Source organism: Pleurodeles waltl, chromosome 9 (genome assembly GCF_031143425.1).
Source record: "Pleurodeles waltl isolate 20211129_DDA chromosome 9, aPleWal1.hap1.20221129, whole genome shotgun sequence".
Lineage (NCBI taxonomy): Eukaryota > Metazoa > Chordata > Amphibia > Caudata > Salamandridae > Pleurodeles > Pleurodeles waltl.
Genome location: NC_090448.1, coordinates 391,578,645 through 391,722,823, shown reverse-complemented (window position 1 = coordinate 391,722,823; position 144,179 = coordinate 391,578,645). Strand labels below are relative to the sequence as shown.

The following is a 144,179-nucleotide window of genomic DNA, read 5'->3' as shown; positions in this document are numbered from 1 at the left end:
TTGACTATTGGAGGGCACTACCAATTCACAGTAATGCCCTTTGGTTTGAAAAATGCACCTGCCACTTTTCAGAGGTTTGTGAATACAGTCCTGCAAGGGTTGGAGGCTTTTAGTGCAGCATATCTAGATGATATAGCTGTCTTTAGCTCGACCTGGGATGATCACCTGGTCCACCTGTGGAAGGTTTTGGAGGCCCTGCAAAAGGCAGGCCTCACTATCAAGACTTCAAAGTGACAGATAGGGCAGGGGAAAGTGGTTTATCTGGGACACCTGGTAGGTGGAGAACAGATTGCACCACTTCAGGGGAAAATCCAAACTATTATAGATTGGGTTCCCCCTACAACTCAGACCCAGGTGAGAGCCTTCTTAGGCCTCACTGGGTATTACAGGAGGTTCATAAAGAACTATGGCTCCATTGTAGCCCCTCTTAATGACCTCACTTCTAAGAAAATGCCTAAAAAGTATTGTGGACAGCTAGCTGTCAGAAAGCTTTTGAGGAGCTGAAACAGGCCATGTGCTCTGCACCTGTCCTAAAAAGCCTATGTTACTCCAAAAAATTCATTGTCCAAACTGATGCATCTGAATTAGGGGTATGGGCAGTCTTATCACAACTCAATTCTGAGGGCCAGGATCAACCTGTTGCTTTTATCAGCAGGAGGTTGACCCCTAGAGAAAAGCGTTGGTCTGCCATAGAGAGGGAGGCCTTTGCTTACTTAAGAAGTTGGGGCCATATCTGTTTGCCACTCACTTCATTGTTCAGACAGACCACAAACCTCTACTTTGGCTAAAACAAATGAAAGGTGAAAACCCTAAATTACTGAGGTGGTCCATATCTCTACAGGGAATGGACTATACAGTGGAACATAGACCTGGGAGTACCCACTCCAATACAGATGGACTCTCCAGATATTTCCACTTAGACAATGAAGACTCATGAGGTCATGGCTAGTCTTATTGCCCTTCGTTTGGGGGGGGGGGGGGGTTGTGTAGGAAAGTACCATCTTGCCTGGCATGTTACCCCCATATTTCACTGTATATATGTTGTTTCAGTGTATGTGTCACTGGGACCCTGCCAGCCAGGGCCCCAGTGCTCATAAGTGTGTCCTGTATGTGTTCCCCGTGTGATGACTGTCTCACTGAGGCTCTGCTAACCAGAACCTCAGTGGTTATGCTCTCTCTGCTTTCCAAATTGTCACTAACAGGCTAGTGACCAATTTCACCAATTCACATTGGCATACTGGAACACCCTTATAATTCCCTAATATATGGTACAGAGGTACCCAGGGTATTGGCCCTATGGGCTGCAGCATTTCTTTTGCTACCCATAGGGAGCTCTGACAATTCTTACACAGGTCTGCCACTGCAGCCTGAGTGAAATAACGTCCACGTTATTTCACAGCCTGTTACCACTGCACTTAAGTAACTTATAAGTCACCTATATGTCTAACCTTTACCTGGTAAAGGTTGGGTGCTAAGTTACTTAGTGTGTGGGCACTCTGGCACTAGCCAAGGTGCCCCCACATCGTTCAGGGCAAATTCCCTGGACTTTGTGAGTGCGGGGACACCATTACACGTGTGCACTGTACATAGGTCACTACCTATGTACAGCGTCACAATGGTAACTCCGAACATGGCCATGTAACATGTCTAAGATCATGGAATTGTCACCCCAATGCCATTCTGGCATTGGGGAGACAATTCCATGATCGCCCGAGTCTCTAGCACAGACCCGGGTACTGCCAAACTACGTTTCCCGGGGTTTCACTGCAGCTGCTGCTGCTGCTAACCCCTCAGACAGGTTTCTGCCCTCCTGGGGTCCAACCAGGCCTGGCCCAGGAAGGCAGAACAAAGGACATCCTCAGAGAGAGGGTGTTACACCCTCTCCCTTTGGAAAAAGGTGTCAGGGCTGGGGAGGAGTAGCCTCCCCCAGCCTCTGGAAATGCTTTGATGGACACAGATGGTGCCCATCTCTGCGTAAGCCAGTCTACACCGGTTCAGGGATCCCCCAGCCCTGCTCTGGCGTGAAACTGGACAAAGGAAAGGGGAGTGACCACTCCCCTGACCTGCACCTCCCAGGGGAGGTGCCCAGAGCTCCTCCAGTGTGCTCCAGACCTCTGCCATCTTGGAAACAGAGGTGCTGCTGGCACACTGGACAGCTCTGAGTGGCCAGTGCCAGCAGGTGACGTCAGAGACTCCTCCTGATAGGCTCTTACATGTGTTGCTAGCCTATCCTCCTTCCTAAGTAGCCAAACCTCCTTTTTTTGGCTATTTAGGGTCTCTGCTTTGGGGATTTCTTCAGGTAATGAATGCAAGAGCTCATCAGAGTTCCTCTGCATCTCTCTCTTCACCTTCTGCCAAGGAATCGACCGCTGACTGCTCAGGACGCCTGCAAAACCGCAACAAAGTAGCAAAGACGACTACTGCAACCTTGTATCGCTGATTCTGCCGCCTTCTCGACTGTTTTCCTGGTGGTGCATGCTGTGGGGGTCGTCTGCCTCTTCTCTGCACTAGAAGCTCCCTAGAAATCTCCCGTGGGACGACGGAATCCTCCCCCTGCAACCGCAGGCACCAAAAGAACTGCATCACTGGTCCTCTGGTTCCCCTCTCAGCACGACGAGCGTGGTCCCTGGAACTCAGCAACTCTGTCCAAGTGACTCCCACAGTCCAGTGACTCTTCAGTCCAAGTTTGGTGGAGGTAAGTCCTTGCCTCCCCACGCTAGACTGCATTGCTGGGTACCGCATGATTTGCAGCTGCTCCGGCTCCTGTGCACTCTTCCAGGATTTCCTTTGTGCACAGCCAAGCCTGGGTCCCCGACACTCTAACCTGCAGTGCACAACCTCCTGAGTTGTCCTCCGGCGTCGTGGGATCTCCTTTTGTGACTTCGGGTGAGCTCCGGTTCACTCTTCTTCGTAGTGCCTGTTCCGGCACTTCTGCGGGTGCTGCCTGCTTCTGTGAGGGCTGTAGGAGGCTGGACTGGCTTGTAGTGGGTACCAAGGGGTACTTACACTTTGCACCAGGCCCAGGTATCCCTTATTAGTGTAGAGGGGTGTCTAGCGGCTTAGGCTGATAGAAAAGGTAGCTTAGCAGAGGAGTTTAGGCTGAACTAGGAGACGAGTGAAGCTCCTACAGTACCACTAGTGTCATATGCACAATATCATAAGAAAACACAATACACAGATATACTAAAAATAAAGGTACTTTATTTTTATGACAATATGCCAAAGTATCTCAGTGAGTACCCTCAGTATGAGGATAGCAAATATACACAAGATTATGGGGGTCATTCTGACCCCGGCGGGCGGCGGTTGCAGCCCGCCTGGCGGGAACCGCCATTTGGCCGCACCGCGGTCAAAAGACCGCTGGTGCCATTAAAACTTTCCCGCTGGGCCGGCGGGCGCTACCCAAGGTAGCGCCCGCCGGCCCAGCGGGAAAGAGGCCTGCAACACTAAAGCCGGCTCCGAATGGAGCCGGCGGTGTTGCAGGCGTGCGACGGGTGCAGTTGCACCCGTCGCGCTTTTCACTGTCTGCTAGGCAGACAGTGAAAAGCATGCTGGGGCCCTGTTAGGGGGGCCCTGCACTGCCCATGCCAGTGGCATGGGCAGTGCAGGGGCCCCCAGGGGCCCCTAGACACCCGTTACCGCCAGCCTCTTCCTGGCGGTGACAACCTCCAGAAACAGGCTGGCGGTAAGCGCCATGGCGGATTCGCCCAGCCGGGGTAAATCCGGCGGGAAACCGCCGGACCTGGTTTTCTGACCGCGGCTTTACTGCCGCGGTCAGAATGGGCAGGGAAGCACCGCCAGCCTGTTGGCGGTGCTTCCGTCATTCGCGGCCCTGGCGGTCTTTGACCGCCAGGGTCGGAATGACCCCCTATATGTATACAATACCAAAATATGCAGTAATAGCAGTAGAAAACAGTGCAAACAATGTATAGTCACAATAGAATGCAATGGGGGCACATAGGGATAGGGGCAACACAAACCATATACTCTAGAAGTGGAATGCGAACCACGAATGGACCCCAAACCTATGTGACCTTGTAGAGGGTCGCTGGGACTGTAAGAAAACAGTGAGGGTTAGAAAAATGGCCCACCCCAAGACCCCGAAAAGTGGGTGCAAAGTGCACCTAAGTTCCCCAAAGAGCACAGAAGTCGTGATAGGGGAGTTCTGCAAGGAAGACCAACACCAGCAATGCAACAACGATGGATTTCCTGACGAGAGTACCTGTGGAACAAGGGGACCAAGTCCAAGAGTCACGATCAAGTCGGGAGTGGGCAGATGCCCAGGAAATGCCAGCTGTGGGTGCAAAGAAGCTGCCACCGGATGGTAGAAGCTGTGGATTCTGCAAGAACGACAAGGGCTAGAAACTTCCCCTTTGGAGGAGGGATGTCCCACATCGTGAAGAGACTTGCAGAGGTGTTTCCATGCAGAAAGACCGCAAACAAGCCTTGCTAGCTGCAAGGCTCGCGGTTAGGGTTTTTGGATGCTGCTGTGGCCCAGGAGGGACCAGGATGTCGCCAATTGCGTGAGGAGACAGAGGGGGCGTCCAGCAAGACAAAGAGCCCACTCAGAAGCAAGCAGCACCCGCAGAAGTGCCGGAACAGACACTACGAAGTGGAGTGAACCGGAGCTCACCCGAAGTCACAAAGGAAGGTCCCACGATGCCGGAGGACAACTCAGGAGGTCGTGCACTGCAGGTTAGAGTGTCGGGGACCCAGGCTTGGCTGTGCACAAAGGAAATCCTGGAAGAGTGCACAGGAGCCGGAGCAGCTGCAAATCATGCGGTTCCCAGCAATGCAGTCTAGCGTGGGGAGGCAAGGACTTACCTCCACCAAACTTGGACTGAAGAGTCACTGGACTGTGGGAGTCACTTGGACAGAGTTGCTGAGTTCAAGGGACCTCGCTCGTCGTGCTGAGAGGAGACCCAGAGGACCGGTGATGCAGTTCTTTGGTGCCTGCGGTTGCAGGGGGAAGATTCCGTTGACCCACGGGAGATTTCGTCGGAGCTTCTAGTGCAGAGAGGAGGCAGACTACCCCCACAGCATGCACCACCAGGAAAACAGTTGAGAAGGCGGCCGGATCAGCGTTACAAGGTCGCAGTAGTCGTCTTTGCTACTTTGTTGCAGTTTTGCAGGCTTCCAGAGCAGTCAGCGGTCGATTCCTTGGCAGAAGGTGAAGAGAGAGATGCAGAGGAACTCTGATGAGCTCTTGCATTCGTTATCTAAAGAATTCCCCAAAGCAGAGACCCTAAATAGCCAGAAAAGGAGGTTTGGCTACTTAGGAGAGAGGATAGGCTAGCAACACCTGGAGGAGCCTATCAGAAGGAGTCTCTGAAGTCACCTGCTGGCACTGGCCACTCAGAGCAGTCCAGTGTGCCAGCAGCACCTCTGTTTCCAAGATGGCAGAGGTCTGGAGCACACTGGAGGAGCTCTGGGCACCTCCCAGGGGAGGTGCAGTTCAGGGGAGTGGTCACTCCCCTTTCCTTTCTCCAGTTTCACGCCAGAGCAGGGCTGGGGGATCCCTGAACCGGTGTAGACTGGCTTATGCAGAAATGGGCACCATCTGTGCCCATGAAAGCATTTCCAGAGCCTGGGGGAGGCTACTCCTCCCCAGCCCTAACACCTTTTTTCCAAAGGGAGAGGGTGTAACACCCTCTCTCTGAGGAAGTCCTTTGTTCTGCCTTCCTGGGCCAAGCCTGGCTGGACCCCAGGAGGGCAGAAACCTGTCTGAGGGCTTGGCAGCAGCTGCAGTGAAACCCCGGGAAAGGTAGTTTGGCAGTACCCGGGTCTGAGCTAGAGACTCGGGGGATCATGGAATTGTCTCCCCAATGCCAGAATGGCATTGGGGTGACAATTCCATGATCTTAGACATGTTACATGGTCATGTTCGGAGTTACCATTGTGACACTATACATATGTCATGACATATGTATAGTGCACGTGTGTAATGGTGTCCCCGCACTCACAAAGTCCGGGGAATTTGCCCTGAACAATGTGGGGGCACCTTGGCTAGTGCCAGGGTGCCCACACACTAAGTAACTTAGCACCCAACCTTTACCAGGTAAAGGTTAGACATATAGGTGACTTATAAGTTACTTAAGCGCAGTGGTAAATGGCTGTGAAATAACGTGGACGTTATTTCACTCAGGCTGCAGTGGCAGGCCTGTGTAAGAATTGTCAGAGCTCCCTATGGGTTGCAAAAGAAATTCTGTAGCCCATAGGGATCTCCTGGAACCCCAATACCCTGGGTACCTCAGTACCATATACTAGGGAATTATAAGGGTGTTCCAGTATGCCAATGTAAATTGGTGAAATTGGTCACTAGCCTGTTAGTGACAATTTGGAAAGAAATGAGAGAGCATAACCACTGAGGTTCTGGATAGCAGAGCCTCAGTGAGACAGTTAGTCATAACACAGGTAACACATACAGGGCACACTTATGAGCACTGGGGCCCTGGCTGGCAGAGTCCCAGTGACACATACAACGAAAACAACATATATACAGTGAAATATGGGGGTAACATGCCAGGCAAGATGGTACTTTCCTACACAACCCCCCCTCAAACGAAGGACAATAAGACTAGCCATGACCTGATGAGTCTTCATTGTCTAAGTGGAAATATCTGGAGAGTCCATCTGCATTGGAGTGGGTACTCCCAGGTCTATGTTCCACTGTATAGTCCATTCCCTGTAGGGATATGGACCACCTCAACAATTTAGGGGTTTCACCTTTCATTTGTTTTAGCCAAAGTAGAGGTTTGTGGTCTGTCTGAACAATGAAGTGAGTGCCAAACAGGTATGGCCTCAACTTCTTCAGTGCCCAGACCACAGCAAAGGTCTCCCTCTCTATGGCAGACCAACGCTTTTCTCTAGGGGTCAACCTCCTGCTGATAAAAGCAACAGGTTGATCCTGGCCCTCAGAATTAAGTTGTGATAAGACTGCCCCTACCCCTAATCCAGATGCATCAGTTTGGACAATGAAGTTTTTGGAGTAACAGGGGCTTTTCAGAATAGGTGCAGAGCACATGGCCTGCTTCAGCTCCTCAAAAGCTTTCTGACAGTTTGCTGTCCATAATACCTTTTTAGGCATTTTCTTTGAAGTGAGGTCATTAAGAGGGGTTGCTATGGAGCCATAGTTCTTTATGAACCTCCTGTAATACCCAGTGAGGCCTAAAAAGGCTCTCGTCTGAGTTGTAGGGGGAACCCAATCTATGATAGTTTGGATTTTCCCCTGAAGTGGTGCAATCTGTTGTCCGCCTACCAGATGTCCCAGAAAAACCACTTTCCCCTGCCCTATCTGGCACTTTGAAGCCTTGATAGTGAGGCCTGCCTTTTGCAGGGCCTCCAAAACCTTCCACAGGTGGACCAGGTGATCATCCCAGGTCGAGCTAAAGACAGCTATATCATCTAGATATGCTGCACTAAAAGCCTCCAACCCTTGCAGGACTGTATTCACCAACCTCTGAAAAGTGGCAGGTGCATTTTTCAATCCAAAAGGCATTACTGTGAATTGGTAGTGCCCTCCAATGGTTGAAAATGCAGTTTTTGCTTTAGCATCCTCTGATAACTTGATCTGCCAATACCCTGCAGTCAAATCAAAGGTGTTTAGATACTTGGCAGATGCCAGTGTATCTATTAGCTCATCTGCCCTGGGTATAGGGTGAGCATCAGTTTTAGTTACCTGGTTGAGACCTCTGTAGTCAACACAAAATCTCATTCCCCTTTTTCCGTCTTTGGAATGAGGTTTTGGTACAAGTACCACAGGAGAGGCCCATGGACTTTCAGAGTGCTCAACCACTCCCTTTTCAAGCATTTTCTGAACCTCTTGTTTTATGCAGTCTCTGACATGGTCAAGCTGCCTATAGATCTTACTTTTGACAGGCAAGCTGTCTCTAGTATCCATAGTGTGCTCACACCAAGAAGTGGTGCCTGGCACAGTAGAAAGGAGTTCAGAAAACTGACCCAGGAGATTTATGCAGTGGTCTTTCTGCTCAGAAGTAAGACAATCTGCCAAAACTACACCTTCCACTACAGCATCTTGTTCTGTGGAAGAGAAGAGAAGAGATCAGGGAGAGGGTCACTCTCTTCTTCCTGTCCTTCATCTGTTGCCATGAGCAGGGTGAGATCAGCCCTGTCATAGTAGGGTTTTAGGCGATTGACATGGAGCACCCTAAGGGGACTCCTGGCAGTGCCTAAGTCAAGTAAGTAGGTGACTTCACCCTTTTTCTCAACAATAATGTGGGGACCACTCCATTTGTCTTGGAGTGCTCTTGGGGCCACAGGCTCCAAGACCCACACTTTCTGCCCTGGTTGGTATTGAATCAGAACAGCCTTCTGGTCATGCCATTGCTTTTGGAGCTCTTGGCTGGCCTGAAGGTTTTTACTGGCCTTTTTCATGTACTCAGCCATCCTAGATCTTAGGCCAAGTACATAGTCCACTATGTCTTGCTTAGGAGCTTTTAAAGGTTGTTCCCAACCCTCCTTCACAAGTGTTAGAGGACCTCTTACAGGTTGTCCAAATAGGAGTTCAAAGGGGCTGAAGCCCACTCCTTTCTGGGGTACCTCCCTGTAAGCAAAAAGGAGGCAAGGTAACAGGACATCCCATCTCCTCCGGAGTTTTTCAGGGAGTCCCATTATCATTCCTTTGAGAGGTTTATTAAACCTCTCAACCAGTCCATTTGTTTGTGGATGATAGGGTGTGGTGAACTTGTGTGTCACACCACATTCCTTCCACATGGCCTTTAAGTAAGCAGACATGAAATTGCTTCCCCTGTCTGATACCACCTCTTTTGGGAAGCCCACCCTGGAAAAGATTCCCAGGAGGGCCTTTGCCACTGCAGGAGCTTCAGTGGTCCTTAAAGGAATTGCTTCAGGATATCTGGTGGCATGGTCCACTACCACCAAGATAAACCTATTGCCTGAAGCAGTAGGAGGGTCAAGGAGGCCAACTATGTCAACCCCTACCCTTTCAAAGGGAACCCCAACCACAGGGGTGCCTTTGGAGTGCCACCTGTCTTGCCACTGGCTTGACAGGTTTTCACAGGACTTACAAAATTCCTTTGTGTCCTCTGACATTCTAGGCCAATGAAACAAGGGGACAAGCCTGTCCCAAGTTTTCATTTTCCCTAAATGTCCAGCTAAGGGAATGTCGTGGGCTAGAGTTAGGAGGAACTCTCTGTATTGCTGAGGAATCACCAATCTTCTGGCAGCTCCAGGTTTTGGATCCCTTGCTTCAGTATACAAGAGGTTGTCCTCCCAGTAAACTCTGTGAGAGTCACTGACATCCCCATTTGCTTGTTTGACAGCTTGCTGTCTTAGACCCTCTAGTGTGGGACAGGTCTGCTGTGCCACAATCAGCTCCTCCCTGGCAGGCCCCCCTCCACCCAAAAGCTCAGCAGTGTCTGCTTCCAGCTCTTGTGGTGTAGGTTCTGCACAGGGTGGAAATTCTTCTTCCTCAGAAGTTGAATCTACTGTAGAGGGAGGGATAGTAGGTAGTGTTTTACCTTTACTAACTCTAGCTTTAGGGAGCACTTGGTCCATTCTTCCAGGATTCAAGTCACCCTGTCCTTTTTGCTTTTTGGCCTGAGCCCTTGTCAAAGCAAAAGTATGCCCTGGAATGCCCAGCACTGCTGCATGAGCCTCCAACTCCACTTCTGCCCAAGCTGAGGTCTCTAAATCGTTCCCTAGTAGACAGTCTACAGGTAAATCTGAGGCAACCACAACTTTCTTTGGACCAGTAACCCCCCCCCCAGTTGAGATTCACAATAGCCATGGGGTGGCTAAGAGTGTTGTTATGAGCATCAGTCACTTGGTACTGGTGACCAAGTAGGTGTTGTTCAGGGTGGACTCGTTTCTCTATTACCATGGTAACATTGGCACCTGTGTCCCTGTAGGCCTGGACCTCAACACCATTTATTAGGGGAAGTTGCTTGTACTTATCCATATTAAGGGGACAAGCAACCAAGGTGGCCAAATCAATGCCCCCCTCAGAGACTAACACAGCCTCTGTGGTCTCCCTAACAAAACCAACCCCAACTAAATTACCAAAAGTGAGCCCAGCTACTCCCTTGGATTGGCTATTAGTAGGTTTGCTCCCACCACCACTGCTATTACTAAGGGCACTAGGTGTAGCAGAGCAGCAAGGGTTGTAGTGGTAGGAGGCTTGGTGCTTTTCTTTGGGCAACTGGGATCAGTTGTCCAATGGCCTTTTATTTTACATAAATAGCACCATGGTTTCTTTTCTTTGTTTTGATTTGAAGAGGATTTGGGCCCACCACCCCCACCAGAGTGTTTTTGTGGGCCTGATGAAGACTCATTTTTAGATTTGTCCCCACCCTTGTCAGAAGACTTACCATCCTTCTTCTTGCCATCCTTGTCACCCCCTGTATGAACTTTTCTGTTCACCCTTGTTCTGACCCATTTGTCGGCCTTCTTTCCCACTTCTTGGGGAGAGGTCAGATCAGAGTCTACCAGGTACTGGTGTAACAAATCAGACACACAATTATTAAGAATATGCTCTCTCAGGATTAAGTTATACAGGCTTTCATAGTCCGAAACTTTACTGCCATGTAACCACCCCTCCAAGGCCTTCACTGAATGGTCAACAAAGTCTACCCAGTCTTGTGAAGACTCCTTTTTGGTTTCTCTGAACTTGATCCTGTACTGTTCAGTGGTTAAGCCATAACCATCAAGGAGTGCATTCTTAAGAACTTTAAAATCATTGGCATCACTTTCCTTAACAGTAAGGAGCCTATCCCTACCCATTCCACTGAAAGATAGCCATAGGATAGCAGCCCACTGCCTTTGAGGGACCCACTGTACATTACAGGCCCTCTCAAGTGCAGCAAACCACTTGTTAATGTCATCCCCCTCCTTGTAAGGAGGAACTAACTTGTGCAGATTCCTAGAATCATGCTCTTTTACAGGATTACTATCTGTAATACTGCTGCTGCCACCATGGGGTCCAAACCCCAACCTCTGTCTTTCTTTTTCCAAGTCAAATGCTTGTCTATCTAAATCCAGCTGTTGCTTCTTGAGCTTCAGTCTGGATTCTTCCACTCTCAATCTATTGAGTTCCCTTTCTAACACTCTGTCATCAGGGTGGGTGGGTTGGGCATGCCTTGACACAGAAGAATGGTGAGAATGAACAGAGGGAGACCTGTCCCTAACAGATAGCACTCTAACAACCTGGCCTAAAGGAGCTATCTCTATACTATGATGAGAACTCACCTCAGTACCAGCCCTGCTAGGTGGTCTGCTAATGGGCAGGTTGGGAAGGTTCCCTTCTAACTCTTTTACTATGGGTGCCCCAGAATCAGAGTGGGAGCCATCAGCTAATCTCTCACCAGAAGTGCCAACTAAGGTCTTATCTTGTTCAATGAGCATGTTAACTAATAGTTCCCTGGAGGGATTCTGCCCTACCCCTAAACCTCTTTCAACGCAGAGACTCCTTGCTCCTTTCCAGCTAAGGTGGTCATAAGCAAGTCTAGTCAGATCAACAGTTTGACCTGTACCAGACATTATTGAAAAGGTTTAAGGGACAGAAAAAGAAAGAAAAAGTTTCAGAACTTTTTAAAGAACAGAAAAAACTTTTTACTTTTTAAGAACTTTTTGAAAGTTTTAGAGGTACTTTTCAGCACTTAGCAAAAGAGTAAGAGAAGAAAAGCAAAACTTTTTGGTTAGGTGTACATACACTGAACTTGTTTTGTATATTTTTCTCTTATGAAAAGTACAAAATGACAAAGTGGTAAGTAGTTACAAGTACTTATCCCACCGCTGCACAACCAATGTAGGAGGCTGGACTGGCTTGTAGTGGGTACCAAGGGGTACTTACACTTTGCACCAGGCCCAGGTATCCCTTATTAGTGTAGAGGGGTGTCTAGCAGCTTAGGCTGATAGAAAAGGTAGCTTAGCAGAGCAGCTTAGGCTGAACTAGGAGACGAGTGAAGCTCCTACAGTACCACTAGTGTCATATGCACAATATCATAAGAAAACACAATACACAGATATACTAAAAATAAAGGTAGTTTATTTTTATGACAATATGCCAAAGTATCTCAGTGAGTACCCTCAGTATGAGGATAGCAAATATACACAAGATATATGTACACAATACCAAAATATGCAGTAATAGCAATAGAAAACAGTGCAAACAATGTATAGTCACAATAGAATGCAATGGGGGCACATAGGGATAGGGGCAACACAAACCATATAATCTAGAAGTGGAATGCAAACCACGAATGGACCCCAAACCTATGTGTCCTTGTAGAGGGTCGCTTGGACTGTAAGAAAACAGTGAGGGCTAGAAAAATAGCCCACCCCAAGACCCTGAAAAGTGGGTGCAAAGTGCACCTAAGTTCCCCAAAGAGCACAGAAGTCGTGATAGGGGAGTTCTGCAAGGAAGACCAACACCAGCAATGCAACAACAATGGATTTCCTGACGAGAGTACCTGTGGAACAAGGGGACCAAGTCCAAGAGTCACGATCAAGTCGGGAGTGGGCAGATGCCCAGGAAATGCCAGCTGTGGGTGCAAAGAAGCTGCCACCGGATGGTAGAAGCTGTGGATTCTGCAAGAACGACAAGGGCTAGAAACTTCCCCTTTGGAGGAGGGATGTCCCACGTCGTGAAGAGACTTGCAGAGGTGTTTCCGTGCAGAAAGACCGCAAACAAGCCTTGCTAGCTGCAAGGGTCGCGGTTAGGGTTTTTGGATGCTGCTGTGGCCCAGGAGGGACCAGGATGTCACCAATTGCGTGAGGAGACAGAGGAGGCATCCAGCAAGACAAAGAGCCCACTCAGAAGCAAGCAGCACCCGCAGAAGTGCCGGAACAGGCACTACGAAGTGGAGTGAACCGGAGCTCACCCGAAGTCACAAAGGAAGGTCCCACGACGCCGGAGGACAACTCAGGAGGTCGTGCACTGCAGGTTAGAGTGTCGGGGACCCAGGCTTGGCTGTGCACAAAGGAAATCCTGGAAGAGTGCACAGGAGCCGGAGCAGCTGCAAATCACGCGGTTCCCAGCAATGCAGTCTAGCGTGGGGAGGCAAGGACTTACCTCCACCAAACTTGGACTGAAGAGTCACTGGACTGTGGGAGTCACTTGGACAGAATTGCTGAGTTCAAGGGACCTCGCTCGTCGTGCTGAGAGGAGACCCAGAGGACCGGTGATGCAGTTCTTTGGTGCCTGCGGTTGCAGGGGGAAGATTCCGTCGACCCACAGGAGATTTCTTCAGAGCTTCTGGTGCAGAGAGGAGGCATACTACCCCGACAGCATGCACCACCAGGAAAACAGTCGAGAAGGCGGCCGGATCAGTGTTACAAAGTCGCAGTAGTCGTCTTTGCTACTTTGTTGCAGTTTTGCAGGCTTCCAGAGCAGTCAGCGGTTGATTCCTTGGCAGAAGGTGAAGAGAGAGATGCAGAGGAACTCTGATGAGCTCTTGCATTCGTTATCTAAAGAATTCCCCAAAGCAGAGACCCTAAATAGCCAGACAAGGAGGTTTGGCTACTTAGGAGAGAGGATAGGCTAGCAACACCTGGAGGAGCCTATCAGAAGGAGTCTCTGACGTCACCTGCTGGCACTGGCCACTCAGAGCAGTCCAGTGTGCCAGCAGCACCCTGTTTCCAAGATGGCAGAGGTCTGGAGCACACTGGAGGAGCTCTGGGCACCTCCCAGGGGAGGTGCAGGTCAGGGGGGTGGTCACTCCCCTTTCCTTTCTCCAGTTTCACGCCAGAGCAGGGCTGGGGGATCCCTGAACCGGTGTAGACTGGCTTATGCAGAAATGGGCACCATCTGTGCCCATGAAAGCATTTCCAGGGGCTGGGGGTGGCTACTCCTCCCCAGCCCTAACACCTTTTTCCAAAGGGAGAGGGTGTAACACCCTCTCTGTGAGGAAGTCCTTTATTCTGCCTTCCTGGGCCAAGCCTGGCTGGACCCCAGGAGGGCAGAAACCTGTCTGAGGGGTTGGCAGCAGCTGCAGTGAAACCCCGGGAAAGGTAGTTTGGCAGTACCCGGGTCTGAGCTAGAGACTCTGGGGATCATGGCATTGTCTCCCCAATGCCAGAATGGCATTGGGGTGACAATTCCATGATCTTAGACATGTTACATGGCCATGTTCGGAGTTACCATTGTGACGCTATACATATGTCGTGACATATGTATAGTGCACGCGTGTAATGGTGTGCCCGCACTCACAAAGTCCGGGCAATTTGCCCTGAACAATGTGGGGGCACCTTGGCTAGTGCCAGGGTGCCCACACACTAAGTAACTTAGCACCCAACCTTTACCAGGTAAAGGCTAGACAGATAGGTGACTTATAAGTTACTTAAGTGCAGTGGTAAATGGCTGTGAAATAACATGGACGTTATTTCACTCAGGCTGCAGTGGCAGGCCTGTGTAAGAATTGTCAGAGCTCCCTATGGGTGGCAAAAGAAATGCTGCAGCCCATAGGGATCTCCTGGAACCCCAATACCCTGGGTACCTCAGTACCATATACTAGGGAATTATAAGGGTGTTCCAGTATGCCAATGTAAATTGGTGAAATTGGTCACTAGCCTGTTAGTGACAATTTGGAAAGAAATGAGAGAGCATAACCACTGAGGTTCTGGATAGCAGAGCCTCAGTGAGACAGTTAGTCATAACACAGGTAACACATACAGGGCACACTTATGAGCACTGGGGCCCTGGCTGGCAGGGTCCCAGTGACACATACAACTAAAACAACATATATACGGTAAAATATGGGGGTAACATGCCAGGCAAGATGGTACTTTCCTACAAGGGCTCCCTGTCTTGCTGGGCGCCCCCTCTGTCTCCTCACGCAATTGGAGACATCCTGGTCCCTCCTGGGCCACAGCAGCATTCAAAAACCCTAACCGCGACCCTTGCAGCTAGCAAGGCTTGTTTGCGGTCTTTCTGTGTGGGAACACCTCTGCAAGCTTCTTCACGACGTGGGACATCCATCCTCCAAAGGGGAAGTTCCTAGTCCTCTTCGTTCTTGCAGAATCCACAGCTTCTACCATCCGGTGGCAGCTTCTTTGCACCCTCAGCTGGCATTTCCTGGGCATCTGCCCAATCTTGACTTTGTCGCGACTCTTGGACTTGGTCCCCTTGTTCCACAGGTACTCTCGTCCGGAAATCCACTTTGGTTGCATTGCTGGTGTTGGTCTTCCTTGCAGAATTCCCCTATCACGACTTCTGTGCTCTCTGGGGAATATAGGTGTACTTTACACCTACTTTTCAGGGTCTTGGGGTGGGCTATTTTTCTAACCCTTACTGTTTTCTTACAGTCCCAGCGACCCTCTACAAGCTCACATAGGTTTGGGGTCCATACGTTATTCGCATTCCACTTTTGGAGTATATGGGTTGTGTTGCCCCATACCTATGTGCTGCTATTGCAATCTATTGTAACTATACACTGCTTGCATTACTTCCTTTTGCTATTACTGCATATTTTTGGTATTGTGTACATACATCTTGTGTATATTTGCTATCCTCATACTGAGGGTACTCACTGAGATACTTTTGGCATATTGTCATAAAAATAAAGTACCTTTATTTTTAGTATATCTGTGTATTATGTTTTCTTATGATATTGTGCATATGACACCAGTGGTATAGTAGGAGCTTTGCATGTCTCCTAGTTCAGCCTAAGCTGCTCTGCTATAGCTACCTTCTACCAGCCTAAGCTGCTAGAAACACCTCTTCTACACTGATAAGGGATAACTGGACCTGGTACAGAGTGTAAGTACCCCTTGGTACCCACTACAAGCCAGGCCAGCCTCCTACACACCACCAAAACGTTCACCACAATGTGGTCTTTCTGTCTAGATTATCTCTAGGCCCCCACATCAGGTTAATGAGGACCCCAAAATAATAATCCCTTCCACCATTCAATGTCTGTTTAAGCTCTCTCCTAGCTAGAACTTTTGTTTTGCAGCTGGGAGTACTTTGTGTTTTGAAGGCCACGTTTGTGATATCATTGCAGTAGGCCTGCTAGCCCTATAAAAGTGTAATGCACTATGTCCTCCAGGGGCTAAATATATGTTTGTATTGCATTACTTTCTGCCATTTTGTTTTCATGTGGTCATGCCCTCTGGGGGTTAACTATATGGTTACATAACCATGTTTCTTGGAAATGCTATTTTTATTGTGGTGTTCTCTATGGGCTGTTCTGAGCATTACAGTCAACATACTACAAAATTCATGCCACTTGAAAATTCACGCCACAATGCTTTGCAGGGAAGTCTTTTTACAAAACATTTTTACTCATAATACAGCCTGTGGTGGTCCTAGGACAATGGGACCACCTTCAAAACATTCACCGCAATGTGCTCTTTCTGTCTATATCATGTTTGGGTCATCACACTGGGTTAGAAGGGACCCCAAAATAATAACTCATCCCACCATTCAGTGTATTTTTAAAATCTCTTATGGCTGGAACTTTTGTTTTGCACCTGGGAGTAGTTTGTATTTTAAGGGACTTCTTTAAAACAATATTCCAGTAGGCCTAGTAGCCCTTTAGTTATATGCAGGACCACTGGAATTGTGTGGCAGATAGGACCAAAATATGTGGCAGGGTTGATCAATGTATGTGGCAAAAAAGCCCAGTTATGCATTTACAACACCAACAGCTCCACCTCAAATAAATGCAAGACCCACTGCATTACAAATGTTGTTTGTTTATCTCTCACGCTGGAGGCCCCTCTTTTAGCTTCATAAGTGACAGGGTCATATTCGTTACCCAGTCTGAGGCGAGGAAATATGAGGACACATATAATATTAAGGGAAGCTTGCTCGGCTGCTGCAACAACGGAGTGTGCAGATGATGGTTGCACTGTTGATGTAGCTATTCAGAATGTGAAGCTCGCACAGTCACTGCTTCTGTGCTGTGTGTGAACTGAATGCTCTTAAATTGCTGCTGTCCACATTATGCAAGTGTTAAGATCACACAGACCAGAAGGAATTAAAACGTTTATACTGCAGCACGTGTCATGACTCATTCTTGCTCTATTCAATCCTGCCAGCCACCCACAATAACCATCACTCTTGAATCCTGCACAAAAAAATAATGCAAGTGCCCACACAGATGTGAGCGCATGCCTTGTGTGCCATCCTCTGCTCACACATTGTTCACTCACCTACATATAAATTGTTCATGCGCATGAGTGCAACATGCTAAGTAAGATTTTGTGATTGACTCCTTATAAACAAGGCAAAGGAAACAATGCGGAGATACTAAGTGCCCGATTATTAAAATACTTTGCTTTTGCTGAGTCAGCGGACCTCGCTTTGCCAATGTAAAGTCAGAAATCGCAATGCACAAAGCAGCCCCTTGTGAATCGCAAACGTTCTGGGAAGACAAAATTATGTCCCCTTCTTGTGATTCGCAAGTGGATGAACTAATGCTTTGAGATCAGAGCTCATGGAATGGGTAGTTCCTGGCAAGGGCAGAAGCAAACATTTGCAAAGGGCATGCTGTCCAAATTTAACAGCATAAGCTGTGCTTGCACATGCAGGGGACTCCTCCTCAGTGCAAGTCAGTTAGAAAATTAATGTCCCCCAATTGTTTTTAAGCTTTGACTTTTGTATTCCTGCATGTTGGCATGTGTGCAGAAAACTAAAATCCTGAGAATTCTTGTGAAAACGAATTAGCATACCTGAGGACATCACAGGAAGCTACTTCATGTAACCTTTGATATCAAAAGCACCTCAGTATCTTATCTCAGCGTTATCATAAAGTTACAGCTTACAGTTTTACATCTTCAGATTGCATGCTATCTCAAAAAGCCTACTCCTGTTATATTTCTAAAACCCTGAACGACGAATTGACCTTGACTTAAAACTTTGTTTCCTTTTTTTTCTTTCAAGTGAGCCTCTCCTTACCATACATTCTATGCATGCCTCTTCTTTCTGAGAACAGCCTACTCTAAGTTGCATGCCTGTCTACCTAAATCTTTATTATTATACTCTTGCATATTGCCTGCACCTCATTTCATAGAGCACAATCTCTTCCTTGAAAGCATATTCCAACAATATAATAATACCTAAACTCCTCTAGCCTATCTATTCATCCCACCAAACCCTGCATGAACTCACAAAGCCCCACAAATAATCAACAATTTAAGCTACCACTAAAAAAACAGTGAATGCATTAAATTGTTTCCTTGACAGCACAAGACTAATTACAATAACCAACAATAACCACTGTATTAACCACTAACCTTGGGGGATTAATGCTACATAAATGGTATAGCAACACTATAAATGTAAAATAAAAAATATTACTCGTGAATTACAAAAGTAATCAAGCAGTACTCTGAGGTGTCTAAAACAGCTGCATCTATCCACTGGAAAGGTCTATATAAGGGCTCTCCCTCTGCTCGGTGGATTCCCAAAGCTTCAGTGGCTCACAAGTACTCCTCCACACTGTAGAGCTCTAAATACAGCCATTTTATGGTTCAGGTCATACTTCTTCTCAGCAGGTGAAACATTAAGCCACTGTGACAAAACATGACCCCCAAATAAATAAGGAAACTACCAATTAGTGAGACTTGAATATTCAATCCCTAATCTCACTCCATTACGAGGGCAGAACTCCCAAGTTAGCCAGGTCCATGTTCAGTAAATCATCCAGTTCAGACTGTTACACTGCATGCTAGAATTTGTAATACTGGTTAATACAGTCTAAAAAACAGGACAACAAATCTCACAATTCAAGGATAATTCCTGGATGGGACTAGCTCTGCATACAGGTAACTGGAAATCCTGGGTTTTCTGCTATTTAGATTAACACATTTGGAGGTCAGGGTGAGCTTTCACTCACTGCAAGCAAAACATCACACCTGGTATGAAGTGGTAGACTTTTAAGTCATGATGTTGCTGTAATCAGAGCTCTGCAGTGGGCAGAGCAGCTCCTGAGAGGTGTAGAGGCTTCTGGAAGCGACCCCACCCCATAGGGAGCCCTGGTACAGTATCATTCATTTTATAGAGTGAGCTGCTCTAATTTCATAGAAAAAACGATTTAATAGAATGTGATTACTGAGAAACTGTTTCATATAAACGGTTTAATGAACATTTCTGGAATGAATGGAATTTACCTTTTTGTAGAAACCAATTCATTGAATGTCTTTTTGGTTGAAATTAGCTTTTGAATGATATTTTGTAAATGTGCATGCAATGGTTGCAGGTTTTACGTTTTGAAACTGTTTTCTCTGAGATATTTATTTCAGTGCATTACATAAGGAGTAAACATTTCCCATTTATATATTTTACACTGTCAAACAATTATTTTGGTTGTTTTTTTGCTGCCCCATCACTACCCATAAGCAAGATCCATCGCTGCCCACCCCCTTCAAACTCCAAACACCACGTATCCCCACCCCTTAAAATCCCTCACCACATGTAAGCTGCACGCATCCCTGAAGCCTAAAAGCCCTTTCTACTCCACAATTCCACCATCCCTGAAACATAAAATTATAATTGTAATTATAAAGCGCTTACTACTCCTGACGAGGCGTTCAAGAGCTTTTCTGCGAGTAGCACGCTAATCCGGAACCCAAAAGAATTAGTATGAGTTAATTTGAGTGGAGGATATGTGAGTTTGTTAGTAGGTGTAAATAGAATAATGGAGGGATAGAGGAGGAAAGAATCTAGACGTGTTAATTGGTGATTTATAGTAACAGAATGAGGCTTTGGATGAACAAAGGAGGGATAGAGGAGGGAAGAGTCTGTAGAAAGGGATTAGGGAGATCGTTGTAGTAGAAGGGATTTTGGATGGGTTGAAGGTGAGATAAGTGAGGAAGACTTTAGTAGCGTTGTTTGGGAAATCATAGTAGTAAACTGAGGTTTGGGGTGAGCCAGAATCAATAGAGGAGGAAAGAACCTAGGAAGGGCTACTCTAGAGATCACAGTAGTAGAATGGGCTTGGGATGAATGAGAGAGAAATAGGGTGATGGGGAGACAGAGCAAAGTTTACGAGACAGTCTTTTTTTCAGCTCTTTTACGAAAGGACTAAAGTAATAAATAAATAGATATGTAAATATATTGCAAGGGAATATGTGTGTAAAGAATATAATAATAGATAAAATCTTCAAAAACTCTCACTACCCCTAACCCCACCCCCATTGCTGAACCCTAAAAACCCCTTTCTACACTTAAACCCGACCCACCCCAGTCCCTTAAAACACCTCATCACACCCAAACACTACCCTATCCCTGAACCCTAAAAAACCCTCACTGCCCTTAAACACAAGTCATCCATGACCTATCATGATTCCTCATCGCTCTAGAATACTCAAGCCTGAAACCTAAACATCCCTTTCTACAGCTAAACTCTGCCCAGCCCTGAATCCTTAAAATTCCTTCCACCCCACCCTGAACCCTTAAAACTCTTCAACACCCCAGGCAATACTCATACTTGAACCTTAAAAGCCCCCACAAGCCCAGAAACCCCTCAACACCTTTGCACTCCACGCATCCCTGAAACCTAAAAAAAACTCACATACATAAACACCACTTCTCTCTGAACCATAAAAAACCCTCACCGTCCCTACACTCCATCCATATCTGAACCCTAAAAACACCTTTCTATGTCTGAACCCCAATTATTCCTGAACTCTAAAAAACCCTCATCACCCTAAACATTTCCCATCCCTGAACCCAAAAACCTCACAGTAGTCATAAACTTCACCAAGGTTGTTGGACGTGGCCCTATTTGCAGGGTCATCCTCAAACTTTTTGCCTCCTTCCTCCTATTTTTGCTGACCTGTTTTTGTTGGCTTTAGGACGCTGGGCACTTTACCACTGCTAACCAGTGCTAAAGTGCATATGCTCATGTAGGAAGCTGGCTTTGTATATACTATCTCAAAGTAAGAGATAGTGTGCACAGAGTCCAAGGGTCCCCCTTAGAGGTAAGATAGTGGCAAAATTAGATAATTCTAATGCTCTATTTTGTGGTAGTGTGGTCGAGCAGTAGGCTTATCAGAGGGTAGTGTTAAGCATTTGTTGTACACACACAGGCAATAAATGAGGAACACACACTCAAAGACTAAACTCCAGGCCAATAGTTTTTATATAGAAAAATATATTTTCTTAATTTATTTTAGAACCACAAGATTCAAGATTTGAAGTAAATTCATAAAATGCAAGTTACTCCACATAGGTAAGTAAGGAACTTTGAATTACAGCAGTAACATACACAGTTGTAGTTAAAATGGCAATAAGCCACCTTAAAAGTGGACAAAAATCAACAGTTCCTGGGAGAGGTAAGTATTGGTTAGTTTTTCAGGTAAGTAAGGCACTTACAAGTTCACGTTCCTGGGCATAGGCAGCCCACCGTTGGGGGTTCAAGGCAACCCCAAAGCACCAGCAACACAGGGCCGGTCAGGTGCAGAGGTCAAAGGAGGACCCAAAACACATAGGCGCCTATGGAGAACAGGGGTGCTCCGGTTGCAGTCTGCCAACAGGTAAGTACCTGCGTCTTCGGATGGCAGACCAGGGGGGTTTTGTAGAGCACTGGGGGGTGGGGGGGACACAAGTAGGCACACAAAACACACCCTCAGCGGCACAGGGGCGGCCGGGTGCAGTGTGCAAAGCAGACGTCTGGTTTTGATTACGAATTAATGGAGGGACCCGGGGGTAGCTCTAGTGGGGCAGGCAGGGCACAGGGGTGCTGCTCAGGCCAGCCACCGACTGGGCTAGGCAGAGGGTTGCCTGAGGGTAACTCCTGCACTGGAGTTTGGTTCCTTCTGGTCCTGGGGGCTGCGGGTACAGTGCTTGGTTCAGGCGTTGGGCTCCTTGTTACAGGCAGTTGCGGTCAGGGGGAGCGTCTGGATTCTCTCTGCCTGCGTCACTGTAGGGGTCCAGTGGGGTCGTCTCGGGCTACTCACGAGGTCGCAGTCGCCTGGGAGTCCTCCCTGTAATGTTCGTTCTCTGGAGCTCGAGCTGGGGGTGTCGGGTGCAGAGAGTGAAGTCTCACGCTTCCGGCGGGAAGAGTGAAGTCTTTAAAAGTTGAAAGAAAGGTGCAAAGTTGTTGCTGTTTGTGAACAGTGCCGCTGTTCTCAGGAGTTTCTCGGTCCTTCGGGTTTCAGGGCAGTCCTCCCAGGCTTCAGAGGTCGCTGGTCCCTGACGGATGCATCGCTGTGCAGGTTCTTTGAGTCTGAAGACAGGCCGGTAGGACTGGGGCCAAAGCAGTTGTCGTCTCTGCAGGGCTTTCAGGTCAGCAGTCCTTCTTGTTGTAGGTTGCAGGAATCTGATTTCCTGGGTTCTGGGGTGCCCCTAAATTCTACATTTAGGGGTGTCTTTAGGTCAAGAGGGGAGTAGCCAATGGCTACTGTCCTGGAGGGTGGCTACACCCTCTTTGTGCCTCCTCCCTGAGGGGAGGGGGGCACATCCCTAATCCTATTGGGGGAATCCTCCAATCTCAAGATGGAGGATTTCTAAAGGCAGGGGTCACCTCAGCTCAGGACACCTTAGAGGCTGTCCTGACTGGTGGGTGACTCCTTGTTTTTCTCATTATTTCCTCTAGCCTTGCCGCCAAAAGTGGCGGCACTGGGCAGAGAGGCGGGCATCTCCACTAGCTGGGATACCCTGGGGTGCTGTAACAAAAGGCAAGAGCCTTTGAGGCTCAGTTACAGTTCCTGCAGGGGGAGGTGAGAAGCACCTCCACTCAGTACAGGCTTTGTTCCTGGCCACAGAGTGACAAAGGCACTCTCCCCATGTGGCCAGCAACTCGCCTGGTTGTGGCAGGCTGGCAGAAACTTTTCAGCCTAGCACTAGGAGTCGGACTGGTATTCAAGGGACATCTTAGGGTGCATTTTACAATAAATTCCACACTGGCATCAGTGTGCAGTTATTGTGCTGAGAGGTTTGATACCAAACTTCCCAGATTTCAGTGTGGCCATTATGAAATTGTGGAGTTCGTATTTGACAAACTCCCAGATCATATACTCTTTATGGCTACCCTGCACTTACACTGTCTAAGGTTTTGCTTAGACACTGTAGGGGCATAGTGCTCATGCACATATGCCCTCACCTGTGATATAGTGCACCCTGACTTAGAGCTGGAAGGCCTGCTAGAGGGGTGACTTATCTATGCCACAGGCAGTGTGAGGTGGGCATGGCACTGTGAGGGGAGTGCCATGTTGACTTAGTCATTTTCTCCCCACCAGCACACACAAGCTGTGAGGCAGTGTGCATGTGCTGAGTGAGGGGTCCCCAGGGTGGTATAATACATGCTGCAGCCCCTAGAGACCTTCCCTGGCATCAGGGCCCCTGGTACCAGGGGTACCATTTACAACGGACTTATCTGGGTGCCAGGGCTGTGCCAATTGTGGGAACAAAGGTACAGTTTAGGGAAAGAACACTGGTGCTGGGGCCTGGTTAGCAGGGTCCCAGCACACTTTCAATCATAACTGGATCAGCAAAAGCCAAACGTTAGGGGGTAACCATGCCAATGAGGCATTTCCTTACACAACCCCCTCCCCCCAAATGAAAGAGGATGAGACTAACCTTTCCCAAGAGAGTCTTCATTTTCTAAGTGGAAGAACCTGGAAAGGCCATCAGCATTGGCATGGGCAGTCCCAGGTCTGTGTTCCACTACAAAGTCCATTCCCTGTAGGGATATGGACCACCTCAACAGTTTAGGCTTTTATCCTTTCATTTGCATTACCCATCTGAGATGTCTGTGGTCAGTTTCAACTATGAAGTGAGTACCAAAAAGGTATGGTCTCAACTTCTTCAGGGACCAAACCACAGCAAAGGCCTCCCTCTCAATGGCACTCCAACGCTGCTCCCTGGGGAGTAACCTCCTGATAATAAAAGCAACGGGCTGATCCCTGTTTGGGACAGGACTGCTCCTATCCCATGCTCAGAGGCATCTGTCTGCACAATTAACTGCTTAGAGTAATCGGGAGCTTTCGAAACTGGTGCTGTACACATAGCTTGCTTCAGGGTGTCAAAGGCCTTCAGTCCACGGTCCAGTTCACTTTCTTGGGCATTTTCTTGGAGGTCAGTTCTGTGAGGGGTGTCACTATTGATCCATATCCCTTCACAAACCTCCTTTAGTACCCAGTCAAGCCAAGGAATGCCCTGACTTGAGTCTGGGTTTTTGGAGCTACCCAGTCCAGAATAGTCTGGATCTTGGGTTGGAGTGGCTGAACTTGGCCTCCACCAATAAGGTGACCCACGTAAACCACAGTACCCTGCCCTAGCTGACAATTAGATGCCTTGGTAGAGAGGCCTGCTGCTTGCAGGGCCTGCAAAACCTTCTTCGGGTGGACCAGGTGATCCTGCCAGTTGGAGCTAAAGACAGCAATATCATCAAGATAAGCTGCACTCAAGTACTCTAAGCGAGCAAGGACTTGATTCACCAACCTTTGGAAGGTGGCAGGGGCATTTTGTAAGCCAAAGGGCATCACAGTAAACTGGTAGTGCCCATAAGGTGTACTGTAGAGAATGCTGTTTTCTCTTTTGCTCCATGTGCCATTTTTATTTGCCAGTACCCTGCTGACAAGTCAAAGGTACTTAAGTATTTGGCAGCACCTAATTAGTCTATAACCTCATCTGCCCTTGGAATGGGGTGAGCATCTGTCTTGGTGACTGAGTTGAGCCCCCTGTAGTCCACACAAAACCTAATCTCTATCTTGCCATCTTTTGTGTAAGGTTTGGGGACCAAGACCACTGGGCTAGCCAGGGACTGCCAGAGTGCTCAATCTCTGCCAACTCCAGCATCTTGTGGACGTCCACTTTGATGCTTTCTTTAACTTGGTCAGACTGTCTGAATATTTTGTTCTTGACAGGCACACTGTCTCCTGTGTCCACATCATGGGTAGATAGGTGTGTCTGACCAGGGGTTAAAGAAAAGAGCTCAGCAAACTGCTGGAGGACTTGCCTGCAGTCGGCCTGAGAGGGTATCTGAATAGATTTCTCCATCTACTGAGCCATCTTTAGGGTCAGTGGAGAGGAGATCAGGGAGAGGTTCACTCTCAGCTTCCTGGTCTTCATCTGTAACCATTAACATGTTTACATCTGCCCTATCATGAAAGAGTTTAAGGCGGTTCACATGGATCACCCTCTTGGGGGTCCTGCTAGTGCCTAGGTCTACCAGGTAGGTGGCCTCACTCTTTTTCTCAAGAACTGGGTAAGGGCCACTCCATCAGTCCTGAAGTGCCCTGGGAGCCATAGGCTCCAGAACCCAGACTTTCTGCCCTGGCTGAAACTCTACCATAGCAGCCTTTTGACCATACCACATCTTCTGGAGTTGTTGGCTGGTCTCAAGGTTTTGCTTGCCTTTTCCATGTACACTGTCATCCTTGAACATAGGCCTAGTACATAGACCACCACATCTTGTTTAGGCTCATGGGCAGGTCCCTCCCAGCCTTCTTTTACAAGTGCTAGTGGTCCCTTAACAGGATGGCCAAACAAAAGCTCAAAGGGGAAAACCCGTACTCCCTTCTGTGGCACCTCTCTGTAGGCGAAAAGCAGGCATAGCAAGAGGACATCCCATCTCTTTTTGAGTTTTTCAGGGAGCCCCATGACCATGCCCTTCAATGTCTTGTTAAATCTCTCAACAAGACCATTGGTTTGTGGATGGTATGGTGTGGTGAATTTGTAAGTCACCCCACACTCATTCCACATGTGTTTTAGGTAAGCTGACATGAAGTGGGTAACTCTGTCAGAAACCACCTCCTTAGGATATCCCACTCTGGTAAAAATACCAATGAGTGCTTTGGCTACTGCAGGAGCAGTAGTGGACCTAAGGGGGGGATTGTTTCAGGGTACCTAGTAGCATGATCCACTACTACCAGGTTATACTGATTCCCTGATGCTGTGGGAGGTTAAGTGGACCCACTATGTCCACTCCCACTCTCTCAAAGGGGACCCCACCACTGGAAGTGGAATGGGTGGGGGCTTTGGATGGCCACCTGTCTTACCACTGACTTGACAGGTGGCACAGGAGGTACAAAACTCCTTTACCTTCTGGGACATACTGGGCAAGTAGAAATGGTTGACTAATCTCTCACATGTCTTGGTTTGTCCCAAATGCCCAGCAAGGGGCTAAGGTCAGAATGAACTCCCTAAACTTGTGAGGCACTACCACTCTCCTAGTGGCACCAGGTTTGGGATCTCTTGCCTCAGTGTAAAAGAGTCCATCTTCCCAATAGACCCTGTGAGTTCCACTGACATTCCCTTTTTCTTGCTCAGCTGCTTGCTGTCTCAGGCCTTCAAGAGAGGGATAAGTTTTGTGCCCCTTACACAGCTGTTCCCTTGAGGGTCCCCCTGGGCCCAAAAGCTCAACCTGGTAAGGTCCCAGCTCCATGGACTCAGTTCCCTCAGGGGATAGAACTTCTTCCTGGGAAGAGAGGTTCTGTTTCTTTTGCTGTGTTGAAGCTGGTTCCCCATTCTCCTTTCCTTTTCTCTTGGAAGGTTGGGCTATTATTCCAGACTCCAACACTTCTTTTTCACCCTGAGCCTTGCACTGTGCCCTTGTCTTGACACACACACCAGTTCAGGGATACCTAGCATGGCTGCATGGGTCTTGAGCTCTACCTCAGCCCATGCCGAGGATTCCAGATCATTTCCTAGCAGACATTCTACTGGGATTGCAGAAGAGACTACCACCTGTTTCAGGCCAGTGACCCCTCCCCATTCTAAAGTTACCATTGCCATGGGATGGACTTTAGTTTGATTGTCAGCATTTGTGACTGGATATGTCGGTCCAGCCAGGTACTGTCCTGGGGAAACCAGTTTGTCTTTCACCATAGTGACACTGGCACCTGTACCCCTCAGGGCTTCTACTCTAGTCCCATTGATTAGGAGCTGCTGCCTGTATTTTTGCATGTTAGGTGGCCAGGCAGCAAGTGTGGCTAAATCCACCCTACCCTCAGGACTAATGTAGCTTCGGTGTGAACCCTGATTTGTTCACTGTTGATCCCACCTGGAGACTGGCTTTTCCAGTGCTGACTGGAGTAGTATTTGTTGTGGGATTTTTCTTGGGACAAGCCTTGTCTCCAGTTTGGTGTCCATGCTGAGTACAGATGCGACACCAGTCCTTCTTGGGATCACAGTTTTTACCCATATACCCATTTGAGGACTGTGAAGAGGTTCTGGGCCCACCCTACTGAGCAGGTTTTTTGGGCCCTGTAGAAAACTCTTTACTTTTTCCCTTGGATGTCTCAACACTCTTCCCCTGGGGAGGCTTTGTGACCCCTTTATTTTGGTCACCCCCTGTGGAAGTCTTGGTCACACGAGTCTTGACCCAATGGTCTGCCTTTTTTCCCAATTCTTGGGGAGAAATTGGACCTAGGTCTACCAGATGCTGATGCAGTTTGTTATTGAAACAATTACTTAACAGATATTCTTTCATAAACAAATTATGCAGCCCATCATAATCATTTACACCACTGCCAGTTATCCAACCATCTAGTGTTTTGACTGAGAAGTCAACAAAATCAACCCAGGTCAGGCTCGAGGATTTTTGAGCCCCCCTGAACCTAATCCTTTACTCCTCAGTTGAGAATCGAAAGCCCTCAATCAGGGTAGCCTTCATGAGATCATAGGATTCTGCATCTTTACCAGAGAGGGTGAGGAGTCTACCCTACACTTTCCAGTGAATATTTCCAAAAGGAGAGCACCCTAGTGAGATATGTTTACTTTTCTGGTTGCACGAGCCCTCTCAAAAGCTGTGAACATTTTGGTGATATCATCACCATCTTCATATTTTGTTACAATCCCTTTGGGGATTTTTAGGATGTCAGTATTCTTTCTGACCCTATTTGTATTGCTGCCACCATAGATAGGAGCTAAAACCATCTCTTGTCTTTCCCTCTCTATGGCTAGGAGCTGTCTCTCCAAAGCCAATCTTTTGGCCATCCTGACTAACAGGAGGTCATCTTCATTGAGGCTGCCCTCAATGATTCCAGAGTTACTGGTCTCCCATGTGGGAGAACCAGTCTCTCTATCACTTGTGGAGTCAGGGTTTGAGAGACCCTGTTCTCCCTAGTTAGGACGGGAGGGAGGGAATCATCCTCCTGGTCACTAGCTTCCCCATCTGCAGGATTATACTCAGAAGGGTGGTCCTTTGCAAACTCTACCAAAAGCTCCTGGAGCTTTACTTTGGTAGGGTTGGACCCAGTCTTTATATTTTTTAGCTTACAGAGAGTCCTTAACTCTGACACCCCTAGATGCAGGTAAGGGGTGAGGTTGAGTTCCACCACCATCTCATCTATGCTAGACATTATTTCTCTAAAAGTTGGGATTACTTTTTAAGAATCTAAAAACTACATCTAGAACTTAAATCCAAACTTTTACAAACTTTTAAACTCTAAAAGAAAATAAATGCTAACAGGGACTTACACAAGGCCCTAGCAGGACTTAAAAATTTAGAAAAATAGCTCAAATTTCAAAAATCCGTTTCTAATGACAATTTTGGGAATTTAGTTGTGTGATCAGGTATTGTCTGAGTAGTCCTGCAAATGCAAAGTCTCAAACCCCACCGCTGATCCACCAATGTAGGAAGTCGGCTCTGTCTATACTATCTCAAAGTAAGAGATAGTGTGCACAGAGACCAAGGGTTCCCTTTGGAGGTAAGATAGTGGCAACACTAGATAATTCTAATGCTCTATTTTGTGGTAGTGTGGTTGAACAGTAGGCTTATCAGAGGGTAGTGTTAAACATTTGTTGTACACACACAGGCAATAAGTGAGGAACACACACTCAAAGACTTTACTCCAGGCCAATAGTTTTTATATAGAAAAATATATTTTCTTAATTTATTTTAGAACCACAAGATTCAAGATTTGAAGTAAATTCATAAAATGCAAAGTACTCCACATAGGTAAGTAAGGAACTTTGAATTAGAGCAGTAACATACACAGTTTTAGTTAAAATGGCAATATGCTATTTTAAAAGTGTACACACTGCAAAAATCAACAGTTCCTGGGGGAGTTAAGTATTGGTTAGTTTTCCAGGTAAGTAAGGTACTTACAAGTTCAAGTTCCTGGGCATAGGTAGCCCACCATTGGGGGTTCAAGGCAACCCCAAAGTCACTGCACCAGCAACCTCAGGTGCAGAGGTCAAAGGAGGGCCCAAAACACATAGGCGCCTATGGAGAACAGGGGTGCTCCGGTTCCAGTCTGCCAACAGGTAAGTACCTGCGTCTTCAGAGGGCAGACCAGGGGGTTTTTGTAGAGCACTGGGGGGGACACAAGTAGGCACACAAAACACACCCCCAGAGGCACAAGGGCGGCCGGGTGCAGTGTGCAAAGCAGGCATCGGGTTTTGAATAGGAATCAATGGAGGGGCCCGGGGGTCACTCTAGCGGGGCAGGCAGAGCACAGAGGGGCTGCTTGGGCCAGCCACCGACTGGTCTATGCAGAGGGTCGCCTGAGGGTCACTCCTGCACTGGAGTTCGGTTCCTTCTGGTTCTGGGGGCTGCGGGTGGAGTGCTTGGTCCAGGTGCCGGGTTCCTTGTTTCAGGCAGTTGTGGTCAGTGGGAGCCTCTGGATTCTCTCTGCATGCGTCGCTGTGGGGGTCCAGGGTGTTGTCTTGGTTTATCCATGATTGGCATATCTGATTTACAAGTAAGTCCCTAGTAAAGTGCACCAGAGGTGCCCAGGGCCTGTAAATCAAGGCTAGTGGGCCTGCAGCACTGACTGTGTCACCTGTATGAGTGGCCCTGTAAACATGCCTCAAACCTGCCACTGCAGTGTGTGTGTGTGCAGGTTTAAAAGGCCATGTCGACTTGGCAAGTGTACCCACTTGCCAGGCCCAAACCTTCCCTTTTACTACATGTTAGTCACCTTTAAGGTAAGCCCAAGGCAGCCCCATGGGTAGGGTGCAGTATATGTGAAAGGTAGGACATGTTCTGGTGTGTTTTACGTGCTCTGATAGTGAAATACTGCTAAATTGGTTTTTCACTATTGCAAGGCCTATCTCTCCCATAGGGTAACATTGGTATTGCCTTGAAATATCTTTTAAGTGCAGTTTCCCATTGGGAGCAGATGGAGATATGGAGCTGTGGAGTTTGGGGTCTCTGAACTCACAATTTAAAAATACATTTTTTGGTAAAGTTGTTTTTTAGATTGTAAGTTTGAAAATGCCATGTTTAGAAAGTAGGCCCTTTCTTGCTTAACCATTCTGTGCCGCGGCCTGGCTGCTGAATACATGTCTGGGTCAGACTGACACTTCAGCTGTTTGTCGATTCGCCCTAGACAGCCACACAAAGGGAGCGGAGGTGTGTTCTGCATATCCTGATGGGTCTTCCTGGGCTAGAGTGGTGGGAGGAGCTGACACCAGCACCTGAATAGGGCTGCCCCTGTCCTTATACAATACAGTCTCCAACCCCCTAGAGTGTGTCTGGGGCCAGAACATGGAGAGGTAGGGTCTTGTGCACTACAAAGACTTTCCTTTAAGTTTGCCTGCTTCAAAGGCAGAAATGAGTATAATTATTGGACTGCTGACACCACACCTTTACAACACTTCTGGACTTAGGACATTCTGCCAAGGAGAAGAGCTGTATGCTTGAGGAGGACCGGCCACTCTGCCTGTTGCTTTGCTGTGCTGACCTGCTGCTGCTACTTCTGCCATGGGAGTGAAAGGACTGGATTTTGCTTTGTACATCCTACTTTCCAAGGTTCTCCACAGGCTTGAACTGAGCTTGCCTCCTGTTGAGAAGTCTCAGGGACATCAAATATTTCATCTGCCAGTGCCTGGGCTCTTCTGCTGAGAGTTCTGACTTGCCAAGTGGTACCAAATCCAGACCCTGAGCCCTTGGAAGTGTAAGCTGGTGACCTAGAGAAAATTCCACGCACAGCGGCCGTCCTAGCAGAAAAACTGAGGCAGCGCCTGCACTGCATCTGAAAAACCGATGCAGCGCCGAGGGAAATCGACTTAACACCTGCTTCAGCGCAGATTGTTGCAGTGCGTCAGGATTTTCCACACATCATCTCTGGGCGTCAAATCTTCAACTTCAGCCAAAGAAACCGAGGTTGCATAGCAAGGAATCAAAACACTGATGTCCTGGGGAGAAAGAATCAATGCATTGCCTACCAAGCGGGGAAAGAATCGACGCACGACCTCACTTGTGAGTAAGGAATCGACACATCACTTGGTTTTCTGACGCATCACCTCTCCTGCTGCTTTAATTTTTGACGCATACCAGATACTTTGTGCTAAAACAACACATCCATTGATTCCGATGGATTAGGACTCAACTTAAAAAATTGGTATCTTTTATTGTGTATGCTGGATTTCTGTCATTTTGGACTGGTTTTATTCCAATAAATATTGGCTATTTTTTCTAAACTAGTGTGGAGTCCATTTGCAGTCTTTTCACTGTGTTACAGTGTGTGTGTGTACAAATACTTTGCACATTGCCTCTGAGATAGGCCAGCTGCTAGTACCAAGCTACCCAGGGGGTGAGCCGGGGTTATCTTAGGTGTGTGACTCCCTTACCCTGACTATTGTGAGGTTCCCTACCTGGACAGGGTGTAAACGGACTGCCAACTAGAGACCCCATTACTAACACAAGTTTAATGTAATTTTGGATTTTTCCTTAAAATCATATCTTCTTAAAAATGTTTCCTTTCATTTTCTATTTTATTGTAGTTCCTTAAAATTGGTTTTCCATGATTTGGTTTCCTTCAAAGTGGTTTCTCAGTTTTCGTTTTCCATTGATTCACAAACATCCATTGACACATCAGGGCACTGTTGTACTATATTTGTAAAGTAGTAGTCTACTTTTTTCTGCACATGGGTATAGCACAAAATTGGCCCAGGGGCATTAAAACTATTTAGATGAGCATCAGACTACATCATACAAGGTCAGATTAATTCATACTTTTTTGAGGTCATGGTGTTCTTCTATTCATTTTATGTGAGGACTGGGGGCGAGCATTATGCATGTCTTTCGTCATGTAATTAAACAGCAGTGATTTCCATGTTCCTTTTATAATACCAACACAACTACGTTTTCCAAGAACACAGGGAAATCAAATTAAACAAAATAGCCATATAGTCCACCAATCCTGATCCATTATAAGTACCTTTGTATTGTCTGCCTCTTCGGCCACAGTTCAGAATGCAGTTAAGTTGATTCCCGCTTTATTTCTGTACTATTTAAAGTGATCAGTTTATTCTCTGTTGCAATTAGGTGCTTAGTGCACCACCTGTGCAGCCCACTGCAGTGGAATAGGACCCTGATTGTGAAAATTAGATGCCCAGCGAGACTCACCCAACTGGTGGGTCAGACACTAATTGGACCTGTGCAGTACAGTCTGCGGCCTCCCAAAAGCCGTCTAACCTGTGCCCAAACTGAGTGGGAAGAGAGAAGCCTCTCCTGCTAAGCCCAAAGTGTGCAGAGATATTTCCTTCTCTCCGGAGTACCCGGCAGAAGCAGCCAGAGGTGATCCCCCACGAGGTAGTCTATAATTAATTAACACCAGTGAGCGGGGCTGTCCTGCAAAGTAAGGGTAAGATTAATTGGCGTTACTGCCCGCTCAAAATGGAGTATTCCCAGTACTGTGAGGGAGAGAAGGAAGAATGGCCCTCATTGGGTCAAGATCTCAGAAGTTGTGGAAAGGACACTCGCTCAGGGGATTTCAGAGGCCTACAGGCCTAGTAAAGACCATTTAAGACTTACTGAACTTCTAGAATAAGGACGTGGCCCACAGGGGGGAGCCCAAGATAACCTTGGGAGATTTGATGGTAACCAAGACAGTCAAAAGCATAACAAGCCATCCAGAAAATGTGATGCTATGCATCTAGAGAGATTTGACAAATCACAGGAATTCTTCCCTATGACTGCATGCCCATTAAGGTAGGTACTGTTCTCTCAGAAGGCTTTAGTAACTGGGACAACTGGCACCTCTGTAGTTCCAGTCAGTGACAAGGTCTTCCGTAGCAGGAGAGGGTGGCACAGAAGATGATGACACATCAGACGAAGAGTTGGGTGGTAGCAGACCTTAGTGGCCATGACTTCTTCCTATAGCAGGGACAGATGGTAAAACGGTCAAATAAGACATGTTTGAATTGAAGCAGCTATATTATGTACAATCTTCTGAATGAATACCTGAACAGAAGGGGGCAAACTACGTAGTGAAGAAAACAATGCAACCTTTGGATAAGGGGATTGAGGGAAAGATTGCCTTAGACCCTGTATGAGGGTTAAGTGACCTTGAAGCCTGACATAGATACCAAAATGTGTACATTCTTCTCAAAGTACATGAAAGAACTAAAAAAAGGGATGGATCATTTATTGTGGGCCTATCAGGATATGCTCCTGGACACAGGGGGTCCTTTCACAAAGATCACTGAGCTGACAAATGAGGCAAAAGTATCAAGCAGAGCTATGTCCCTTTATATAATGTACAGATAGGCCCAAAGTGTGCTGTGTATATTAAGGAATGCCAACTTTGCCCACTTGGCAGAGAGGCATAGATTCTTCCTAATAAAAACAGACCCAAAGATAAGCAATCTCGCCATGTTGGCAGAGAGAGCAATCGCCCAAGGTAATTTATTAGGGTCCTTTTTGTTAAATAACTGGTGAAGTCTGTGACAACCTTCTCAGCTCTAAACAAGGCTCAAAATGTCATAAATAAACTTTTTGCTAGGAAGGAATTCCCAAGGGCCAGAAGAGGGAGGATCTGCACAGCTCCTCTGGCTGTCCATATCAGCAAGGTCCATTCTGACGACAGGGCAGAGGAACAACGGCTAGCCCCGTTGGCAACACTTAGGAGTCTTCTTTCTTTCAAGCGCATAAGACAGAGGCTGGCTTGGCAGAAGAAATTTCAGAGAAGGCACAAGTGCCCCAGAAGGGTAATATGATAAAAAACATCCTTTTTTTAATCTAAAATTAGAGGGAAGTTTGAGGTAGTTCAAGGACAAATGGAGGAAAGTCACGATGAACCTGTGGGTATTGAAAACAGTTTAAGATTTCCACAGAGTTTTATGGGTCCGCTGTGCAGATTTCACAGCCCATGCCACAGAGTTTTTCAAACTAAGAGATTGACCTTATATACAAGTTGGTGGTGGTACTGGAAAGCAAAGGAGCTATCTGACGATCGTACTACATCCCAGGTGATTCCTAAGTAGTATCCTCCTGGTGGAGAAAAAAATACAAGGGGTTCTGAATTATGATAAATCTAAAGTACTTCAATGAATGCCTGATTTATTTCTGTTTCAAGATGGAAGCTATCCATCTTTATGAGATGTGCTCCTCCCAGGAAACTGGGTGGTCAGACTGGACCTGAAAGATACCCAACAAACAGCACCCAATTTCGGTCCACAAGGGAGGCTTATACAGTTCATGTGGAGGGATCAGATATGAGAGTTTCTAGTTCGACTGTGTGAATTATAAACAGCCCACTGGTCCTTTACCAAGTTACCACGTGGGTGGTGGAATATCTGAGAACAAGGGGTGTCTAACTGATAATATACTTGGATGACATCCAGCTGATGAACCAATGCAATCAGCAGCAGTTTCAACTTGAATGTGACTATTGCATTACTACAAAACGTGGGCTTTGTGGTCAACCTGGTAAAGTTGAAGTTGTTTTTTCTGAGTCAGTCAATGTCTTTTTTGGGGTTTGTCATAGATTCAGTGGGGTCAACTTGAGTCCTCTGGAGACGAAACAGACCAGGATAAGAAAAGAAGAGTAGCATAATTCAGTGGGATAGGGTGACCCTCAGAGAACTACCCTACATAGTAGGCCTGCTGTCATCATCAATGCAGACCATTTGTCCAGGTCTTCTCCAGTACAAGGCTCGTCAGAGATAGAAAGCATCTCATCTTAGAAAGGGGGAGAGACACTTAGAGCTGGTGAAGCTATCTCTGAACGCAGATCCAGTGGAGGTTGCATCAAATTAGAGGCATGGAATGGGAGCGCAATATTTGGATCCTCCCTGGATATGAAATAGAACTGAATGCTAGCCTTATGACTGGGCAGCCAGATGTGGAGTTGTTTCAATGTAGGGAAGATGGAAGGAATTAGAACTTAAATTCCACATACAGCTGTTTTGAACTTATAGCAGGATTATTCACCATCAGATTCCTGATGAAGGACAAAACGTTAAGCTGTGTGCTTCTGAAGATGGATAATGTCTCGGCAGTGAGATACATCAACTAACTGGGAAGCATGAGATCCAAAAATCTGACAGAACTTGCAAAGGGCTTCTAGCACTTTTGCCTGAAGAAGCAGATCTTGGTGAGAGTAAAGTATCTTCAGTGATGTCAGAACAAAGTTGCGGACTGCAATTCCAGATGCAGCAAGGTCTTGAGGGAGTGGAAGGTGAATCATGAAGATGTCATAGCACTGATCCTCAGATTAAGGCCATGCGAAATGGACTCATTTGGATCCAGGTTGAAAAATCTACTTCCAGAATATTTCAGCTCTAGACCAGACCACGGAGCGAGTGCAGGGACGCTTTCATGCAGGACTGGTTAGGAATACAGAAATATGCATTTCCTTTGTTCACCATGATTGCTAGGGTTTTTAGCACAAGAGAAAGGACAGAGAAAATGATTCTCTCCACTGGAGGTTACAGGCTTAGTTCCCAATGCTGATGGAACTATCAGGTGATTTTCTGATAGCCTTAACTGTTGTACTGAACATTTGGAGGACTGCAACGGTCAGTCTCATCCTCTGGCTTTGCAGGGCCATCTCCGACTGATGGTGTGGAGGATTAACAGAGAGACTGGATGAATCAAGGGCTGAGAGGTCACTGCAGAGTTCATTTGGCAAGCCGTTGCAAAGGGCACCATCAAGAGATAATATTCAGCCTGGAGGAGTTGGTCATGCTGGAGTGTGGAGAGACAACTGGGTCGTGGATGGTGGAGGTGGGGTGGGGAGACATTACAGGAAATGTCAGTGTTCTGAAATTCCTATCTGAAAGGGCTGAGGGAGGTTTAGTATACAGGACAGTGAATAGATTCTGGTTCGCAATATCAGCAAGCCACAGTGGGAGAAAGAGACCTTGTGCATGAACACCATTGGGTCTGTATGTTGATTAGTGGAAGTAGGCTATCTAAGCCTCCAGAACCTGGATATTCCAGTCTTTGGGACATGAACATAGTATTGCACTTTGTGCTGTCTTGGCATGATGTGTTTTTTATCCCTGGAAGAGATGCCTACAAAACTGGCAATGTTGCTACATTTGTTTTTGTGTAAAAAGGTGTTCGATGGAAGGCCACTGGATATTTCAGGGCATACGTTTGCGCAGGATGGACTCAAATTTACTATTGCCAGAAGAACAGGAATGAAAGCCTGGTCTGTTTTGTACCCAGTGTTCAAAGACAAACCAAAATTGTGTGTGGTTGGTTGTTTTAAGACCTATGAGAACAAGACACTGGAACTCAAGCAGGCTAGAGAAAGACAGTTGCTAATAACCCTGTAGAAACCTTTTAAAGCAATTTCATCTCCCTCCATTGCCAGTTGGGTAAAACGGATCAAGCAGGAGGCAGGAATAGGCGTGTCACGATTTGGGGACATTTGGCTAGATGTGCAATGGCTTCTAGATCAACTGCAGTTGGAGGGCAGCTAGTGGACATCATTAATGCAGCAGACTGGTCACCAGACTCAAGCTTCAACAACTTCTATTTAAATCCATCTCTGAGGCAGCATCCTTGGTGGTAAGGTAGTTTTGAACATGCATAATCCTCATCTCTGGTCCTAGACAGAATGTAAAATGTCCTACCTATCAAGAAGGAAACGTTCAGTCCTATTATGGACATGGAGGTGAGGATCATTCTGCCCAGGAAACTTAGGAAGAAGATTCAGCCCTCTAGTGTGAATCTTTGTTTGAAGTAACCTTTCTTCCTCCATAATAATCAATGAACATAATTATGTGGTACTGTATAAATGTGCTAGTAATTGTGAATGTAGTTAATGGTGGAGACAAGGTGAGATATTAAATAAAAAATAACTTGATGATGAGGTTTCATTACCTCCTGAGGAGCAGATTAGAAGACTGACCATTTAAAAGACCAATGGAGAGATAACCTCGCATGAAGAATGGAAGAGAAGGAGAATATAAAGGAGCGAATATTAGACTTAAGACATGGTTGATATCTGCTATGGTTATTTTGTTTTATTTGTATTGCCATGTGTTCTAAAGAAATATGTGCAATTAAGTGCGTGGAGCAACAATAGCATCAACAATATAGATTTATGATGTATTACATTTTACTCATTCACCTAATAGAAAGAAGGCATAAAAACCTAATTATCACAAATATAAATTCATGTAGCTCTGTAATTCTCCAATTAATCCATTAAAGTTATTTCACATCAGCATCATAATTCTCAAATCGCAGATGCGAAGTTGTCATAAACTCCACATTTCAAAACAGCTATCCTTCCAATATATAGCTGTCTTTCACGGAGTAGAGCCCCCTGGAACCGACTATTTAAATAAAGTGGACAAGGACGTACATAATCCTCACCTTTGGTCCTTAAAAAAAAACAAGAGTTGAAACGTTCTCAAGAGCTAGGAATTCAATGACGAGCACTATGCTTTTATAGAGGAATCATTTGTCCACCGAGAGCAAGAACCGGTAGGCTAACATGCAATCACAAAGGCGGACACTTATTTTATTTGGGATGAATAAGTATGGAGTTCTTGGATTGGTTGTATGAGACTCCGTCGTAATATACAGAGGCTTCCAGTGATCTTCGTGCTTGTCGATTGGACGAGAACACGTTTGCCGTTTTTTGATTGGGTTAGTGCCACTGTAGACCGCACAAGTCCTTGGCACACATCATTTCGCTGCTGCACATCCCGTAAATGACGTCACGTAAATGGTGAGACGCTGTCAGATTATTTTGGAGATGGTCTCTGAGTATCCAACTGCACCGGTCGGTGTTTTGGAGATTCATACATTCGACTACTCCACTGAGCAGCTTCTGTTGTGCACCCCTAGCCCAGAACCACTCGGACTGTTAGGTGGTCTGAAGTCGTCATCTCCTACAATCTCCCTTCCGCCGCTCCCGTGCACCGCTGCTCCACGCCTGGGCCTAAGCCCCACCCTTACTTGCTACCGATATCCGCCCCTTTCATGCGCTGTGTTTAGGGCGACTTCCGTGGCTCCAGCCTCCGTCGGCCTCTGCTCCTGCTACAACTCCGCCGGCGCTGTGCCGCTGCTTGTGTAGTGCGGTGAGTGATGCTTGCTTCTATCACCTGCTTAAGAAGGGATGCGCCCTAGTAGGTGGGGCTGAGCTCCTGTTGAGCATTGCACCGCAACCACCCTTGTGCAGTTGTGGGGCCGGCCCACCCCTTTCTTTTTGGGCGGGGCTGACCATTGCTCTGCAGGCTGCGTCCGGTTGCTTCTCATTCTCAGTAACATCCCCACCCGCCAGGTGATGATGCTGCCACCTTTGCCTATGACTCGTCTGTCTGGAATCCGAATCCCTAGTCACCACATCTGCGGCTTGAGGATGTGTTGTTAATGATTAAAGCCTGAGTAGATGTAAACTAACGGTACCATATAGTCAAGTCCAGGAGAGTAATAATTTATGCTGAACAAAAAGGCAAAATATGCATCTTTTATTGCACGATAACTATCTGGGATAAAGGTAGTGTTCAGTTCAGTTCATAATCTGTATTCGGCTATACAAGAGTAAGCCATAAAAATTCATATTAGAATACAATCGAATAGTGAAACATGAAACAATAAGTTCATAAAAGGTTGGGAATAAAAAATGTAAAATAGTTAAAATACAATTGGTATTTAAAACAAATTTTAGAGTGCAGTAAGACTTTTCCTGACATGAATTGCTTTTAGGATATAGTTTGCCACCCTGTAGCATACATTCGGGGAGTCTAAGGCTAACAGGATTTCCAGTGCTTCCTGATAAGTTGTTATATAAAGTACATTAAAAAGTGGTTTAAGATAGGTGATTCTAAGATGTTCATAGAATTTACAGAATAGGACAAAATGCAAAGTGCTTTGTTTGCTAACTGCATCACAAGGGCATCTATCTGACTCTAGAGGGCAATGTTTAGTTTGAGGAAATGCTACTAGGTGGTGAGCAATACCCAGTCTAAGTCTAATTAACACAAACCTGTGCAGCAAGTTGGTGACTATGGAAAGTTAACCAAACCTACTTGCATCCAATGAGTAAGACAAGTAAAGACCAACAGTGGTTTTAGTAGATTCAGTTATCTTCCTTGCGTCCACCTTAAATATCACAAAAGTGTCCTTAATACATTTTTTGGAAAATGACAGCACGTCCTCTGCATTATGTTTTATAGATCTGTTAAAAACAGATTTAAAAGAGGATTCCATAAAAGCTATCCAGGGTACACATCTGGCATTATCCAGTTTCATACAGTCTAGTATAAGATCTTTAGTAAAACCAGTGGCTCCTTTAGAATATATAATATGCCATAAAAGCAGGCGTCGCACCTGTAGCACATATTCCAAATATTGTAAACCCATTTCTTGATGCGTAATCTAATTAGACGCTGATATGGGTAGACATAACATGCGTTTTACGAAGCAATTCTCTTCTAGTTGGAGGAGAGCGCTTTTGGTGTAACCCAGCACCATATGTAACAGTGGAAACAAGTCTAGCCCTGTAAATGCCCAACATGGTGCCTATGGGGCGACTCCCTAATTTACTAGCAAATCTGAATATAGCACCTGAATTTCATCTAAGTTTGTTCTTTCCCGAACAAACCAGCTAGTCCCACTTTCCATTGTTAGAAAATAATGCCCCCAAATAGTTAAAGCAGTTGACAGTACTAATCTCCATATTCTGAATGTAAAAACTTCTTCATTTCTTTATCTTCTTGCCACAGGCCACAGTAAATGTTTTGGATTGATTGATTATCATACCCTTAGATGACATAAACTGTTCAAATCCACACATTAACTTGTGGAGCCCCATGGGTGTTCTGGAGACCAGGACAACATCGTCTGCATAAAGAAGGACAGGCACCGGGCGCCTGGCCACATACAGGGGATCGGCCTGTAAACCCGGCAAATGTTTATTTACCCCATTAATGTATAGAGAAAACAATAACAGGGCAAGGACACAACCTTGGCGGCGGATACCTCTACCTATCTTGAAAGAGGTGGTGCATTCGCCAAGTTGGCCGAAACAGACTTTGCATGTCAGATCTCTATACAGGAGAGCCAAGAAATTGATATGCCTGGGGGCACCTAACTCAATTAGAATAGGCCATAAAAGAGCATGTTCTACTAGGTCAAAAGCATAGATATAGAGCACCTTTTTTAGCCTTGGTATACTTTCCTGTAATTAGGTCTAGATTGACACATTGCTCTATGGTTCCTAGACCTTTCCTAAAACCACACTGTACCGGTGATAAGATGTTATTTTCTACGACCTAGTCGTTTAATCTTTCCAATATAATTCTACTAAATGTTTTTAAAGAGGAGTCCAGCAGAGAAATTGGTCGATTAGTTTTTAGGGTCGGCCTTATCTTCCTTCTTATATATTGGTATAATAATGGATGTGTACCATCTCAGTGGGATGTCACCAGATATGGCCAAATTGAATATTCTAGTCAAAATTGGTACCCAAAAAAAGATGTTATGTTTAAAGACATCCACTGGAACACCATCCGGTCCTGTGGCCTTACCTTCAGCACCAGCTAAGATAGCAGAGTGAACCTCATCTGTAGTGATCTCTAAAAAGTTAGGCTGACCCAGCTCGATCTGCCCGGTTATATCTACAGACCCAGTCCCTTCCTTTAAAACCTCTGAGTAGTGTGCCACCCATGTTACGCAGTCTACACTTAATCCCAGATCTGATGGCATCCATTCTGAAAGTAAGGGGTCATTAATGGTTTCCCAAAACATTTGGTATTATTAGTCTCTGTCACCAGGGCTAGTTTGGACCATGCCTCTTCCCTTAATTCCTTTTTCCTTTGTTCCTGTGTCTCCTTGTATTTTATTCGAAGGGACTTCATTAGTATTGAGTCTTTAGGAGATGCCTGCAGGGCTAGTTTAAGATTACTTCTAGCTTTCGTGCAGGCCTGGTCGAACCACCCCTTTTTATGCAAAGATCGTCTGTGTTTTGGGCTGTAGGTCAGGAGCCCCTGTATATAAGCAGTGATTGTACCAAAGCATCTTAATAACATAGGTACCTCAATATCCTCCTGTAACAGTAACCAATTTCATGCGGGCTGCCACATATAATATCCTGCAGAATATCAGCAGGCTCAATGTTTTCCCATTTCTGTCTCACCTGGTGGTTCTATGCACTTCGATCCGATTCAGGGTAGTGTAAAACACTTCGCTTTGCCCCCAGAAGGACGTAGGGAGGATAATCGGATCATGATCACTAAGAAGGGTCAGCTCAGTATAGGGCAGAGGTCTTCAAACTGGGGGGCCTCAAGTGATCCCACAGGGGGCACCAGACACTGGCCAAAAGAAGAATTGTACAGATAACATGACTTTGTTTTAAGCAGAAGCTTGTTATTGCAATTTTAAAAAGGTAACACTACTTAACTGCAATGTTTAAATAGATCTATATATATTTAAATATTGCCATCTTTATAAAACAATTGTGAAAAATTCTTAGGGGGGGCCCCAATGATTTTTATTTTTCAACAGGGGGGGGCGCAGCATTAAAAAGTTTGGAGACCACTGGTATAGGGTGTGTCACAGCCATTTAGTGCAAAGGATGGCAAAATAATGTGGTCTATAACAGAGGATGAGTTGGGGCCCCTATGAGTTGGAATAAATTCGTCAGAAACACCGTGCTTACGTTCCATAAGCGTTAAGTTAAAAGTGGACAACATCAAATTAAGGGCCTCTCCATTCTCATTGTGGCAAAAATGGTCAAATCCTGTCCCATCAGGGGAAGTAAATCCACAGGACCAAGGGGGAGGGGGTTGCGAGTGCATGGTTGGATATTAAAGTCCCCGGCCCAAATAATAATGGGATTGGAGCTAATGGAGTATAGGAACTTATTTAGGCTTTGATTCAGGGCGTGTGCAACCCTACATCGGGTGGCGTCAAAGATGTTATTATAGTAGGTAATTATGACGATATCTATCTTATTCTTGTGCTTAAGCCACAGAAATTGAAAATGTGTGGTCTCCATAAAGGTCTTTTTAACCACTACAGGGTGTTTATTGGAAATAAGCACCAGGAGCCCCCCTGTTGGCCCTCCCAGATGGTGATGGTGTAGCTGGCAGTGAGTGTGAGGTAAATTCGTGCACATTGGCAGATGAGGTGCACCAGGATTCTTGGATGCAAACCACATCTAGCTTACTGATTAATGAACACCACTCTTCAGTCTCAGTTTTGCCACGTAGGCCCTGCACATTCCATGTAACAAAATAGTGGCGTCCAATGGTGTTATCGACAGGATCCTGATTCCATGATTCTTCCCTGCCATAGATTACTACATTTGGAGCTACTTTAATTGGTTCCCCGTCCCCATTATGTGTTGTTTCCCCAATGCCCATGTCTTCCTTGTCCTTCTGGGCTAATAATAGCCTGTTGGGGCTCGTATCCGTCTTATGTATGGTTGTTTCCTCTGCCCTTAACCTCGTCCACTCGAAGACTACAGACCCCTTGCTTAACAGTCAGTCATTATCTGACAGTGAACTTAATGTCTGATATGTATTGCTTAGTAGTAACGGGGTGGAAGAATGTGCATTATTGGTGGGATCGATGCCTGGGTATGTCAATATAGACCATGGCGGCATACAAGACACGGATCTACGTCCTGACTGGCCCGGTTGCAAATGTCTAAAAAATACACCTAGCTTCTATCTTGGGGGCGAAAAGAGGCCCTGCACAGGATATTCCTCACCATCCAGGGGTTTCTGAAATTAATAATTATACAATCCCCCCATCACCCACCCTACTCTCCGGGTTAGGATTATGTGTGTGGGCATCATTCATTAAGAAAAGATAGTTCTGCGCTAGCCAGTGCATAACCTTGTTCTTCAGGTCACCTTGTTGCTCACTCAGATCAGACTGTAGAGGGGGGATTTTGTTCATGATAATAACATAGTTGCAAGACTATGTTGGGGTAAATTAACAATAGGCAGTTCTTCTCTTATGTGTAGGCAGTCCGAGCCGTTTTTCAGGGGGTTCGAGGAAAAGTGTCTTGGAGCTGCATGGTTTGGAATCGGTTGTGTGTTATCAGGAGCGGAGCCCAATGGTCTGTTCTTAGAGGCTATGTGCCACCCACTAGGATGATCAATATATTGGGCCACCCTTGGTTGCCTAGGATGGACTGTATTTAGGGCCTCCCTTACTTGCCCTTGTATAGGGGCCCCAGTATGAGTGCTCAATACAGTTCCTTGCAGATCTAAGGTATCTGTGCCCTGTGATACATCTGAATGACCTGTCACACTATGAGTAGTATTCTGTACCACAGGGTTCTGAAGGTTAGGGGACAACGTTGGCAAGGGGGGTTTCTGGCAGATTTCCAGAATTTTTCCCACCTCCCTTTCCAATTTATCTAGTTTTGTAAGGATAGGGCTTTCCAATCAGTAGATACCATATTTTTGCCCAGGTTACTATCAGCCCCCCTTCTGCTTCGTTTTTTTCTTTTTATAACAGGTGACTGACTTTGAGGTGTGGGGTTTTTACTTGTGGGGGTCATTGGCTTTATCTGGGAATCTCCATTCATCAGAGCCACTGTCAGCTGAGGGGTGAATAACTGGTGTATACTCATGTGGTGCTAAAGTTCTCCCTATCGCATCTACCAATCCTGCTGCCCCCAGGGATAAGCATCTTTCTGCGAGGTCAATTTCTTTTGAGATGACCCCTACCGCTCTAACTAGGAAGGAGTCAATCATTGTGCGGCCGGTTCCGTATCTACCTTCTGTCACCCCAACTTCCTCTTACCCATAATTAGGTTATAGATTTACCGCCTCCTTAAGTATTCATGTGCTCTGTATGGCTTTGTTACCCAAAAGCCTGAGTTTGTAGTATTGATTCTGTCTTGGTTACAGGTCTGTTCTTATCATACTATATGCTAGATAACAGGGAAGTTTAAAAGGTCAATGAATATGTCTAAGTATAAAACATAGGGAAAAGGTTAAAAACCAAGAGGGTGGGCCCAGCCCAGCCTCTGTCGGCCGCTGACGGGTGCAGACAGGCCATCCCCGGGCACGTTCAGCGCAAGTCCCAATTAAGGCTCCTTTGGCGTGGAGGAGTGTTGTGGGCGGCCTTCTCCCTCAGGTTCTGCTGGGAGGTGTGGTTCAGCTCAGCCTTCCGCCTGTGTCCAAGTGCAGAGTGATGCGCGCAGCGGAAGCTCGAGTCCCAATTAAGGCGCCTTTGGCACGTCGGAGCGTTGTGGGCGGCCTCCTCACTCAGGTTCTGCTGGGAGGTGTGGTTCAGCCCAGCCTTCCGCCCCCGTGTCCAAGTGCACAGTTGGTAGTGTTTTTATAACTTTTGGCCCGTTTGGAGTAGAAACATTATTTTGTTAAAATCTACAATTTTTGGAACCGATGGTGTATTATGTGGCAAGGTCGAAAATCCATAATCATGCAGGAAATGCTGTGGCCACTTACTTTCAGTGGCCCGGCCTACAACTGAGGTTATCGTGCACCGAGAACATGGTGTTTGACTTCCGGGCTTTTGGTTGACATGGTGCATTGTGGAAATTGTAGCCTTGATTGATATCAGCTGACCAGTGGGACTATCACAGATGAATACAAACATTTCTAAAAGGACTTCTAAATAATGATGATAAACAAACATGTGATGAGTAAAGAAGATAGATGTATTAGACGCGCAGCGCTGGTTGAAGAAAGGAGATAACTGACAACAATGGCTTGCTCAGGGCTTGACACTATAAAGAAGTGTAATTTATACAGGGTTTCCTCGCTCACCACAACTCTGTCACTGCTCAAACCCAGGACAAGAACATGGGGCTCCTGTTGATGTGTTGTGTGGTAACCTTACTTATAGCAGTCTATTTATTCGATTAGTTACTTCGTTTTTCTGTAGGGTTAAGTTAATCGAAGAGGATATGGTAGTGCTTCACATAGGCATGGGAAGCATAACATCGGTAATTTTACAATGTTCCTGAACAAAGTAAATACGCATATGTTTACGGCAATTCATCAGTGCACAAGCAGACTGTCATGGAGAACAATATATATGCACCAAGTACAAACTTGAAATTGGTCCGCACAGCTCGCCGCTCCAAAGGTGTGCTTCAGTGGGATCTGTAAGTAGTATGAGGTTATAGTGTGTCTGTGATTTGTGTGAAGAGGGTGTATAAAAACCCATCAGGATATGGTCATCAGTTCTAGAAGTAAGTGATTTTTTTTCCTTCCAGTGGATGTGAAAGACGGATTACTTATTGTATGGCGGCATGCCCTTCTAACTCTTCTGAGAAAACCCTGAAAAGGAGTCTGCTAGGGGGAGGGTTTACAGCAACATATTGTTTTTTTAATAGTCTAGTGTCTCCGTCGTCCAGAGAGCAATAATTTAGTTTTTTATGATAATGAAAGATGTGTAGTTCCATAGCTTGTGATTTCATTAGGTACCACTGTGATATGGTCAAATTATCAGGGAGGCAGTGAGACAGATTGGAGTTCTTACTTCAAGCTTTGAGATCACCTTGGTGGATTTGAAGTGTTTTAGCTGCTCTTAACAATGATTTTATTTGTGCAAATGGTAAAGTTCTTTGGATTCTGAAAAGTAATTCTTCTAAGGTGCTTATCATGATGTTTTTGTTAATGCTTTCATAAATATACATGTTGGTCACATATTGGTGATAAGAGGAACCCAGTGTGTCTTAAGAGTTCTCAGAGAGGTTCAAGATATAAATTAAACAAGATGTGGGCTATAACTGATCACTGTGGGACCCTTCAAGGCTTTTAATAGGGTGCAGGATGAATACTTTTTTACCTCTTGCAGAGATTAGTTAAATAGGATTTGAACTATTAAAAAATTAACCATCCTTTCCGGACCGAATTGTGAGGCAAAAGGCACAATAGTTGTTTAGGAGACTATTCTCATGGATGGCTTAATATCGTTTTTTGCCTCGCAGTTCTTCAGGATTTTCACTACAAACCCTGGACCAGCGATGGGATTATACTTTTCTTTGCAGTTAGGATTCGCCTAGGGAATTGAGAAATGAGCCCATGATTCCAATTTTTGGAAACTGTGAATAGTTCCTTTCAAAGGGAGAAGTTTATAATGTTCTTCCATCTGGTAGGTAGGGAGGTGATTGCTGATTAAGCGAGACATAATTTGTCCAGTTGATACCTGGGTGGATTGGTTTAGGCAATGATATTCACCAGGTTGCAATTGGAGCGTGAAGGTAAAAGGTGTCAATTAGTTTTTTTCAAAAACAATGTTTTTAATTGAGAGGGATATATTCCACACAGTAGCTGTAGCTACTCAATGGCCACCTGTCCTGTCAGTATCCACGTATGCCAGGGCAGTTGCATGTAGTGTGGAAAAAAAATTAGCTTCGCTTTTGAAACATCTAAGTTATCTGGGGGTACTGTTGATAAATTTTGTGCAGTTAATTGGAGTTAAATGTCATTAACGTAGTTATATTGTACAATTTAAGTCAATACCGTTCTGTTTTGTTGATATTTATTTTAGATTTGTAGGGCTTATTTGTGGTAGCTGCAGTTTCTTTACATATTTAATGTACTTTTATCATTCAAGAATTCCACTTAGTCATTACAGCAAGTGGTTTCAGAACGTTGGATTGGATATGTAAATTGCAATACATTTGTGCATTTGTACTTTCATATTTTACGTTTTTACGTTTGTTCTACTCATGGGTTGAAATAATGGAAAAATTTATTCTGTATATTACAATTTCTTATTGTGATGTAGCACTTGTAGTTTCTTTTTAACTGATATTGTCTTATTTATGTGATTGTAATGATTTTAATTAATCAGACAATAAACTAATTCATCATCATCATTACAGCACATGTCCTATAGATAAGCAGTTGTTCTCAGTGGGTTAGAGGTCCGAGTTCTTACATTTTCTAATATTGAGCTTTTGCAGCTTTTATTTGGTAAGTTTTTAGCTCTCAAAATATTATTTTTGTAGTTTATTGCTGTGTTGTTTTAAATTTGTCCAGAGTTAGAGTAGGTTACGTCCTCAATTTGCATTTTAGCAATGATAGGTTTCGCCTGCCAGTGATTAGGCTTGGTGAGGGAGATCCTTTGTTAACATCTTCTTCTTTTTTTTGTTCTTTCTATTTAGACGTGGCTGCATGATTGTCCACAATTGTTGAGAACGAAGAATTCTAGTGTTTATATTAGGGAGGAGGCATTCCCCAGTTTAGCGTTTTGGGATGCAAAGCATTGCTACTTTTTCCAGAGAAATGGTTTTGAGCTTCTTACCTATTCAAATTTTCACTAAAGTTGTGTTTGCTGGGGGATCTTTTGGGTGGCAGTGGTGAAAAGAATGAAGAAGTTATGCAACAATCATTTTTAAGAGGTTCTTCTAGGGATCCATTAATAACGTGACCCGGAATGGCCTTCCTTTGAGTGGGTAGGTTTGTTATGAATGCTGCACTGTGTTGCTACGAAATAAGAAATATGGTCATGCTTTTACTGAAGAATTTATTCTCTAGTTGTCAAGCAGTAGTGTGAGATCAGTTGCTCTTAAGTTAAGGCTTTGTTATTACCTGGGAGGTGTATATTAAATTATAATTGTCCAAAAGATTAGCTGTGCTGGGGTACCTGCAGTGTCATCTAATGTGTACTTTGTGGGTTACTGCTATTACATGTCTGAGTCTACTTTCTCTGGCCTCTCCTTTTGTAGTTTTTAATATGCTTGTGTCCCCTGAGTATGTGAGCAGAGTGTGCAAGCAATACCTCTTCCTTGGAAATGAGATGTCAGGCTTGTGTTCAGTAATCATTTTTTGCAGTGAACTCTGTATTATTTACTGCAAACAAGCTTTACAAAAGATGCACTTTACTTTGGTTACAGGGCGTTGGCAGTTATGTATAGTCACTCTGGTTTATGAGAGATTGCTTAGAGAGGTTCATCTATGAATGTTGCTTATAATTGTCCCATTGTGCTTCATGGATTCTTTGACTGATCCCGATGAAAGGGTGTTTTTTGGCTGTTAAACTCCTGTGAAATTTGTTTGTTTTCATGTTGTTTATTTAGTGAAATTTAGGGTTGAGATTAGGTAGAATTTGTTGAGGGACCCCTTTTTGAGTAGGTGGCACACTACAGTAGTTAATAAAGAGGTTTAGTCAGAGGTTTTCATTCAGTTTGCCCTTCAACTGCTTGTACACTCCTTGAGAAGGTTTGTTGCTGTAAGGAGTATATGATGGAATGTCTGCTAGAGGTTCAGTGTCATCCCTGTGTGCCTTGATTAGTCCATAGAGATTTTGTATTCAGTTTTGATTTACAAGTGTAAGAGGGCTTGTAGATGATCTTGTAAGAGAGTGCATTACATGGTTTAACTGAGTGTGGGTTGGCTGAGTAGGGTTTTTTTCGGTGCAAAATGGTGGGGCTACTAGTTTCTTTTCCTCTGGTTATTTTCAAGCAGGAGTTCACAGGTTGTTGTGGTGGGAGTAAATTGTGCATGTAGTTGAGCAGGTGTTATTTTTTCCAAATATAATCTCAACTGTTATTCAGCAGGTTTAATATTCAAATTTTGTTGTTTTCAGAATTTGGTGTGCCAAAAGTAGAATTAAATATTGTGGTCGTGGTGAGTTGGGTAGCAGTAGTCTTATTATTGAGTGAGTCTTTTAGTGTATTGAAGATTATCGCTAATAAGCACAGCTACCAGAAGATTGCACCAATTTTAAGTAAACTGATGTGGATATTTTAGAACATTTTAACCAAAATAAGAGGTTGTGACCATGTCACTTCTATGTTGGAATTTTTTCTGCAAAGAAGAGGCCTGCTTTAAAAAAGTTGTGTTTTTCTTTTTTTCATGCTTATCGGGGCAAACTGTTTTATAGTCTCAAATGTTTTTTTAACAATCATTTTAGGGTAGAGCCCTTCAGCAGTACGACTAACTGTGTCCTTTAATGTGAATTGGGTGTTTGGATGTCAATGCTTTTTAGAGGCACCATGCTGGCAAGCTGCGTTTTGGGGGGTGCTGTTTATCTGAGTCCACCTTCATTCTCGTAGATTTCTCCGAATCTTGCAAGATCGTCACCAAGCTCTCTGTCATGCACACAGATCTGCGGTTGAACTTGTAGTCAGAGATGTCAACCAAATATGCACCATCTGATCAGAATGCCTTAAGTGCCCAAAGCATCAGACGTCTGGCTCTCTCACCTATTGTTTTACCAGCTTAATATCTATTTTTAATCAGCCACACCCATAACACAGGTGCCTATCCACGTGCAACAGTCAACTCCTGGAAATAACCACAGCTAACCCTCGTCCCTTGCTAGTTGCGATTTTCGACCCTACCCCTTTTGTTCTCTGAAACTCTAGAAACTCTTTATTAGATCCTGCTAATGTATCACCTCACTCCACTTTTTCTCAAAATGACTGTAACCAATTTGCGGAATTCTTTTGCAATATGGTTAATACGATGTATTCCATCTTTGATAATCCAGCCATCTTTACTAGTACAACTATTGGAACTACTGACTCTCAAAACAGTTTGACTGGTTTTTAGCCTCTGGAGACTACTACGTGTTTAGCCTTATTAAAAGTTATTAAGAGAGGATCTCCCTTAGATCTCTTGCCCCCGGTAAAGTTAAGCTTAATGAGTGATACTCTCTGTCCTGCCTTATTGATCTGTTGAACACTTCTTTATGCTGTGGCAAGGTCCAGAAGGCATGGAAACCTGTCTTATTACAGGTACCAAAAAATTTAGAGACATTGAATTGGACCAACTGTCGCCCAGTCTCTTTGCTGCCTCTTTTTGCCAAGATTCTTGAAAAGCACATCACTGTCCTGCTGTCTGCATATTTGCAGTCTCACAATCCAACTTGGATTTCATCTGGAACACAGCACTGAATCCACTTTTCTAGGAGTTACTGAACATCTTAGGCAGGAGCTGGAAAGAGGAGGAACTGAGACCCACGTTAATTTGGATTTAAGTGCTGCGTTTGACACTGGGTACTTTTCAAGCAACTAGCGGATGCTGGTTTTCAAGGAACTTCTCTCTTTGTTTCAATCCTTCTTGAAAGATTGTTCATTGCAGGTTATTTCTAAACCCTTTGACTCTTCTGTTTACAGGTTACCTTGCTGAGTCCCTCAAGACTCATTGAATCCGAAGTCGTTTAATATGTGTGTCCACCTGCTGGTGGATATAGTTGTAAATCATGGTTGCCTTTTTACTCCTAATTGGACACTCAGATTGTCATATACTCCTCTTCGTCAGACAACAGTTCCTCATCCAGCATTGCCCACAGTCTCAAGAATATGATGACTTGGATGTGGCTTAACTGTCTGAAATGAAACAGAAGTGTGGTTATTGTGTAACCGGCCCCAGTTGTGGGGCCTTCAGTGTTGGCCTTAGGAGGAGCTAGGTACTTATCTGACACCCCGACCCCAGGCCAGGAAATAAGGATCCGGGTTTCGTGGTTGAACGATAAACTGACTATGGATCAACAAATCACTAAGGTAGCTGCATGCTGTTTTGGCCTGGTAACATGCCTTAGGAAGCTACTATTGCTTTTACCTTCTGAGACCCAAAAAACGATCAAGCTCTTATAATTTCTAGATTAGACTACGGCAGTGTGCTATATCTGGATGTTACTATCTCCCAGAGAAAGCGGATGCAAACGGTTCAGAATGCTGCTGCTTGCTTGTTCTGTCATATTCCTTGGAGTACTTCAGCGTCTCAAAATTTCCGCCATCTGCATTGGCTTGAAATAGCAAAATGTACAAATCATTTTGCTATGTCTTTAAAGCTATGGTCCAGGCTGGACCTGCATTTATTAGTACCCTGGTCCATCCTTACCTTCCCACCAGGAGCTCTGATCAGCGAACACTAATCTCACCACAATTCCGAACATTAGACTGGCAAGACAGGGAGGAGGGTCCTTCTTGTTTTTGGGGCCTACGTTATGGAATTCCTTGCCTCTGTAACTCCTATGTGACATTCGGAAATGTGCTTAAGTCCTGGTACTTCTAGTTGAGTGATCAGCTCCTTTCTCACTCCGTTACCGCCGGGAAACCCCATTGCACTTTATAACTCTGAATTGAATATTCATGCCACTCCTGAGTGTGTGCCCTGCTGTCCCTTGCTAGTTGCTGTCCTCTTACCACAATCCTCTTTTCTCTAAAGTTCTAGAGACTCACTAATCAAAACCTGCTTGTTTCCCTGCATGCAGAATATTGTGCTTTGCACTGTACAGAAACGGCACTCATTTGTACAATTCCATCACCTCTGCAAGTTGCCAATCACCTCTACTCAATTCTGGGACGTCTCAGTCTCTCAACCACAGGTGATATGGTTGATTATCATATTTTACTGCCACACTTTCTAACCTTCAAATCACAAATTTGACATTAGATTGACTTTCATTCTATCTGATCATTCCTTCCCGGTATCTCGGTGTTCCTTGCCCTCCCCTCCACCTTTTCTAGTTGGTGTCCCAGAAGATATAATCCTGGGTACTGCGCTTTTATCTCTTTAGGCCTCATCCCTGGGCCAAATCATAAATTATAAAGGGTTTTTCTTTTCCCCCTCTTTCCCTTCCTCCCGACTTGGCTCGCTAATCGTTTTAGTCATTTGTTAATGGATTATTATCAAATTACTTTATGGAAAACTCAACCAAAACTTAAATGCTCAATTTTTTGGCCACTTCTACATCTTCAGCCTTTCCCTTCCCTATTTACCTCGCCAAGGTATTATACCGCTCACGTTCTTAGCTAGAAACCTTGTAGTGCCCTTCTGTGGTCATGGACACATTCATAATTGATACAGCTATAATTGCAAATTTCATTTACTAAAAGGTCACATTCCACGCAACAAGATCAGATATAATAATTTGTCTCTAGCAGACTTGACTATTGCAGTTGTCTTCTTGGAGTCTCCCCAGTACTGTCACCGTATTAGAAGAATATTCATCATTGCTACAATTACACACTAGAATCTTCCCAAATATGTGCCTTCTTCGGTCTCTTGCCACCAGGCTGGTTGGCTGTAAGCCAAGAACAGCGCCTTCTATATATGTGAAACCGGTGTTCGAAGATGTTAATGGCTCTTCACATTACCTCTAGTCATTCCTACCCATAAACGTCCTACCTCATAACCTACTCTCAGACAATTATAATGTATTGATAACTCTCAAACATCTGAGTGCTGCTTCCAGATTTCAGTCCTTCTGTTTAATTGGACTGCTCCTCCGACTTTCCCAGTAGAAATTAGCATTATATCTTTCTTCGCTTATTTCAAGACTGCTCTCAAGGATAGCTTCTGTCAGGAGAATCCTGCTTATTCACTACAACTCACCAGCGTCCCTCTAATATTAAACTAGGGGACACTGTAATATGTATATGTGAATATATTTGTACTATTATGTCTAAACATATACCAAATAATTCCACAACTTACTTATATATGACCTCATCCCAACTGACTAGTGCTTAGTCAGTGACTAGTTCCTGTTTTGCTATCAACAGCTTTTTTTTAAACCGAAATGCTTTTGCTGCAACAACAAAATTCTGTGGAAGGTCTGTATTCTTGTTGCTAGTAAACACATCATTAGTCAGAAAAGAGTGGGGCTATACGTTCATATTTAAACTGTGCTGTGAAAAATAGTTTAATCCTGTTTACTTTAATAAACTGTTCAGTGCATTGGAAATGAACTGACGTTTGCGCAATAACTCTTGGGGGTATATATTTTACTTTGCAGGCTTGCTTGTATGCACTCGAATATAAATCCTTCCACTATTATGTTTGACATGGGGCATCCAGTCAAGTGCAACAGGATCATACAATTGGTAGAAAAAAGTATACAAATGCACCACATGCCATTTTTTTCAATTTATACTGCTCCCACTATGCATTTAGTTTACTCCATATATTTGTCCCTTAGTTGTACATAAAATTGCCACCAAGTTTCTAATTGGTCGTGGCATGTGTTACTGTAGATAATGTTGCCATGTTGTGTTGAGCTCGGGCTTTTGCAACTTGCTTTTCTTTAAAGAATTCTCTTGAGTCACAGGGTATATGGTGACTATTTTTTTCAGCCCTTTTGTTCAGACGTGATGACTGGGTCTCCAGGAACAAGGTGCCCTTCAATGCTGCCTTTCAACCTTTTCTTCCACAATTCTCGGTCCTATTTCAACACCAATCAGGGCAGAAAATGACATACTACAACTGATTTGCTACAGAGATCTCCAGGGCACAAGAGATCGACACATTATTTTCGCCTAGCTCCAAAGCCTATACTCAATGTTTTTTTCCTCTGAAAATGTACAGCTGGTGACAAAACTGACCCCGGTTCTACATTGCCCCCTGCTGTAACACAAAATATTCCTTGTCTGACTCCCACCATATGTGTAAATTGTGTTCGACTTAGCACGACCTGCCAAGTGTAATACCTGCCTGGCTTTAGATCCACAAAGTCTCTTTAGCACTGAAGGGACAGGCTCTGGGCACATCAAAAGATGTACAGACACTATGGAGGACATCCTAGATATCTTTGAAGAAGAAACCCTTGGCACTGATGACGTTGAGGAAGCTGGACCTTTGCCCTACCTTCACCAGAAGTGTTTTTCCTCCTCTGGTTCTGACGAACAGCAAGAACAAATCCACCTCGACCTCAGGGCAACAGAACTATTCTCACTGACAACGACGTGGGCTGTGAGTATAACAGACATTGTATCAAACCCAAGTCTCTTGAAGTGAGGCAGAGTACCGCCTTCGAGGGGTTTGGACAATTAGCCCCTTGAAGTCAAGTCAGCCTTCTATGGCACTGAATGGTTCTGGCACAAGTCGAACCCATGAGAAACCAACGGAACCAGCACTCCTTGTATGCACAGGCTGTCAACATTCCCAACCAGCTGCCAAGACCAAGATCGCAGCTTCCTCTGCCCCAAAGCCCATGCTGGAATCAAACGGCTACAGGCCCCAAGATGCTTCCAGGACTGAAAGCCCTCTCGGAAACACCACGACCTTGGGTGCCGAAACACTGGGAGCCAAGACCAACCTTGATGCAGAAACCGCTGACCTTGAAAGTGTCACTTCTGAGGGCTAACCCTTTGACTTTGAGGCCCACCGGTTGTGAAAGCCCTGACGATTCTAGCTTTCAATCCTCAAGCAGCTCGAAGCGGTGCTCAGTGCCTAGCAGAAGAGACTGATGAAAAAAATAGCCACCCAGAGCCACCAACCAGGGTGTTTGACACTTTACCATCTAAGATGAAGCCAAACTGTGAAGAGAAATTTGCTTCAATACCAGCTCCCAAGCATAAAAAGAGGTACAGGGGCACTTGCCCAATCCACTCCACCTCCTCTGCTTTTTCTTCCTCCCCTGGCACCTCAAGACACACTACCATAGGCATATGCACCTCTGGGTTCACCACAATCTTTTGCAGTATCACATAGCCCCTACCAGGAGGCTGGGCCATAAAATATAGCTGGAGCGCCTGATGAGAGGGGAGAGCCCTGGGATGATTATTCTACGGATCCTCCTAGATACCCTGACTTAAATATGTATCCTTTCAAACCCTCCCCCACAGATGATAAAACCTCATACCACAAGATAATATGAGCAGCTCAGTACCGTAAAGTTGACCTTCATGTAGTTCAGGAGAAGGATGACTTCTTAGTGGAGACCCTCTCATAGACTGTGTACTACACAGTTTTTATCCATGTTAAAGGATATGTTAAAACCAACTACAGATGCTTTTATGGACTCAGTCAAAGCCATAGTAGTAACCCCTAGGTAGAGCGAAAGTACAGTGCTGCTCCTTCTGACCCAACATCCATCAGAGACATGTTGAACGAGTCAAGTAACAGGTCAGGAAGAAGTGAAATAACATGGAAAAGGAATACTATGTTATAGTTTGCAAGCATAATGTAAAATTTCCTAACTTTTGTAACAGGAAGTTTCAATTCTATTAAGGAATTGGAGGTGAGGATTATGCTGAAAACTTTCATCCTTTATTATTTCCAGCAGATTTCAACATTAAAACTACCAAAAGGATTACAAGAAGATTAACCAATCACAAACAGCTCAGTCCATTATAATCGGGCAGCCCCTGGATCACTTCCTCTTTCTTGAGTGCAACAGGAGAAATTCTAATGTTTTCTTTATTCGCCTTTAGTTGAATCCGAGCCTGGGGAAAAAAGGTGCAATAAAACCAAAGTGTCCCATTTTAGGGCGTCTGACCTGATTTGGGTTCTTATCTTTAATTCATAATGGGACACATTAGAGGTTTTATGGACCTTTTGACTGCGCTTAGAATAAATCTCACCATAGGACTCAATTTCAATTTAACCCAAGTCTTTTTCTCATCCCTTTCAACATTATACTGCAATGCTTTCAATTCTTTTAAGGTATCTATAACATGTAATGCATAATTAGGGCACATCTCATCTTCATCAGATAACAATTCACATCTATCTTTGAATGATATACACTTCAATGCGCAAAACCTTGCGACTTGATCTGCATATCCATTTCCTATTGACACAAAATCTTGTGATTTCAGGTGTGCACTGCGTTTCACCACGACAATCTTCTCAGGCATTTGAATAGGTTGTAGCAATTCATGAATCCTTTCACCATTTCTAAATGGTGAACCAGAAGAGGTCAGGAAACCGCTCTTAGACCACAGCTGGCCAAAATCATGGACTATTCCAAATCCATACTGGCTGTCCATATAGATGGTAACCTTAAGCTGTGCAGAAAATTGGCATGCTCTGGTAAGAGCTACCAGTTCTGCCACTTGTGCAGAATATACTCCTCGAAGCCAAGACGCTTCAAGTATGCCAGAAATTGTGTACACAGCATATCCTGCTCTGTGTTCCCATGTTGTCTCTTAAACAGGAACCACCAACGAAAATAATCTGGTAATTTTCCTCCAATCGGGTATCTCTAATATCAGGTTTTGGTTTTGTCTCAGAACAGTTATTTCGAGACAATTATATTCAACGTCTTCCAACTTGTCAATTTCAGCTTTCTCTTTTGGGATTAAGGTTGCTGGGTTAAGCACTGTACACCTTCTCAATGACACATTTGGGGACCCCAGGATGACCGTTTCGTAACGAGTCAGTCTGGCACCTGTGAGGTACTGCGTTTTGGTTCATGTAAGTAAAACTTCAATGGAGTGAGGGACCATGTCCATTAAAGGGTGTCCCATCACAATGCTCTCACTCTGAATGAGGTTAATTCTGGTAAAGCTGCTGCAACTAGGTCCAAAGTAGCTGAAAAATATGCTGCTGGGTGGTTTACACTACCATGGACTTGAGTCAAGACAGACAATGTACATGCATCACACTCATAACAAAACAAATTGAAGGGTTTTGTGTAGTCAGGCATTCCCAAAGCCAGAGCTTTGCACAGACTTTCTCTCAACTCTAAAAATGCTTTCATACAGGCTTGATCTAGCCCTAAGGGTTCAGTAACTTCTTTGTGAGTCAGCTTCTGTAATGGCTTCGAAATGACTGAAAAGTTGGGAATCCACTGGCAACAATAGCATACCATTCCCAAAAACATCCTGACATCTCTCTGTGTGGCTGGGGATTCATCTGCAATATGATTGTGACACTTTCTCTGGATATTTTCCTAGTTCCTTTCTTAATTAGCTGGCACAAATATTTCACTTCTTTCTGACATTACTGTAATTTTGCTGGGGGCACTTTATGAGCACTCTTCCCTAAATGATTCAGTTAGGCAATAGTATCATACTTGCATGCTTCTTTCGTCTTCAGTGCAACTAACAAATCATCAATGTACTGCACCATTGTTGATTGAAAAGGCATTTCCAATGACTCCAGGTTCTTTTTCAAGCTCTGGTTGAAAATAGAAGGTGACTTGGAAAACTCTTGAGGAATTCTGCACCAACAGTAGACTCGATCCAAAAATTTGAAACAGAAAAGAAATTGACTATCCGCATGAAAAGGTATAGAAAAGAATGCTTCTGACAGGTCTATTATGGTGAACCATTCAGCATTGCGCGGGAGCTGGAACAAAATCACTACTGGATTTGGTACTACGGGGCAACATTTAATTACTATATCATTTACTTTCCACAAATCATGAACAATTCGAAATTTCCCACAGGGCTTTTGCAATCCCATTATTGGTGAGTTACGTGGACTGCTGAACGCTTCTTTCAAAACGTCTTGGTTTACTAACTCTGAAGTTATGAGTGCAATCCCTTCAATTGTATCCTGTGTCATGTGGTATTGAGGAATCTGGAGGGAAATTGCATTGGGCTTGATTGGAACCTTAACTGGCTCAACTCCTTTTATTAGACCAATGTATTTTCCTGTAAAATCCCACACTTTCATTTTAACTGTTCCCTGTAAGTCAGAAGGAAGATCTCTCACTGTGAAAACTGGAAAGAAGCTAATCAAAGGGTACTCCTTGTTTACTGTCTCATAATCTGTTTCTGGAGTTGGGTCATCATCATCACTGTTTATCTAAATTTCAATTCCATTGTTTGAGCAAGTAATTAAGCATCTTGTTTTACACTTCTTAGTAAGGATACCGGACTTGAGTCACAAACTGCAAACTTGTGTAATCCTTTAAAGTTGCCAATTTTAACCTGAACTGGTTCTGTAATCGGGTTTGTCAAATATTGATTCACAACTCCTACAATCAGGACTGTATTTCCTGAAAGGGGCAAGTTTGGAACTTCTGCAATTCTTATTGTAGAGCGTGTAGTTCCTGCGTCAACCAAGAATGAAACTTTGTGACCCATTACTTTTCCCTTTACATATGGGCCTTTCTGATTTACATCTAGGGAAGCTTCAAGCATACATTCTTCTTCATCTGAACTCTCACTCACCCATTCATCGTTTATTCCATTCTCACTGTGTAACTGGAATAAGTGCACTGTGTTTTTACTCTGATTAAACCTTTGACCTGCTGAGAAAGCATCACACGCTGCTGCTTCATTGGGGCTTGAGGTATTTGAATTTGCTGTCTACGTACCATTTGAACTTGCAGTTGCATTGGCTGCGACTGGGGCATCTGCAAACATGGCATTTGCATCTGTTGCATGGGCTGAAAACCTTGCATCTGATTCACATTGTTTTGAACATTTGGATTATGACCTTTCATTCTCGGTCCTCTCATGTTTTGAAAAGAATTAATATCACTTGTTTGCTGAACAACACCTTCTAGACCTAACATTGCGCACTCCCGCTTCCAAATGTCTTGAGCCCTCCACAAGCATGACATGGCAACAATCTCTTCATTCCTTCACATCATTCTGAATCACCACAGTATTCAAATCAGGGCTACGATTCCTGTTTCCATTTCCTCCAGGACCTCTACCTCATGCTTGATTCCGAAACACCACGTTTCCCTGCTGCTGTTGTTGTGGAAAATGTCCCTGCATTCCTGTTTGTTCTGTTTTAATCTGCATCTCCATTGCCTTTTCTTTCAACTTTCTCTGCTTTAACTCAATCTTGTCACTACAGTACTTTGCGTACTGCAATACCTCATCACTCAGCTTTGCTTGCCAGCAAATCAAATGACTCTTAATCATCTGGCTAATTTTGGGTTTCAATCCTTAAACAAATTTGAACACAAAATGAATCATGTCCTTTGGCTCAATCGTTTCAGTACCGCTGTAATGTTTGAACGCCTGCAACAATCTTTCGTAATATGCATGTATTGAATCTGTTGCTTCCTGGGCTGTCCTATCTATTCTCTGCCAGTCGATATTCTTGGACGAAATTCTAGTTTTCAAAAATTCAATCACCTTATAGTAATCTTTCAATATGTCATGGGATACGTCATGTTGCTGGATCTCTCTGAGGTTCTCTTGTCCGCCAATCCACCCTCCTCTTGCATTCAACCCATAAGCCTACTGGAACTGCTATCTCTAACCAGGTGTTCAAATCCTCCCACAGGCATTTTGCGAGTTTCACAAACCTGTCTGTTTGCTGGTACCACTCTACTGGCTTCTCTCCCAACCTGGGATAATCATTTGGAAATGACAGAATGTCACTTCTTCTCCAACGGACATGGACAAAATTCCCTTCTGGAATCTCATGGGTAGAATTTTCACTTGGCTCTCTACCTGCTGCACATTTGCAGTAAGACTCTCAGAATCCCTTTTCTTCTTATCTCTTTTCTTCACCTATCTGCCTCCCCATTTGTATAATGCGCCCCATTTTTTAATGCTCTGAATTAATTCCCTAAGGTGAATTTTCATTCCTGGTATTCTGATGTTTTCAAAATCCCTTTAGTCCAAATCTAACTTGTAACTCCTCTTCAAGTGCTTTGTTTTCTCAACCTCTGTCATATTTCTCTGCTAGGTCTGATAATTTCTGATGCAATATTCCTGCTTTTTTAGTAATCAGCTTGCATAAGTAATGCAGTTCGTCTTCCTTTAATGTGTCAATCCTGTCTAACCCCATTGTTCCCTCAATAAGGTATTCTGCCTCTAGTCTATGCCTAGTCAAATTCAGGGCACTTCCTCCGCAAGGATCTCCTTGAGTACCACTCAGCCTCACTAACCATTTAGTTAACTGCTGAGCTGTCAAACCTTGTAACGTTGTTGTGACTCACACCTCACACTTGCAGTAGTGTTAGATTTGGGGTTTCTGGTGTAATCCATGCTTGGATTTGGACCTTTATATGATCCCACCTCATTATTTGGAGGAGTCCTGAAAGGGCTTAAATCAATTAACGGACCTGTTCCATCAAACACAGGTCTTGTGGGCGTCGTCATTCTTATATTTGCGTTATATTTCTCCCTTTCTACATTCGGATTCAGAGACTTCTGCTCACTGTTCTCGTTATTTCCCTTGGCGAACAATGGTATGACTGGACCTATGGTAACTGGTACTGACACTGCATCTGGGCTTGGTCTGACATTTGGATCTCGTGGGTGCACTATTCCTGCATTCTGATTTGTCAAGGTGAACATCTCTGTCTGTGACCCTGTTATGGGGTATATCTTGGAACTGTCTGTGACTGTATCAGGGACATCAAATTTGGGGTGGACTCTATCTGGACCAATGTTGGCTTCTGGTAAACTTGTCCTGTCGGCACTATCAAATTTTTTGCACTATCTACAATAGGTACATCAGGGTAAATTCTGGGAATATCCATTTGTGGCAGAGGCCTTTGAAGTGCTGAAGTAACTGGAGAATTATGGCTAACCTGTATCTGGATCTGGGTTTATTCAACTGATATCGGGGCTGTAGGGTCTACACTGGTGTTTGAACTCCTCTCATGCGTTGCATATGGCGGGGGATGATTTCCCAATAACTGTACAATGAATTCTTCATCATCTGACTCTTCATCTGTCAAAGACTTCCTAGATTCTGTGTATTTCAGCTCTTTGTCATTAGAAGGATACAAATCCCTCTTTCTAGTGCTCTTTCTAGCTTTGTTCATGTTCTCTTGTGTAGTTGCAGTAAACAGCTTAATTCTCTGTAAAGTCTCAGTTCTCCAAAAGTTCTGATCACTATCCCATCTAGCCTCTGCTAGTGTCTTCTCACCTTTTCTCATTCTTCTCTCGAATTTCAATTGCTGTTGCTGTCTAGCCACTAGTTCCCAAATCGCTAAAGCTTTGAACAGTGCTGGTCTCGGAGAAGGTTTCAAATCATTCAATACTCTCCTCAGATTCTCTAGGCTCCTCAAATTAAATGTTCCATGGGCAGGAAACGCTAAATTCCCATCTTTCTCAGTCACTTTGCACCATTGTTTCAGCCAAAGACATGGCGCAGCACCCTGCTCTTTAACCCGTTCTGTGCCCAGGACGTAATGGTTACGTCCTGAGGCACAGTGCTGCTGTGCCCAGGACGTAACCATTCCGTCCTGTGCACAGAGCTCAGAGGGAGCGCTAGCGCTCCCTCTGTGGGGTTCCCCCCAAGTCAGGGATGGAAGGGGAAGCCCTTCGCCTTCCACCCCCGACCCCCCCCGTGACGTCAGCGCGCGCTGATTAGTCACAGGGTCTCCCCCATCTCCAGCGCGATGGAAAGAGAAATGCAAAGCATTTCTCTTTCAATCCCATGGGGGAGGCCCGGAGGGGCTTCAAAGGGAAGGAAATGTATTTCCTTCCCTTTGAAGTCTCTCCCAGGGTTTCAAAAGCCGGATTGCATGCAATCCGGCTTTTGAAACCCCACTAGACACCAGGGATTTTTTTTTTTTTATTGAAACTGACAAAAGTGAGCGACCCCTTGGGCAAGGGTCGCTCCCAGGGAGGGCATTTTTTTGGTAAGGCCTTTTCTGCCCCCAGGGGGGGCAGAAACCTCTAGGCACCAGGGATCTTTTTTTTTTTTTTCTTTTTTGTTATGTTTTCTTTTTTTTTAGGAGGGGAGCGACCCCTTAGGCAAGGGTCGCTCCCCTAGGGGGCAAATTATTTGTAGGCCATTTCTGCCCCCCTTGGGGGCAGATTGGCCTATTTTGATGAGGCCAATCTGCCCCCAAGATGGGCAGAAACCATTAGACACCAGGGAGTTTTTTTTTTTTGCGTGAATTTCACGCAAGGGGAGAGACCCCTTGGGCAAGGGTCGCTCCCTGGGGGGTGGGGGGGATTATTTGTAGGCCATTTCTGCCCCCCTTGGGGGCAGATTGGCCTATTTTGATGAGGCCAATCTGCCCCCAAATGGGGCAGAAACCACCAGGGATTTTTTTTTGTTTTTTTGTTTTAGAGATGGGGAGCTACCCGTCAGGCAAGGGTTGCTCCCCTGGGGGGTAAATTGTATTTAGACCATTTCTGCCCCCCTTGGGGGCAGATTGGCCGATTGTAGGTCAATCTGCCCCCAAGGGGGGCAGAAACCACTAGGCACCAGGGATCTTTTTTTTGCGCCGTCACGCAAGGGGAGCGACCTTGTAGGCAAGGGTCGCTCCCCAGGGGGGTGGGGGGGCAAATTTATTTTCGGCCTATTGGTATTAGGCCGATCTGCCCCCAAATAGGGCAGAAACCACCAGGGATTTTTTTTGTTTTTTTGTTTTAGAGATGGGGAGCTACCCGTCAGGCAAGGGTCGCTCCCCTGGGGGGCAAATTGTATTTAGACCATTTCTGCCCCCCTTTAGGCAGATTGGCCGATTGTAGGTCAATCTGCCCCCAAGGGGGGCAGAAACCACTAGGCACCAGGGATCTTTTTTTTTGCGCCATCACGCAAGGGGAGCGACCTTGTAGGCAAGGGTCGCTCCCTGGGGGGATGGGGGGGGAATTTATTTTAGGCCATTTCTGCCCCCCCTGGGGGCAGATCGGGCTATTGGTATTAGGCCGATCTGCCCCCGGGGGGGCAGAAACTTCTAGGCGCCAGGGCAAATAGTTTTTTTTTTTTTTTTTTTTTTAGAGATGGGGAGCGACCCATCAGGCAAGGGTCGCTCCCCTGGGGGGCAAATTGTATTTAGACCATTTCTGCCCCCCTTGGGGGCAGATTGGCCGATTGTAGGTCAATCTGCCCCCAAGGGGGGCAGAAACCACTAGGCACCAGGGATCTTTTTTTTGCACCGTCACGCAAGGGGAGCGACCTTGTAGGCAAGGGTCGCTCCCGGGGGGGGGGAGCAAATTTATTTTAGGCCATTTCTGCCCCTCCTGGGGGCAGGTTGGCCTATTGGTATTAGGCCGATCTGCCCCCAGGGGGGGCAGAAACCTCTAGGCGCCAGGGCAAATAGTTTTTTAATGTTTTTTTTTTTGTTTGTTTGTTTTTTTAGAGATGGGGAGCGACCCATCAGGCAAGGGTCGCTCCCCTGGGGGGCAAATTGTATTTAGAGCATTTCTGCCCCCCTTGGGGCAGATTGGCCGATTGTAGGTCAATCTGCCCCCAAGGGGGGCAGAAACCACTAGGCACCAGAGATCTTTTTTTTTGCGCCGTCGCGCAAGGGTCGCGACCTTGTAGGCAAGGGTCGCTCCCCGGGGGGGGAATTTATTTTAGGCCATTTCTGCCCCCCCCTGGGGGCAGATCGGCCTATTGGTATTAGGCCGATCTGCCCCCAGGGGGGGCAGAAACCTCTAGGCGCCAGGGCAAATAGTTTTTTTATGTTTTTTTTAATTTTTTTTTTAATTTTTTTTTAGAGATGGGGAGCAACCCATCAGGCAAGGGTCGCTCCCCTGGGGGCAAATGTATTTAGACCATTTCTGCCCCCCTTGGGGCAGATTGGCCGAATGTAGGTCAATCTGCCCCCAAGGGGGGCAGAAACCACTAGGCACCAGAGATCTTTTTTTTTTGCGCCGTCACGCAAGGGGAGTGACCTTGTAGGCAAGGGTCGCTCCCGGCGGGTGGGGGGGTTGGGGAGCTGGGGGTTGTGGGACAAATTTATTTTAGGCCATTTCTGCCGCCCCTGGGGGCAGATCGGCCTATTGGTATTAGGCCGATCTGCCCCGAGGGGGGGCAGAAACCTCTAGGCACCAGGGATCTTTATTTTTGCGCCGTCACGCAAGGGGAGCGACCTTGTAGGCAAGGGTCACTCCCGGGGAGGTTGGGGGGTTGGGGGACAAATTTATTTTAGGCCATTTCTGCCGCCCCTGGGGCTGGCTGAGCTAGAGGCCAAAATCCACAGGTAGGCACTGTTTTCTATGAAAAAATGTGATGTGTCCACGTTGTGTTTTGGGCCATTTCCTGTTGCGAGCGCTAGACCTACCCACACAAGTGAGGTATCATTTTTATCGGGAGACTTGGGGGAACGCTAGGTGGAAGGAAATTTGTGGCTCCTCTCAGATTCCAGAACTTTCTGTCACCGAAATGTGAGGAAAATGTGTTTTTTTTTAGCCAAATTTTGAGGTTTGCAAAGGATTCTGGGTAACAGAACCTGGTCAGAGCCCCACAATTCACCCCATCTTGGATTCCCCAGGGTTTCTAGTTTTCAAAAATGCGCTGGTTTGCTAGGTTTCCCCTGGTGCCGGCTGAGCTAAAGGCCAAAATCCACAGGTAGGGACTGTTTTCTATGAAAAAATGTGATGTGTCCACGTTGCGCTTTGGGGCGTTTCCTGTCGCGGGCGCTAGCCCTACCCACACAAGTGAGGTATCATTTTTATCGGGAGACTTGGGGGAACGCTGGGTGGAAGGAGATTTGTGGCTCCTCTCAGATTCCAGAACTTTCTGTCACTGAAATGTGAGGAAAAAGCGTTTTTTTAGCCAAAAATTGAGGTTTGCAAAGGATTCTGGGTAGCAGAACCTGGTCAGAGCCCCACAAGTCACCCCATCTTGTATTCCCCTAGGTCTCTAGTTTTCAAAAATGCACAGGTTTGGTAGGTTTCCCTAGGTGCCGGCTGAGCTAGAGGCCAAAATCTACAGGTAGGCACTTTGCTAAAAACAGCTCTGTTTTCTGTGTGTCCACGTTGTGTTTTGGGACATATCCTGTCGCGGGCGCTAGGCCTACCCACACAAGTGAGGTATCATTTTTATCGGGAGACTTGGGGGAACATAGAATAGCAAAACAAGTGTTATTGCCCCTTTTCTTTCTCTACATTTTTCCCTTCCAAATGTAAGACAGTGTGTAAAAAAGACGTCTATTTGAGAAATGCCCTGTAATTCACATGCTAGTATGGGCACCCCGGAATTCAGAGATGTGCAAATAACCACTGCTTCTCAACACCTTATCTTGTGCCCATTTTGGAAATACAAAGGTTTTCTTGATACCTATTTTTTACTCTTTATATTTCAGCAAATGAATTGCTGTATACCCGGCATAGAATGAAAACCCACTGCAGGGTGCAGGTCATTTATTGACTCTGGGTACCTAGAGTTCTTGATGAACCTACAAGCCCTATATATCCCCGCAACCAGAAGAGTACAGCAGACGTAACGGTATATTGCTTTCGTTAATCTGACATTGCAGGAAAAAGTTACAGAGTAAAACGTAGAGAAAAATTTGTTTTTTTCACCTCAATTTCAATATTTTTCTTTTTCAGTTGTTGTTTTCTGTAGGAAACCCTTGTAGGATCTACACAAATTACCCCTTGCTGAATTCAGAATTTTGTCTACTTTTCAGAAATGTTGCGGTTTCTGTGATCCAGCGTTGGTTTCATGCCCATTTCTGTCACTGACTGGAAGGAGGCTCAAAGCACAAAAAATCGTAAAAATGGGGTATGTCCCAGTAAAATGCCAAAATTGTGTTGAAAAATTGGGTTTTCTGATTCAAGTCTGCCTGTTCCTGAAAGCTGGGAAGCTGGTGATTTTAGCACCGCAAACCCTTTGTTGATGCCCTTTTCAGGGAAAAAACCACAAGCCTTCTTCTGCAGCCCCTTTTTCCCATTGTTTTGAAAAAAACTATATTTTCACTGTATTTTGGCTAATTTCTTGGCCTCCTTCTGGGGAACCCACAAAGTCTGGGTACCTCTAGAATCCCTAGGATGTTGGACAAAAATGACGCAAATTTGGCATGGGTAGCTTATGTGAACAAAAAGTTATGAGGGCCTAAGCTCGAACTGCTCCAAATAGCCAAAAAAAGGCTCGGCACAGGAGGGGGAAAAGGCCTGGCAGCGAAGGGGTTAAATGCAATATAGACGGGTGTACCTTCTGGCGGTGTAATTTCTCCTATTCTCGGCAGAATATATGGATCTCCCCTTAGGGCACTCTTTAAAGCCTGAAACATTTCATCTCTGTAATTTGTACGCTACTTTCAATCAAATCAGGAGATGACTTTCAATTGCAGAATCATTTCGCCGACCTTCTCAACCAATTGCGCATCACGGTTGTCCACCAATCCGTGCGCGAACTTTCTCAATAACCAACCTATTCCATGGGGCTCTACGTACGTCACACTCGCATACAGTGGCTGACAAAGTCTTTCGGCTTGTCCTCCTAAACTTAGACTCACACAAATCTAATGCAAAATTATTGCGAGCACTAAACAAAATCAAAACCCAATTTGTCTGTTTACTACAGGTAGGGTAACACAATCGCTTTAGAAACCTTCCGGATTTCACTGACGGCCTTTTGCTCTAGCAACTACTCTTTCTTTCTCAGTTTCCCTCATTCCGACCCACAAAATTTATTCACAACTGATCAGTGGGTCTATCCTGGTACACACAGGACTCGCCAGATCTCAGTCGAAAACCTTTCACTCACTTTAACACGCACTCTCAATTTTGTCAACCATGCTCGATTGACCTACTAAACCAGACAAATTACAACAATAAACCAAGTGTCTCGTACACTTTTCAATATACTCCCGAGTCTTGGACCTCGCAGGGTCCGTATACCAACAACCATGTGATTTTTGAGCTCAAAGTACCACACACATGTGAAGTTCAATGACTTCCCTACTCTCACCCTTCAGAGTACGCAAACCTCTTGAATAACTGCATTTGGAGTACGCAGACTCCCTAAACCCTCACAAACATCACAATTATCCTGCGATTTGCGTAAGCTGTGCATGCTCAAAACCTGTTCCATTCACACTTTCACTAGAACGCCGAGAACATCTTCAAACAATAATTGGCAAGCTCCAAGGTTCTGGGAGAGTAATTCTAAGTTCTTAGGCACTCATTTTCTCTCAACTTTGTATCATCGAATCTGATAATCTTAACTTTCACTGATTTCTCTTACCCAGTCCGCAAATTATTTTCTATCTTTAGGGGACTAACCATTACCCCACTACCATCTCTGGGGACCAGCTATTTCTCAAGAGGAAACTTTTGTGGTGGCCTCCTAAGGAGACGTAACCATCCTACTCTCTTACCTTCGCTAGAGGGCAAATGCAATTTGGCCTTATGATGATGGGCTCTTAAGGAGTGTAACCATGTGCCGGGCCTTTATGATGGGTGTAGGAGGCTGGACTGGCTTGTAGTGAGTACCAAGGGGTACTTGCACCTTGCACCAGGCCCAGTTATCCCTTATTAGTGTATAGGGTGTCTAGCAACATAGGCTGATAGATAATGGTAGCTTAGCAGAGCAGCTTAGGCTGAACTAGGAGACGAGTGAAGCTCCTACAGTACCACCTAGTGTCATATGCACAATATCATAAGAAAACACAATACACAGATATACTAAAAATAAAGGTACTTTATTTTTATGACAATATGCCACAGTATCTCAGAGTGTACCCTCAGTATGAGGATAGCAAATATACACAAGATATATGTACACAATACCAAAATATGCAGTAATAGTATTAGAAAACAGTGCAAACAATGTATAGTTACAATAGGATGCAATGGGGACACATAGGGATAGGGGCAACACAAACCATTTACTCCAAAAGTGGAATGCGAACCACGAATGGACCCCAAACCTATGTGACCTTGTAGAGGGTCGCTGTGACTATTAGAAAATAGTAAGGGTTAGAAAAATACCCCACCCCAAGACCCTGAAAAGTGAGTGCAAAGTGCACTAAAGTTCCCCAAAGGACATAGAAGTTGTGATAGGGGAATTCTGCAGGAAAGACACATACCAACAATGCAACAACAATGGATTTCCAGTCGAGGGTACCTGTGGAACAAGGGGACCAAGTCCAAAAGTCACAAGCAAGTCGGAGATGGGCAGATGCCCAGGAAATGCCAGCTGTGGGTGCAAAGAAGCTGCTACTGGACTGTAGAAGCTTAGGTTTCTGCAGGAACGACAAGGGCTAGAGACTTCCCCTTCGGAGGACGGATCCCTCACGAAGTGGAGAGTTGTGCAGAAGTGTTTTCCCGCCGAAAGACCGTCAACAAGCCTTGCTAGCTGCAAATCGTGCTGTAAGGGTTTTTGGATGCTGCTGTGGCCCAGGAGGGACCAGGATGTCGCCAATTGCGTCAGGGGACAGAGGGGGCGTCGAGCAAGACAAGGAGCCCTCTCAGCAGCAGGCAGCACCCGCAGAAGTGCCAGAAACAGGCACTACGAGGATGCGTGAAACAGTGCTCACCCGAAGTCGCACAAAGGAGTCCCACGTCGCCGGAGAACAACTTAGGAGGTTGTGCAATGCAGGTTAGAGTGCCGTGGACCCAGGCTGGACTGTGCACAAAGGATTTCCGCCGGAAGTGCACAGAGGACGGAGTAGCTGCAAAAGTCGCGGTTCCCAGCAATGCAGTCTGGCGTGGGGAGGCAAGGACTTACCTCCACCAAACTTGGACTGAAGAGTCACTGGACTGTGGGAGTCACTTGGACAGAGTTGCTGGATTCAAGGGACCTCGCTCGTCGTGCTGAGAGGAGACCCAGGGGACCGGTGATGCAGTTCTTTGGTGCCTGCGGTTGCAGGGGGACGATTCCGTCGACCCACGGGAGATTTCTTCTGAGCTTCTAGTGCAGAGAGGAGGCAGACTACCCCCACAGCATGCACCACCAGGAAAACAGTTGAGAAGGCGGCAGGATCAGCGTTACAGAGTTGCAGTAGTCGTCTTTGCTACTATGTTGCAGTTTTGCAGTTTTGCAGGCTTCCAGCGCGGTCAGCAGTCGATTCCTTGGCAGAAGGTGAACAGAGAGATGCAGAGGAACTCGGATGAGCTCTTGCATTCGTTATCCAATGAATCCCAAGAGACAGAGACCCTAAGTAGCCAGAAAAGAGGGTTTGGCTACCTAGGAGAGAGGATAGGCTAGCAACACCTGAAGGAGCCTATCAGAAGGAGTCTCTGACGTCACCTGATGGCACTGGCCACTCAGAGCAGTCCAGTGTGCCAGCAGCACCTCTGTTTCCAAGATGGCAGAGGTCTGGAGCACACTGGAGGAGCTCTGGGCACCTCCCCTTTCCTTTGTCCAGTTTCGCGCCAGAGCAGGGCTAAGGGGTCCCTGAACCGGTGTAGACTGGCTTATGCAGAAATGGGCACCAAATGTGCCCATGAAAGCATTTCCAGAGGCTGGGGGAGGCTACTCCTCCCTTGCCTTCACACCATTTTCCAAAGGGAGAGGGTGTAACACCCTCTCTCAGAGGAAGTCCTTTGTTCTGCCATCCTGGGCCAAGCCTGGCTGGACCCCAGGAGGGCAGAAACCTGTCTGAGGGGTTGGCAGCAGCTGCAGTGAAACCCCAGGAAAGGCAGTTTGGCAGTACCAGGGTCTGTGCTACAGACCACTGGGATCATGGGATTGTGCCAACTATGCCAGGATGGCATAGAGGGGGCAATTCCATGATCATAGACATGTTACATGGCCATATTTGGAGTTACCATTGTGAAGCTACATATAGGTAGTGACCTATATGTAGTGCACGCGTGTAATGGTGTCCCCGCACTCACAAAGTCCGGGGAATTGGCCCTGAACAATGTGGGGGCACTTTGGCTAGTGCCAGGGTGCCCTCACACTAAGTAACTTTGCACCTAACCTTTACCAGGTAAAGGTTAGACATATAGGTGACTTATAAGTTACTTAAGTGCAGTGTAAAATGGCTGTGAAATATCGTGGACGTTATTTCACTCAGGCTGCAGTGGCAGGCCTGTGTAAGAATTGTCAGAGCTCCCTATGGGTGGCAAAAGAAATGCTGCAGCCCATAGGGATCTCCTGGAACCCCAATACCCTGGGTACCTTAGTACCATATACTAGGGAATTATAAGGGTGTTCCAGTAAGCCAATGTAAATTGGTAAAATTGGTCACTAGCCTGTTAGTGACAATTTGAAAGAAATGAGAGAGCATAACCACTGAGGTTCTGGATAGCAGAGCCTCAGTGAGACAGTTAGTCACTACACAGGTAACACATTCAGGCACACTTATGAGCACTGGGGCCCTGGCTGGCAGGGTCCCAGTGACACATACAACTAAAACAACATATATACAGTGAAAAATGGGGGTAACATGCCAGGCAAGATGGTACTTTCCTACACAACCCCCCCCCCCCCAAACGAAGGACTAGAAGACTAGCCATGACCTGATGAGTCTTCATTGTCTAAGTGGAAATATCTGGAGAGTCCATCTGCATTGAAGTGGCTACTCCCAGGTCTATGTTCCACTGTATAGTCCATTCCCTGTAGGGATATGGACCACCTCAATAATTTAGGATTTTCACCTTTCATTTGTTTTAGCCAAAGTAGAGGTTTGTGGTCTGTCTGAACAATGAAGTGAGTGCCAAACAGGTATGGCCTCAACTTCTTCAGTGCCCAGACCACAGCAAAGGCCTCCCTCTCAATGGCTACTCCTAATTCAGATGCATCAGTTTGGACATAGAATTTTTTAGAGTAACAAGGGCTTTTCAGGACAGGTGCAGAGCACATGGCCTGCTTCAGCTCCTCAAAAGCTTTCTGACAGTTTGCTGTCCATAATACCTTTTTAGGCATTTTCTTGGATGTGAGGTCATTAAGAGGGGCTGCAATGGAGCCATAGTTCTTAATGAACCTCCTGTAATACCCAGTGAGGCCTAGGAAGGCTCTCACCTGAGTCTGATTAGTAGGGGGAACCCAATCTATAATAGTTTGGATTTTCCCCTGCAGTGGTGCAATCTGTTCCCCACCAACAAGGTGTCCCAGATAAACCACCTTCCCCTGCCCTATCTGGCACTTTGAAGCCTTGATAGTGAGGCCTGCCTTTTGCAGGGCCTCTAAAACTTTCCATAGGTGGACCAGGTGATCATCCCAGCTGGAGCTAAAGACAGCTATATCGTCCAAATATGCTGCACTAAAATCTTCCAGCCCTTGCAGGACTGTGTTCACCAACCTCTGAAAAGTGGCAGGTGCATTTTTCAATCCAAAAGGCATTACTGTGAATTGGTAATGGCCTCGAATGGTTGAAAATGCAGTTTTAGGTTTAGCATCTTCTGATAATTTGATCTGCCAATACCCTGCAGTCAAATCAAAAGTGCTTAGATACTTGGCAGATGCCAGTGTATCTATGAGCTCATCTGCCCTGGGTATAGGGTGAGCATCAGTTTTGGTTACCTGGTTGAGACCTCTATAATCTACACAAAACCGCATTTCCTTCTTTCCATCTTTGGAATGAGGTTTTGGTACAAGTACCACAGGAGAAGCCCATGGACTTTCAGAGTGCTCAACCACTCCCAGTTCTAACATTTTCTGCACCTCTTGCTTTATGCAGTCCCTGACATGGTCAGGCTGCCTATAGATCTTACCTTTGACAGGCAAGCTGTCTCCAGTATCTATAGTGTGCTCACACCAAGAAGTGGTACCTGGCACAGTAGAGAAGAGTTCAGAAAACTGACCCAGGAGATTTATGCAATGGTCTTTCTGCTCAGCAGTAAGACAATCAGCCAAAACTACACCTTCCACTAGAGCATCTTGTTCTGTGGAAGAGAAGAGATCAGGTAGAGGATCACTGTCTTCTTCCTGTCCCTCATCAGTTGCCATGAGCAGGGTGAGATCAGCCCTGTCATAGTAGGGTTTTAGGCGATTGCCATGGAGTACCCTAAGGGGACTCCTGGCAGTGCCTAAGTCAACTAAGTAGGTGACTTCACCCTTTTTCTCAACAAATGTGTGGGGTCCACTCCATTTATCTTGGAGTGCTCTTGGAGCCACAGGCTCCAAGACCCACACTTTCTGCCCTGGTTTGTACTGAACCAAAACAGCCTTCTGGTCATGCCATTGCTTTTGGAGCTCTTGGCTGGCCTGAAGGTTTTTACTGGCCTTTTTCATATACTCAGCCATCCTTGATCTGAGGCCAAGCGCATAATCCACAATATCTTGCGTTGGAGCTTTTAAAGGTCGTTCCAAACCCTCCTTGAGAAGTGTTAGTGGACCCCTAACAGGGTGTCCAAAGAGGAGTTCAAAGGGGCTGAAGCCCACTCCTTTCTGAGGTACCTCCCTGTAGGCAAAAAAGAGGCATGGTAACAGGATATCCCATCTCCTGCGGAGTTTTTCAGGGAGACCCATAATCATGCCTTTGAGAGTTTTGTTAAATCTCTCCACCAGTCCATTTGTTTGTGGATGATAGGGTGTAGTGAACTTGTAAGTCACACCACACTCCTTCCACATGGCCTTTAAGTAAGCAGACATGAAATTGCTTCCTCTGTCTGATACTACTTCCTTTGGGAAGCCCACCCTAGAAAATATTCCCAGGAGGGCCTTTGCCACTGCAGGTGCTGTAGTGGTCCTTAAAGGAATTGCTTCAGGATATCTTGTGGCATAGTCCACTACCACCAAGATAAACCTATTGCCTGAAGCAGTAGGAGGGTCAAGGGGGCCAACTATGTCAACCCCTACCCTTTCAAAGGGAACCCCAACCACAGGCAGTGGAATAAAGGGTGCCTTTGGAGTGCCACCTGTCTTGCCACTGGCTTGACAGGTTTCACAGGACTTACAAAATTCCTTTGTGTCCTCAGACATTCTAGGCCAATGAAACAAGGGAACAAGCCTGTCCCAAGTTTTCATTTGTCCCAGATGTCCAGCTAGGGGAATGTCGTGGGCTAGAGTTAGGAGGAACTTTCTGTACTCCTGAGGAATCACTAACCTCCTGGCAGTTCCTGGTTTAGGATCCCTTGCTTCAGTGTACAAGAGGTTGTCCTCCCAGTAAACTCTGTGAGAGTCACTGACATCCCCATTAGCCTGTTTGACAGCTTTCTGTCTTAGACCCTCTAGTGTGGGACAGGTTTGCTGTGCCACACTCAGCACCTGCCTGGCAGGCCCCCCTTCACCCAAAAGCTCAGCAGTGTCTGCTTCCAGCTCCTCTGGTTTAGGTTCTGCACAGGGTGGAAATTCTTCTTCCTCAGAATTAGAATCCACTGTAGAGGGAGGGATAGTAGGAAGTGCTTTACTTCTACTAGCCCTAGCTTTAGGGAGCACTTGGTCCATTGTTCCAGGATCCAAGCTTCCCTGTCCTTTTTGCTTTTTGGCCTGAGCCCAGGTTAAAGCAAAAATATGCCCTGGGATGCCCAGCATTGCTGCATGGGCCTCCAACTCCACATCTGACCAAGCTGATGTCTCCAAATCATTTCCTAGTAGACAGTCTACAGGTAAATCTGTGGCTACCACAACTTTCTTTGGACCAGTAACCCCCCCCCCCCCAGTTGAGATTTACAACAGCCATGGGGTAGCTAAGTGTGTTGTTGTGAGCATCGGTTACTTGGTACTGGTGACCAAGTAGGTGTTGTTCAGGGTGGACCAGTTTCTCTATCACCATTGTGACACTGGCACCTGTGTCCCTGTAGGCCTGAACCTCAACACCATTTATTAGGGGTAGCTGCTTGTACTTATCCATATTAAGGGGACAAGCAACTAAGGTGGCTAAATCAATAGCCCCCTCAGAGACTAACACAGCCTCTGTGGTCTCCCTAACAAGACCAACCCCAACTAAGTTACCAAAAGTGAGCCCAGCTACTCCCTTGGATTGGCTATTAGTAGGTTTGCTCCCACCACTACTGCTATTAGTAGGGACACTAGGTGTAGCAGTAGGGCTTGTAGTGGTAGGAGGCTTGGTGCTTTTCTTTGGACAACTGGGATCTGTTGTCCAATGGACTTTTATTTTACATAAATAGCACCATGGTTTATTTTCTTTGTTTTGATTAGAAGAGGATTTGGGCCCACCACCCCCACCAGAGTGTTTTTGTGGGCCTGATGAAGACTCATTTTTAGATTTGTCCCCACCCTTGTCAGAAGACTTACCATCCTTCTTCTTGTTGCCATCTTTGTCACCCCCTGTATGAACTTTTCTGTTCACCCTTGTTCTGACCCATTTGTCTGCCTTCTTTCCCAATTCTTGGGAAGAGGTCAGATCAGAGTCCACCAAGTACTGGTGCAACAAATCAGACACACAATTATTAAGAATATGCTCTCTCAGGATCAAGTTATACAGGCTGTCATAATCAGTAACTTTACTGCCATGTAACCACCCCTCCAAGGCCTTCACTGAATGGTCAATGAAATCAAACCAGTCTTGTGAAGACTCCTTTTTGGTCTCTCTGAACTTTATCCTGTATTGTTCAGTGGTTAAGCCATAACCATCCAGGAGTGCATTCTTAAGAACTTTGTAATCATTGGCTTCATTTTCTTTCACAGTAAGGAGCCTATCCCTACCTTTTCCACTAAATGATAGCCATAGGATAGCAGCCCACTGCCTTTGAGGGACATCCTGTACAGCACAGGCCCTCTCAAGTGCAGCAAACCACTTGTTAATGTCATCCCCCTCCTTATAAGGTGGAACTATCTTGTGCAGATTCCTGGAATCATGCTCTTTTGCAGGATGACTATGGGGAATACTGCTGCTGCCACCATGGGAACACCCTCTCTCAGAGGAAGTCCTTTGTTCTGCCATCCTGGGCCAAGCCTGGCTGGACCCCAGGAGGGCAGAAACCTGTCTGAGGGGTTGGCAGCAGCAGCAGCTGCAGTGAAACCCCAGGAAAGGCAGTTTGGCAGTACCAGGGTCTGTGCTACAGACCACTGGGATCATGGGATTGTGCCAACTATGCCAGGATGGCATAGTGGGGGCAATTCCATGATCATAGACATGTTACATGGCCATATTCGGAGTTACCATTGTGAAGCTACATATAGGTAGTGACCTATATGTAGTGCACGCGTGTAATGGTGTCCCCGCACTCACAAAGTCCGGGGAATTGGCCCTGAACAATGTGGGGGCACTTTGGCTAGTGCCAGGGTGCCCTCACACTAAGTAACTTTGCACCTAACCTTTACCAGGTAAAGGTTAGACATATAGGTGACTTATAAGATACTTAAGTGCAGTGTAAAATGGCTGTGAAATAACGTGGACGTTATTTCACTCAGGCCTGGCAGGCAGGCCTGTGTAAGAATTGTCAGAGCTCCCTATGGGTGGCAAAAGAAATGCTGCAGCCCATAGGGATCTCCTGGAACCCCAATACCCTGGGTACCTTAGTACCATATACTAGGGAATTATAAGGGTGTTCCAGTAAGCCAGTGTAAATTGGTAAAATTGGTCACTAGCCTGTTAGTGACAATTTGAAAGAAATGAGAGAGCATAACCACTGAGGTTCTGGATAGCAGAGCCTCAGTGAGACAGTTAGTCACTACACAGGTAACACATTCAGGCACACTTATGAGCACTGGGGCCCTGGCTGGCAGGGTCCCAGTGACACATACAACTAAAACAACATATATACAGTGAAAAATGGGGGTAACATGCCAGGCAAGATGGTACTTTCCTACAATGGGCTCTTAAGGAGACTAATCATCCTCTGCTACCATCTCTGTTAGTGCTCCTGACCTTATTTGGGTTCTTATCTTTAATTCGTAAGGATACACGTTAGAGGTTCGATGGACCTTTTGACTGTGCTTAGAGTAAATCCCACCATATGACTCAATTTCAATACAAAACAGTATCAATAATACTTGGAGTCAATAATTTAACACACCATGACCCCTTTGGACATGAATTATCACGCCTTTCTTCTAAAAGTTAGACAGTTTTTTTCCTTTTATTAAGAATGCTAAAATCACGTAACTTAGTCTCAAAATCAGATGATATACACAGAGAAACAACACTGGTTGACCAAATCTTCTAAAAAATCTCAGCTTAACCAAAGTGTGAATTATTACGAACTCTGGAGTTACAGTACAAATCAATAACAAGAACAGGTGCGCAATCAAAATAGCATACATTTAGATTCATCAACTAAGTAACCTCAATTATTTACTAATAGAAACCTAATAGCACTTAGGGTCATCCCGCTCTAACCTTCTGATTAGAATGGCATGTTTGGGTTTCACGCAAAACAATTTAGTCAACACATATTTGGAAAAACATCGAACTATGGCTCTATCAAAATAGCAGTTGGTACCTAGGAACAAAAGACAAATTACATCAAACAATATCAATTGATTAATACCTCTCGTCAGTATGGCTCAGCAAGCTGCGACTGTCTTCGTCAGTTGGACATCTGTTCGGTCAGCATCGGGCCATGAAAGGGAATGGTTCAGAACAGGGGACTCTATAAACTATCCAAACCATTCGTAAAGCATAGTTTAAGGATCAGCGTTCGGCGTCAAAAGTTTAAGCAATATAGTCAAAGGTAGAATTCTCTAAGTATGAGGATCAAATAAGACTGCGAAAATGAGCACTTCTCAACAATGGATTTAGGAAAAAATTCTCTCTCTCTCTCTCTCTTGACTTTCTAACAAGCAGTTCTCATGGGAAAAGAAAACATTTGCTATTGTCTTGTCAAGTCAGTGGAAAAGAACGATTCACATATTAATTTCTTCAAGCAAACATTTTCTCACAGCATTATCTTAACAGTACAGTTTAACATGACGCTGTGCTAACTTAAGGCTTACATCTAATAAAGTAAATACATAATACGAAATCATTAATATAACATACTACTACATTAATCTAAACATGAGCACATCAATTTATTTTAATAAGCAATTAATAAGGGCACTTTGTGATTACTGGTGGTCACTCCACTAGGCACATTTTCAAAGTTGTGCATTATTTTCTATATTAAGACAAATTCTATGCAGATTCAACATTCAGAGTATATGAATATTTATTAGTAAAAGTTCAGCATTCACATCCCCAAATAAAGTGTGTCACTTATGCCTAGAACAATGCATCTCTTAAACATGAATTCACTAATTCAAGACTCCAGACTCTTATTGGAACATATCATACATGCATATTGAAACAAAAAAAACACAATACTCAAATCCAGAACAAAATACAAATACATACCTACACTTAACAAAATTCAAAAGCTTAATCTGAAATGGGAATCTCAGTTTACAAATCATACCGGGTTGGAAGATTGTCACAGAAACCTGGGGGAGCATAATCCTCGCCTCTGTGTCCTTAATAGAGTTATGAAAATGGTGCTCTTCCCCCATGGAGAATAAGAGGCGTGAAGCGTTTTGCAGGCCTTAGAATGTCCTCTAGTGGCTAGATTACCTCACCACACTCCTGCGGCCCTGATATAGATTTAGACAGCCACAAATGGAGTGCAGACTGACGGTCCAACGGCAACATCAACAGACCTAGAAGACAAAACGTTATCCGATACACATGCTACACAACATTACAAAGAACTGAAAAGGTGCACTCATCGCTGCTGGAAGCGGTAAAGAAAAAGGAAGTGATCCAGGGGGTGCCTGATTATAATGGACTGATCTGTTTGTGATTAGTTAGTCTTGTTGTAGTCCTTTCCTGTGGCATTTTGGGAAAGGTTGTTTTAACGTTGAAATCTACTGAAAATAATAAAGGAATAAAGTTTTGAGCACAATCCTCGCCTCCGACAGAATAGCACACGTTTGACTAACACAACTACACACATTGTATATTGCGTTGTTTTAAAAAAGCTTTTAAAAGTATTAAATATAAGACAAAACAGTTGGATTGTGTCAGCACTGCATCTCAGCTCACACTACCCTAACGGGAATGTTAAATTATTTTCCTTAAAAAAAACACCAAAGATACAGGGAAGTTTATAGTTTGGGAAAAAGGAACCTAGATTGTTAACTGTTTAAGGTTAGAGGTAGATGTTAGTTTGCCAAAAGTATATCATATAAATATGAACAATGTGCCAGTGGTGCATTTAGGCTAACAAAGGCAGTTCATTCGCCCATCCAGTTATTAGAGGGTTTGGTGTCTGCTCCTATGGTGGAGGACCTCTGTGCTTCAGTGGACCCACCAAAGGCACTGAACATCGCTGAGCAACTGCCATGTTTGTTGCATCAACTCGGAAAATGTTTTAAAAAAACAAGCATCCAAAGAATGAGTTTGTTTCTTTAAAACAAAAAAATTACCCACTGCATTGACTCATTGCTTGATTACTCTGCCTTGGACCGCCATTCCTTGACTAGCTGTCCAACACATTGAAATGTAGAGCTGTTTGGAAGTAGGTAGAGGTGACAGTCACCGTGACCTAGTAGCTCAGTGGTTGATAGGTCTCCAGGCTAGATGTTTATACAGGTAGAGCCGAGGAAGGCTCTAACTCAGCAAGTCTGGTGTTTTCTTCACTCCTAATGAGGTTCCAGCTTTGTTAAATCTAAATGATGTCCCTAGTTTCATTAACAGTAATTATCAAACAGTAATAATAATTGTGGGGTCGCTGAGTGGTATACTCTTCCTCCTCTACAGATTGCAACCACAAGAGCACCTCACATAATGGACAACTTATGGCTTTCAGTTTCTCCCACAGCCCTGATAAAATACACACAGCTCATTAGACACAACAACTGCCACCAATTGGACTGTGGTCTGTACAGTATGCAAAAGCATTGAAGAAATGGACAATGAAGTCATCACAACTTCACAAGACATGCCTAAGGCAGATCTATGTTACACAAATTCAGAAGGTGAATTGTCATGTGCACTACATAAACACACTCACAGGCATGCGGACTTATACACACATAAAACAGAGATGCATTCTTTCATTCAAATAAAAACACCCAACTCCATCTTTGCATACAAAAACACACATGTAGATAACACTACCATAAGATTCTTCTCATACAAAAACACGTACAGATGGTTTCTTGTATGCATACACAGATTGGTTAACACACACACTCACACATATCTTGGAATACACACACACGCACATCTTTGAATGCATACACATTATACATAAACGCACATAGAAACACACAAGTCATCACATGCCAAAGTACACTGGTGTAAATCGTTTCAGACACATGTGCATGCACAGAGACATACATATCTTCTCCCACAGACACACACATGAATAGAGGGTACCACCAAAAAGGGGGAGGGTTTAAAGTAGTAAGAATATCAGTGGAAGGAGTGACAAAGGGGAGAATGATGAACAGAGGATAGATTGGTGGGAGGAAGAGAGGGAAAACCAGTCGGCTAGACAGGAAGAGAGGAATAAGGGATGGAAATATGTCAGTAGCAAGAGAAATCAGAAAGGGTGGAGGAAAAGAGTGTAATTCCACCCAGTTTGAAATTGTGCACCTCGTAACACTACTGTTTGGATGTACTTGCTAGACAGCAAGCTCTAGTTAGCCAAACAGTCCAGGGCCCTATTTTAAACATGCTTCATCGATACACTAGCCACCGCTAAAATGGAGGGACTCAAAGGAACAGCATGTGGATCTATGGTAACACATGCTACAAACTGGCAATGTTGCTTACCCTATATGTATCTTTTTGTAGGTTGTAGGTAATGCTGTAGATTCGCATGCCACTACCTTCCTCACCAGACGTGTGTGGCCTTGACTGCAGATTTGTCTTTCTTTTTATACTTGCGTATTTAGCAATGCACATGTACACCACCTTCGGTCACTTCATACCACTCTCACTCGCTGGACTAAAAACAATCTATAATGGAGTTGATGTTAATGTGCAATGCACACATAAAGAGGAGTCACCATATACCTTGTGACTCAGGGGAATTATTCAAAGAAAAAACACTTGCAAACAACGGAGCCCAAAAACTAGATGGAAGAAGTATGCAGAGCACGTTAATCTCCAGCACTCTACGCTACCAAACAGATAGCTACAGGGTAAGTAACATTTTCCTTTAGCAGTAATTGTCCACGTAAAACACCATTATTTTTGCTATTACAGACACAGGGATCATCTCTGAAATTCAATGTTTACATATTGGTTGGTGTTCGTACTAGTATTGCAGACATGGTCGGTCATCCTCCTACAACTGATTGTAGGGGTTACTGCATAGACGGGAGCTAGGGTGGTCTCTGCCCTCCAGCTCTTAAAGGGAAATATTTAGAGGGGAGTATTTTGGCTCATTTGGAAACTGTGTTGGTAGAAGGGACTGATCCCACATACATTTGTGGCCTGTCTCAGAATATTCCACTGTCTCTCTTGCTCTCACTCAGACTCCCAAAAAGGTCTTGTCCAGTCAGCAGAGTACTCTCAAATTGCGCTGCTGTGTTCTTGACAGACACCTGTTCTAAGAAACAAACTACACCTTCTCCCATCTACAACTCAAGAAACCCCAGTATGGTCGCCAGCTGTCAATGATGACAAATCACGGCGCCCCTTACTCTGGATTCCATCCCTACTGCAGCCGCTGCCTCTCGAAAGCACAGCCGCAGGTTGGCAGGAGCAGGGTAAGATGAGTGGCAGCAGGTGCACTAGTAGCTAGATTCAGATTTGAGATTGGAAGAAAACCCCTCAATGTTTTCTTTGCTGTTTTCCATGACTTCGCTGCCTCTCTTAGATTGAAGCTTGTACAGTGAAGCTATTGCATCGCTAGGAGGTTCAGGTCTAGATGGTTCAGGACTGCTTTGTTTTGACCAGTAGGATGAAATCGGTGGTTGCATTCGTTTCTTTTTTATCTTTCACACTGCTGTTTCAGTTAAATCTAGATGCCTCTGATTGGATCCTTGAGAAATTTAATAAGCCTTCATTCTGTCAGTAATGAATAGTAACAAAGTGATAAAAGTAAGAAAGTTGTCACTAGATAGTCTGGAAGGACTTTTATGGAATCTAAGTTAAGGGAAGATATGCTCCGTTGCTCACTAGCCAATGTTTTAAAGCAGAAACATTTCCAGTCCTATGATATTTAGTTCATATTGCCAAATTCCCAAAATCTTATGGGTAAAACCTATTGTGAATGTCAGAATATAATAAGAGAAATTATATTTACATGTATGGTAAACATCTAATAGGATATGTTCTACCTAGGCTGCCAATGAAGAAGCCATTTCAAAAGCTGTGTGACAGACCACAGCATCACAATACAAGAATTTTATCTTCAGGTACGGCCTGCTACAGCTTACTGTCCCTCAGGCTTGGGGTATGGTGTACTTTTCATCTTGTGAGATTGCAGCTCATTGACCCACTTTATTCTTAACCTCTACAAAATGCAATGCGGGACGGTGTGAAAAGTCCAATTTTCTTACATTCATACAGCCAAACATTTTTCGAATTATTAAAGCCTTGATGATTTCAAAGACTCTAAAGAGTGAAATGGGTGATTCTTTCAATAAATAGCATTGTCTCTCAGCTCCTAACTGCAGTAACTATTTTTGATCTTTAAGGCACTTGGGAGTCATACTGTTTTAGTGGGGGTGCACACATAGGCCCTCATTCTGACCCTGGCGGTTCTCTACCGCCAGGGCCAACGGGGGCTGGAGCACCGCCGACAGGCCGGCGGTGCTCCCTTGGTCATTCTGACCGCGGCGCTTTGGCCGCGGTCAGAACGGGAAAACCGGCGGTCTCCCGCCGGTTTTCCACTGCCCCTTAGAATCCTCCAAGGCGGCGCAGCTCGCTGCGCCGCCGAGGGGATTCTGACCCCCCCTACCGCCATCCTGTTCATGGCGGGAAAGCCGCCATGAACAGGATGGCGGTAGGGGGGGTCGCGGGGCCCCTGGGGGCCCCTGCCGTGCCCATGCCTATGGCATGGGCACGGCAGGGGCCCCCTAACAGGGCCCAACTAGGCTTTTCAGTGTCTGCGATGCAGACACTGAAAAGCGCGACGGGTGCTGCTGCACCCGTCGCACGCCTTCCACTCCGCCGGCTCGATTCCGAGCCGGCTTCCTTGTGGAAGGCGCTTTCCCGCTGGGCCGGCGGGCGATCTGAATCAGATCGCCCGCCGGCCCAGCGGGAAAGTCAGAATACTCCTCGCGGTCTATTGACCGCGGGGCGGTATTCAGGCGGCTTCCGACGGGCGGGCGGCAACCGCCGCCCGCCTAGGTCGGAATGACCACCATAATGCTTTACAAATCGCCCACTAGAACTTCTCTGGTGGTGTCCCCCAGACCACGTAGAAAATCCTTAGTACTAGTACTTCTTAAAGTTACTGTTATAGATCGTATTTTTATTGCTCTCATTATTAGTAGCAATCTTATTAAACGCTGAAGAACAGAATTACTATTTTTATCTTACAATGTCGAAAGTACATTGGAATTTATGCAGTGCCTTTGTGTTAGTCAAAATAGATTTTTTATTACACGCTATGCATTTTTGCACTGCAGCATTCAGTTACTTTTATAGCTGTAATAGAGCAAATGCATGTATGTTACTTTTTGAAATCCCATTGATTGTATCACAAATCCAGTGAAATCGTTAAAAGCAGATAGGAAATGCCCAGTTCAATTGTCTAAAGATATTTTGTTATGAGTTTAAAAAAAGGTTGTCACTGCATATCTCAAGAACACTGCTTCCTTATTTTAAAATACTGTGTGTACTCCTATGGTTAGCCAATTTTATTTATTTTAATAATAGAACAGGACAGTGAGCACATATCAGTTCAGTCAGTAACAAGCATGTGCAATGCAGTCGGTCTCGCGTTTGCTCGAGTTAAAGCTATTAGCGTTGCAAATTTCTAACTGGAACTTTCTTACCACACAAACTGAAAATAAAAAGTAAAAAAGTTGACATAAGCTAGTCGATTCAAAGTGCCGCCGTGAGCACGAAGGATAGAGACAAAAGGAAAAAGAAGTTTGCTCGCAGTCAAAGTTATCGGCAATAGTGCAGTTATCCTTGTAACAAAGTCGATGTCCAGGGCGGTAACAAAACGGCCATAAAGAGAGAAAACGTAAAGCAGTTACCAATAAAAATAAAGGATTTTTGAAAGGCAAACCCATAAACAAGTGATAGTGATGTGTATTCGGTGGGCATTGTTAAAAGCCAAGATACATACCAACACGTCGGAAAAGCAGCGCTTGCGCGTTGCTGTGCTCAACCTAAAAACAGATAAATACATTTGACGACAAACCCCCTTCCTACACAATAACAAAATAATCCCACTCAGGAGGGCAACCCATTAAAGGCGTGTTATTTCTCTCAGATTTTCTCATATTTTAGAGGGCAACCTCGTGCTTCATATATCGGCTTTTCTAGTTGAGAGCACCAATGGACCCCAGCTCTCCATTTAGACATCAATGGTGCCACAGGGCTTCTCCACAATTGTGCAGTTTCTCTTTTAGCCACTAGACATGCAACCCCAACAAAGGTTCGGTCTGCCCTTGGTCCACCCAACTCCTCCAGAAGTCCGAGCAGCGCCACCCTAGTAGTCAACTCAACCGGAAGGCCCAGAACCCTGGAAATCTCCCTCTCCACCGCCTCCCAGAATGGGCGCACCCCCAGACATTCCCAGGCTACATGCAGATGGTGCGCCTCCAGATGACCACATCTCAGACAGCCAGGAGGCGTCACCGGACATATGCGTTGCAAGCACAATGGGGGCGTATATGTCATGTGGAAGTAATTGATCTATACCATCAGTAGGCATGTGAATATGGCCAGTTCTCTAGGTGCAAGGTATGCTTCCCTCCAGTCATCTTCATCAAGCTCTCCCACCCAAGCTGTCCACCTCTGTCACAGCCTGGCAAAGCCGTCAGGGGCATTAGTAAGCAACAAGCGATAAATCTTACTAATGGCTCCCTTCCCCAGATGGCCCATAAGGAGTTTACCCTCAAGAGGGCTATGATCCGAAAGGGACAAAGCAGATGGCAGGTGGGTCTGTAGGGCGTGGTGCAGCAGGAGGAAGTGGAAGAACTGGGTATTGGCCAGGGTGTATTGGTCCTTCAGCTGCTGGAAAGATATCAAGTGGTCGCCATCATAGACGTCCTCCAGGTGGGTAATCCCAATATTGTCCCATTGCCCAAAGCACCCCCAGCCGAGACACCTATCGCAACCACATGCCCTGCCATAAGGGCATCAATTTAGTAAGGCACTAATCCCAACCCTTCAGTAGTAGGACCGCCCTCCAGCACCGCACCGCCACCCGCATGCAATCAGGGGTGGCCTGCGGAATGGGACCCCCGTACAGTAGTCCCAGTTGGCCACTGAATCCCAGGTGGTAGGGCTCCGGGCGATAAGCCGGATCATCCCACCTACCAGTGAACCATTTGTTGACCAGTACTAATTGGACAGCCAGATAATATATGTAGATGTCTGGTATCCCAAATCCACCTTCATAGCGCAATTTCCTTGTGGAGCAAAACGGCACTCTGTCATCCTCCTGCCCATATAAAGGAGGTGAGTTTGGGGGTGAGGGACTGGAACCAGGTATACGAGGCACTGAATATGGGAAGTTTGGTAGAACATATAGATAGCAAGGGAGAAAGATCATTTTAAAGAGGGCATTGCAGCCCAGTGGGTTCAGCGGCAGGCGGCGCCAGCACACTAGGTCCTCAACCAGGGCCCGGGATAGAGGCTGAAAGTTAAGCAGCCATGCCAGATCTGGAAGCAGTGAAAGGTGCATTCCCAAATACTTAAATGCATTTCGCCTTGCCGGGATATCCGGCCACAGATACTGCCCCCGTGTCTCCTTGCTCCTCCACTAGTATCGACTGCTTGGGATTCAGCCTCAGACCCGAGGCTTTGCCATATAGGTTCAGGAGCTGAAGACACCAAAGTTCAGGGTGAATAGCAGGGGGGAGAGGGGGGCATCCTTGACTCATCCCACATCGAACTGGAAAGGGGTCTGACATAATGCCATTAACCCGCACCTGAACCCCTCCTTCTGCTGAGAGCGCCGCCTGGACCTGTTGGATGCAGTGACGTCTGCTCCTGCCAGGCATAAACCCGCATTGATCAGGGTGGATCGGACAGGGCTACTTGTGGGCCAATTGGATCACCAGAATCTTAGCATATATTTTTAAATCTGCATTGATCAATGAAATGGGGTGCTAAGATGAACATTGTTCCCGGGGCAGGTCACCCTTGGGTATGACCATGATCGTTGCACAATCAAAGCCTGGGGCGAAGGAACCGCATTTTAGCGCCTCTTTGTAAACTTTCAACATATGGGGCACCAGATGTGAGCGGAACTTCTTGTAATATTCAATGGGACACCCATCGATCCAGAGGCTTTCCCTGACTGAAGGCCTGAGATGGTGTCATCCACCTCCTCCTCTGTCAGGGGTAGATCTAGTTCTTTAGCCAAAGACGATGGAATGGAGGGCAGTAGAATATCTTCCAGGATGGCGTTCTCTTGTTCCTCCGGAGGTTGGGGAAGCTGTGTATAATGATCTTTGTAATAGGAGGCAGAGGGGTGGGCTATCGCCTGCAGCTCCTTCTGCACACAACGTGCCCAGTCCCTGATGAGCGGTATCACCTGGATTGAAACATCGAGAGTCGCCAACCAATATAGCAGCTTCCTGGTCTTATCACCTAGCTCATACACTTTCTGCCTGCCAGCATTGCCTAGTCTCAGAAAGGGACACCTGCTGAAATTCTGCGTAGAAGAGCACCAGCTGTCTCCCCAGCTGTCTCCCCAGCTGTCTCCCCAGCTCTTCCCCGATGCTCCAGATCCGCTATTCTACTCTCCAACCCAGTTATATGTTGAGACTGCCGGGCTTCTCGCCACCTGATATATCCTTTAATGATTCCCCTTAGGGAGGGTTTGCCAGCCACCCAGAGGACTATTGCCGATGACTTTAACCCAGAGTTCTCCTTGAAATAATTTCTTAGTTCTTGGTATGTGAAGTCAACACAATCAGGATCTCTCAAGCACCATGCGATAAAGAGCCGCATCATGCGCTGATTTTGTGAGGGGGTGCCCCAGCTCATCAAGATGGGAGCATGGTCAGAGTTACCGCGGGCCAGAATCTGGACCGAAGACTGGGCCAGGAAGTCCACCGCTGCGAGCCATGGCAAGTCTGTCCGTGCTTCTTTGCGATGAGACACGGATTGGTGGGTTTACTTTCTCAATTGTGGATGCCAAGAACGTCACGTATCACAGAGGCCCAGGGATTCAGCCCATGCGGACAAGCATGTAGATCCGGACCACCAGCCAGGGGAGGGTCAGTGGAGGTGTCCCGGATAGGGTCTGGGACTGCATTAAAGTTGCCCCCTATAACCATAGTAACATGTGGGAAAGTCAACAGTAAGGTCTGCAGCCTTGCCAGAGGGGGACATAGCATCTGCGGAGGAACATAACAAGAAACCAGGTTTATCTGTTTACCAGCCATGCAGCCTTCTATACCAATGCACCTCCCTTGGGGGTCAGGGTGGATCCTAGCCACCAACATGCACAAGGATCTATGGAGCATGAGGGCTACCCCCCTTGAGCCTCTGGAGAATCCAACATGAAACACCCGATCATAGCCAAAACGACCCAGAAAAGCACACTGGGTACCCACCAGATGGGTCTCCTGAAGGAGAACAACACTAGGGTATTACCTTTTTATATATCGCAGGATGGCTGATCTCTTAATGCGGGTTAGCAGACTGGTGACATTCCAAGAGAGTATTGTAGGCGTGGCGTTAGGTTGTACGTAAGTGTTGGGCTTGGCCGAGCTCCTTCATGAGACCAAGGCCGCTGAGCGAGTGGGCTATCACAAGAAGACACGGTCAACATGTCGTCAGTTAAGGCACTCACTGTGAAAGCAGCTAACCTGGTACACAAATAGTTTAAGCAAACATAGCAACATAATGCAACTCTCCATGAACCCACCTAACAACCCCCACCCCATACTTCCACCCCTGAAGCATCTGTCGCCCCTACCCAATGCATCTTACGATAACCATCAAGCTAAAACAACTCATTTTGGGGGTCCTCGTGGCCAAGTCATGCCTTGGATATGGATGTGTCTCCTGACAGCAGCAGATTGAGCAACGGATTGGGACCATGAAAGGTACCCCAGCAGCTCTGGCGTCTGCCGTACAGTCCGGACCAGGCCCCAGTTGCTGGACCATCCAGTAAACCGTGTTTATGCATTGAATAGTACTTTAAATGCTTGTCTGCCTGAGAATTCCTGGTGCAATTGCTCTCTAAAGTAACAGATCGATTGTACTTACAATGATAGTAGTGAAGGTTAACCACAAGGTGTATGCCAGGAGTCTCCAATTTTTGCAGTAGTACGAGCTACTTATGATCAATGAAATGTATCCTGTGACCAATTAGGCCAGGTTACATCAGTGTAAGATGACTAGCATAGATCACCTCCATGCATCAGTCGTGGTTGCCAGTGATAATGTAAAAACAAAGGCTTTTTTAATGTGTAATGCCTCTTCATGGGTAGTGCAGAACAGTAATAGCTCCAATGCCCCTGGCAGCAAAGTAACATTCGTATTAAGTCTCCCCAACGCTACATGATTTATCACTCGATTATCGGCTTTAAAATTGTTTGGGAAATGATCACCTTTCTCAGCTAATAAGTCCTGAAAATATGCCTATTTTCACCTTGAACAGTTGTTTTTCAGTTTCATTGTACATATCCAACCAAATCTAAAGCTTCTAGTTTATTAGGGTGGGCTGAACACCGGAGAGCTTTTCTATTCTCTGAGCACAGCTACCCAAAAGGGCTTCCCAGCGCTGAGCCCACATACGTCCTGGCCAAATATTTAATCAAACAACCTAGTTTTTAGGTTTTTCCTGAACATTTGTTAGGACTCCATTTGTCTTGACTGTAACCGTAGAGAGTTCCAAAACTTGAGGGAGAGATAGGCAAATTAATGACCCTCGGCTCTGGCTTTTTTTTTATTCTTGGGACTGCTAAGAGCTGCTGTATATTAGAGCTGATGCACAGTCCATCCTCCTAAACCTTTAACCTCTGCTTTAGGGGTGGGAGGTTTCCTATAAAGTTAGGCCAATTGATTCTGTCCATTGAACAGGATTGTTTCCCACTATCATCACTTCCATTTTGTCTCCATTAAGTTTGAGATTACTAACGGCCATAAATGTGCTTGAGACATGAATTGAGCAGGATGGAGGTAATATTTATTTGCCGAAACAAACTGATAACTATTTATGTATCGTCTGCATATGAGATTGATAAAAAGTCAAAGACTTTATGATCTCCGTTAAAGGTGCCACGTACACGTTAAACAATGTTGGACTTAAAGAGGACCCTTGCGGGACTCCGCACTTAAGAGGAAAGATGTTTGAATACTTATCCTCTTTGCATACTTGAAAAGTGCTGCTATTCAAGAACGATGTCCGCAATTTCAGTACTTTGCCAGCAATGCCACACTCTAGTCTTTTAATCAGTGTCCGAGGTGATACAGTGTCAAAAGCTGTACTTAGGTCAAGTAAAATCAAGGCAGCTGACCCTCCATTATCTAGAATTACCCTCTATTCCTCAGTGGCTCCTAAGAGGGCGGTCTCAGTACTGTTCCCTACTCGGAAGCCTGTTTGTGAGGGATGCAAAATTCCATTAGATGCCAAATGCAGAGCTAGATTCTTATTTACAAATTTCTCCAAATTCTGACTTGCTACAGGCAGAAGGGAAATTGGCTGATAGTTTTCACACAATAATGGGTCGGCCTCAAGCTTCTTCAAAAGTGGCCTAACTATGGCATGTTTCCAAGCTGAGGGGACTATGCCAGCTTTCAGCAATTGATTAAACAAATCTGTCAAAGTCGAAATAGCTGCCATCCCCCCTTTCAACAGAATATCTGGGGTGCCGGAATCCTCTGGAGAACCTGATATGAGGGAGGACAAAATTACTTTTGTATCTTGTATTGTCATATCCAGAAACAAATTCATGTTTCCTTGCCATACCTTCATTGAAGAAGACACCTCTGCGTCTCCACCTAACGTACAGAGGATATTACTAACTTAAATAAAAAAATAAAAAAGTTGGACGATTGGTTACATCGTGTCTCTGAGGGAGGGAGGCCAAATGTATTACTAGCAGGTTTCATTAAGCAAAAATATAATGTTCTTCAGATGATTTTGCTGCATTTTGTATTTTAGTACCGTAATAATTCGTTTTATCCTGTTTGCACAGTGGTACTTTTTTACAGCTTGTCTATTCATTTTTACTGAGGCTGTAATCCGTTATCCTCCATAACCTTTCTGCACGCTTGGAGTCATTTTTCACGGCCTGAAGCTCAGACAAGAACCATGTTACCTTCCCTTTAGGGCAGTGGTCTCCAAACTTTTTAATGCTGCGTCCCCCCCCCCCCCAGTTGAAAAATAAAAATCATTGGGCCCCACCTCAGAATTTTTCACAATTATTTTATAAAGATGGCAGTGTTTAAATATGTCCAGACATATTTAAACATTGCAGTTAAGTACTGTTACCTTTTTAAAAGTGCAATAACATATTTCTGCTTGAAAAAAATACACAATCTGTGTAATGCTTCTTTTAGCCGGAGCCTGGTGCCCCCCCTGGAATCACTTGAGGCCCTCCTAGGGGTGCCCGCCCCCCAGTTTGAAGACCTCTGCTTTAGGGCATGATTATTTTAGTGGTTTCAAAGGTGCCAGAACATTTGCCGCCTCCCGAATCAAAGATTTAAAGCTGTTGTAACTATTTATTATGTCCACTGACATTTCAGGGATAGAGTGGGAGAGTGTATTTTACTACTCCCTAATGACGTCGTAGTCTATGATTAGTAGGAGCCACCACAGCACGTTTAAAATTGGTCAGCTGCAAAGAAATTATTTTATGATCCAACCAAATGATGTCTATAGGAGTGCCTGTAATTAAGCCGGGCAAGTTGGAGAAGACAGGATCAAATAGATGTCCTTGGTTTTGAGTAGTGCTATTAGCTCGCTGTGTTAGTTGGAGCATTACATTTCTTTTAATACATTTACTTTTTATTTTCCAGATGTAGATTAAGGTCTCCTATAACCGCGAGTTTGGCTGTTGTAAGTCTATATCCTGCTACAGCCTCTGTAAAAGTTTGTAGAAATTGAGTCGCCAGGCGTTTGGGAAATAAGGTTGCCTGAAAAGGTGAAGGTAGGAGCTAGTTCCAGCAAGAATAGCATCCCTTCACATCCAGGGAGTGGTAGAGGGTTAGTTTTGTCTTTAATTCCCTTTTTATTATATATAATAATAGCAGCTCCTGCCTCTCTTTCCGCTTTCTCTATCGCTTTTGACTAGTAAGTAGTCCGAGGGGAGAGCTCTGACTATGTCATGTACCAACTATTCACAAAGTCACGTTTCCATGGGGAAAAGAAATTCAGGTTTTTCTTCCTCAAGAAAGGTAAAAATATCTATGCTGTGTTTGGATAAGGACCTACAGTTAATTAAGTACATGTGCCAGTTACACATTTTATCTTCCCCATCTGTGATTAAAATTCCCTCTACGTTAGGTAAAGGCCCTCCCAGCTTCACATTACATTGATCACACCATAGTTTGTTATTAAGATCAATTTTGTTCTTACATATCCTACCTCCTGTGGGGTTATGGTCCCGAAGTTCCATTACTGAGTAGCTGATTCTGCTTTTGTCTCATTTGAAAAGGGCAGGGGTCCTGGTCCTGGACGCTTTGGATTGCCTTTGGTGCCCCTGCGGTGCCTTCGAGCCCTGGAGCTCATTATGTAGCCAGGCCGAAATTAGCTCTACCACCACTAGCGCACTAACAAAAATGGTGCTTGTATAGTGGCAAAACCGGTGGGGCACTGAACACAGCCACATCTCACCCTCAGTAAAATGAATGTGGGTGGTTATTCCTCAGGGAAATCTTCCCAATACCCTCAGGCGGAGGATCACTAAAGTGCAAGTTTAGCAATTAAAATTAAAAGTATGTGGCAAGTCTTTTTAAAACAAACATACAACACACATAAAATAGCCTGCTACTGTTGTGTGGTAACACAGCAGCTACTTAGAGGGAAATGGAGAATAACCAGTTACTCACAAGCTACTCATTGGAAGAACTGTGGCATAAGCTATCCAGAAACAGAAGAGAGCTGTCTCATGCTTATAAGAAACATAGGATCACTTAATGGTTTGTTTGGGTTTGGTGCCTCGTGTCAGTTTTCTGCTCAATCACTTTAGTAAGCCTAGATTGTAAATTCTCTGACCCAATTGAATGGCAGAAGCTTAGACCAGTTTTAGGCATCTGAATAACCAAGCTGCGACTGTTGCCACTGGAAAATGGGCCACTTATTTGAGGTATGTGACAAATTTGTTAGATTTACAGGTCCCTCGCCACGGGCCAGATGTACAATGCGTTTTGCATGGCGCAAACTGCGAAATTCGCAGTTTGCGCCATGCAAAACGTGCATCGCGATGCACATTCCCATTTTGCGAGTCGGTACCGACTCGCAAAATGGGAATGTGACTCTCAAATAGGAAGGGGTGTTCCCCTTCCTATTTGCGATTCGCACCGCGATGCAGAATTGCTTTGAGACCGCGGACGCAAAGCAATTCGCAGTTAGCACCCATGTGATGTGGGTGCTAACTCATTCGCAAAAGGGAAGGGGTCCCCATGGGACCCATTCCCCTTTGTGAATGGCGGCAAAAATATTTTTTCAGAGCAGGCAGGGGTCCAATGGACCACTGCCTGCTCTGAAAAAATGAAACCAAATGGTTTCATTTTCCTGAGTGTATTGCAACTCGTTTTCCTTGAAGGAAAACGGGCTGCAATACAAAAAAAAAAAAAAAAATGCTTTATTAAAAAAGCAGTCAGAGACATGGTGGTCTGCTGTCTCCAGCAGGCCACCACCCCTGTGAGTGCAGGGAATAGCAAGGGGGTCGCAAATTGCGACCCACCTCAATAATATTAATGAGGTGGGTCTTTGCGAGCCCCTTGCGATTCGCAGATGGTGTCAGGGACACCATTCTGTATATGGTTTTGCGACTCGCAAATTACGAGTCGCTCCGACTCGCAATTTGCAAGTCGCAAAACCATTTCTACCTACATCTGGCCCCAAGTCTTGCAGAGGGTACAGTAGATCCTCAGATCTCTGTACAATTTTGCAAAGTTTCCCTTCAATGGAAGGTACACATGAATGTGTTGGACCTTGGAAATTCAGTGGCCTCCTGGGATGTATGGCAAGTAGATTCAGGGTTATCTCACTACAGCCTGGTTGGGTGGTAACTTGTTGGAAAACTGGATGTCACAGTACTTCACAGTCTATAAAAGGTGGTTTTGAGGTTGAAGAGTACTGTATTGCGGCCCTTTATCTGTCTGGTTACAAAAGATTCTGATCAAGGGGTTGGACAACCGCTTCCATTCCGACAGCTGTTGCTAGGTAACGTAGGAGTACTTGGTGGTTGATGGTGCTGGATGCTGCAGAGCAGTCTAGTGTAATATGTTGCCTTTTATCCACAGGATTTAGTTTGCGGTAATCATGCCACCATGATTCACAAACAGTAATATCAAAGATCAGTGTTTGGTGTCAGATACCCGCACATTCATATCTATTCATTCTTGCCCACTCATCTGTTTGGTGTCTTTATACAAACCATAAATTCATTATTTCTTGAGACATTTAAGAAACGCAGATCATGAGATTTTTACAATTCTAAAACGTGTGTGCTGTTTCGGCCCCTCTTCCATCTAACAAGGCACTGCTGTCATAAGTACAATTTTCTGGTAGCATGCAGTGAGCAGTCCCTCTCCATCAAGTTGCCTCCACTTCAACACTATAGTCTGCTACAATATTCTAATCTTAAATTTGCCAAGTATCTCTTTGTATTCAGTGGCTATTGAACCACAGTAGACTTCCTGTGGATTTGAAGTGACAAAGTATAGGTCCAAAACACCATTGTTTATTCAGAACTGTTGCACTAATGGACAGCATTGAGGGGTGTGCCAGAGGTCTCTACTGTATATCAAGCATTTTGTTCTTGCATTGTACCCCATGAAGAACAGTCTTGCTCCTGTATACTATGCCCATAAACATGTTTCCAGCGTGTTACTCTCAGTTTGACACTAATTGCTATTTACATTTGGTACATCAAGGAATACCTACACAGTTGTGTGGCCTAGGGGCTCGAGTTGGTGCTTTGAAACTTGGAGATCCAAGTTCAAATTCAAGCCTCAGCGCTAGACTCAACGTCATGTATTTCTCGGCAAAATCCTGTCCATAAATGTGTGTAAAAATATTTGTGTAATCCCCCATAATGGGACATTATTTAAGCTGTATAATGCTGAAGCTTTATCTGGAATAACTGCCTCTGTCTCCGAGATGGCCACTTCTGTACAATTGTTCTCTATGCCTGTCAGGCTGGTTTGTGCCTGTTTATCCTTCAGTCGGAATTCAGCCCCCTCCATTCAGACCCCAGCCATTCCATTATTGCTTTATTCTTTCATGTTCTGCCAGCTATGCAAGATAGCCAGATTATCACATCTTTTCGTTCATTCACGTCCTGCTGGGTACCCTAGTCCCGTCCCACTGGGGAATTATAACCTTTTGAGGGCACCTGTTGTAAATCTTAACCCAGTGACCGTAGATCAGAGGTCTTCAAACTGTGGTGTGCGCGGGAGGGGGGGGGGAGCTCCACAGAAAGATTTTCCCTTACATTCCGACGTCCTAAGTACGTTTACTAAGGTTTCTTCTCTGGGATCCTTTCCATCGCAAACAGGATTCTCTCTGGAGGAAGCAGTCAGAGTAGACAGTCACTGTGTGGAAGCATCAATTCTGACGTTCCCAAGGAAAAGCTCACGAATCATGCTACCATAAAAAAAATAAAGGATAAAAACAAACTGCTTTGCAGGGAGAGCGGCTCTTCTTCCCTACCTCCCCCCCTCATTGCTGCTGCCTTTCACTTTCCTTGCTCTCCTTGCTCGTGTCTTTTACATTGTTCTGTGCGCTGCAGGCTAGACATCTACTGTAAAGCTACTCGCAGATACATTTAAACATTTTTCTGCAGGATAGCCAAATATAAATTTAATTTTTCTTCTTGGCATGACAGTCGTACAGACATTCTCACTCAACAGGCATTCACACTCTCAGACAAGCAGACATTCATTCACACTTAAACACAAACCTAGGAAATGGGAGAGTTCCCAGGGCTGTTCACATATTTGAAAAAAAGGAAGGCTGAGGAAAATTTGGTGGTTTTATATGGAAGGGAAAGGAATATTTGTGACTCAGGATGTAATATCCAGAAATATATGCCCCCGCTGGTCCTTTCAGGTTGCAGCCACACTGCAAATATACAAATTATGGGTCACATTAAAAGTTTAAATTCTGGAATCACCTCTGTTGCTCAAGGCCCAGGTGATGCTGTCTTTGCTGAGAATCTCTTTCTAAGGCAGAGAAATATCCTGATAACCAGACAAAAAGGAACCATTAAATAAAAATAAGCGGAAAATGATAGATCGCTTTGAGGTCTTTCACAAGGCATAACTCCCCGTACAAATGTTGATGAGCTAGTGTCCTTGCACTTTGCTGCCAAGAGACCGCAGTTGAGAGTCTCATCTGTGTGAGTCCTGGCGTTTCAGCAAACAGCAGTTTGGATTCTGCAAATTTGCTAACATGCAGGCGTTTTCTGAGCCTTACACAAAATTACATTTTAGCGTTTTTCATAATATTTCCCATAATAAGAATGTGTTTTTAGGCCATTTGTTGCAGCTTAGCACGCCCTCTGTTTATTTGTGACCGTGTTGTCACGTAGCCACCTGCGAGAGCCTTCATGCAGATCCGGCCTTTTAAACTCTGAAAATTGCTGTATATTGCTATCCCAGTTCTAATTAAGGAAGGCATTGTAATTGCTTGCACCAGGGGCCATGGCATCTATACCGCTTTTGCAGGAAAATACAAAACAAACATTGCATTGGGAGTTTCATTTGAGTTGTATCTTACGAGCAAAGACATTTCCCAGTGAATGATTTGTTTGCCAAGGTCTGCCAACATTCTGCTTGTTCGCTGGATCGGTCTTCATGGTATTAGATGTGGACCTGAAAGGTGGGGGTACATGCACTGACCGTGTAGCGGTTTTCAATCAAAAGAAAGTTCCCCATCAAAAGATGTTGCATGAGTTCTGCAGTTTTGGGCCGGATTTACAACTCACAAAACTTAAATTTACAAAACACTAAATGTTGTTTCACTGTTTTGAAAATGATTTGTCAGATACCACCTGGGGTTAAAATAGTTGTCAAGGTTGCTGAATCCCAACTTCCCGAAATTTTAGTGATGGGAGCCCGACTCCTACAGAAACATTGTTGGTGGGGGGGGCTTGGCCTAAAAAAGTTTGAAGACCTCTGCCATAGATACATATCAGACAGTTTTGGATTATCAGAACGGGTGATGATCTCTTTTGTTTTGAATTAATCTGTGAATTTAGGGGCTTTAAATCTGGTTATTCGTTTATTCCCCCACTCAGACCCTCTCATCTGAGCCAAGTAATCCCCAAAATGTTGACACCTTTTTGAAAGTAGATAGTTTGGTTCCACTCTAAAACTGAGGAACAGAGCTTTTTATTCAGTCCAAAGCACTGGGCCCTGTACTCCAATAGATCTTGCTAGTAAATGGTCTTTGCTTTTGATGATCAGGGGTTTCCTGTGGGAAATTGGGTCAGATGTACTAACGTTCTAGTTGCAAAAAAAGTTCCAAATTGCACACCAGCATTTTGTGACTAGTAAATTGATTTTGCTGAGTGATGTACGTTGTAATAGGTTTGTAAAAAGGTGATTCAGAAGGGGTTGCAGAACGACCAGCCTAATGAACATTCATCAAGCAGGTTGCAATTGCGACTTTCTCCAATAAGATCCCTTCGCCAGGATGGTGGCCTGCAAAGAATTGCAGACCACCATTGCTTTTAATGTGTGTGTTTTTTTTTAAATCATCATTGTGAGGGATGGCAGTGGCCTCCTGCCTACTCCCCATGAAGCTGCCACCATGATTCACAAATGGGAAGAAGTCGAAAGGAATCAATATCACCCCAACTTGAATGTCTTTTACTTTTCAGAGGTTTGCAACCGGAATTATGGTCACAAACCGTTGTTATATAGGATACTGATTCGGAATTTGGAAGGTACACCCATAACCTGCTCCTTCTCAATTGCAAATCGAAAGCCATTTCTAAAGACATTGTGCGATTTGGAAAAACTCTTCCAAATCATTAAATGGATTTAGTGTATTAGAAAACTTTTTTTAACAGTCACAAACCTTCTGATTTAGCGAATCGCGGGTTTGCGTCCATTAAAAAACTTAGGGCCAGATGTACCAAAGGATTTTTCCCATTCTGCGTCAATGGGGAAATGTGTTCGTACATATGGCCCTTAGTGCCTCTGGCCCATTTGCCTGCAAGTATCAGCACATTTGCCCTTAGAACACAGATTGTATGAACCTTAATGTGTGAAAGCTGCTGCACTTATCCAGACCCCGTGGTCTATTTGGCCTAGTGTTACTTTGAATTGTATCCTGACACCAGTTGAGTGTTCTGTGCACCTTACTTCAGTTGAAGGTCAGCGTAACTGCTTAGTTTTGTACAAGTGTAGTAGTCAGTCTGAGCTTATTGAGGAGTCTCCTATGGACCACATTGCTATGTTCCAACCTGGCCCTAGTCATATGGCAGCACTGATCAACCACCACCCGCATGGCTTTTTAGGACCGTTAGCGTTCTGCAGAACCACGTCAAATGGATATAGGTACTTTAAACAACCACATTTAATTAGGTGATGAATATTAGTTCATACTCAATAGATTCTTTTGAGGTATAAGCGGCTATCCTGCATTCAGGTCTTACTCCACTTACAGCTGCAGTACAAGTTGCAGATTGCATCTTTTTGAAAAAGGACACATGGTAAGAAAGTGAGTCATGGGATGCCCCCCTGTAGAACTATTTCAAACATTCCACAAATGACTATGATGCTGTGGTTTATACGAAGTCAGAAATGTGATTAGAATACATTCTGCTTTGTGTACATGTTAGTCATAAGTTTGAGTACGGCAACATAAAAATGCCTTCGGATTCTTGTGAGTATTGAAGATGAGTATGTTTACTATAAACCTCTACTACTACACAGACAAATCATTTTTACTCTTTTGAAATTTCTATTACTTTTTTTCTAAAAATTGTGGTAAATGGACTTGTTTCAAAACCTTATCATCGGTATTGCTCTCACTGAGTGATAAATCAGGTTTGTAAACTCAGATTTTGTAGTATTGATTGCATCCAGTCAAATGCTATACTTTTAATTACAGTCTTTCTTTTTCGTTAGTGCTTTGTAGTAGAATATCCTGCTTTATTATATCATTTTCTGTGGATAACTCAAGGAGGATTGTTTCTGTTAGTAGGTCTTGCTTTAGGTGGCCACAGGAGAGCTTGATTCATGCTTGAATAAGCAACAACTAAGTAGGGTCTGTTATAGGATATAGCCTCATGATTACCAAATTTTGCGTCAATTTCTTTTATTAGCAGTCAGTTTAGAACCCATGTCACAATGTCGTGGGAAAGTATACACAAAAGTGATGGACAGAAAGCTTGGATTAATCTCAGCCACTGGTGATTATTAGGGCCGCATGTCAGTCTATTGTTATTTTGCACACAAGCAACCTAGGATGGAGATGTAGATGTAGATGTCCTGTGCACAGAGTCCTGGAACCAAGCTATACCTGACTGATGAGCCCTTACAAGAGTGAAACCGGTCCTAGGTTGTAATTGTTCTGGTTCGGGGAGGACCTGGCCTGGGAGTTCAGGCTTCATTGTTTCCACTGGAGCAGGGTCAAGAATGTTTTTTTTATTGCTGGGTCAAAACTGAGGTGGCATTGTGTGCAAAATAACGAAGGACTGGGATGCGGCCCGAGTAATTACCAGTGGGCGAGATTAATTCAAGCATTCCATCCATCACTTTGTGTGTAGTTTACAATATACTGGGGGTCAAATTGTTTCCTGCTAATCTGCAGATGTTACAGAAATAGGTCTGCTTGCGACACCCTTTTGTAATGGATTGGAGGGCTGTGATAGTTTTGCTTTTCCCTGTGTGACATGTTCTATAAACAAAGAGATTTTGAACGGTGATACCTTTGGCACCATTTGATGAATTTGCACAAAATATACTCTAAATTAGTAAAAGTGGCCAAAGTCTGGCATGCCTTTTATTTTTTTTTTTATTTTTTTTTTTTGCACATCTCTGCAGGGGAAAGAAATTAAGGGCAGGGTTAGTAAACATGCATTTCCCATTTGAGTTCCCATACAAACATTTGCTCTCCTCTACAATAAAAATGATAACTTGAGTAACATCAAAATTGGCATTAAAGTAGAACTTCACTCAAAGCATGCCTTTATGATTTGGTGTAAATCTGTTCAGTAGTTTTTGAGTTATCATTTCATAAATGTGAAATTTATAAGGATCTTTGCTGTTTAAACCTGTAAGTTAGATGCTCCTGAGATCTGTCAACCAAATAGGAATTTTTAAGAAATATGAAGGGTTTCAGTTATTTTTAGGTCGTGTGCGCAAGTGCTTTGACTTGTTGTAAGTATTGTGGGCTTTTAACCATGCCCACCTCATGCCATCACTTTTATCTGTTAGTGGGCTTGCCTTTCAAAAATCTCTTGATGTAATTGGTAGTTGATTTACATCTGTTCTGCCTTGGGGCAAATTTGTTACTGCCTTGCCTTGCAGACTGACCCTTTTACGTGGATAATGCACGATTACCAATATACTTCAGCGTGGGTGAACTATTTTTTTTCTTTTGTCTCTCCCCTTTGCGCTCCATGGCCCTCACAATGCGAACAGCGCAAACTCCTTTAGCGGTATTAGAGCGCTGGTCACTTAGTTCACCCTGTTACCTAGTCAGTCATTCCTTGTGGCTCTCCCCTTCACTCTCCACAGCTTTCCCAAAAACATATAATTGATAAATGCTTTACTAAGAAACACAGAAATCGGCAATGTGGCTCTCCCGGCACAGAGGGAGAGCCAGTACTACAATATTTATTGCACTCGGGAAAAGTCGCCCCTTAATGCTTTGCAAGCATTCTTTTTCAAAACCTTTTTGCCCATAACGCAGCCTGCGGTGGTCCTAGGACAGTGGGTCCACCACCAAAACGTTCAGCATGATGCACTCTAAGTTAGCAGGGACCCCAAAATAATAACCCATCCCAACATTCAGTTCCTTTTTGAGCTCTCTTATGACTGGAACTTTTTCTTTTACAGTGTAAAGTAGTTTGTGTTCTAAGGGCCTTAGTATTTCAGTATGCCCGCTAGGCCTGAAAATGTATCCGGCACTACAGCTTTTAGGGGCTAAATATATAGTTGCACTGCATTACTTTCTGCCATTTTGTTTTCATGTGGTTATGCCCTCTGGGGTCTAAATATATGGTTACATGACCATGCTTCTTACAAATGATATTTTTATTGTGGTGTCCTCTAGGGGTTGTTCTGAGCATTACAGTCCGCATACTACAATATTTGCAGCACTTCGTCATCCCATAATGCTTTGCAGGGCATTATTTTACCAAACATGTTTGCTCATAACAGCCTCTGGTGGTCCTAGGGCAATGGGACCACCTTCACAGTGTTCACCACAACCTGCTCTTTCTGTCTATATCATCTATGAGTCCCCGCACTAGGTTAGTGGGGACCCCAAAATAATAACTCCTTCCTCCATCCAGTGTGTTTTTAATCTCTCTCATGGCTGGAACTTTTGTTTTACAGCTGAGAGTAGTTTGTGTTTTGAGGGTCTTGTTTGTAATAATATTGCAGTAGGGCTGCTAACACTGAAAATGTGTAATGCACTGCGCTCTCTAGAGGCTAAAGATATGGTCATGCTGCAGTACTTTCAGTCATTTTCTTTTCATGTGGTTATGGCTTCTAGGATCCGAATATTTGGTGACATGGCCATGTTTCTTACATATGCTATTTTCATTGTGGTGTCTTTTAGGGGCTGTTCTGAGCATTACAGTCTAATACTAAACATTTATATGATAATTGTATTTGTTTTATTAATCGCTCCGTATTACAGTTATGACCATGATTCAGGCCCAGCTATGACCATGATTCAGGCCATTTTAACATCGGTATTATACTATGACTGTTTGAACACCCTTGACATGTTTGGATGACCATTCTAGTCTATTTTTCTTATTACTCCTCTGTGTCTGTCTTGTTTTGGGAATTGTGTTAGCCATCCAGCAACTCTGATGATGGGGGGGTGAAAGTGGTATTCTATTGGAATTAGCACATAAATTAGGATGCTAAATGGCAACATTTTCATTTTTAGCTGCAGATAAAGGAAGAAGGTAAATGGAAGTGCTTTAGTTATATGCAGGGCCACTGGAATTATGTGGCAGGAAAAGACCAAATTATGAGGCAGGGTTTACCAATTTATGTGGCAAGAAAAGTCCAGGTATAAATTTACAACGCCAATAGCTCTAACTCAAGCAAATGTGAGACCCGTTGCATTGCAAATGCTTATTATTTACAGCATCTTAAAACGTGCACATTTGCCAAAGCTCATGATTTTCTTTCTGTGGGACAAAAAAAAAGACAAACAAAAAGGGGGAATAAATTGACAATTTTTAGGCCCCAAATGATAGTACACAAGAGAAGTGCACAACTGGCAGACAGTAAACCGTCAAATTCACAAAAAATCGCCATCACTCTGCCACCGTAATGTCATAAGAAGTGCATTTCAGTGAATTCACGTTTCCAACACACTCAAAAAAAGAGGAAGGAATGACGGGCAGACAAAGTGAGGGCTGTACAGCCATCACTTGATGCACATAGCCAAAGGCAGTGTGGGCTAACTGCACAGTTTGGATGCAGGTTCGCCCAAAAGGCTCAGTCTTATGCCAACCACTGGTGTCGATGGCCTAAGACTTATGCAGCCGAGGTTGGCCCCAGCCATGCAAGTGAAAGGTTATAGTTTTAAAAACACACGTTCACTGAGAAACCGAAGTTACACATTAGTTACGGTTCAGGGAACAGAACAAATACAATTTGCTCTTACCGTATGCACTCTACACCCCTGCATTTAAACAGACACTTTTCGCGCCTGGTAAACCGCTTTCTTTTCTTGTGCGAGGCATAGTATCCTTTGTTCATTTCATGCCATAAATATCGGGGGGGTTTTTTTGTTCCCATTTCATGCCATAAATTTCAGGGGTGTGTTATTTGTTTAGCCCATAACTAAACCTTTTTCTGTGAAATTGGAGAGAGAGAGAGAGAGTGTGTGTGTGTGTGTGTGTGTGTGTGTGTGTGTGTGTGTGTGTGTGTGTGTGTGTGTGTGTATATATATATATATATATATATATATATATATATATATATATCCATACCGTGTAATATATTTATTGTCCCGGGGTTTGGGGTGTAGTCCATTACTCACAAGGGGCCAAGTCTGCAGTAAGTCATTATGGCCCTCTCCCTCAACAGTGGTTGTAAATAGCAAATCCTCTCTGTGCACCTGCATGTATGGTTTATGCCCTGGCATATTTTCATGTGTATTTGTGTTACCAAATATATTTAACTAAAATCGATTAAATGTATGGTAAAATCAGACTTGAAAGATATTATGATTATTAAGGGAGTTGTTTTTCTTTGTAAAGCAATTATTTAATTCAGACTGTGAGGCAGTAAATGTGTTATCCTCCCATCACCATTCTGTGCGGTTCCATCACTTGCATTTAACCTGTGGATTGCAGTAATAAATGTGTGAATAACTGTTAGTACAGTTGCTCTAAATAACCAGCTAAGGGGCCTTGTTTAGTTTTTCTTATAAATATTCATATATTGATACTGTTATTATTATATGTTCAGGATGTTCGTTAAGTTTTGATATGTTATCTCTTTTAATTCCCCTAACACTGGGACCTGCTTCAGAATACAACTTTAAAGCACCTTGTTAAGACAATAATGTTTCTGTTTGGTACATTACATAATGACGGAAATCGGACATGGCAAATGATGCAGCCTGTCTAGAAACGACAAATGTGTAAACAATACTGTAATCAAATTGTTTATATGAACTGAACAACCGTCAGGATTTATTTGTAATAAATATGGATTCTATTGAATTGTAAGTATACACATTACACACAATATGGTTGTTTACTCGTAGTTTACATATATAAAGGCACATGATATTATTTAACAAAGGTTTTCAGAAATAAGGTCAAATATAAATACATGGTAGAATTCAATCTGTTTTAATTCCAAGTAGAGAGGCTTTTTTATAAAAGTCGAAGCCTCCCAGACAGCGCAGCTGCCTGGTTTGCTAACAACATCTTGGGGACATTCGGAAAGCTTCCCTGGGAATGCATTCCACCCGTTGCTTACCATTGTCTTTTCAGTTTTTAACTCACATTTTCTTGCTTTCTATTTGCTGGCTGTAACTGTTTTAGGTTCTCCTGCTTGAGTTCCTCCCTTCCCTTGCCCAAACCTTATTTACAGTATCTTTCCAAGTGCTCCCTTACTGTATACAGGGCTTTAAATCTTGTTCTTATCTTGTCACATTTGCTGTGCAGTGAAAGACAGAGGTCAAATGTCAGACTCCGTCTTCCAAGGGACTTTGGTGTTTGCTTTTATTTCACTGACTTCAAAGTGAGAGGATTTATGTGACAGTCATGCTGGTTACTGGTGGTAATTCCGAAGTGTGGTGGAAACAAATATTTTAATACCATCAAAGCAAATCAATATACTGTTATGACATTTCCACACATTATAGTTTGCGTGCTGCATACTGTTATCAGTAAAACTCTGTGCAAATGTAATGGCCATTTTATTTGAGGATGTGTTGTCTGTAATGGCAGTGCGCTACTAACCTTGCAGATTCCACTTTATGCCCCTCTACTCCGCACCACTGCACTCTACTCTGCGCCACTCACACTATGCCACTCCACACTGTGTCACTGCACCATACTGCATAATTCCAGTCTACGCCTCTCTACTCTGCATTACTCTGTGGCAGTGCCCTCTACCCCGTAAGAATTTGGGTATACTATAAGACATGTCTTTGGGGCCTTATCGCAGTACACTCTCATATACTGTCAGGTACATTTACTTAACCTAAAGTTCAACCCTGGGTAGCTGTAGCTGCAAGCAGTAAGGCTTAGCATATGAACAATGTGTAAAGCTTTTAACAGCACCAAACATTGAGATTAGAAAGCAACAACAACCGAAAGAGAGAAGACACCAATTTATAAAAATAGATAATATTTTTATGAATTTTTAGAGACCTTGAGGAATAAAATCTACCAAAAGGGTTCCAGAGATACATATTTTAGAGTATATATTCGCTTTTAAAGGGAACCACTAGCAAGCATTTGTCAACAAAAACTTTGGAAGCCTCTGAAAAGTTTGAAAACAGTTGGTTCAGCTACCCTCGCCCAGGTTGGGTGACCACTCCTGGCACGACAGAGGTCTAGGGGGCCATAATGGACACTTAGGACAGTTATCTGCCACCAGAGCGTTTTTGAAGTAAAATCCAACCTTTACAGGACAAGTGGCATAGATGACATTGTAGTGATCCTGATGTGGAGGGATGCAGGCAAAAAAAAGCTCAAAGGATGCTCCGGTTGAGGTGTGGTCGACAAGCTCTTTGTGGGTGCTCCTCAGTTTACAGGGCAAGTGGGGCAAACTTGGCCACAGAGATCAGGGCACCTCGAAGTCCTCCTCGTTGCACAGCAGGCCAGCCGATGCTGGGCTACAGGTCAGTCTGCACTGTGGTTGGGGCGAAATCCTTAAGAGGGGGCCAGTGACTCTTGGGTGCGACAATTCAGGACTTGGATAGCACTCCCGGGTCAGGCAGACTCCGGTGCAACTTTTGCTGTCTCTGATTTGTTCTCATGGGTGCCCGGTGACTGGGTAGTGGCAGAACGTCTGTGGTGACTACCAACTTGTCAGTTTTGGCAGCTTCAGCTCTTGTGTCCCTTGATCTGGTTCCAGATCATCCGACTGATCCTTGGAGTCAATGCTTTAATCTGGGGCCAGAATCAATTTTTCCCCGAGTCAGTGACCACATGCAACAGTCCAAACATTGCTAGCCCAAAGTGCAGCAGGTGCAGTCCATCTGATGGTGTAGCCCCTCTTTGTGCAGGCCCAAGGGCAGCGAGGCAGTACGTCTTCGGTCCTCTCTGGGTCTATTGTGATCTGAGGGCCAGGGTGCGATATTTATCCCAGCAAAGTGCCCTGAGGTCATTAGCCAATGGGCTACTGGATCCCTTCCTACTGAGTGATTACGTTCCTGTGATGTGTGGCATCTGGCTATCCCAGAGTGCTACAACCATGGCCCTTTCAAGATGGCACGACCCTTCCTCCGTCGTTAGGAGCTTGTTAGCCCACCCCAGCGGTTTGGTTAAAAGAGGGCTACTTGCCCACAGTAGAACCAGTTTGGGGACAAGTTTTCCCTCCTTGACCCTGTATCCATTGTGCAGGAACAGGCATCCTGATCAGGGTTGTTGGCGCTACTTCCCTCACAAAGGAGGCTTCACCAATGCACTCTACACCACTTTACTCAAAAACAATGTACTCTACATCAATCTACTCTGCACCACTGCACTCTATCTCGCTATACTCTACAACACTTTGCTGCTGCACTATACACCATTATACTCTACGTCACTGTTCTCTACGCCACTCTATTTTGCACCACTCTACTTCACTGCACTCTACGCCACTATACTATACACCATTGCACTCTACGACAGTTTACTCTGCAACACTGCACTCTCTTCCACTGAACTCTACACCACTCTATTCTATAATACTGCACTCTACTTCACTGCAGTATACTCTGCACCACTCTTCTCTATGCCCCACTATACCAGTGCACTCTATTCTACTCCATGGCACTGAACTGTACCCTGCACCACTCCAGGCCACTCCACTCCATGCCAATCTATTCTAATCTTCACTGCACTCTTCGCCACTGCACTCTACACCCCTCCACAACCCTGCACTCTATGCCAAAGCACTCTACTCTGTACCACTCAACACCAGTGCACGCTACGCCATCCATTCCACACCACTCTACTCTGCACCATTGCACTCTACCCCTCACCATTGCAAATTACCATGCACCATTCCACTCACCCCAACTTCACTCTAATCTGAAACAATCTACTCTGCACCACTCCGTGCCCTCCACTCTGCACCACGTCATGTCGCTGCACTCTACTGTAACCACTGCACTCTGTGCCAATGCACTTTACACCACTTAACTGAAGAATAATGTATGTTACGCCAATCTACTCTGCACCACTCCAATCTGCGCCACTATACTCTACTCTGCAACACTCTGTGCCACTGCACTATACACCATTGTACTCTGCGCCACTCTACTCCACTCAACTCCACTATACACCACTGAACTCTACTATAGTCTAATCTGCAACACTGCACTCTCTGCCACTGTTCTCTATACTACTGCACTCCAAGTCACTACAGTATACTCTGCACCACTCTTCTCTACACCACTCTGTACCACTGCAGTCTACCCTGCGCCACTCCACTCTATGCCACTGCACTCTACGCCAATCCATTCTAATCTACTCTGCACGACTGCATTGTACGTCACTATACTGTACTCTGCAATACTATACACCACTGCACTCTGACAGTCTACTCTGTAACACTGCACTCTCTTCCACTGAACTCTATGCCACTCTACTCTATACTACTGCACTCTATTCCATTGCAGTATACTCTGCCCCACTCTTCTCTTTGCCACTCTTTACCAATGCACTCTATGCTACTATGCTCAATGCCACTTCATGGCACTGCACTCTACCCTGCACCACTCCACACTGCACTCTACGCCAATCCACTCCAATGTACTCTGCACCTCTGCACTCTGATACTGCATCACACAGCACTCTACTTACTATATGCCACCGCACTCTGAGCCACTATATTCCACTCTGCCCTCTTCCTCTTCATGCCACTTCTTTCAACGTCCCTGCACTCTATGCCAGTGCACTGTACACCACTTTACTCAAACCCAATACACTCTGTCACTGCATTGTACGCCCATATGCACTAAACTATGACACTCTGTGCCACTACACTCTACGCCATTCTATTCTACCCTTAGCCACTATACTCAAATCTACTGCTCTCTGCACTACTTTACTCTGCGCCACTCTACGCCATGCCACTGCACTATAAGCTGCTCTACGCTACACCACTGCACTCTACGACCCCCTACTCTGCAATAGTATGCTCTACAACACTCTACTCTGCAACACTGTACTCTGCTCTGCGCCTCTACACCACTTACCTCTGCAGTACTCTACTCCATTCTTTGGCACTGCATTCCAAGCCACCCTTTGTCACTACACTCTAAGCCACTCAACACCTATGCACTGCCAATGAACCCTGTGCCACTCTACTCTGCGCCACTGCCCTCTAACCTGCACCACTCCAAACGCATGTGCACCATTCCACTCTACGCCACTTCACACTACTCTGAAACAGTCTACTCTGCACCATTCTGCGCCATCCTATTCTTTACCACTCTACTCTAATCACTGCACTCTATGCCTGTGCACTCTGCCCCACTTTACTCGTAAGCAGTGCACTCTACACCAATCCACTCTGCACTCTACGCCATAGTACTCTTCTCTGTAACACTCTATGCCATTGCAGTCTATACCATTGTACTCTACACCACTGCACTCTACGGCACTCTGTTCTTTGCTACTACACTCTATGCCACTGTATTCCACTCTGTACTAGTCCTCTGAATGCCAGTGCACTCCACACCACTTTACTCAAAACCAGTAGACTCCATGCTACTGTATTGTATGCCACTATACACTAATCTGCAACACTCTACGGCAGTGCACTCTACACCACTGCACACCATGCCACCGCAGTCTGTGCCACGCTATTCTACTCTGCACCACTGTACTTTATGCTACTGCTCCCTAAGCCTACTCTGCATCACTGTACTTTACGACACTCTACCCTGCAACACTGCACTGTGCACCACTCTACTTTGCGCCACTGCACTCTATTCCACTGCACCATTACACCACTGCACCCTAGGACACTTTAATCTGCACCACTGTACTCTGTGCCACTGCACTCTAAGCCACTCTCTTCTACTCTTCTCTACTCTACATCACTTCTCTCTATGCCACTTTGCTCGACACCACTGCACTCTAACCTGCACCAGTCCACTATGATGTGCACCATTCTACTCTGCCACTTCACTCTACTCTAAATCAATCTACTGTGTACTACCCCATGCCATTTTACTCTACTCTGTACCACTCTACACTGCTACTCTATTCTAACCACTGCGCTCTAGGCCAATGCACTCTTCCCCACTTTACTCAAGAACAATGCACTCTATGCCACTGCACCTTATGACGATCTGCTCTTCACCATTGCATTGTACACACTATATTTTACTCTGCAACACTCTATGCCACTGCACTCTACACCACTCTGGTCCACTGTGCACCACTGCACTCTATGCCATTGCTCTCCGTGCCTTTCTACTCTGCACCCCTCAAGCCCACTGCACTCTACTATACACCACTACACTCTGTCACTGAACTCTATGCCACTGATGTCTACTCTGCACCACTCTATGCCAATGCACTCTGTCCTCACGCTGTACACCACTACACTCTGCACCACTGCACTTTGTACCAATCCGCTCTAATCTACTCTGCATCATTGCACTCTGATACTGCACTCTACTCAGTGCCAGTGCACTCTACACTACTATATTCCACTCTTTCTATGCCACTGCACTCTTCACTAGCGAACTCTGCTACTTTATTCTACTCTGAGCCACTGTACTCTACACCACTGCTCTCTACACCACTTCACTCTGCACCGCTCTACTTTACACCACTGCACTCTGTACCACTGAACACTGACACTCTACTCCGCGCCACTGCACTCTATGCCAATGCACCACTCTACTCCACTGTGCTCTGTACCACTCTACTCTAAACCACTGCACTCTACCCAATGTCCTCTGTACCACTTTACTCAAAACCAAGGCATTCTGTGCCACTACACCAACTACTCTGTAAATACTGCACTTTACGCCACTCTACTCTGCAATACTTTGTGCCACTGCACTCTATGCCACTCTGCTCCATTGCGCTGTGTCACTACATTATAGGCCACTCTATTCTACTCTGCACCACTGTACGGTACACCACTGCTCTCTACAGCACTTTACTCTGCAACATTCTACACCACTGTTCTCTACGCCAGTGCAGTCTACACCACTGCACTCTACGATGCTCTACTCTGCAAGACTGCACTCTCCACCACTGAATTATCTGCTTTTCTGCACCACTGCACTCTACTCTGCAACACTCATCTCTACTCAAATGAATTCTATGCTAGTACACTATGCCACTCTAATGTACTTTGCACCACTGAACTCTACGCAGCTCTATGCCACTGCACCCTATGCTACGCTAGTCAACCTGCGCCACTCCACACTGCACTACTCTACTCTGTGCCATTGCACTCTACGCCACTAAAGTCTACACTGCACCACTCCACTCGACTGTGCGCCACTCTACTTTATGCCACTGCACTCTATGCCAATGCTCTACTCCACTTTACTCAAAAACTATGTACTCTATGCCAATCTACTCTGCACCACTGTACTTTATGCCACTTCACTCTAGAACACTCTACTCCCTTCTATGCCACTCTACGACACTACTCCATTCTACTTCGTTTTGCATAACTCCTTCTACGTCACTCCATTTTACTCCTCCTTATTTTACAACACACTTCTCCACTCTTCCACCAGTCTAGTACTCCACACCAAGCCAGTCTGACACTCTATGCCACTCCACTCTATGACACTACTCCACTCTGACACTACTCCACTCTATGACACTACTCCACTCTGACAATCTACTCCTCTCTCCACCACTCTACAACAATGTATGCCACTCTACTCTGACACTCTACCCCTCTCAACTCTACAACACTCTACTCCACTCTACGCCCTTGCACTTGACAACACTATACTCCCTCCAAGACACGCTGCAGCACTATGCCACTCCACTACATGGCACTCCCCGCTACTCAACTCTACCCCACTCCATAAAACCCCACTCTACTTCATGCCACTCTACTTTACAACATGGCACTCCATGACACTTTTCTTTACTCCACTAACTTTTAGCTATGCTGAACATCTGCCATGCTAATGCATGACATGGCTGAAACATATTGGCAAAACCAATAGCTCTTGTGTAGGCGAGACCTAATGGCTTTGCGTTGTTTAACTAGGTTTCACTTAGCAAAAAGCACAAGCTGTTTGTGTGTGAAAATACTTATCACAGAGCCTGTCTTAATTAGCATTACCTTATTGTTGCTTTCATTTACGTGCTTTTTATTTACCAGCAGGGGTGTGGAATTTTATCAAATATCTACTTGTCCATGGGACAGGTTGCTTCATAAATGTATTTGTCCTGTAGTCCTGTAAAAAAAAAATCTACTTGTTCCTTTGGTGCCATATAGTGCAGTGACAAATTATGGCCACAATCTCATTACATGAGAGCTCTTATAATAGCTTCTCTGATTATTCTAGGGCGCATACTATTGTAGAGTTTGAATACTAGCATTTCCTTTATTTTGGCACCTTTCAGCAGATCTACATCCTGAGGCTATTGATAGGGGTAAGCAGTAGTTCTAAGGTTGGAATGCCCTTTTAGACTGTGTAAATTTAACAACATGCATGTTTTAGGTTTCACCAGCTCTTCTGTAATATTTTCCCATACAGAGAAAGGTTGGAAATTTACTCCTGACAAGGACAGAAGTAAAACTACTTCCCTAATTGGGAAAAAGTGGTTGAAGGGAAAGAGAACTTGTAAAAGCTCAACAGAATTTCACATGAGCAAATCTACATATGCATATTTACGCATGCTAAAAAGCAGTTCACAAATATTTTCTAGGAGTACGTTTTCTTGGCCTACTTCTGTAAATTCTTGTGAATTCATGAGTGCCCTAAACCTGTACTAAAGCAAGAACATATACTATGTGTACACTTTTGTGACTGTCTTTAAGAACTGGACCCCTCATTAGTTGTCCAAAACTTTTTGTTTTTATTGAAATTATATCTTTCTCTGTTTATTGACTGATTTCACTTTGAGTGACAGCATTCTACTCTTTCAGAAGGAGCATATTGGCACATAAAGTAGATTTGTTCAGTGTTCTGAACTACTGTGGCGAGGTGTGCTTTTTGAGACCAAAAATATTTTTGCTTTTTGACCATGTTTGTTATGATGGTGAGGGCCCGGCAGCTCCCACAACAATAAAGTTTTACAAAACAACAACTCAAACCAAGAAAAGCATTGGCAAAACCAAAAGTTTAATCACAGTCAGGCCTATTGGCTTAGCCAATGCTTGTTTATTTTCATGTTTCCCATAATCGTTTTTGGAACTGGTTACACTGATCTGTCCATTATGAATATTTTTTAGAAATACTGTCACGCATCAACGCATTTTACCGGATGATGTGTCAAAGAAATGGTACCTACATTTCACAGCTGTTTTAGCAAAACACATTTTATTTTTAAAGCAAAGACTCACCAATGTTGCTTTCAAGCTTCTGCAAATAGTTGCCTCAAACAACAGAGCATGCTGGGGGCACTATATGTAGCCTCATATTATCAAACTTTGAAATGTGTGTATACATTTTTTTTTTTTTTTTTACTGGAACCACTGTCACTAGTGTAGTCCGAGCTTGCAACATTTTCTTAGAGTGCTCACCCTAATAATAAAGACTTTGCATTAGTGAACTATAAAAGCAGGTTCGAACATCACTAACAAATGGACAGAAATATTACCTTATGTGCGGACAGCGCTCTTTCCTGATCCATAATGTGATACTGGCAGCCAAAGGGTTTGTTCTGCAGGGGACTGGGACTACTTGTCCCAAGGACAAAATAGACTTGGCAACTTTTTGTCCTCGACCCCAAACAATATGTCCTGGGCATCGGTCTATAGGAATTCCACTTCCCTGACCAGCATGCGTGGGCTTTCTTTCCTCTCCTTTTGTTTGTCCCTCACCTTGAGAAAAGCCTCATTACATGTGTTGTTCCACTGCATATTTTTCTGTCAGTACTTTTATCTTGTTGGTTATCATTCCATGACAGTGCATGTGCTTTTACAGCTGTCTGTCTTGTGTATTACTTTTCCCTCCTCTGCCGCTGTTAGTGTTGCTCTCTCTGGACTGTGCTGCTCCCCGGCATCCTCCGTGTTGTGCTTGTCCTTGTGTGCTTCTCCCCCACTCCCTTTGCTGCTTTCTCGCCTGTGTGCTTCTCATCCCACCCAGCCCCCAAGAGAAATGAGAACACAGAATTCTATTTCAAACAGAACAAAGTTATCAGATTTTGGTTCGCGACAGATCTGCTTTTATACCGTGATCAAATGTAACACTGATATCACAAGAGAACCATTTTTTACTTTGTAGATAGACAATTACAGTGTGCTCCAGCACTGCTGACCCACCCTTGGAATTGAGAACAGAAAGCAGAAACCTAATAACAAAAAATGTTGAAGAACATAAACGTCCTAGTATATTAAAGAAAACATGCTCTTAAATTATGGAATGATAATCACAGTGATGAATATTAAATCAGTGAGCTCAACAAATAGGTAAGATCATATACATTTGACAAAGAAGTAACAATGTTTTATCTTTCGTTTAATTGAATATTTTGACATCTTTTATGAATTGGGCAATAATAACTCTTAACAGAATATTACGGTTACAGCTACTTTTATCTACAGGTGGAGAGAAGTGTTCTTCCATTGAGTTTAATGTTAGAAATTAAATGTAGAAATCTGGTTTCAGCTATTTTGTGTAAGGATGTCCGTATCAGTGCATGCAAAATGAAAGGAAAATTAAATAATCTGTGTGTGTCTGTCAATATTAATATATATATATGTTCGTAGCATGTGTGGTTGTAGATAAACATGCTTTGCATGCTTCTTCCACCTAGAATTGGGTACAGACATTGCAACTTGTTTCTCTTCAAATAAGCTGCTGGTCTAGGGATGCTGTGTGACGGCTCCCTTAATCCAACATTTGCATGGACAGCAACTCCACCTTAAATTGTGTTTTTGTGCTATCAGGTTCAGCAAGTTCATCAACAATGCTGCAAACAAATGCTTACAGGGATGCATATATGGATGCCATTGTTGAGTTCCGGGGGCCATGATACACAAGAGTCAAGCTCTCTAGCTTTTTATACCATGTGCATCTGCATAAATGGTGCATGCCGTGGCGTTTATCATATGTACTCGTTTAACAAAAGGTATTTAACCAAAAATAGGATGCAATGGGGTTAAATTTAGTAAAACCACTTTGAAGAGACCTCTTGATTTTTAGGAGAGTTGTCTTTATACAGGTAATCTGTAGGGCAATAAAATGTTTCTCATTAATGTTGCTGTTCTATGGTGATAAACTCAAATTTGGACTGTAGTAATAAATGTATGAATTCACACTCCGTACAGTTGCTGTGAATTACATGGTTTTGGGATGCATTTATTTTCATTTCAATGGCGCAAATAATTTTAAATATATATGTATATGTATTTACCCCCTGTGGCAATTACCACTGGGTAGTAGGTCTGCATTTCCATAGGAAAAGCATTTTGTCTTTTTCTAATAACTTTGGTGCTGTTTGATGAATCTTAATTAAACCTTCCACAAAAAGTCACATCCACCTTTATGGAAAGTTCAGGGGTGATCCCCTAAGCAGAGGAGGCCAAGAAAAAAAAAAGGGATCCAGAAAGCGTGTTTTCCCCATTATTTTTTCCAGTGAAAAATTGAACTGCGATACCACAAAAACTGCTGAATGTAATTACACCAAATTTGGCAGAAAACTAGATCTTGGTTCAGAAAGAGAGCTTTTTGTGATTTGGTGTAAGTCCATTCAATAGTTTTTGATAAATTAATATTCATAAACTTTGTATATTTCACACAGGAGCTGACAGAACCCTTGATAAGATAGATCTAATTGGTTGCCACCACATTAACAAGGATCTTGTGGCAGCCATTTCAGGACTCAGGGACTCAGTCCTCCGTCTCACAAAAACGTTATGAAAACTGTTGCACCTGGCCCTTTTTGCAGGGTCATCCCCAGTCTTTTTGCCTCCTTCCTTCTAATTTTTCTGACCAGTTTTTGTTGGCTTTAGGACTCTGGGCACTTTACCACTGCTAAAACAGTGTTGAAGTGCATATGCTCGCTGTGTAAATTGTACTGTTGATTGGTTTATCCATGGTTGGCATATTTGATTTACTGGTAAGTCCCTAGTAAATTGCACTAGAGGTGCCCAGGGCCTGTAGATCAAATGCTACTAGTGGGCCTGCAGCACTGGGTGTGCCACCCACATTAGTAGCTCTGTAAACATGGCTCAGACCTGCCACTGCAGTGTCTGTGTGTGCAGTTTTAAACTGCCAATTAGGCCTTGGCAAGTGTCCCCACTTGCCAGGCCTAAACCTTCCCTTTTACTACACGTCCGGCACCCCTAAGGTAGGCCCTAGGTAGCCCCAGATGCAGGGTGCAGTGTATGTTTAAGGTAGAACATATTTACTATTTGTGTTTTATATGTCCTAACAGTGACATACTGCCAAATTTGGTTTTCACTGTGCAAGGCCTCTCTCTCTCATAGGTTAACATGGGGGCTACATTTAAATATCCTTAAAGCGCAGATTCCCTTTGAGAGAAGATAAAAATGTAGAGTTTGGGGTCTCTGAACTCACAATTTAAAAATACATCTTTTAGTGAAGTTGGCATTTAAATTGTCTGTTTGAAAATGCAACTTTTAGAAAGTAGGCATTTTCTTGCTTAAACCATTTTGTGACTCTACCTGTTTGTGGATTCCCTGTCTGGGTCAGTTTGACAGTTGGGCTGTTTTGCACCTCTCTAGACAGACACAAAGGGGGCAGGGATGTAGCCTGCATATCCTGATGAGCCATGTGCGCTAGAGGGGAGGGAGGAGTGGTCGTTCACACCTGAAAGGACTGTGCCTGCCCTCACACAATGCAGTCTCCGACCCCCTGTTGTGTGTCTGGGGCCTGGCCTTGCCTGGCCAAGGAAGAATCTCACAAACACTTGAGACTTTGCTTTGAAGTTTGCCAAATTCAAAGGCAGAAAGGGGTATAAGAGGAACACCCAAAACCCCAGACTTTTAGAATCTTTCTGGAATCAAGAGGAACCTCTGCCAAGGAGAAGAGCTGGAGGGGGAGTACTGTCCCTTTGCTGTGCTGCTTTGCTGGACTGGCCTGCAGTTGCTGCTTCTGCCGGAAAAGAGTGCAAAGGGTGAACTTTGCTGTGTGCCCTGCTTGAGAAAAGTCTCCTAGAGCTTCCCTCCTGTTGAAAGTTTCAGGGACACCAAAGACTTCAGTTTCCTTGACCTGCAGCAATGGGAACTGTGTGTTTTGTGCTGTTCAAGAGGAGAAATCACTGCACTGCCGCCAATGACGCCGCTGACCTGCACCGTGACCTGCTGACACCGCACAGAGTCGCGTTGCCCCACTTCGCACCGCAACCCTGGTCTCACCAACGCTGTCATCAGATGACTTCACCGAACCGCTGCTCGCACCGTGACCTGTTGGCCCTGCACTCCAGCATCCCCTGCTCACACTGCAGCCTGGGCCTCCCCGACGACAACGTTCCTGCTGACCCCGGCGCTGCTGCCTGCACCGTAGCCTGTGGATTCCACTCGTGAGGAGCACGAAGCACCGTCCTGTCCCTGACCGCAGCCACTGTCCACTGACGCCAGCACCATTGACTCCCGTGTCATCACCAGGCATCTCTGCCTACACCTTGGCCTGTGGATGCCGCTCGTGCGGGTCACGAAGCACCGTCCTGTTTCGTACCGCTGGCTTGGGCGTACTGACGACAGCGCATCTGAAACAACAACACCACGTCGCATCGTCCCACTTCGCACTGCAGCCCCTACGCCATCCACGCCAGTGCTCCTGACTTCTTCAGCCCGGAGTTCAATCTGCAACAGGTGTGACTTCAAGGGCCCGACTCTGGAAGTGACACTGCAACGTCAGCGACGCCGCTCTCCACGGGGGATCACGATGCCCTACAAATCCAAGGTACTGTTTGCGGGTCTTCCTGACACCATAGCTAGCCTGCGACGCTGCGGCCGGCCTGAAGTGTTGGTTTTGTTGATCACGACGCCGTGATAGCCCTAGGTGGAGCTGTCGACTTCAAGGAACTGTATTTTTGAGATAAATCTTACAAAATTCATATCTTTAGCATTGTATGTTGGATTTGTCTTGTTTTGGTCTTGTTTTACACAGATAAATATTGGCTATTTTTCTAAAACTGGTGTGGTGTCCTTTTGTAGTGTTTTCACTGTATTACTGTGTGTTCTGTGCAAATGCTTTACACATTGCTTCTGGGATAAGCGTGACTGCTCGTGCCAAGCTACCAAGGGGGTGAGCAGGGGTTATCTGAGCGGGTATCTCCCTTCTCCTGACTAGAGTGAGGGTCCCTACTTGGACAGGGTGCAAACCAACTGCAAACTAGAGACCCTATTTCTAACAAAAACATATTCCTACCATGCCTCCTTCTGGGGCCTCAACAGGGAGGGATCTCCAGGGCCCTTTCGTGACTCGGGAGGGGGTAGCTACATGCCTCCCTCCCATTAATAATCAAGCATTGGCAGAGCCAATAGGTCTTGCCTATACGAGAGCTACTGACTTTGGCAGTGTGTTTTGCCATGCTGTTCTCCGGTGTGGCTGCTGTTCAGCATGGCTAAAAGTTAGAGGTGTGGAATGTCAGAGTGGAGTGGGGAAATAGTGTCGTAGAGTGGACTTGTTAGCATGTCCTAGAGCTAAGTGGAGGGGAGTATGGTTCATTGGCAGAGTGTGTCATGGAATGGGGAGGAAAAGGAGGGAGTAGATTGAGGTAGTGGGGAGGATTGGAGTAGAGTGGGGTGGATTTGTGTGGGGTGAATTGGATTGCAGTGGCTGGATTGAAATGGGGGGAGGGTGGATTTGATTGGAATGGGTTAGATTGGATTGGAGCAGGTGGTTTGGAGTGATATGGCTGATGTGTATATGAGTGGGGTGGACTAAATTGGATGAAAGTATATTGGAATGGAGTGGGCTGAATTGGAGTGGGGTAGATTGGATGGGAGTGGGCTAGACTGAACTGGGGTTGGGTGGGTTGGATTGGAATAGACTGGTGAATTGATGTGAGTGGAGTGGAGTGGATTTAAGTGGGGTGGGTAGATTGGATTGGGGTGTGGCGGGATGGATTGGACTGGTGTTGATTGGAGTGGGGTGTGTTGGATTGGAGTATGGTGAGGGTGGATTGGGTTGGGTTGGGGTGTGGTGGACTGGAGTGCAGTAGGATGGATTGACTGGATTGGAGTGCAGTAGACTGGGAGGGGTGGATTGGATTGAGGTAGAGTAGGGTGGGGTGGGTTGGGGTGAGGCGGATTAAATTGAGGTGAAGTGTTTTGGAGTGGGGTACATTGGACTGGGCTTGATTAGGGTGGATTGGATTGGTGTGGGCTGGACTGAATTGTAGTGGGGTAGATTTTGGTGGATTGGAGTGGATTGGGATGGAGTGGGGTGATTTGGAGTGGGGAAGATTGTTTTGAATTGGAGTGGGACAGGTTGGGATTGGAGTGGGGCAGGGTGGAGTGGAGCAGGTTGTTTCTTATTAAAGTGGGCATATTGGAGAGGAACAGATTGAAATGATTTGGAGAAGGGTACATTGAAATGAATTGGAGTGGTTTGGATTGTTTTGAATTGGAATGGGGCAGATTGTTTAGCATTGGAGTAGGCAGATTTGAGTGTGATAGATTGTTTTCGATTAGAGTGGGGCAGATTGTTTTGGATTAAAGTGGGACAGATTGGAGTGGGGCAGATTGTTTTGGATTGGAGTGCAGCAGATTGCACTGGGGTAGATTGTTTTGAATTGGGGCAGATTGTTTTGGATTGAAGTGGGGCAGATTGTTTTGGATTGAAGTGAGGCGGATTTGAGTGGGGCACATTGTTTTGAATTGGAGTGCAGCGGATTGCATTTAGGCAGATTGTTTTGAATTGGGGCAGATTGGACTGGGGCACAATTGTTTTGGATTGCAGAGGGGCAGATTGAAGCGTGGCAGATTGTTTTGGACTGGAGTGCAGTAGACTGCAGTGGGGCAGATTGTTTTGGATTCAAGTGGGGTAGATTGTTTTGGAGTGGTGCAGATTGTTTTGGATTGGGGTGGGACATATTGTTTTGGACTGGAGTGGGCATGTTGTTTTGGATCGTAGTGGGGCAGATTGTTTTGGAGTGGTGCACATTGTTTTGGATTGGAGTGAGGGGAACTGGAGTGGGGCAGATTAAATTGGGATGGGTTGGGAGTATTGGAGTGGATTGGAATGGGTGAGTGGTTTGGATTGGGGTGGATTGGATTGAGTGGGGTGGATTGGTGTGGTTTGAGGTGAGGTGGGGCCGAGTGGGGTTGATTAGAGTATTCTGCACAATTATGTTAAAGCATCATTTCAGAAACTACACATAATCAAGAAACAATATTGCTTTTCAATATTTAGAACAAAATAATAGTTTTTTTTAGAACAGCTCCCACAAGCAAAAACCAAAGAAAACATGAGTGCAAAGTGATAAAGGATGACTTGGCAAAATAAAAGAAAGTTTGCTATTAAACAAAATACAACTTTGCAATTTTTTTTTGTCCTGCTGCGTACGGTTTTGCCAGTCACAAGCCTTCTGTTTGCAGGGCACTAGAAGTTAAAAAGAACAAAATAGTACCTCAGTCACGTCAGAGCAGCAGACTGGCACTGATTAAGTTGAATCAGTCAGTGCTTGGTCCCTGCTTCACACAGAAGATTGGAAATGATGCGTAGACTGCAGTGAGAAATTATGAGGATTCAAAGAAGAGTGCCACGCAAGCCAACAAATGGTAAGTGACAGAAGGGATCCAAGCCCTTTACTGTGCACAACAGTGTCCCAAAGCGAAACTCGCAAGCTCGACCCTAAAGAGGAATCTACTACAGGGAATGGGGTCCTTGGGGCTATGAAATGATATAACTTGTTCTCATGCCATACACTGCTAATTATCTCCCATATTGCATCATTCACGCATGACATGTTCTTTGACATCATTGATAATATCACTGCAACATCTGAAATTATATAATTGATGACAACACTGTGCACAGCAGGGGCGCAAGTTATAGTTACTTTAGGGCACAAATTAGTTACTTGACATAAGTATAATTGGTGAATTTCAACGGGTCTGTTTGCCTGAAACTGTTTTAACTGACATTTTCACCTACATATAACAACTTTAATCTTTGTTTTATTTCTTGCTTAAATTTCCCACTGAAATTGAAAGGGAATGGGGTATGTGCTAACATGCAGTAAGAACATTACATTCTCTCTGGAAGCAATAGGAATATGGACAGATTTTTAAAAGGCTGTTGTTGACTTTCTGTACTGAGACTGAATCAGTATGTGTTTGGTGCTGTTCCTAATGGTGAGAGGGAGGTAGGCAGGCACCTGGGCCATCCTAATTGACTTTGATCATCTGGCTTTATCATAGTCATGCCTTGGGGGTAGGGTTGTTGAGGGATGTGGGGTTTTCTTTCTGTCCAGTACCATAGTTTTCTGATGGATACAACTACCTGTGGATTCCTCACCTAATGAATACTCCTATTGCGCCAGCATTCTACGGAAATCTTCTTCCTAGCTTCTGCACGTCGACGAGGACGTCACAACTGCCCATGCGACGCCGTCTGACGTCATACAGGCAATAACAGGTCATCGCCGACGTGCCGACGTCAGTTCCCTTTTTTCCTTGCCATTCGAAACGGTTATCTTCGAGGGAGCTACTGTTGCTGTATTGACAGTTACAGTTTGTTTTTTGGCAATTTTTTACTTTGCGAGATTACAATGTCGCAAAGGAAGTCAGGATTCAAGCCCTGCCGTGAGTGTGGTGGCAAAATGTCAGTAACGGACCCACATTCTGACTGTTTGTGGTGTCTTAGTTCCGACCATGATGTTGATAAGTGTGATTCTTGTCAACATATGAATCCTAAAGCCCTGAAAGAGCGTGAGGCCAAGCTTTTTCTTGCGAAGTCGAAAAAGAAGGAGAAGAGACATCATCGAAAATCGTCGTCACCGAAGTCTCATCGGCGTCATCGGGACTCCCGGCGTCGTCGAGATTCACGGGGCCGGTCGAGTAGGGAGAGGTCTCGGTCGAGGTCTCCGGCTCGACGTCAGAAGACTTGGGAAGCCAGTCCCACTGTCACTCCCCAGCCGATGACGCCGTTACCATCTCCGGCTTCACTGACTTCACCCATGTCATCGGGCCATCCTCCTTCTGTGTTTGAGGTTCCGCAGCCTCAGATGTTTTCTCCGTCCTTGCAGACGTCGAGGTCGGTGTCGCCTTCGAAGCAGGCACCCCAGTACCTGGCTTTCCCGGCCCCTGGAGCTGACAGTACCGCATTCCTGAATGCAATGTTTTCCATCTTCCAGCAGATGGCTCCAGGTGGTGGACCGGCTGGTCCTTCGGGCCCTTTGGCCTTCAACATGGGTGCTCCAGCTCCACTTCGACCGGCACCCTTTATGCCCTTTCACCCCCTAGGGAACGTGGGCTCGGCGCCGGGATCGGCTCCGGTAGCTTCGGCTCCTGAGGCTTCGGCTCCTACGGCTTCGGCTCCTGCGGCTTCGATTTTTCAGCCAGTGACGCCGTCTAGACTTCCTCCGACTCCGGGACAGTCTTCACACCTTTCGGCGCCGAAGACAACTATGGTGTCTGTAGACCCGGCATCTGACGGATCCGACGATCGGCGTCATTCTTCGGTGTCTGCTGACGCCATGTCGACGCAGAGAATAGAGAAGAGGCTGCACTCGAGGAGGCTTGCTCTCCGCCTCCTTGAAGAACAGGAATACCAGAGACAAGCCTTGGAGGAAGGGGAGATCGAGGACACTCGTGAGGGTCTCCTTAGACTTGACACTGCTAGTGGCCTAGATACCTCCCCTGAATGGGACTTGTCATCACCTGGGGAGTACACAGAGGAGGCGGCCACTTTTCATTCTGTTATCAAAAAGGCAGCTAACCTCCCTTTGCCAGTGACTGAAGCCAAGCAGAACATATTGACTGAAGTGTTGCACCCTGCCTCTACATCAGCAGAGCCACTTTTGCCATTCAATGAAGCGCTACTGGACCCCATAATGGAAGTCTGGAACAAGCCGGTGTCTTCTTCAGCCGTCAATAGATCGGTGGCTAGGAGGTATCGGGTTGCACCGGCTGACCCAGGTTTTCTTTCCAAGCATCCGACACCTGAAAGCTTGGTGGTCCAGGCTTCCTGCTCAGCAAGGTCTGCTTCTGGGTCTTTTACAGCTGTACCCTCGGATAGAGACTCCAAGAAGATGGACATGTTATCCAAAAAGGTGTTCTCATCATGTAGCATGGCATTGAAGTCCACCAATGCTACATGCATTTTAGGAAGATACATTTATGCCCTGATGGACGAGATTAGATCAACGAACACAGAGGTTCCTCAGGAGTTATTAAGCCTGGTATCTGACACTCAGGCAGCTGCAACTTAGGTTATCCAATCTGGGTTGGATACAACTGACTCGGTTGCTAGGGCAATGGGCACTGCTGTAGTTACGAGGAGGCAGGCCTGGCTCCGTAACTCAGGATTTTCCTCTGATGTGCAGTCGACCCTACTGGACCTTCCTTTTGACGGTGACAAGTTGTTTGGTGCCAAGGCGTATTCGGCCTTAGAAAGGTTCAAAGAGAGTAGGGCCACGGCCAAGTCGCTGGGCTTGCAAGCCACTTCTTCTACTTCCTCCAGATTTTTTAGGAGGTTTCGAGGATTTGGTCGTGGTTCCTCCTCCTCCTCCTTTCGAAGGAAATTCCAGCAACCCACCTCTGCTCTCTCCTATAGATCTTTCAGAGGGAAGGGTAGGGTCTGTACCGGGGGAGCAACTCAACAGCACTCTGCCTCTTCCTCTGGAGGGGTGCAGCAGGGGAAGCAGCCTTAGGCTTCCATCAATTCCCACTCATTCCACTCCTGTAGGGGGGAGGTTACTGAATTTTCTCCACAAGTGGGAGGTCATAACATCAGACTCCTGGATTACCAGCATTGTGAGAAAGGGCTATACCCTTCCCTTTCGGGAGTTTCCGTTCCCCCATCCCGCCCCGCCCATCTTATTGTTCAGAAGAACACCTCCTGTTGTTAGAACAGGAGGTTCAAGTCCTCCTTTCAAAGGGCGCAGTGGAGTTGGTCCCAGAGCAGGAAAGGGGTCAAGGTTGTTACTCGAGGTACTTCCTGATTCCCAAGAAGGATGGTCGGTTGAGACCAATCCTGGACCTAAGGATCTTGAATTGGTTCCTCAAACAGGAAAAGTTCAAGATGCTGACCCTAGCTCAGGTGCTATTGGCGTTGAACAATGGAGATTGGAGGGTGTCTGTCGACTTGAAGGATGCTTACTTTCATATCCCGATACTCAAGTCGCACAGGAAGTATCTCCGGTTTGTGGTGGGGTCGCAGCACTATCAGTTTGCGGTCCTTCCGTTTGGTCTTACTTCAGCACCTCGAGTCTTCACGAAGGTGATGTCGGTGGTTGCGGCAGAGCTCAGAAGGAAGGGGATAGCAGTATTTCCTTATCTGGACGACTGGTTGATCAAAGCCAGGTCTCCGGAGCTTGTGTTGCATCACCTGCAGTCGACAACCCAGTTGTTGTTCGACCTGGGCTTTTCGGTGAACGTGCCCAAATCTCACCTAGAGCCCTCTCAGCGCCTCCTGTTCATAGGGGCAGTACTGGATACAACATTGAATCGAGCCTTTCCTCCGCCTCAGCGGATTCAGGACATTCAGGCGTTGGTTCCGATGTTTCAAAGTGGAGCGGTCATTCCAGTCCTCAAGGTCCTACGTCTGCTCGGTCTGTTTGCCTCCTGCATACTGTTGGTCACGCATGCTCGCTGGCACATGAGGGCTCTTCAGTGGTGCCTCCGAAGGCAGTGGTCTCAACACAAAGGAGATCTCGAAGGCTTGGTGAGGATCTCCAGAGATGCTGCCACGGATTTGAAGTGGTGGATTGCGGACGGCAATCTTTCCCGAGGAAGGCCGTTCTCGCAAGCTCCTCCAGTGGCCACAGTAATAACGGATGTTTCCACTCTAGGGTGGGGAGCTCATCTGGGGGACCTGGAAATCAAAGGTCTTTGGTCTCCAGTAGAACAGATGTTTCATATCAATCTGTTGGAGTTACGGGCTGTACATCTGGCTCTCAAGGCCTTCCTCCCATCCCTTCGCGGTCAGTCGGTTCAGGTCCTGACGGACAATACTACCGCGATGTGGTATATAAACAAACAGGGAGGGGTAGGGTCGAACCTTCTCTGCAGAGAAGCTCTTCGGCTGTGGTCCTGGGCAAAGGACCATCAGATTTGCTTGGTAGCAAATCATCTGTCCGGAGTCTTGAACGTACGTGCGGACAATCTCAGTCGCCATTTCTCCGCCGATCACGAGTGGCGGCTCCATCCAGATCAAGTCCGTCTAATCTTCCAGATGTGGGGGTTTCCTCGGATAGATCTGTTTGCCACCCGGGAGAACTCGCACTGCCCGTTATTCTGCAGCCTCCAGTATCCGGTACAAGGAGCGTTGGGGGATGCGTTTCAGATGATCTGGTGCGACCAGTTGCTTTACGCGTTTCCCCCCATACCCTTAATACCTCGCGTTCTGAGGAAAATACGCCAAGACCGGGCCCAAGTCATCTTAATAGCTCCGGATTGGCCAAGGAGGGTATGGTACACGGACCTTCTCCAACTCTCACTGTGCCCTCCGCTCCGTCTCCCTCCTCAGGACAGACCTCCTCTCGCAGTCGCAGGGGCAGGTTTTACACCCCCACCTCCAGAGCCTGCACCTTCATGCCTGGAGATTGAACGGGGCAACCTGAGTTCCTTCTCTCTCCCGCCTGATGTAGTGGATGTTATCTTAGCGGCCAGGCGACACTCCACTAAATCTATCTACGCTAATAGGTGGTCTAAATTTGTGGTTTGGTGTGGAGAGAGGCAGATTGATCCCTTACGTGCTCACTTGTCGGATGTTTTATCTTTTGCATTGTCTCTAGCACAGAGGGGCTGTGCAGTGGCTACGGTTATGGGATACTTGTCTGCTCTTTCAGCCTTTATTTGTCTTCCGGACCAGCCTTCTTTGTTTAAATCCCCTATAGTACTTAGGTTCTTGAAGGGTCTTATGAATAAATTCCCTCCCACTCCTTCCGTTATGCCTCAGTGGGATTTGAACTTGGTTCTAACTTTCCTTATGGGGTCCCCTTTTGAGCCTATGCACTCTTGCCCCATGAGATTATTGGTCCTAAAGACGGGCTTTCTGATTGCAATTACTTCTGCAAGGAGAGTGAGTGAGTTGCAAGCTCTTTCTGTAAAACCCCCTTATACATCTTTTTATGGGGATAAGGTGGTGTTGAGGACCAAGGCTGCTTTCCTCCCGAAGGTTGTCTCACCCTTTCATATGTCCCAGACGATTACTCTTTCCACGTTTTATCCTCCGCCTCATCCTTCAAAAGAAGAAGAGAGACTTCATCGCTTGGACCCAAAGAGGGCGCTAAGCTTTTATATAGACAGGACGAAGGATTTCAGGCTGGAGGATCAGCTCTTCATCGGGTACGTGGGACAGAGGAAAGGCAGTCCACAAGAGAACACTCTCCAGGTGGGTTGTTCTTTGCATTAAAATGTGTTACTCTTTAGCAAAGAAGGAACCCCCTGATGGTATAAGAGCTCATTCCACCAGAGCTAAGTCGGCCTCTTCGGCCTTGGCTAGGGGTGTTCCTGTGGTTGACATCTGCAAGGCCGCAACTTGGTCGTCCCTTCACACTTTTGCAAAGCATTACTGTTTGGACTCAGGTCAGAAGGGACGGCCATTTTGCACGGTCGGTGCTGCAGGATTTCTTGGTTTGACCATTCAGGCACCCTCCACCGAGTGCGGTACTGCTTTGAGACTCTATTCATTAGGTGAGGAATCCACAGGTAGTTGTATCCATCAGAATAACGAGTTACTTACCTTCAGTAACGACTTTTCTGGTGGATACATTAGCTACCTGTGGATTCCTCACGGTCCCACCTGCCTCCCCGTTGCCTGTCTGGTATAACCAAGTAATTCTTGAGTGTGCTCCTCTTGGTTTTGAGGACTTGTATATATTTTGTATATATGTTCATATGTATATATATTGCTCATATATATATTTATTTGTTTAAAAAAAAAAGAAAAAAAGAGAAAAGAAGAATTGAGTGGTTAGAATGATGTAATTATTTAGAATATCATTACATTTTGCAATTTGTTCTTTTATCTCAATGGCCTATTATTCTCAGGCACGTAAAAAATGTTGGTACTGATGTCGGCACGTCGGCGGGGACCTCTTATTGCCTGTATGACGTCAGACGGCGTCGCGTGGGCAGTTGTGATGTCCTCGTCGACGTGCAGAAGCTAGGAAGAAGATTTCCGTTGAATGCTGGCGCAATGGGAGTATTCATTAGGTGAGGAATCCACAGGTAGCTAATGTATCCACCAGAAAAGTCGTTACCGAAGGTAAGTAACTCGTTCGTTACCAGCTGCTCTGTGCGCATAACACCTCTTCACCATTTGGTATCCTAAACATTTCTTAAGGAGGTGTTTTGGTGATGGGGGCAGTCCATTCCCACTCACCTTAAAAGTAGTGGTGGATATTAAACTCAGTTTCTTTTTAAAGAGATGTGGTGGAACACTGCACCACATCCTAAATCTTTATTAGCTGAACTACTTCCTCTCAAAAGGTTTCTGTGTCTAAGGGAGGACTGACTTGCCTTGGTCCCTACGCATTTCCTTAAGCTTCACCTGGAAAAGTATTCAGATCCGTTAGTGAGCAGCCAGGCCTGTCCTTGTCTTACCACCCTTGCTTCTGGCTTTGAGATGGGGCACATTGCCTGAACCTCACAGTGGGGTTTCTCTTCCACCTGTCAGTTGGCAGCACTTGATCACAGTCAGTTCTTCAGAGTATGGATGTAGAGTTCACAGTGGCAGACTCTCCTTCAATACTTTGTGGGAGAGATCAGATATATCTCCCAAATAAACATTTTAAAGCAGAAGGTAGTCATCCTTGCACCGAAAACCCTTCCTTTCAGTGGTGAAATGCAGAAGATCAAGGGCATTAATTCCATAGGCACTAGCTTTGGTTTTCATTGTCTGCCTCAGAGGATTAGAATAATCACTGCCAGAACAGGAGCCTCTCTACACTGAGGCAGGAATGTTGCTTCCTTTAACCAATTCAAGTGCATGGTTCCTGAGGAGTTATCCTTAATCTTGGGTCCACTGACAACCTGTTTGCTAGATGACCCGTGGACATAATCATAGAAAGATTTTGAAGGCCTTGCGATTCTTTCGTATCAAGTGGCTGAATTTCTGAAAAGACACCTCTAATGGGATGCGGTGCTCTAAAGGAAAAATCATATTCAAAGAGGTGTAGTCCAGCAGGAGCACAAGGTTATAGATCTGAGTATAGTGATTGCAGCATACAAGTCTTTTGAGATGACGGTGAAAGACAAGGCCGTCCTCATTTAAACACACTCTCTTACAAAGACTGTATTCTAAATGCATAATTGTTTGAGGGAATCCTAAACATTGCCAGCATTTGACACTGCAAAGGGGGCATTTCTTTTAATGGAGCATTTCCTTGTAGAAATGACTATGAGCTAGGTGAGTAAAATTGAAAACCTTACAAAGTAATAACCAAAGTAATAACAAACAGGCATTCGCAAAGACAATAGGTCTGGCATTGGCTGTGAGTGTTCTGGCTTCATTAATATTTGTTTTGTCTTTGATTTTGTAAAAAAAAAAAAAAAATGGCTAAAAGCAAAAAAAGTTTTGGTCACAAAAATCACACAGAGTTTTGTCAGTCACAGTGAAATTGGTTAGTGGCTAAACTGGGCGTAGCCTTTGCCTTCTGCTGTTGTGAGTGGATGAAGTAATATCACCAATAGGGTGGCTTATCAGGACGAGCTGAAAGCCTCTATAGGCAAGAATATGAATACATGTGTATAACACTATAAAACCAAAGGTTAGAGGGTCGTTATAGTTAGGTTCAGATTTGACACGCACAAAACTTTAGCAATTCAACAGTTATAGTTATACTTACCTCTAGACTCTATAACTTGTGCTCTAAGGTAAATATAACTTGCACCCTCCCTATGCACAGGTTTCTCACCAATAATTTGGTGTGATAGAAGATGTCATTACTGATCTAACATGTAGGGTAAGTAGCAGTGAATGGCAAGGGCACAAGTTGTAGTTACCTTAGAGCACGAGTTATAGTGTCTAGAAATAAGTATAGCTGTTGAATGTGTGTGGGTTTGTGTGTGTAAATGCAGCTATAATGTCCCTGGAACCTTTTTTTTGTTTTTTTTGAATTTCTAAGGTTTTTTCAAAATTATGTTTCCTAACTAGAATGTCCCTGTGACCTTTGTGTTTTTTTTTCACTAAATTTCTAAGGTTTTTGTAACGTTAAGTAATATCAAATTGGGTTGGCCACAGGGCATGTCCTGTGGCCAGGCCTTTCAAACAAATGCTAGATGGTAGTTTGAGTGGATTGTTGGGTGGTCTATGCTAATTTATGTATTTTATTGTATTTTATTTGTTATTCTGTTCCCCTGGTTCTGTCTCGCTGTAGGTGTATTCTTTCCAAGGGCGCTCTTTTGCTTAGTTTATTCCTACCCTGCCCCTTTTCTTAACTTTTTCTTTATTTTTAACTTTTTTTTGGGGGGGGGAACTCAGCTGAGTCCAAGTCATGAAATGGTTGCCTACACTTTCTGGTTGAAGTGTTGCCAGCAAATCAGATCACGGCTGGAGATCTGTCAGATCTGTGGAAGATCCACATCCCTAGATATCTATATTTTTTTCTTTATGTATCTCAAAAACTACTTAACGGATTTGTACCAAAAAACTAAAAGATCTTTCTGGACCTAGATCTATCTTTCTGCCAAATTTGGTTCAATTCTGTTCAGAGCGTCGGACTTTAGTTGTGTTTGAAATCCCTTTGAGGAAACTGCATGAGGAAAACACCTTTTGGGGACCCCCCCCCCCTCCATTTTTCTTGGCCCCTTCTTGAAAGATCAACGCAAGACTTTCAAGGCAGCAGCTAAACTAATTAGCGTATGAGTTTTGAAAAATTTGTGAAGATCCATCAAACTGCGCCAAAGTTATCGGCAAAACAAAAAAACATTTTGTCTGTTGGAATTAGGTCCTAACTATGACTACCTACTGGTGACCGCCAGTAGGATAGATATATAATTTGTTTTTCTCAAAAGGTTTTGGCTAATGCCAGGCCTAAAAAGAAAAACCATACGTACAACGAAAATTGCATTCAGAAAAGCCAATCACATTTGCTAATGTCAAAAGAGGCTTGAATATCAAAAGCAGAAGTGACACTAAGTTAAGGAAGGAAATGTCTGGAGAGGAACTACAGCGCTGAATACATCATCCCACAAATCCCATAAGAAGAGGTAAGTAGGTTGGGAGTAGGGGAACAAGGGTAAAGGAGGAGTGGGCCAGAGGTCCAGAGCAAACCAGAAACCATTTCAAATGGTGTGAGTGCAAGCTGTGGATTCTTGTGAAGTACCCAGGGAAGGAGTAACAAAGCATGAAAAAGGACTCTTCTTTTTTTTTTATTAGATATATATATATATATATATATATATATATATATATATATATATATATATAGCAGTGGGGCTAGGGTTGAGGAGCCATCCCCTATCATTTCAAAAGACTGAAGGAAAAGCATATTTCTTTAAATAATTCAATCTTTACTCTGATTTAAATATAAACACCATCATTTATTTTACAAAAATGCTTCACTTAGGAAACTGAGCAGAATTTTAAAAAATAAGATTTTTTAAAAGAAAACACTTGCCATAGCCAGATTTACTTTCCACAAAATTCAGAAGTGAAACATGCTCCATCCATTTGGTCCTCTTCAGTTTCCAATGGAGTAGACTTATCGGCCTCCAGGAGAAGTGGTAGCTCCTTTCCTGTCATGGTAATTACAACTCCTGCCTCAGATGCCAGCTGAGTGCAGGTGCCAGCCCTTCACCTAGTCCCATAAAATAATTTGTGTTTCGAGGTCTGAGTTCTAATGCAGTATGTAGAATGCAGGAGATAAAATAGGCCTTAAAGTCTGCTCTGTTGTCATACACTGGCAAAAATGTGCCTGTTGCAGTGCTCTTGCAGTCAACCTGGGAGCTACACAGTTAGCTCGAAGTCTCAAACTGAGGACTTGTTACAGCCAGGCGTTGGCTCAGTGGATGCTGTGGTGACCTTATTTAAGACAGAATTTGCTGCGATTTTGTGTACTAAACTTGACCCGATTCTTTCAAGACTGCTGACTAGTGAAACTAAATTTGCATTGATTACGGACCATAACGGAGTACGGGCAAACGGCAATGGTACTTCAGATCAGGAAAGGTCTAGGCATCCAGATCTTGTAAGCAGACATGGTGATAAACCTGTAGCTAGTTGCCGGGATGTTTCCTCTGCCCATGGTTCCTGGGGGCCATTTATGCAGGAATGAGTCTTCTGTTCCAGCAGATGGTTCCCAGCCTCCAAGACCTTCAACGTGCAGAGGCCCTGAAAGGGGAGGTGGTGGGGAAGAGGCCCCCACCCTTAACTTACCACCTGCTGCTTATCCATACAATTATTATGGCTAATGTTCCTGTATTACCTATAGGGGTCCACAGAATTGACCACTGAGCGAAAAAGCAAGGTTACTCAATGGTTTAGCTCAAAGACTAATTCTCAGACTTGGACCGCAGATGACATTTTGATGGTGTGGAGAGTGGGAAATTGTGGGTCCTAGTTCAAAATGTTTAAGCGGGGGTTGCTTTGTAGTTAATTGTGGATTGCCAAGGATTTTTGATGTTTTGATTTCTGTGATGGAAAGAGGGCTGCTCAAGTCTAGTTCAATTCAACTTTTGCCCCTCTCATATTTTTATAGTACTCAGTCTGATTAGAGAGACGCTCTGCTGCACAACCTAAAGAGAGGCCAAACTTGGGAGTCTCCACCTCCAATCCTTTTGACCCCTTGTCTACCTTGATAGAGGTGGACTGACTTCTTGACTTGAGGGTCAGTACTAGTGACTGTTATGTCCCTGTGCTGAATTCCTTATAGCTTCTTATGGTGGGTTCAACTAGTGTGACCCTTACTCATGCAATGCCTTCAGTTTCTATACCCGCTGACATTCGTCTCTGTGGAATCAATTCTTTAAATAAAGCAGATACTGGACCACAGAGCTTCAGTGTGCTTAGCTGGATATTGCAGGGATTAAAGTTAAGATGGGATCTTGAGTGTGGCCAGATCTGATTAGACATTTTTAAATAGTCCTGCTGCAGGAGGACACAGGCTACGGAGGATACTTTTTTCAATGGTTATGTCAGTTACTCACAGCATTCTCTGCAGTCTATCTCAGGGCGGGCAGTGCTGGCTTGCTAGCCTGAGTAAAGGTCACTCTGGGTTGCTCCACAACTTGTATTGAAACAGGTAGAAATCTCAATCGGGCACTTTTCTTAAAATGGACACCTAATTTTGGGTTATTTGTTTTGAACTTTTATAATTATGATTTTTCTGTTAAGACAAATAGGAATTTTACAGTTTTTTTCTGTTATCGACTCACTATGTATTAGCCCTTTATGCAGAGAAGGAATTTGTCATTTGTTAGATGCAGGTGATTTTAATGCTAGGTTGGGAGCCTGCTCAGACTTAACCAAATTCTTTCTCTCTGATTTTTCACGCCATCTCCCCGCTCAGGAACAAGACACTAGGGGTGCTATGTTATTTCCAATGCTTGCCAGTACACAGATGTGTGTAATGCCTTTGATCTTTTAGAGCCAGATACTGCTAAGGCTGTTACCTTTACCAGTAGAGGCCTGTGCCCCATTATAGACTGTTTCTATTTCCAATAGCCTGACCACAAGATCTTTTAGTGACCATAATCCTCTCCATCTCCCTCTTAACCATCCGTGAAGGACACTAATAAGGGTAAAAGGGATACACTGGTGGGCAACTCTCTGATTAAAGTCAAAGATAACCTGAGCTGGTTGATACGGAGACATGCAGATATTCCCTCAGCATTTGCTAACTTGGTAGTAGGTAATTTGAGTGACATCAAACATTGTTTATCACTGGATGTTGATAAACATTTGTTAGTAGACTCTTGTGACTCAGGGTGCTGCTGTAAAAGCAGTCGTCACGAAAAAGTGTATGGCATGTTACCCCAGCATGGCTCCTTGGTTTGATGGAAACTGTAGGTCATCCTGCAGGAAGCTGCATCTGGCTCTCAAGAAAACTCAAAAAGAATAGGAAGGAAATCACAAGTTGTAGAAGGGAATAAGCACAAGCCTTAATAGCTAGAAAAAGCCGAAGTGAACAATTTGTACTGGAGTTGCTCTGCTGTGTGCAGCCTGTCTTCTGTTGCTTCTTGCTTAAGGTGCCTTTTTGAGAATGCTATGGAAGTGTGTTTTGTTTGGCAACATGCACTTTATATGGACATGAATCTGATTAATTTTATAAGGGTTAATTCCCAGAGTTGTCCTATGACATTGCAGTTGCTCCGTGATGCCTTGCATGAGCCGTCCTTCATGGACCAGGTCACTTCGGCTCCCTGTGCCCTAGCATCTGGAGCTGCATGGAATGCTGCCCCCTCAGCTATGGCTGAGGCTACGGATCACATGTGCTCCTTTGGCCTTTTGAGTGAGGCTCTGGTGGTTATATCCCCTGCCGAAGTGGGGTCCACTTGGATTCCATCTCCATGTATGTGTTTGATGACCTCATGCGAGATTCCAATGACTTTTAATTGGCACTGTTTTTCTAAAGAGAACTGTTTAAATTTGGCCATGTCCTCTGGATTGTTCTGCCTGTTGACTGGGACATATTTATTATTTTTATATCTTTTATATTTTTCTGTAGCCTGTAGGTTTTATATTCTGTTTTTGTGTGGTTTGTTTTTACAGGGTGTCTAGAATCTGGACTTCTAAACTGGCAAGGGGAGGGTGTTGTGCGGACCCTTTGTATCTGGGTTGGGCACCCTTAGCTTAGGTCCCCAGTTTGTGCCCTTTAGAACGTACACACTTTATTCATGTTTTATTCTTCATTTTAGCAAACCCTGCCTTTAGCAATTATTTTACATATTTTTATCGGCTGCCTTATCTAGGAAAGCAGAGTTCACGCTGCACGTTTTATCAAGTTATTGTACGACATGTCATTTGTACCCTCGCCTAAAGCTGCATGTTCTGTACATGATAGTATTGCCAGCTCTATTCTCGAGGCACATCATTACATCAGACACTTTATCCGAACTTTGTATGGGTTATTCCATAAACGACAAATAGGCCTAAGGAGGGTAGAGGGCGTTCTGGTCATGACGGCCTGGGACACGTACCTTACTGCAGACAGCTTTGCTAATCCTGGCATTGACTTTTCAGATTCCTGAGAGGATTGCCATCCAGACAGTAGGCAGGCCCCTGCTATTCTATTCAGGTATAGGGCTGGGGCTGGTCACTTAGATCACTCCAGGCAGAAGGGTTACCACCACTATGCTCTCAGATCTAGACACAGGGTTTGTAGGAATCTCTAGGCTTTCTAGAATCACACAGCATGGTGGGGTTATTCATCTTCTTTACTTTAGTTGTAATGGTGGTGACTGTTATGTTTCATCTGACCCGACCCTTTACCCTGCTCTCAGGCAGGTCGCTCCCCTCGCCGCTGCCACTGCACCTTGTGCCTGTCTGCCTTCTGCTCAAATTTCTTATTTTTCCCCGCCGCTGCTGCCCTGCCTCCGCTCGAATTTTTCGTTTTTCCCGCCGCTGCGTCCCTGCGGCTCTACCCCCTGCCTCCGCTCAAATTTTACGTTTTCCCTACAGCTGTGTCCCTCCGTCCCTGCCTCCGCTCAAAGTTTTGTTTTCCCGTCCCTGCGGCCCCACCCCCCCATTCGCCGCCCAGCTGCCTCTCCCTACCACCTCCACTTATATGGCAGCCGCTGCACGGTCGCGCAGCGGACGGGCCGAAGGCGCACGCAAGGCAAGCCCGTCAGCACCAGTCTGCATCCGGACCGCACCCAGCGCCAGGACCTCTGGTCCCCAAGACCGCCTCGGCAACCAACGCCACTACACCGCCAGCACCCTCCTTGCACTAAACACCAGACGATCACACGCCTGCTTCCTGCCTCCCCGAAGCACACCCAGGGACCCTTCACCTGCCGAAACTGCAGATTTACCAGCCTCCAAATCGCCATAGGTTGATAGCAAGCTGGATCCAGTCTATCTCACTCCTTGATTCGTCAAGCAAGATCATAGAATGAGTCATTTTAGAAAAGCTGGAACACTGGCTAGAGGAAAATCGGGTCCTATTGGCGGTCCACTTTGGTTTTTGTAAAAGCCTGAGCTGTATTGAGCAGCGTGTTAACCTGCATCTTATCATTTGTAAATGCAGATTTCTTAAGTGCAGTGCCATCCATTTAGCTTTTAAGGACCTATCAAGTGCCTTCAACAGTGTCAGTAGATCCACATTGTGGGACCGTATGGATTCTGTGGGGTAGAGAAGGGCCTAGTTCATTTCCTCAGAAAATTTCACCTGAATCTCAGGGCCTCGGTGAGATTCGGGTGCAATGGTGAGTGTTAGGAATCTTTTAGCCCACAACATAAGGTACAGCAAGGGTGTGTCTTAGTGTCTATTCTTTTCCTTCTGTACATTAATACGCTGTAGTCTGTCCTGATAGGTCTTGGTGTTGATGTTTCCCAATGATGCTGTTCTGGATGATGCCGTCCTGCTAGCTAGAACCCCTAACACTTTTAAGCCTCTCATTGATGGTTGAAGACTCACAGAGAGTCTTAATCTGAAAACAAACAGATCGAAAACCTATGTGATGGTCTGTGGTTCTAAGCTTGTGGAGACCCTCCCACTTTTCCTTGGGGAAGAATCTATTGAAAGAGCCAATTACTCCCCATATCTCGGTGTTACTTTTGAAGAGAATCTTATCTGGAATTCTTGTATGGCAACCATATGCACCAGTTTTAAGCTGGCTGTTGGGTCGGTTCTTAAAGATTCAGCGTGTATTGGGGGCAAAAGCCCATTTGTCCCCTCATAGAGATCTACAAATTAAGGTGTGTCCCGATTCTAACTTACAGTGCAGGGATCTGGGGTATCTCTAACACGGGACACTTGCAGGTGGAGGAAAATAGGGTACTTCGTAAGCTCATGGCGGTTCCACCTAGGAGTAACAACTTTAAGGTGCATAAGGAGCTTTGCTGTGATTATGTTGTAGATCGCATAAAATTAGCTCCTCTGATAATTAGGTGCTCTATTTGATGCAATGCACAGGCTTCCCTTAGCAGGCTATATAAGAGAGGATTGCCTAGCATGTCTGACTGGCCCCCTGTACCTTGGAGGTCAGTACTTATAATGGAATTTTTCAAGACTTAGTAGACCTGGCCTTTTCACTTATCCATCTTCTATTAAGAAGGAGGATATATGGTGGGTGAAGAAACATTTTCTCTGGAATACACCAGGGACACGGAGTATCATTCCAAGTTCTGAATCCCTGAGTAACTATGTGCTGATCCAAACTTCTCCCGGTAGGAAACTGTACCTACAGTGGGTCAATAATGCATGGGGAAGGTCACTTATTGCTAGATTTCGACTTGGATCTATTAGATGGAAGTTGTTTTACCCTTGGGCTGTATGACGCGTCCTCTGTCTGTCACTGCCCCTGAGATGAGTCCTCTGATCAAACTTACCTGCACTTTGTATTTTTGTAGATTTTATAGAGAATTGTCTAAGGGCTTGCTTATTCCTGCTATCCAGAGAGCCAAGATCAATAATTGCAGAGCTGCGTTACTCTATCTTCAATCTTTGTGTTCAGAAGAGCTCTGTTTTAGAGTGTGCCTTTTTTTAATCCGCTGTTAAATTGCGTAATTCTATGATCTGATAATTGTTTTCTTGATCTTAATTATGATTTATATTGTATGGAATATGTATTGTATTTTAATCTGTGACTAATTGTTTTTATGGGTATGTTTACTGTTTGCACGTGCTCTTATAGCCATTCTTTTGGTTGCAATAAAGATTAAAAAATACGGGGTGGATTTACCACATGTTAACAGCGATTGCAGCCTGTGGATCTTGAATAGTCTCAAACTGCAAAAGTGTTGTTACAGGGAAGTAACAATTTCGCTGTTAATGGTCATCACATTTGTTAGGCAAAGCTATGCAATATCTTTACAGTACAATAAATAAAAAACAGTATACCTTTTATGAATCGCATCCCATGTGAAAACACTTACTTGAACATGAAATGTAGTTTATTAAAACTATACAATTGCAAATTAACTCCATCTTACATTTCAGTGAAATATTTTCCCATACTCATATCCCGTCTACTAAAATGGAGAAACTGCACTCTGCTTTACTTTTTTCATATTGGATATAAAGCAGAAAAAGCAACTTTTTAAGGTCTAATTCCTTCTTTGGTAAATTTCGGAATTGCAGACCTTATAAAACGTATAAATTGATACTGAAATATTACATGCTTCCTACCTAATGGAGGCATGGAGTTGAGGGTGAGTGTTGTTTTCAGTTAGGGGTTTTGATTGCTGCTATAAAAGACCCAACCTTAAGTCTTGACAAAGATGAAAAACCTTTCAGTGATTAATCCATATTTATGTAATAGTGGCTAGGTATTTCAGTCACTTTAATCTAGAACCGATAACAATAACACATTACAGGTACTGACTATTGTTGCAGGTATGCACCGATGGCTTTCTGTTCCTTTTTTCTTCGTGTCTCAGTGTTTCTTCTTTTTCCCTTACAGCATGCTGTCCTGCTGAATCTTCCTAACCACCATGGAGTTTCCAGACCATAGTAAGCATTTGCTGCAGAGCCTGAGGGAGCAGCGAGACCAGGGTTTCCTTTGCGACTGCACAGTCTTGGTAGGAAACACACAGTTCCTGGCGCATCGGGCAGTACTGGCTTCCTGCAGCACTTTCTTCCATATGTTCTACAAAGAGCGGCTTGATAAACGTGATCTGGTTTTCATCAATAATGAGATTGTCACAGCCACAGCGTTTGGACTGCTGCTGGAGTTCATGTATGAAGGGATGCTAACATTTGATGGTATCCCGGTGGAAGATGTGCTTGCAGCAGCCAGCTACCTGCATATGAATGACATTGTCAAGGTTTGCAAGAAAAAGCTGCAAGCTCGGGCCATGGCAGAGGCTGACAGCACCAAGAGAGAAGAGCAGCCACCCGCTGGCACTGTAGAGGCCCTGCCAAGCACATCCCGCTATCCTGCACCTGCCAGCACTGCCGAGGCTCTACCAACTTCTACACGGTATACCACACACACTAGCACCACTGAGGCAATGTCTGCTCCCTCGCGGTATGCTACACATGCCAGCACTACCCCAGCCTTGTCTGCTGTCTCACGGTACACGACACACACTGGCTCTATTGAGTCCTTGCCTGTTACCTCACGATTCACCACACATGCTAGTAATACTGAAACTCTCCCCACTGTCTCCCGATCCACCACGCTCACTGGCAGCACAGAGGCTATGTCCACTACCTCTCGCTACGCCACACAAGCCAACACCAGTGATAGTCTTATGGCAGCGTCCCGGTACACCATGCATGCTGGCTGTGGCGAGGCCATGTCTACTCACACACGGTACACTGCACACACTGGCACTGCTGACACCTTGGCTAGTACTTCACGGAACACTACAGCCACTATTAACAGTGAGGCCCAGCCGTCTCCTTCCTCACGCCAGACAGTTCCAGTCACTAACTGTACTGAAGCTCTTCCCACAACCTCCCAATACACATCATCTGCTAGCACCGCTGAGACCATGTCCACCTCATCACGATTTGTAGTGCCTGTATCCATTGCTGAAACTCAGTCCATCACCTCACGATATTCTGTTCCCAGCCAGGAACAGGCACTTCTTTTCTTTGAGGGTCTCAGAAGAAGAAAAGCGGAAATGGGCTCAGGCAGCCACCAGAAAGCTGACCAGCAAGGGCAGACTGTTCCTACACCAGATGTGGCTGATACCACTCAACCCGGTATTGATGGGGATTCTCCCAGGCTGTCCGCCATGAAAGCGTCCTTTGTGCCCGAGGTGTCTCTCTCGAGCCCTAGCAGCTCTACTGAAGCCATACCTCGTTTGTATTATCCACCAGAGAACCCTGCAGCCTCTCCACCGTCTGAAGATACTGACTCAGAGAGTAGGGCATCAGAACATCAAGCTCAGAGCCAGCCGAGGTTCTACCATAAAGACATGGAGCGTGGTGGGCCCGTGAAGGTGAAGGTGGAAGCCATTGTCATTTCTGATGAGGAATCAGAGGCTGCAGAGCAGCGGCGAAACCGGAGTATGGCCTTGCGAATGGAAGCCATGTTCCAGACATCAGCAGGGGACCTTGTGCACATGGCAGGCTGCAGCCGCCCACGGGAAGGATTTGATGAGGGTGGAGCCTCAAACGAGAGCACTTCACAGGAAGGGTTTCTTCCACATGACCACCTGCCATATCACATGATCTCAGTGCCGGGTTCTCAGCCATATAGCACCATGGTGTCTCCGCCCCTCCAAGAACAGATCTACCTCCAAGATTATGAAGCACACCCTAATTTCGGTCTCTTTGCTGAGGACGTGCCAACATGCAAAACATGCGGCAAGACTTTTTCATGTTCCTACACCCTGCGGCGACACGCCACCGTGCACACCCGCGAGAGGCCCTATGAGTGCCGCTACTGCATGCGTAGCTACACACAGTCTGGGGACTTGTATAGGCATATACGGAAGGCCCACAATGAAGACATGCAAGCAAAGAAGAGCAGGTCTGAAGACGAGGAGGGAATTAATCTTATCCCACACTCTGAGCCTAATCCCATTTCTGTTCCTGACTCTGGTCCAAATTCTGATCACAACCCAAACCCACTGTAGGCTCTTACTCCTTTGAGGAATTGCTTTGCTTTCACGTGGTTTGTGCAAACAAGCATTTTAGGACCCGATGTAATCGGGATAGAAAATGGACTGCATTAATTCTCTGTTTCCAGGGGATGGAAAGGAGTGAAGCGTGAGTTCCCTAAGGAGGAAATCAAGTCATTCACTGACAAAATTCGCAGCAGTTGAAGACAATTCCGAAAGAACTCTGCCGTGTTTGTACTGACTAATACATCCAACCAATCCCACCTTCTTAATGAAAGCCTCCCCCAAGAAGGGGAGCAAACAGTTATTTATATATTCGGCTTAAAAAGCCCCACTAATTTTATTGACATTTTCTATGTGGTGAGTGTTTTGGTCTCAGTATCTTAAACTATTTGTAATTATTTTCTTGTGCAAGACATTAAAATTTTTGCTGGCAGGCGCACATCAGTAAACTGGTGTCTTTTTTTTTAGTTTTGGAAATTCAAAACATGTGTTATTGTTTTTGCCCGAAGACAAATGATTGCTACCTTTGCAGTTTCCTTTGTAGAATTCCTCTACCCACTTGGTACGACTACGGTGCTTATTCCAACCACTCAATTACGAGCTGGCCTCATGTTTAATGACAACAGGTAAATACTAGGGCCAAGATGTGCTGAGCATGTATACGTACGCATTAGATGGGTTCAATCTAAGGGACACTTATTGTGCCTTCTTGTTGTGCAGTCTATCCACCTAAGCAATAGCATCCTGTGTGAATAGATTTGGTTGACAAGACAAAGTTAGTAATTTAATTGGAAAGTGCAACTGCACCCCCAGCTTCCTGTAGATTACTGAAAGAAACAAGTACAGGGGGAGTGTAATCAGTGGTTAATTGCTTTAATGAACTAGTAGCTTGACTTTACTTCGTAAGAGCAGGTTAGGACCTCTGAATGGATTATTAACACTCCACCTCCACTGACAGATGTGTTTCTTGAAGTGGTTTTGTAATGCATCGGAATTCCATCGAAGGTATGGGGACATTGTCAGGGAACCTCAAATTTTATACTTAGGATGTGGTAGGTCTCCTCACCAATATGGATTTCGAGGAAATAATTTGAAGCCAATTGTACACCAATGTGGCCATAATTTAGACTTTATTGGAAAGATAGCTTTGATTTGTCGAGTGAGTTTAACACTTGTATGTGCCGTTTATAACTCTTAGTTTTCCCGTTTCCTAATTTGAAACATGAGTAGAGCCAGGCAGTATCTTTTGCTGGTTTGGCTCTTTCTCCATGGTCCTCGCCCCTCTTCAATGAATTTCTCTGAGAGGTGATGGAGGTTAATATGGACTGCCTGCATCAAGAATGTGGATTTTTTTTCTTCCAGACATCGACTTGTCCAAGGGACAGCATGTTCTAGAAATCTACTTAAAATTAATTTTATTTTGTATATAAATCCACTTGTCCGATCTTATACCATGCAGTGAGGTGACAAGCTATAGCAATTTTCTCATATCAGAACTCTGGTAAATCCTTCTCATTATATCAGGGTTTGGACTCCAGCCAAGGTCTTATAAAGCTGCATTTCTAATTATCCCTGAAAATACCAGACTTGAAGCTTTATGTATGCACCAGCCCTGTATAGACCAGCCTTTTAATCCCAGTAGGGCTCGAGATATGCCTGAGTTCTGGTACGTATTTCTACTAATTGTGCTATTATTCTCTTAAATACTTTAATTTCTGATAAAGGGTCCTGTGAGTTTCTCTGACAAATTTACTTTTAAGCATTCACTCTAGTCACCGTTATTCTAAATCAACTTGGATTATACATGTGGTTCAGTGCTTAGGTTACTAACCGAGGATCTTTGAGGCCACTCATAGACTTTCTCCACTTGACCACATATTTCATTCTTGGACAAATTACATAATTTCACTTCACCCCAGTTACCATGTTTGCTATAATTACGAGCATATAGCAAGCTCCAGATCAAATTTTTGTTTTACAATTAGATAGTGTTGTCAAGGACTTGTAAAGTCAAAATGTTATGAGCTCAATTCACAAAGCTATTGTTGCATGTACATTTGACTTACATGTGCAAAAGTTAGTTTTACACTCAAAAGAATGTACTTGCATGAAGATTTGTTTGATAACAAATCTACCTACAGGAGCTGGAAGTGGATGGGAAATGGTAGTTCTAGGTCTGACATGCTCGGCAAGTTTGTGCTCACCCACAGCCTTACATGTTTAAGGGTATTCGCCAACTCCCCTTCAACCCATTCCCAACCTGAAAAGAAATACACTCGACAGTGGGAGAAGTAAAATGTTTTCCAGGATGGGATGGGACCCCTTTCCCCCAATAACTAGGTGGGGATGTAGGAAAAAAATCCCCCCAGGAACCCTGCCACCCCGAGCTAAAAGGAAAAAATTTGAATTGATCCTTGCTCTGAAGATTGTCAAAAAAGCATCTGTTTTGTTTGTGCAAAAAAGGAATTAAAAAAAGTAGAGTATGGTCTCCAGATCTATTTCTGTAAACTCTTGAGAATTCATGAAAGTTTTAAATCTGTTCCAAAGCAAGGCCATAGACCTGTGGGTGTACTACGTGACTATAACAATGGGACCACTAATTATTTTTTTAACATGTTGCTTATAATGTTGCTCTCAATAGTTTTACACTAATTTTATTCTTTTTTTAAATACTGGCATGCGTCAAATGTTTGATTGGTGCCCTAATAGAAATTCTATTTAAAGCTGTCCTTTAAAACGTGTACAATAGTTTAGCAACACTGCCTGTAACCTTCACTTTTTTTTGCAGATTGTAAATATTATTTGGGTACATTTTATTTTGAAAACCATTACCAAGCATGCATCAGTATTCTTCATGTATTTACATATAATCAAAGAAAATTCTGGGAATGTTATAAATAGTCTCAAAATGTTACATTATGTAAACAAGTGTACATATTTTTATATTGGACCCACCGTCAGTAATGCAAGCTGAGCTTACATCTTGCTTGTAATTTAAGAGTGCTTGCCCTAGTAGTTAAGGCTTTGCATTAAAGAATCACCCAAACAATTGTTATGTATGGCTCTGCTAGAGAGACAGCATGACTGTGTTCCGAATCTAGTCATTCACTTCTGTGACATGGCAAATGTGGGTAACAGACCTGGGTAATCACTGTTGCTACATCATAAATGAAATCCAGGCTGCTCTTGCTGGGCTCTCCAGGAGTCTGTCAGAGCAGTACTGGACAATAGGGAGCACAGCATCTGGAGGAGGGTGAAGGGAAGGTGGTGGATGTATGTTTCAATAGTAGAGGACAGTCCTCAGGAAGGCTTTATCATGTACACCAGATTCTAAATTTGGTAACTCACTGCTATGATGTAGAAACAGATGATAACTAGTTACCCACTGTTGCTACTTTAGAAAGGCCAGACCGATTGGGCTCTCTGAGAGCATGTCAGTACAGCGTTGCTTTTCTGAAGGATGGCAGGGAAGGTTGGGAGTTGGTTAAGTATGGCAGGTGAAGTGTGTTTTTATTTTTTTAATTTTACATTTGGGTCAGAGGAGGAGAGGTAATGTTTGTATGGTTCCCCCATTTCTCTGCCATCCCTCATAGCAGTTAAAAGCAGGGGCAGATGATTTTGGGAGCCATATGTAACAAGAAATTATAGTTGGTAAAAGTAAATTATGGGGATATTTTTCCCTCTCCGGGTTCTGAGTGACCTCATAGACGACTCAAGCTTCACTATCATTGTCTATTTGATGTCACACAGAACCCCTCTGTGAAAGACATCCCCATAACTCACTGTTACACCTCTGTAAATCTATTTGTTATGTATATGTACTAATAGCCACTAGTGTTAATACCAGATTCCAAATCTGGTTATTGACAGTTCTGAAATAACAGCAGTGGGGAAACAAAAGTTGTTTCCCACTGTTGCTGTGTTATAAAGGAATTCCAGGCTGCTCTGACAGGGCTCTGTGAGATGCAGCACTGGCTTTTTGCCTCAATGTAAAGAAGACCGCACAGGTTTAGGAGGAAAGAAGGCCTCAGAGGGTGGTGGAAGTGGGTGTCAAGAGGCAGGTTATATATATATATATATATATATATATATATATATATATATATATATATGTTCAATGGCATGTGTAGCTGCAGATACACATGCTATGCATACGTCTGCCATCTAGTGTTGGGCTCGGAGTGTTACAAGTCACGGGATCGAGTGACTCCTCCTCTTCGGCTCCATTGCGCATGAGCATCGACTCCATGTTAGATTGTTTTTCTTTCCGCCATCGGGTTCGGACGTGTTTCCTTTCGCTCCGATAGTTCGATTCGGGAAAGCTTAAAACTCTTCATTTCTCGTCAGTATTGTTTTTGATCGCGTTACACCTTCAATCAACACTTCCGTACTATCAAAACTCGGGCCTCGTCGGGCCGATCACGTGGGAGCCTCATGGATCGGACTCCATTCCGATTCTATCCGCGGTGCCATGCTAAATTCCCTTATATGGACCAACACCTCGTCTGTAATCTCTGCCTTTCCCCTGACCATCGGGAAGAAAATTGCAAGGCCTGCAGATCCTTCCGGTAGAAAAAGACGCTCCGAGACAGAAGAGCACGGAGACTTGAGATGGCATCAAAGAGCACCGAGCATCTCAACATCGAAGAGGAAGAAATCATGCAGACGGCAGTCTCCGTTCAAGAATCCGACTCTGACCAGGATTCCGAGGAGGACGGACCGGTCACGGTAGGACAGCACATGAGTACGCCTGCCCCTGGGTCATCTAAGCCCAAACATAAGGCCTTGGGAACTCCACTGCCGGAAGGCCATGGCTCGACCCGAAAGAAAACGCTCGGTGACCAACCCACCAGCTCGGCACCGAAGAAGGCCACCCCTCCGAAGCGATTGGACTCGAGCTGAAGCTCTTGTCTCCGAACCGAGCAAACACCGCTCTTCCGAGTCGAAATCAAATCATTTTTGGAGCCGAAACCATCTTCAACCCCGATACCGATACCAATACCGAAAATGCCAGCTTTGGAGCCGAAAAAAACTAGATATACTGAGGAGCATGGACTTTCACAAGCACTTAAAGAAAGCCACACAACTACTGAGGAGGACTCACAAATAGAAGCAATGGATGAAAGGCAAGCCAGGATTCATATCCATAAAGAAAGTGGCAGAATTTTAACCGCACCTTCTCCAAAACCAAAGAGGAAATTAGCCTTTCAGGAGGAATTCAACACTACACAGCCTCCAGCTAAAGTGCCAAAAACAAAGGAGAGACCTCCACCTCCTCAATTTTCTCCTCCTCAGTCTCCTCCTCACTCTCCACATATACATATCTCTCCTCCAACCAGTCCTACACCTATGCAGTCACCATCGCACTCATTTAATTTGCAGCAGGACAGTGTGGATCCATGGGATCTTTATGATCCAGACGCCATTCCAGACAATATCCCTCTAAGCCTTCACCACCAGAGGATAGTACAGGCTACACTCAAGTGATAGCTAGGGTGGCAACATATCACAATGTCACCATGCATAGTGAGCCATTAGAGGATGATTTCTTATTTAATACACTCTCCTCCACGCATGCAACATATCAGTCGCTTCCTATGCTCCCCGGCATGCTAAAACATGCTGACCAGATATTTAGAGAGCCAGTAAAGGCAAGGATAATTATTCCTAGAGTGGAGAAAAAATATAAGCCACCTCCTTTCGATCCTGTCTATATTACCCAACTACCTCCAAACTCAGTAGTGGTAAGCACTTCCAGGAAGAGAGCAAGCTCACAGTCGTCAGGTGATGCACCCCCACCAGACAAAGAGAGTAGGAAGTTTGATGCTGCAGGGAAAAGGGTGGCATCTGAGGCAGCCAACCAGTGGAGAATAGCCAGCTCTCAGGCATTGTTGGCTAGATATGACAGGGCCCACTGGGACGAGATGAAAGATATAATCCAGCATCTCCCCAAAGAACAGCAAAAAAGGGCACAACAGATAGTAGGGGAAGGGCAAGCCATCACTAACAATCAGATTAGGTCGGCCCTAGGCTCTGCAGATACAGCAGCCAGAACCATCAACACTGCTGTAACCATAAGGAGACATGCATGGCTTAGGTCTTCAGGATTCAGACCTGAAATCCAACAGGCAGTGTTGAATATGCCATTCAACCAAAAACAGCTTTTTCGGCCCAGAAGTCGACACTGCTATTGAAAAGATGCGAAAGGATTCAGACACCGCAAAAGCCATGGGTGCACTGTATACCACACAATACAGGGGATCCTTTCGTAAACCCCAATTTAGAGGTGGATTTAGAGCCCAAACTGCCGAGGCATCCACGTCACAGACAAAGCCGGCCTACAAACCTCAATACCAACAAGGTGGTTTCAAAAGCACTTATAGAGGCCAGTACCCCAGAGGCAGGGGAAAATATCAAACACCAAAACAAGCCTCACAACAAAGTAAACAGTGACTTGTGCCATTCCTTTCCAATTCACACCTCCTCCCCTGTGGGGGGAAGACTGCAAAAGTTCCACAACAATTGGCTAAACATTACCACAGACAACTGGGTATTATCAATTATCTGCAATGGCTATTGCCTAGAATTGATACAAACTCCACCAAACATTCCACCAAAACCACACAGGCCATCCACAGACCATATCACTCTGTTGTAGGAAGAAGTCAAATCTCTATTAATCAAACAAGCAATAGAAGCTGTGCCACAAAATCAAACGGACGGGAGTTTACTCACTTTATTTCTTCATTCTCAAAAAGGATGGAACCTTAACACCAATATTAGATCTCAGAACCCTCAATCTTTACATCCTGTCAGAACACTTTCATATGGTGACACTACAGGAAGTTATCCCACTACTTCAGCAACACGATTTTCATGGCAACATTAGACCTCAAAGATGCATATTTTCACATACCCATCCATCTTGCGCACATAAAATATCTCAGGTTTGTCATTCAAGGAAAGCATTATCAGTTCAAAGTATTACCCTTTGGAATAACAACAGCTCCAAGGGTATTCACAAAGTGCCTGGCGGTTGTCGCAGCCTACCTAAGAAGACAACACATTCATGTCTTTCCACATCTAGACGATTTGCTTATAAAATCAAGCAGTCATACGCAGTGTCAAAACCATGCGCATTATGTAATACAAACCCTGCACATGCTAGGGTTCTCCATAAACTACCAAAAGTCGCAACTACAACCTGCGCAAATACAACAGTATTTAGGGGCAATACTAAATACTCAAAAAGCGCTTGCAAGTCCAGATACGCAAAGAATACAAGCATTTCACAATATATTGACACAAATACAGACAGGTCAACAGTACACTGTCAAATTGGTCATGAAAATATTAGGCATGATGGCATAGTGTATTGCAATTGTTCCACATGCAAGACTAAACATGCAGCCCTTGCATCAGTGCCTTGCACAACAATGGTCACAAGCACAGGGTCAACTTCAAGATCTAGTGTTGATAGACCGCCAAACATACATTTCCATTCAGTGGTGGAATTCCACAAATCTAAACAAAGGGCGTTCCTTTCAAGACCCTGTTCCTCGGACCATACGTACAACAGATGCATCAATGATTGGCTGGGGAGCTCACCTCAACAATCACAACATTCAAGGACACTGGGATGCCCAACACAGACAGCTACATATAAATCACTTAGAGCTGTTAGCTGTCTTCCTAGCACTCAAAGCTTTTCAGCCTCTCCTTATTCACAAAAATGTCTTGATCAAAACCGACAACATGACCACCATGTATTATCTAAACAAACAAGGAGGGACACATTTGTCCCAACTCTCCCTCCTAACTCAAAAAATCTGGAAATGGGCAATACACAACCAAATTCACCAGGTAGCACAGTACATTCCAGGGATACACAACCAATTAGCAGATGTTCTCAGCAGAAA

General features: G+C 44.9%; 1 protein-coding gene across 4 annotated transcripts; it reads left to right on the top strand.

Moving 5' to 3' along the window:
- Positions 1-37,678: 37,678 nt before the first annotated feature.
- Positions 37,679-136,709, top strand: ZBTB3 (zinc finger and BTB domain containing 3). 4 transcript variants are annotated; one of them, XM_069207071.1, is made up of 3 exons: positions 37,681-37,791; positions 110,719-110,903; positions 134,145-136,709. In XM_069207071.1, exon 3 carries the CDS (start codon positions 134,176-134,178, stop codon positions 136,270-136,272), a length of 2,097 nt encoding a protein of 698 aa, XP_069063172.1. In that variant the 5' UTR covers positions 37,681-37,791; positions 110,719-110,903; positions 134,145-134,175; the 3' UTR covers positions 136,273-136,709. The 4 variants fall into 4 exon arrangements, with proteins under 4 accessions (XP_069063174.1, XP_069063172.1, XP_069063170.1 ...); XM_069207069.1 differs by having other exon boundaries at positions 37,681-38,143; XM_069207073.1 differs by lacking the exon at positions 110,719-110,903 and having other exon boundaries at positions 37,679-37,791.
- The last annotated feature ends 7,470 nt before the right edge of the window (positions 136,710-144,179 follow it).

Excerpts from the sequence above, each read along its gene's own strand:
- ZBTB3 (XM_069207073.1), top strand. The coding sequence starts at position 134,176 with ATGGAGTTTCCAGACCATAGTAAGCATTTGCTGCAGAGCCTGAGGGAG.